The 144,179-nt window shown below is 40.8% G+C and overlaps 2 protein-coding genes across 6 annotated transcripts in view; both read left to right on the plus strand.

Moving 5' to 3' along the window:
* Positions 1-16,374: 16,374 nt before the first annotated feature.
* On the plus strand, positions 16,375-112,804 carry abat (4-aminobutyrate aminotransferase). 4 transcript variants are annotated; one of them, XM_047050527.1, is made up of 17 exons: positions 16,375-16,483; positions 17,368-17,427; positions 59,173-59,330; positions 82,245-82,342; positions 82,678-82,707; positions 84,084-84,201; positions 88,028-88,077; positions 88,281-88,361; positions 88,657-88,749; positions 89,938-90,000; positions 101,379-101,442; positions 102,021-102,169; positions 102,244-102,381; positions 102,512-102,679; positions 110,969-111,115; positions 111,199-111,310; positions 111,548-112,804. In XM_047050527.1, exons 3-17 carry the CDS (start codon positions 59,261-59,263, stop codon positions 111,667-111,669), a joined length of 1,503 nt encoding a protein of 500 aa, XP_046906483.1. In that variant the 5' UTR covers positions 16,375-16,483; positions 17,368-17,427; positions 59,173-59,260; the 3' UTR covers positions 111,670-112,804. The 4 variants fall into 4 exon arrangements, with proteins under 4 accessions (XP_046906483.1, XP_046906484.1, XP_046906486.1 ...); XM_047050528.1 differs by lacking the exon at positions 17,368-17,427; XM_047050530.1 differs by lacking the exons at positions 17,368-17,427; positions 59,173-59,330.
* Positions 112,805-133,319: 20,515 nt separating this feature from the next.
* Positions 133,320-144,179, plus strand: part of LOC124488073 — a 13,516-nt gene continuing 2,656 nt past the window's right edge. The window contains exons 1-4 of one of the 2 annotated variants that reach the window (XM_047050545.1): positions 133,320-133,574; positions 137,870-137,936; positions 140,553-140,739; positions 140,848-140,962. The gene's annotated coding sequence lies outside the window, so the exon portion shown is untranslated. Of the gene's footprint in view, positions 133,575-137,869; positions 137,937-140,552; positions 140,740-140,847; positions 140,963-142,682; positions 143,128-144,179 lie in introns of those variants that run through there. The other variant, XM_047050546.1, reaches the window with a different exon arrangement.

Below are 144,179 nucleotides of genomic sequence, written 5' to 3' on the forward strand. Positions count from 1 at the left end.
GGCTAAGCAGATCGGTCACAGGGGAAAGGTTCTGGCAAAACGTGCGATAGTAGCACACCATCCCCAGAAACCGACGTAGGTGACGACGGGTCAGAGGGGCAGGAAAGCTAACTATAGCCTCCACTTTGGCCGCCACGGGCCGCTCCTGTCCACGTCCGACCTCTTTGCCTAAGTAGGTGACTGTAGCCCTGCCAAAGTCACATTTGGCCAAGTTGAGGGTCAAGGACGCTTTCTCCAACCTCTGAAACACATCTGTAAGGGTGGAGATGTGGTCAGACCAAGGTTACTGTAAATCCTCAAATAGTGGCCGGGGCTTTTATTTACGTAGGCTGCACAGCGCACCGGCGTGTATTTGGGGCAGGCTTGTATTAGGGGCAGGCCTTTATTTCTTACTTACCGGTATCTTCTGTTATAGAATTGTATTATTTAAATAAAATAATGGGCATAATTACAGTAGGCTGATATCATTCATTGCATATGCGTTCAGCACTTCCTGCAGCCATTTACCGATAGGCTACCGGTAGAATGAAACTGGTAGACCTATAGCTAATCAACTTTCTGGAGACTAACCATTTAGAAATGAATCAGTAATAAACCAGTGTCAGTCTTAAGATACATTGTTAATTGCAGATATTTTCCAATGTTCTCAATTACAATCAAGCAAGTCAAAAATTTCACTCGGCCAACATTTTTTTTTATCGCGTATAGCGCTTTATTTGCAGTGTCAACGTAACAATAAATATCTGGTCCTGTCAAAGGACAGCAATCACAGAACGAACAGGAGACAACCCAAATTAAACCAAATGGCCAGGACTTAGACTAGGTCTATCATATTACGCAACTACCAAATTCATCAGCAACATCTGAACGGGCATAGCCATTAAGCTACGGTCAAATGGAGCAAACAAACTCCGAACTAAATGGACCTTGCAAAATAGGCCAACATCTAAACATAATACTTAGGTCTACATCCAAAGCTCAAAGCTCAGTAATGAGGCAACATTTGTACAGCTATTCGGCGTCCCCCTCAACACCCTCTTCCCCATCCTCATCATCGAGAACAACAAGTTCATAATTAAGCAGCTCCTCTTCGTCGTTCTCCTCATCCTGGGCTACTTGCGTGCGGTTCTCCTCCCCCCGCTGCCGGAGCTGCGCCAGCGCATCCCTACCAGCGGCACATGGCTGTCCCGTTTTGAAGCAATGGATGAGATCATCTTCACTCCCGTCATCTTTCAGTGTCAGTCCACAAACTTTGAAGGACTTTCGGATCATGTCCTTGTCCAGCTTCTCCCAGGCAGCGACTACCCAGTTCACGAGCAGGTGGCGGGCAGGGGCTCTCATGTTACCTCCAGCAGTATATTCTTTATCTGAGTCCCCGGCCATCCATAAATCATGCGCCTTGTGTAGACTCTGCTTGAACGGCTGGTTCCACATAACATCTGGGGCTTGGATGTACTTAGTGCAGCCGCCACGGATAACTGCAGTTGTGACATTATAGCCACATTTGAGTTCAGCCTTAGTGGCGGCGCTGATGTGGCATCGATATGCATCCCAGGCTAGGAGCCGTGGGGTGAAACTGAATTTCCCGACGACTGACTGTAGCCAGTCTGATGTCAGGCTGTCGTTCATCCAGCCATTCGCTGAAGTTGCAATCACAGCGCTTACATTTTTGCATTCGAGCCACTTCACGCACAGCCCCTTTGAAAACGATGTACGGCTTAAGTTTGGTACCATCGGCCTTGGCAGCCAGGATCACTGTCAGATGGCTCTTCTCATGCCCTGTAGTTTTTAAAGCCACGCTTTTGGCCCCTCGCTTATCCACCGTTGTGGACGACAACGGTGGATAAGGTTTGCTGCCTTTTCTCCCGAATGTTTTTCTGCGAACTTTAAAACCTTCTCTTTGAATTTTTGTCGAATTTTATGTCAAATTTTCACCTTGGCGCCATAGTGCACTGCTTTAATATCTCTTTGAAAAAAGTAGCCTAGCTAACTAAAACGTTAAAGACGCGCCATCATGAACAATAACAAATTCGCCTAGTAGGCCTACGTGGTAAAATGTCTTTTTTTATTGGCAACAGTCCATGAAACTAGCCAATAACATTAAACATAAGGAGAACATGTATTTATTAAATATTACTTTTACATTTTTTTTTACCCCCGGCCTGTATTTGGGGCCCGGCCTTTATTTGTCCATATCGACTACGCCCCCGGCTACTATCTGAAGCCTGTAATTGAATCCCGGTCTTTATTTGAGGATTTACGGTATTACAGTTTTGAGTTTTTATTTTTATTTAGTTTTGACTTTTTGTTTTCAATATCAGTTTAGTTTTAATTAGTTTTTAAAGCGGGTTTGCTAGTTTAGTTTGTATTTTTCGAAAATGCTTAGTTTTAGTTTTGTTTTTATTAGTTTCAGTATTAGTTTTAGTCTTTACCGCAGAATGTAACAGACCAAGGGGGGGGGGGGGGGGGGGGGGGGGGGGGGCGCAGTCAGGGAAGCTTCATTTGGTGCTTCCAAAACAAAATGCTCAAAATGCGGAGACTAAATTGCTTCTCACCCCTTATTCGCTAACATTACATTGATACCAGAGTAAGCCCTTGTGTTTGATTTCCCATTATTTCTCTTAGGATTGTTTAATGTCTATGTGAAGCCATTTAACATCACACAAATGGTTGCGGTCACTTTGAACCCAAGACTGCTTTTTACTGGTGAGCTGATTTTGAGAAATTAAACTTAAATTGCAGCTAAAGTTGTGTTTCCTGGTCATTTCCTGCTATGGTTATCTAGTTGCTATGCTAGCTGATTAGCTAGCTAAGGACACTTAATAACCTTAATCAATATAAATGGAAGAGTTCAATTTGCATGAAATAATTGCAAGTTTTCTAGCGGATGTTATAGTCTCCTCAATTTAACTCCTAAAATTATAATGGGAAAGGGTAAAAACCCTCAGGGTGCCTGTGCAACTTTGTATTAAAGTTTTCTTATTCACGGGTGCATAATCACATATATTAACGCAAGTTCATCACAAGCTAGCAGCTGCAAACTGTATGTAGCTACCTAACCTATGTGTGTGTAAAGAATGCTGATAGGATTAGGAATAACAACCAGTAGTCAATGTGCAAGCTGAATGGTGATTTAAGATACTGTATTGGGTTTACATATTTGCCTAACCAGCCACGAACAGCATGTTACTGTTCGAAGTAATCTGAAATAGGACTCTGTGGCTTTCTCCTGACTTTTGCCGGCGTGATACCAGCCGAGGGGCGTCTACTCAAAGTGGTACAGCTAAAGATAGACTGGCTATGTATGAAATAAATTGACACCTATGAAATCCATTGACAAAGACGAAAATTAAAGACATTTTCTCTATAATTCAATTTTATTTTAGTTAGTTTTGTAAAGACACAATACAGTTTCAGTTAGTTATCGTTTTTTTTATAAAGGCTCGTTTTTATTTTTATTTCACTTAAAGGAAGAAAAAAAAAGTCGCCTCGTTTTCGTTAGTTTTCGTTAACGATAATAACCTTGGGTCAGACCACATGGCGGAATGGATGACTAAGTCGTCTAAGTACGCAGTACAGTTCGGTACGTCGCCTAACACAATATTGACCAGCCGCTGGAAGGTGGCGGGGGCGTTGCGCATCCCAAACGCCATTACAGTGTATCGCAGGAAGACATCAGGAGTAACAAAGGCCGAAACATCAGAGGCACGGGAGGTCAGAGGCACCTGCCAAACCCCTTCAGTAAATCAAGTTTACTAACATACGCAGCAGCACCTATCGTGACGACACAGTCGTCAATGCGTTGTAATGGAAAAGAGTCGGGCACTGTGACGGCATTTAACCGGCGGTAATCCGTGCAGAACCTGAAGGTACCATCGGGTTTGGGAATTAGAATACAAGGGGAGCTACATGGACGCGGCTCTCTTCTCAGCGTTCACACGGTAGCTCCATGGACGCTGGATGGACGATGGATTAGAATACAAGGGGAGCTACATGGACGCGGCTCTCTTCTCAGCGTTCACACGGTAGCTCCATGGACGCGGCTCTCTTTACAGCATTCACACGGTAGGGATGCTGTTTGATCGGAGCAGCTTTCCCCACATTTACGTCATGCTCCAAAACAGACGTACAGGTAGGAACATCCCCGAATAGGCAGGGAAAACCAGTGATTAAACCCATAAGGTCCTTTGCCTGCTCTGCCTCCAGATGCCCCAACTGGGCGTGGAGAGCCTTTAACATCTGCGAGTTACACCAACGTTCACCTTGCTGGAGAGTGTTGCGCACCACCAACCCATCCTCCTGCTAATCCTCGGCTATAGGCTCTTTCGTAAACTCTACGTGAGCCACAGGCACGACAGCGGGGTGTACCAACACACCTGAGGTCCCAACTGGGGACCCACGAACATGGTAGGCCTTTAACATGTTCACATGGCACACGTGGGATGAACGTTTCCGATCTGGGGTCTTGACTACGTAGTCTGTCTCGCTAATTTTTCTCTCGATTACGTAGGGACCAGAAAAACACGCCGACAGAGAAGAGCCAGGGACCGGCAAAAGGGCTAGAACCTGATCTCCTGGATTTAAGTCACGGCTTACTGCTTTTCTATCATACCGGTGTTTCATTCTCTGTTGTGAGGCAGACAGAGACTCTTTGGCTACCGCACATGCATCATACAGCCTGTCACGCATCTGGCTGACGTAGTCTACCACGCTTCTTTTAGCAGAGTTTCCTTATTTCTAGCTCGAACTCTGTCGCTAGCCCTCTTTTTCCTTCTGCTCCATCTCCAGCCGCGCCAGCTTCATCCTGAGCCTAGCCGCACCCTCAGGAGATAACGGGCCGAACCGGGGTGAAGCAGAAGGAGTCCCTTCCTCTTTGCCATCCTCAGACCTTTCAGAGGGTGAACCACCTGTCCCCCCTCCTGAAGCCTCTCCTTCCTCTTCCTCCTCTATGGACAACACTCCCCTGTCCACCAACCCATCCCTGACCACTTGTAGCAGTTCAGGTCTAAGGGCTTGTTTGGAAACAGGGATCTGGCAGTGTTCAGCTAACGCCTGTAACTCTGCCTTCCAGAACACCACCAAATCTTTAATAGCGGGAGCTTCCAGGAAATGGGACAAGGCTGAAGCCGCCATTCCCAACACAGCACGGTGCCCAAACAAACGCACTAGACCGAATCCCGCAATGCACACCCACAACCACACCTCAAGCGCCCAGAGTGGCGGTGTTACGCACTACTCCCGTTAGGGAGGGGAAGCTACGCCACACTGCTCAAGAACCCCCAGTGGTCAGAAAAAGAGACATGGAGTCGTGGTGCAATCAAGGGCACAGACACAATGTCACCGTCAAATAAGGGCATTTATTAGCCACGGCGATAGTAGGGAGAAGGGGCTGGACGGGACCAAAGCAAAGAAAACAAAAGACAGCCCACTCTTACCTGTCCTAACTACCGACCAAACAATACTGACTAACTGGCGCTCGAGCAGAACGCCCTAACCAAAATACAGGGGGGTGGTCCACCCAGATCTAACCTGGTGTGTTTAGACAAGGAAGTTACCCTACGGGTGATGTAAGCCCAGGGCGGCTTGCCTTCCCCTCCTCCCTGGGAAGACAAAAGAAATAAGGTTAACAAAAAGGGATTATCAAACAACAGTGAATTACAGTACAACACAAAACAGTTATCAACTAACGGGTCTCTCAGGTTTCCACAACCTTCACAACCAGCACAGCCAAACACACCAAGAAGGAGCTCTCCAAAGGACAAAAAGGCCGCCCCCCTTGACGAGACAAACAGTGATAGATATACAGCTGAAGGGACGACGGGGTAACGGGAGGGAAGAGTCGTTGGTTGATGAGTGGTAACAAGGGCGATGGGCGCCACCTGTACAGAATGGAAACAGAGCAGAACAAACACACACACAAAACACGACAGGACTGGGGAAGTAACAGGTGGGTAAGGGATCCAAATATCCCGGACGAGCCCCCATCTGTTAAGCACTCCCTTGGAGGAGACCGTAACGCGCTGCCACACGTGGGCCCTCTATGACGTGGGTGTGGTGGTACGGTTGTGCGGGAGCCAGGAGATCAAGCAGACAAACAGGGATACCGATCGGGACTGGGTTTATTCAACCAAAACACGGTAAATGGGGGAAAGGGGCTGAGCGAAACCAAAACAAAGAAAGTAAAAATCCAAAAGAAGCCCTAAGCTTCTAAGCTAGACTCACTACCTGAAGTACAAGGTGTGGTCCGCCCAGGTCTTGCCTAGTGTTTTTAGAAAGAGGTTAGCTACGGGTGATGTAAGCATAGACATAATAAAGAGTAGATGCCGCATTGGCTGCTGGGCGCGAGAAATGCGGCCGCCATCTTGGGGAGGTCCAATTCCCGGTTGCGTAGCAGCAGAATAAACAAGATGCCGCAACACTGTGCAGCATATTCATGCACTAATCGGCGAACCATCTTAAATAGGGCTCAGGGCATTACTTTTCACAAGTAATATTTACCATTACAGTACTATTTGTTACATTTTGTGAATAGAATCTTACCAACGTTAAGAAATTTGGAGCAAGAATCTTTGATATTACTGTACTGAAATTGTAGCTAGCAAGCTAGCCTAGCCTTATGTTTACTGCAACGGCGGTGTATACCCGGCTATGAACTGAGACTTAATATGTCATATTCCATAACACTGACTTAGACACAACTGACACAAAAATGCTATTGTAGAAATAAAACAAATTACTGGTATAACATTGGCCAGCGAATTTTACACAAGTGGCACAGACTGTGTAGGTATCTGGGCAGGCGCTATAGTGCTGGTACTCTCCAAAATCTTCTGTTTTCATTTTGAAGGTTTCCCAAGGACACAGATTTGAGGAAGAAGTGGGAAGTAGCTTTGCGGTGACAAGGATTCACTGCAAGTGATACTTCAGTGCTATGCAGTCAGCATTTTCAACAGGACAATTTAGATACCACTGGGCAGATTGTCCGACTCCGAGATGATGTTATTCCATCAGTATTCAGCTTCCCTGTTCACCTCCAAAGAGTAGGTGCATCATCATAAGCCTATTAGCATTCATGTAAATATTATATTATCAATAACAGGGCAGGGTAAGATACGTATCCCTTTATATTGTTTTCATTCTACATTATTCGCTTCATTTTAGTTGGAAAAGGGTAGGGCTACGACAACCTCCAGAAGAGCATGAGAAAGCCTGTCCTTTGCCTCTCAGGGTTGCCAAGAAACGACGACCTCACAACCTCAATCTAATTATGTGAATATTTTTTCTTTAAAATTCATATTATAATGTTCCTGGACACATTCAAATCTCACTTGTTTGCTGCCACTCATTAAACACACACCAATAAACCCATACACACATTAGAAGACACGTTGACCATGCATTCCTGACGCACATGTAGCGTGCTTCACTCTGCATGGTGTAATTTTTGATTGAAGACTGCCACAATTGTCAATCAGCTGGAGACCGGTTTATTTCCCCCTGTACACGAAGAGACAGTACAGTTAGCTCTTGCGTGTACCTCGCTCCTAGCTCTCGGCCACCTGAGTGAGCACATGGGAACCTCATCAACCGCCGTCCACACAAGTCACAACAGGCACCCTAGTCAACGAACTCCGTAATATTTACACTGTATGTACTGTACATACCCTCTTGGTTACCAAACATGAATATGAACCCGACATTTCACCACAGCTCTCTAATAATGTTCAGACCCCAAGACAACGTACCTCACTAGCTGGATGTCAAGTCGAAAAGAACAACAGAACTTCCGGAACACAGTAACCCGCGATGGGTTAAACCAAAACACACATACCTCTTAGAAAAACATACATTGTTTACATAGACGTAAATATAGATATATGTCTGTACACCAAAAATTCGATTTACATCTGTAATACTTTTTTTTTAACACATTAAAATTTGACCTTGACATCAGATGATCAACCTCCCCCTCCCAATTTGACCCACTTGACCTGGTCCTTGTGTACAATCCAGTGTGTAATCTAGGGGAACAACATAACATTGCTACACACAAAGTGCCGGCAGTGGCTTTGACAGGTGATGACTATAATAAAGACAGTGGGCCATAAACTAGTGGTGTCAAAGTGATGTTTGTTTCAATAGTGAAACATTACTCAAACCATGTTCATCCCTCTTTCTACTAGGATCATGGCTATGTATTGCCTGCTTCTCCTACCGCTCTTAAGACCAGACTCTATGAAGCATTGGCAAGAGTGGAAAGTCTAAAACGAGAGAAGAAGAATTCTATGGCCAGAGAAAAGAGGGCAAAGACCACATTGAAGAGTCTTTTGGGGGATTTGAGGGAAAAGAACCTCATTAATGAAGAGCTCAAAGAGAAGCTTGAATACTACTCCAGTAAGACAAAATGAGCACTTTAAAATTAATTTACATGTTATTCTTACTCTCTTTATCTGAAGAGGACTTATTAATTTTAAATCATAACATTTCAGATCTTCAGATAGACCTCATGGCAAAGCAGGGCCATGAGTACACAAAGGACTACAGAGAGTTTGCGCTCACGCTCCATCTCCATGGTCCAAAGGCATACAAATACCTCAGAGAGACTCGACATTTTCCCCTCCCACATCCACATACATTACAAAGGTAGGCTTAATGTTGTCCGATTTAATTTTTGGAAATTACTGATGCAAACACGTTAAATAGCTTCTTCTAAAAAATTATACAGGTGGCTGCTTTCGGTGGATGCCAAGCCTGGCCAGAACAAGATGATGCTGGATATGCTGGAGAGAAGATGCCAGGCAGACCAGGATAAATATGGACATGTTTCCCTGATGTTGGATGCCATGTCCATCAGAAAACATGTCCAGTACATTCCACATACCCAGTCAATGTCTGATTTGTAGTTTTGGGGGATGGAAACAATGAGACCGATGTTGCTGCAGAGGCTCTTGTTTTCATGGTTGTCGGTCTACAAGGACATTGTAAAGCTCCAATAGCTTATTTCCTGACCAAGTCTCTCTCTCCAGAGACACAAAGGGTCCTTCTGACTCATGCTTTGGAGGAGTTGCATGCACGGGGCATTCAGGTGGTTAGTGTTACCATGGATGGGCATGCCTCCAACATAAGTATGTGCAATCAACTTGGATGTGAGCTGAAGGGGGACCCAAGAGAGCCACTCCAAACCCGTTTCTCACATCCGGTGACTGGCGAGAAAGTATTTGTGATGATGGACGCTTGCCACATGCTCAAGTTGACACATAATATGTTGCAGGTAAATGATGATTGTTGTAGACCTATTTGTAGAAGTTATGGCTCTGCTGCTAAACGTTATATCTAAATATTGTTGTCTGTCCATTTGCACAGTTATGGCCGGACGTCATGATCAACATTTTGCTGTTTGTACTTGTTTGAGCAGTGACTAATTCTTACTCTGCAGGCATACAGTCCAATTGCAACGACCACCGGACAGATCAATTGGAGGTGCATCAATCATCTCAATGATGTGCGATGGACTGCATGCTGCCAATAAAGTTACAGACAAACATGTCTACTTTGAGAACCACAAGATGAGGGTGTCCCTGGCTGCACAGACACTGAGTCGCTCCGTGTCAGTGGCTCTCCGCACAATGAGGGATCTTGGGTACTCTCAGTTTAAGGACTGTGAGGCAACGGCAGAACTCATTGAGGTAATACAATTTGTGATTTAGAACCAAGTACATGTTTTTATTTTTTATAATTCATTGGAAAGGTAAGGCTCTGAAATTTGCTGTAGTACAAAGTATACCTATGGAAGGAAGGAAGTCAAGCAAATACTTGCATGTTTACTCGTTGAGCATACGGTTTAATAGAAATAATCAATATGTATTGTGTTCATATTGATTATTTTGATTAGATGATATTTTGATTAGATGAGTATTGATTTTAACTATGTGATACCTAATGAAACCCTGTAATGATAGTGATTTTAGATGCCGATATTTCTTTATAGATTATTGACAGCCTGTTTGATACAATGAATGGACGCAATCCTCGTGCCAAAGGATTCAAAGCTCCCTTGGGTGCTTTGAATTGGCTGGAGAGGAAAGCATTTTTGTCAAGAGCCAGGCAGTTGCTCACTTTGGTGACAAAAGATGGAACACCCCTTCACCGATCTAAGAGGTCTATTAAAATAGTGCTTGTTAAGTTGATGAAATGAGTTCAAGGACAGTCTGTTCCCTTATGCATCGAGTTCCCTAAGATGCTCTGTTGTTCCCTTATGCATCGAGTTCCCTAAGATGCTCCATTGTTCCCTTATGCATCGAGTTCCTAAGATGCTCTGTTCTTCCCCTATGCATCGAGTTCCTAAGATGCTCCGTTGTTTTGCCATGATCAGAGTAATAAAACGTTTTTCTTTTGCAGGTACTTGTCGGTCATCGGATTTGTCATCAATATCGACACGTTGATGCTGATGATTCCTGAACTGCTCCAAGTTCAGTGGTATGTGCTCACCTACAGGTTCAGCCAGGATCACTTGGAGCTCCTATTTAACTCAATCAGAGCGTCAGGTAGGGTTGGTGTTCTTTTGATTACAATAAATTCTGAAAATATACCTAATGAATATCTTTGTTATGTCTTGTGAGTAATGTATATATTGTGTGCCTGTTTTTCATAAGGCGGCTGGAATAACAATCCATTGGCACGCCAGTTCCAGGCAATCTTCCGCCGTCTGATGGTTCGGTGTGGTGTCTCACCTAGTGACACAGGCAATGTGGCAGCCCAAGACAACACCGTGTCCCTGTCTGCTGTGGAGATGTCCTCTGTTGAAACTGCTGAAGAGCACCCATCTCCATTCACCAACATGTCGGCCCTTGTATGTGACCACAGTTATCTCCCCACTCGGTTTGGTGGTCTGGTGGAAAATGCTCTGGTATACATAGCAGGGTTTGTAGTCAAGCAGATTCTACGAAAGCTGTCCTGTGACGTGTGCCGTGCAAGCTTGGTCAGAGAGGCTGTACCATCTTCATTTGACAATCACCTCCTAGCCCTGAGAAATAACGGCGGTCTAGTGATTCCATCACAAGGCACAGTGAAGGTTTGATTTTATTGTCTATTTTTTTTTTTTTTTTTTGTATACTAAGGGTGCTTTGTTCTTATTTTTTCTGTTCTGTAAAGTGTCTTTGACCTCTGTGTAAAGCACTATATAAATAAAATGTATTTTATTTTATTATTATAAGTTGCTTAGAGCTGCAGAGAGGGTGATCCGCCGAGCTTCAACAGTTCAAGCTCCTAAGGTGTCGACAGTCACACACATCGTCCGTGAGGAGATTGGAACGGAGGATGTTTTTCTGCTTGGGGAACACACTGTGGAGACACAGTTTGGCATCGACAACCATCATTCTGACTTGTTGTCATTGGTTGTGTCTGTGTTTCTCAAAATAAGGCTGCACCACATTGCCAAACTCACCTCTCTTGAACTGCAGAAAGGGAGCACGAGAAAGAAGTTCTGCAAAACAGTCCTCTTTCAGGGGTTTTAGCGCATGCAAAGCATGTGTGTGTGTGTGTTGGGAGGGGGGCTGCTAAATGTCAAGGGCTGGGAGGAGATGGAAGAAAGTGGTAGTACAGTGTGTGTGTGTGTGTGTGTGTGTGTGTGTGTAACAAAGTTAAGTTAAAACTGCACTTAAGAATTTGTCATTCCATTTTGTATATATGTGAATTATATTTCAGGGAATTATTGTACATAGTATTATTTTTCATAATTTCTTTAACGCGTAAGTGTTCCAAATTGCACTGTACTTTGTATGTATTGTAAGAATGTGTATGGTACTAGTACATTTTGTAATGCCGAGGGAAGCTGTGGTGCAAAAGAAAAAGGAAATTTGTTGTTCCATTGTCTTTTGCAGGAGCGAAATAAATAACAAAACCCACTGAGTTGTGCCTGTCCATGCCCTGAACACATCTGTTACATGTTTGACAGACAAAGTCAAATATAAAAAGCTTCAAGTAGACTTTAATATATTGTTATAATAATATAATAATAATATTATTTCTAACTGGTATAGGTGATTTCAGGCAGCCATATTTTTTTTACAAAAACTTCTCCATCCACTATACCTCATCAAACAACTTAATTTCTAACCACTTTAATTACAAGATGGAGAAATACCTTGAGTAGGTGGAATATCCACAAATCGGTGGGCAATGTAGAACAGAAGACAGATTAGAAATATCATATTTTGATTGAAAGTTATGACCATTCTAGTGACTAGTGGAAACATGGGGAAAAACGGAATTTCCCTCCCCCTAAAGTAGCTAGCGCTATGGCTGGATACTCCTCGATAACTAAAAAACGTTGGACTGTCTTCCACAATCAACCAAATTGGCCAAACAAGGCACGTACATTTAGCTTATAAAATCTTGGTAGTTCGTGTTGTTTTTCCAAATTTCACAAAAATCTGCTAAAATCGAGGCTAAGCAATGCTACTACTGTCATAGCTGCTTATCAAGAACGGCCAAGCCGGACGCGTAATTATGTGCTCAAATAACTCACGTCACTCCCACAAACAAATTCTTCGTAAGTAGAAAGTTTAAACTTTTAATCGACAATATTGACAACACATATTAAGAAACGTGTCTTTACTCATAATATCGTCCCCGATTTCAATTCGAAGCTGTAAATCTAACACTACTAGGCAATCTCCCATGGTCTTCGCTCTGGCTCCGCCTCGAAAAACAATGGCTCCCGTTGCTGACGATACATTTATTTCCCCCTCCCAGTAACCCCTAACCAATGACATGGACTTTGAGCTTAAATTATCATGAGTATCTGGCAGTTTTCAGAAATAAAATCGGTGATTGGACGCAAAGATATTAACGCGGGAACCATGGGCATTTTAATAACCATATTTGAATGGTCCGGCAGGAAAGGGTTTAAAAGAAAAGGCTCACTATGATTATAAAATACGCCGAAACATGTGGCCTGTATCATAGCTACATGTATGACCTTTGCAGCAAAAAAAAACTTGTGAAAATCCGTTCGGTATTCAGTGCGGTATGATTAATTAAATGCGCTGACAGCTCATTGCCCCAACCAAACAGATTACACTGAGTGGAGCGATTGGACCTTTCCAAGATGGCGGCCCCACGTCTAGTCAGCGCCAGTAAGCAGTAGCGTTCGATGCGGCGTCTATTCTTTATTATGTCTATAGATGTAAGCCCCGGGGCCTCGAGCCTAAACACTCCCGGGATGCTTTCCCCTTTCCCCTGGGAAACGAAGAAACAAACAATGAACACTAAAGATCAAACAACAGGTCAAACGGACAATGCATGACACAACAACATCCAAAGACACCTTACGCAAAGACTGACATACCCACATGGACCAAAAAGAAGGACATGGAGCAAAACAAAAAGATAAGAGCCTTGGAATGTATGTGTCAATGATGTCAGTAAGTATGCTGGGGTGTGTCACAACCAAAGTCAGCATGTGTGTGTGTGTCCCCCCCCCAGTCTCTCCACAAACAGCCTCATTTAAACTTGGTGCAAATGGCCGTGATTGGTTGATTGGATGATGAATGGATTATTGGATGCAGGCGGGGCTGGTGATGATATGATGGTGATGACTCGCTGTTGGGCACTCCCCACACCCCCTAAGAAAACAGTCAACACACACACAAACAGGGCAGGACACGTTACAGTTGATATATTTGAATAAAAAAACATGTTATTAAGATTTTACTAGATTACGGTGAACATTTGTAAAGTTGTAGACCTTATAATATTTTTTTTTATATTACTTTGGAGGCCTACGTACTTTACCAATATTCACCCTATATTGGTGCGGCATCCCGATTTGCGGGGTGGGGGTGCAATATGTCTATTGTTTCTAATCCAATCCTACCTCAATGCAAAACTATATTTGATTGAGTTCATGGAAAAATGTTTAAAGGCACTTGTAACCTGTATTCCCACATACCTACTGGGCCCTCAATAAATACTATGAATTGCGGAGTGTGAGATGACCAGTGTTGGGAACGTTACCGAAAACTATTAATAGTTACAGTTACTAGTTATTTCAGAAGTAACTGCATTACTTTACAAGTTACTGCATAGAAAAGTTATTAGTTACAAGGGAAAGTAACGTTTGCATTACTTTTAATTCCCTGCTTCTATTTTCAAATTAACTCACACAGATAGTTATACTATTTTAGTGTTGCAGTGGCACAGTGTGGGACACGACAACTGTCAATTGTATCATTGTACGTTGCTCATTAGTTGCCTGAAGGCAACGGACTCAACTGTTGACATAGGTTGCATGTATTGACAGCATACCTGGCAATCAGTCTGTTTAGTTCTGCCTGGCATAGACTGGAAATACTTCTGTTTAAAATCAAGCCCGGGCTGTTTTGATGAAGTGGCTCCGACTGCTTGATCAGCGGAGCTAGCACTAGGTTCTTTCACGATTAGCTTTGTAGAAGCGTGTTGTTTTATTTGGTGCTTGTGAAGATCATAATTACTATTCTTCGCAGTGGATAAAGTTCTTGCACCTGCACACAAACTACAACTAACCAGTATATTTTTATCCTTGACCTGGACAAGGAAAAAATAATGTAGATATTTCCATGACACAAACCTTACAAAAAAAGAAGTATATTAAAGTATACTATAAGTATACTAAAATATGGATAGTACACTTTTAGTTCACTTTTGATATACTTTTAAGAAGTATGCTTAGAAAATAGTTCACTTTGATATACTTTTAAGAAGTATACTTAGAAAATAGTTAACTTTTTATATACTTTTAAGTATGCTTTGAAAATAGTTCACTTTTGTAAGAAGTATACTTAGAAAATAGTTCACTTTTGATGTACTTTTAAGTATGGTTTGAAAATAGTTCACTTTTGATATACTTCTAAGAAGTATGCTTAGAAACTGGTATACATTTCTTCTGGAGTAGGAGTCCAAATAATTTTTAAGTACATTACAGGTAACATTTTTTAAATCCATCTCATTCTAATTATTAATGTCCATGAAAATCTATTATGCATTGCACATTTAATCTTTTTTGGTATTGAAGCTGTAACCTTAATTACTGCCAAAACGTTCTGAAGCCCTATAATCTTATACTAATAATTATCAATTGGAGTATTAATGGAAAAAACGGTATAAAAATAGTGTTACAATTTGCTGATAAGTTTGCCGTTTGTTCGAAATACAAATGTAACTTCATGAATTTCGTTTTTTAAATGTGTCTGCTTAGAATGTAGTGTTTTGTTGCGTGGTAATTGTCATTGTTGTGCTGGTTTACCACCATGAGTTACATTTGACTGTTACATTTGATAACAACAGCTGGATTCCTATAAAATTAATGTTAAGGAAGTGAATAACTTCTTTCAGCTGAGAATCAGTAGTGAATTGTTCCGAGGGCCCCGTTTTCGTCAAGAGACCTAAACATCTGAGGCGTTTGAGGGGCCTAAACATTTTAATACATTAGTAAGTAATAGTAAAATTTGCTTCAGAAGATTACTTCTAGAAGTACTTATATTAAATGAAAGTGCACTTGAAAGTACTACAAAGTATACTTTGAGGGTCTTTAGGAAGTATACTTCATGAACTGAAAGTGCACTACACAGGTTACTTTAGAGTATTCCAAGGTATACTTTGAAGTACTTTGGGAAGTATACTTGATGAACTGAAAGTGCAGTACACAGATTACTTTAGAGTATTCCAAAGTATACTTTGAAGTACTTGAGGAAGTATACTCGATGAACTGAAAGTGCACTACACAGGCTACTTTGCAGTATTCAAAAGTAAACCTTGAAATACACTATAAGGTTACTTTAAAGTGTACTAATTGACCTAAACAGTGGGCCAATTCAGTTTACTTAGTACAAAAAAAGTATATAAATAAGTACACTGCTAGTATACTTTAAGTGACATGATAATAGTATAGTTTTTATACTAAGTATTCTTACAAAATAAACTTGAAGTATACTTCTTTTTTGTAAGGGAAAGCTTGCACGGTCCGAACTGTCAGCCATTGTGTGGGCTGGTCTAAAATGCGGAGTGATTCATTCATACACTGCGTCACCGTAAACTTGTTTAAGTCATACTAAAAACAGGAAATTGGGGAATTCATGCAAGAAAAAAGTAATGAGCCCATTTAAATTTCAGTAATTGAAAAAGTAATGAGTTACATTACTAGTTACCGCCAAAAGTAGTGGAGTTACAGTTTCCAACACGGGAGATGACTATCCCAAAAGGAAACTTACTGGAATACTACCACTCTCCGTCTTTTCCCTGTTTGGTCGGCAGGGGGCACCAGCTGTGCATAACCAGACAGTTACCGGACAAGAATGTCTCCTTCCTTTACAGCTACGCTGCTTAGTTACAAAATCACCTCTCACATTGTCTATGTTACCGTCCGGCTCTGTATGCATTTAAGTGTTTGCTTGGCAGTCGACCGAAAACAGAATTGGTGATGAAATATTTTTCAAACAAGCACAAGGTAAATTGGGTAGTGGAAATTACTCATGTTTTATTTTGTAAATTAATTTTAAATGTAGCTAATTCGTACAATGTAATGCGTGGGCGTATCTAAATAGTCGTCGAGAACATCAGTAGGTATGTGTAGCCCAGGCTATGCGTTGTGCAGTTAGGCTGGTGATGTAATACGAGTACAGAATGCCATATAGAAAGCAATGCAGATAGCAGGAGTTAACTGGGTGGAACGGATTTTGTTCTAATCCAGAACACTTTATTCACATATTAGCGGTGTGGAACAATGTGTCAGCGGTAGCCGATTTAAAGGGGTTGGCTTAATGTTATGTTGTTAGCGCTCGTGCAAGAGCACGTGATCCCTTTGCCTATACCATATTGTCCACATAGCATGTAAGCCTACGAGTTTGTTCTTATACATCACATTGTAGAAATCATACAATTTTTTATTATATAAGCCAAAAAGCTTTTACTGTGTGTTTTTCCAGTTTGACCATGTGAATTTGTTTTTGACAGTTTACATTATTCCGTTTTGCCTGTTGGCTGATATCATGAAATGTGTGGGCCTAAATATCAGGAATAGACTGGTGCCGTTTCCACATTAAGCTGTTGATGCTGCCTGAATTAAATGAAGTCACAGTACCTTTACATGTAGGCCTATTGCTGTTTTGAATCCTATTTTCAATGATTTGTAGGGAGCTGTGCTGAACTCATAAGCAGCACAGACATTGGTCGTCGTTAGTTCCCCTTCATTACTTCTCCTTCCCTCATTGGACGAGAGAAAGTTGGCCACATCCCTCCTTACATGATAGGCCTATAGTCCAAATATCGATCTATGATTTAAAGCACCAGGAGCACTCATCCAGCGATTTTTGAAAATAGTTTTGCTTTCAGACGTCGTTTGTACCCTAGCTGACAGGAGACTCCAGTGGTAGCCTACCGGTGGACACCTCGGTAAGTCCGGCATAAAAATTGTAGCGCTATCTATGATTCACTACATAGCCAACTTCAGAGCAACTACATGCACTGCAACATCAAACCATGTTCCCACTATAAACAATTTACCTGAGGGGTCCTACATGTCTTTAAACGGTAACTTAAACATTTTTTGAATGTTAAATTGAATTGTTAAATTAATTTAAAGATGTCTGCTTCATCGACGATGCACCACATTAGTCAATTGACTTGTGTTGTCACTTCTCTAATATGGCGAATGGTGGTTTAATATGAATACTTAAAAACGATTCTCTGGCATAGTTTTTCATGTCTTAATGTATTTGCTGATATATTTGACAAGGCAGATCTAGTCGGAACTGGAATTTTTACCGAAGACATTCTGTGCAGTCAATGGTTGTTGGGCGATATCTCTGCGCTATTTGGTATCTGCCAGCCGAGTTAACTTGTCTACCTTCTTGCGATACATTTTTTGTTGTGAGTATGCTGGCTTGACGCCATGCCATATATCAACCGCAAATGCAAATTTTAATATATTCGTCGATGACACTCGGGCAAACGTATAGGGACAGGAGGAGGAGGGGAAAAACGGACATGCGTTGTATAACGTAGCTACTGCAAAAACGTATAGGCCTACCAGTGTAGCCCAAAACATGGAGTTCAAGTGAAGTTCATAACCTGTTTGAGAGGGGAAGGGGGACCAGATATAAAACACTATTCAAACCCTACGTTCAAACAATGAGGTTTGGTTGATTCACAAAGCCATCAGGGCTTATTACTGTGTTTAAACAAGTTTTGTTGGAACCAAGAACCTTCTTAAGATCCTTAACTCAAACGTATGCAGGTCACATTACTGAACCCCTTGATCTCAGAAATGATGAGTTTGTGTGATTGTGATTAACTAACCCTAAGTGAGAATTGTTTTTTTTGTGGGGCCAACCACAATTTTCCTGCAAAGTCCCCCCCCCTCTGTTGAAAGTCCCTTGGAAGTAAAAAATTATATATATAATGTATAACATAGAATACCCTACAGCTCATAATGAAAGACATTAGTCAACATTTCCAAACGCGTTCACAGAATGAAATTCAAATGGAATAGATGTTCATCTCATCCTTGGACCTGGATTGCAAATTAATTGAAATTGAGCAAAAAGCAAGGTTGGTGATTATGCCTGCTCTTGCTTATTCTCTCTTTCTCTACACTTATTGCATTCCGTCTCTTCACTGGCTGTCTCATGTTTTCTTCACTCCCTCTTTCCCCTCTCACAGCCTCATGAAAGCTCTGTTGTGAAACGGCTCCAAAGAGGCAGTGTGTTGGTGTTCATGGCTCCCACCCCATCCCCCTACCATAGGCCTGATTACACAATACTGGCCTTGCTACTGTGGGAGAATACTCAACTCTTACTGTGAGGTCCACCATAGAACCAAGAGAGTTCTTGTTGTTCCTCATGCTCTCTACTGCAAATTGGATTTCACGCCTGCCTGCACTGCCATTGCTCAGGTGTTTTGTCCATTTGTGTTTTATTCAAGATTCAGAATCATCACATGTATTCAGTTGCGCAAGTCAAGGGGTATGCCCCTGGGGGAAGCTGTGTGTGAGTCTTGTCACAAGGGGCAGTAAAAGTGGTGTGAACTGGTTTAAGATGCAAGGTTCTTAAATGCAAGAAGGGGGTATCCTTCCTTAATCTGGCTTGCTTATCACGATGGTCTTGCTATCTGACAAATCAAACTATCACAATACTATTATTGTTATTTTAATAAATACTGAATGCAATGGTTTTAGCTCCTTAATCTGGTTAAATGTAAGTTAATATACATTTTTACAAGTTTTACATATTTGTGTGACAAGATTTACTCAGATCTGCTGGATGGATACTACATATCCATTGAAATAAATGTGCAACTACTTGAACAATTCAGATGAATGTTATGCAGAAAGTGTCTGCTGTGTGAGGTAATTTTGTGGGAAAAGGACAGATTATGAAAGCTGTCTCAATCATTGTGAATGTTTATCATTCACTATTTTGTGAATTTTGTTGTCTGGAGAGACCTGGCCCCACTGCAAAAAAATATCCCAAAGGAAAAACTGAGTTATACAATACATTAGAACAGACAAAAAGTGATGTCACAATTATTTCCCATAGACTGAGAACACGTAAAGGTTGCTTGTTGTGGAAACTTGGCAACAGCAAGCAGTTTTAATTGATACACAAGGTAAGCGCTAAGGCTCAAACGGCAAATACAAGATTGTCAAGTAGCTTTTAATGTCTGCAGGCCGCCAGGCTTTAGGTCAGTTGACAGATTAACAATGATTTCAACTAGGTTTTAAACCCTTGTTGTGATTTTTCAACAGTGGACTTTGGCATTCTTGCGTGTTGTCATCTCAAACACTTACATACCCAAAAGTTACCGTTCTTCAGATAAAATCAAATCAAAATCCTTGGTATCAGATAATCTTATCAGTGACAACAATGGTCAGTCGTGAACCCTAATGGTGTCAAAATTGAAATGTCCTCAGAGCAATATATCAGACAAATATAAATGGGGGGGGGGGGGGGGGGGGGGGGGCGGTAGTTTGTGCGATAGACTCATGCGTTCTGCAGAGAAGGGAGACTGGCGTTGGTCACGGTTTGGAATGGAAGGGAGAAAACAGGACAATGGTAGATATCGCTATCGCAAAAATAAAATAAAAACGACGTAGTTAAGGAAGCAGGCGTGTGTTGCTTAAGCGGCCGCCTGAAAAGTGCTGCGGGAAACCCTGGACTAGCCTAATACAAGTTTATCAGTCACAGGCGACACACAGAGGGCCTTCAGTTTCACAACCCAAAACCATCTCCCATCACCACACATGTACACTCCATGTAAAGTGGCAAATTCAGATTACACAAACCATAAAAGCTTTAGGGACATTTGCAAATCAGCGTTAATAAAAAGCAGATGATAGTCTAGCTGACATTGACTAGACGGGCATGGCTTATGTTTGTCTATACCGTAGCGTAGAAGATCCTTGTGCAGTTTGACCCTCGACACATTTGCGCGAACCATTTCACCAAGGACGGTTTTGAAAACCTGGGACAATGTAAAGCAGGATTTGCTATGACGCTGTTAATGAAAAGAGGTGCAAACTGTAGTATGATTTTGTCGGTAACAGTTACTAGCAATGCTAACGTATCCTGTATCTAGCACCTGCCTTTCTCCAGTTCTTTCAAATAGATTATCTAGACAGGCGTTTGCAACAAGCCAGACTGATGTTCGTTTTCTGGCTTTTTTCGGAAGCTTCCCTTCTAATGCCGACTACAGCTAGTCTAGCTAGTCATTTGATTTGTGTAGAAACATATTTAGCATTCTACCTGGTATGCTATATACAGGACATGCTAGCATTGTTAATTACTGTTAGCACAAAATCATACTGTCCTTTCAGCTTGCGGTTGCAATGAGCATACGGTCGGAACAGCACCTCTTTCCAGGTTCAGCTTCCTAGCAAATCCTACTTGAAATTGTCCAAGGTTGTCAAAACTGTCTTGGGTGAAATGTTCAGAGCAAATTAATGATTTAGTGTCGAACTTCGCCGGGATCTTCTCATAGACAAACAGCAGCCATGCCTGTCTAATCAGTGTTTCCCACACATAGACTAATGTGTGGCGGTGCGCCACAGAATCAACACCGACCGCCACACATTGCGTTTCGTAAAAACATTTTTTTTATCGCTATTTAGGTTAAACCACGCAGCGTATTCGTTCAGCTGCATTTCCTTTCCCCTGCTCTCCCTCCGTCTCTCTGTCACTCATGCGTCTTTCTCACATATGCACACAGTCACAACGTCAACACACGTTAGCAACAATGCATACATATGCCGTTCTAGTAAAACCGACAGCTATATCAGCTAGCCTTCAGCATTAGTGCCGTAGCCATAAGTCGAGGAAAGTTGAGGCTACTTTTCGCTAGGTACCTTACTCACGTTTACATTTAGTCATTTAGCAGACGCTCTTATCCAGAGCGACTTGCAGTACTCGAGGTTTCCCCTTCGGTCTTTTGGTGAGAAGTCTCAAGAGCTAGTTAGCTACTTACCCGGCGTCATGGAGCCGACCAGTTAAATAGTTGTTTAGCACTAGCGTTGCTACATGCATAATGCAGAAATTATATGTTAGTTGTTGTAAATATTGTTAAGGTGTGAATCCATTTTGGAGTAATATTTAACGTAACAAATTATTAACAAATTAACTGTGTAACGAATTGTTAACGAAGGAATTATTACGACCCCCCCCCCCCCCCCCCCCGGTCTGACAACCCCCACCCCTCCCCGCCACAATTAGATTTCTAATCTGTGGGAAACACTGCTAATGTTTGGCTCCTTGGGAAGACGGTGAGTGTTAGCCTTCCCTGTACAGCCTGGAACACAGCATTTACGACTGTGGTCCATTTTCAATATCCTTGTTATAATTCAAAACGTTCTTCTTTGTAATTCCTTATAAGTAGCCTACACAAAGCAGCGCGCAGCTAAACTAGTATCGGAGATAGACGCAACCTCAGGCTGGTCTGGATGTAAATTTTGGGGCGTGACAAAGATGCAGACCAGAGCCAAAAAAGGCGGTCCCCCGTCCTACGTCACTCCGGTGGCTTTGTTGAAAAGCTAGCGTTTTACAGCCACATTTGTTCTTTTTGAGGATTTGCAAACGAAAGATGTGTCAATGGACTGTGATATTCACTGTATGTTCATTTTACCCACCACTGTCGTTATTCAACTATGACAAGGTAAAATCGGTTTTGCAATCAATCGCCCCTTTAAGTGTGCTCCTAATCTCAGCTTGTTACCTGGTATAATAGACACCTAAGAGCCAGTAATCGTTCTAAAGGAGAGGGGGTCAAATACTTTTTTCACTCATTAAAATGCAAATCAATTCGTAACAATTTTGACATGCGTTTTTCTGGATTTTGTTTTTGTTATTCTCTGTCTCACTGTTCAAATAAACCTACTATTAAAATTATAGACTGATCATTTCTTTGTCAGTGGGCAAACGTACAAAATCAGCAGGGGATCAAAACATTTTTCCCTCACTGTAAGATCATTGATTTCTTTGTAGCTGGTGGGTGAAGAGGGACTAATTTCAAGCTCTGATTTTTATTCCATTTTGATTCTGTTCCCAATAGCCAGGATGTCAGTGCCTGGCACAGAAAGTGTTATCTATGGGTAGGCTATTATGTACTTTATTACAACACCACAACAAACCCTACCAGTTGCAACCAAGTATGGAAATTGTCCTGCCAACATTATGTATTAGACACTGCTGTCAGGCCCAGCAATGTGTTTACAATGATACTGCGCTTTTTCTTCCACTGGTCACCTTGGCAACTGCAGGCATATATTTATGTTGCTTCAAAGGCCTGATCCCTATTTATCCCCCAACACCGAAAAGTGTGTGTGTTTGGTGCTACCTTTTACCTAAGCACCCACTGTATTCTTCATATCTTCATTAGTTCTCTCTCGCTTCATACTGTATGCCATTGCTATGCATTTCTCCTCTTTCTGCTGCACTCAGTCTAAATTCTCAATCATTCTCACACAGCCCCTCATTTTTTCAGTGAAAGATAGTTTTTTTTTTCCTCCTCTCAAATGCTCCTTCGCTGTGCCCGTCCGGTTGCCACGGTGACAGATTACAGAGCCGGGTGTTGCAATGAGAGGATGTTAACCCTATGCATGTTTTCCATGGGGGTTGTAAAACTGCTTTTGAACGGAACGGGTATCCCTAACACTGTACATACATAGCCTGTGAGTCCTTACTGCTCCACTGTATAAATGTGCCATTGTCTACCCTATCAGGGCTAACTTGGTGTACCTTTTAGTACATGGTCCTGGTCCATATTCTCTGGCTACAAGTTATTATCCAGTGGAGAATTTCTGCTGCCACGGTATCAGAAATAGGGCTGTACAAAAGGCCGTATATCAGCAGTGATTGTTAGAGTGCATGTCGGAGAATAGCACGGATACGAGCTTCACTTCGCGAGCAGGCACGCGCGCCACTCGGCGGAAAAGGGAGAGAAAGAAAAAAGAGACTGCCGCTGTCCGTAGGATAACTAGCCAGTTGATATTGCATGTGTGCGTCCTTGAGAACTGTAAGTTGTATAACTTATGTTGTCAGTTCATTTAAGCCTGTTATTGTATTAGGTTATAGTTGCAGAATTGCAAACTATAGACTTACAAAATGTAAATTAAGTTAAGTTAGGTGCATTATTATGCTGAAGTAGTTACACTGCAGTAAGATAACGTAAGTAATAGTGAGTTTATTGTTATTATTTGCTACAAAATGCTTAGCAGTGCTTCGCAGCCCGTGTGTCACAGGCGTAAGGTGCGACTAGGAAATGCCTGTGACACTAGTGTAGGTCAGAGGTCACAATTTTACAAAGTGTATAATACCATGCAACTTTGAGGGGCTTATTTACTGTGTCGTCTCAGTTACATTATCAGGGCTTGGAATTACTCTGACTTGCTAAAGTAGGCAAATGGATAGTAGAACATAACATTTCATAATAATTTTTGTAAATCAAACAGCTGCAAGACCCTGTGAAATGTTATATAGAGCTAGCAAACTAACGTTAGCTAGCATCGCTAACAACATTGGCTTAGTTAACTTTGGTAGGCTATCCTCTGTTTTTGCAAGCTAGCTAAACTTATACTATCAGTCCCCCCAGGATTTCGCGGGCCTTTTTTGTGATAGTTGCGGGCAAAAATTCCTGATTTCGAGGGGCTTTTCCAAAAGTGGCAGTGTTTTTTAGTTGTTTGTTGGAATGAAATCAGGGCTGCAAGTGAAAGTTGCCATAAATAGTTGCGAATATCCCTCTTATTTTAATTCAGTTATTGGTTGAAAAATAAGTAATTAATAAACAAAGATTCATTAAAGAATAAAACCATTGAGAAATCTCCTGCCAGTGGCATGTACTTCCGATGACACATGCCATTTAAAGATTTAACCAGTGTTGGGAAAGTTCACTTTCTACTTGAACTAGTTCAGTTCATAGTTCACACATTTTGAAATGAACTGGTTCAGTGCATAATTCATAATTTAAGATTTTGAACTAAGTTCACAGCTCCAAAAAAAAAAATGCTATATGTTGCAAGCTATAATTTTTCTAAATTATTTCCACAGCCCATGTAGAACCACAGACTGAAATTATTTTATTAATTTAACGCTGAAACTATGTCTCAGATTTCATCATCATATCCAATTTTAAATCCTTATCCAACCAGGATTTACATTCGCATTGAAGGGAGGAATCTCTCTTTTTTTTACAAAAGAGATTGAAATCTCTGTCTGCAATACCGCTCTCGGCCTCTACGGAACTTCGGCGCTCTCACGCTTGCCAGGCATAGACAGTAGAAGAAAGCACACGCAGCGATTGACGGGTTGGGCAAGATACAGGACTGTTAAGGGTGTCTTTTTCGCTTGGAATTCTCTAGAATCTGGCACCTTATTAAACAAAATTAAAAGTGAAAAAGTTCAGACACCAGAATGAACGCAGAATGAACACAGTATCTTTCAACACTGGATTTAACCCCTACTGGAGAGACTTGTGGGAGACGACGATGATTGGTTAAAATTGCAATTGCATTTTTGATGTATGTTATACAAAACGTTTCTTTATGGTTAAAAGAACATGACATTGTTTACAAGAGCATAGATTCTCCATAGACCTAGCCTCTTAATTTTACTCTCAAAGTTCAAGTTCAAGTCTATTATTTGTCAGATGCACAGAACAACACAAGGTTAGACTGGGCACTGAAATTCTTAAGACAAGACAACGCAAGCACCTGGCATAACATAACATATAAGTACACGGAACAGATTTACATCTATGCTGAGCTTAGATAAATGAACTTCCTAAATATACAGATAGCAATAAATAAACGACTATACTAACCCTAACACTAAAACTTCCTAAATTACAGATAACAATAAATAGTACGCTATACTAACCCTAATGCAAAGTGCACCAGATTCATGTGATTAACTTCAAATTTTAAAAATGTTCTTACGGGGAGCATGCCCTCGGAACCCCCTAGAGGGTCGGTGGTTCGCTGTATCCTTCTCACCTTTTTTACCCTGAACTGTTTGCATATGGAACGCCAAGTTAGTCAAAATTAAATAAATAATTAGATAAATACATACATAAAAAAATATGGCTATGAAATAAACTCTGAAATAAAACAAAGATGGCAATACATTTATAAATACAGCATTATACATTTACATTTAGTCATTTAGCAGACGCTCTTATCCAGAGCGACTTACAGTAAGTACAGGGACATTCCCCCCGAGGCAAGTAGGGTGAAGTGCCTTGCCCAAGGACACAACCTCATTTTGCACGGCAGGGAATCGATCCGGCAACCGTCTAATTACTAGCCCGATTTATATAATAATATAGCTGAATCCATTTACCAACATCAATAAATATTTATTATAATTTTTTTGTTTATTTTTAAATGACATTTTTGTAAAGACAACATTTATTTATTTAATGGGACTTTTATTTCCTAATGCCACATTTATTAATTTTTTGAGGCTTTTACGCACCACATTTATTTCCACATATATTTCCACACCACATTTATTTCTGTGCTGTATTTATTTCCAATCTCACATGCAAACGAGAGGGGCGTGGTTATCTTCAGACCAACGCGGCTGCACACCTAGATTCCTAGATAGCAATGCTACCTGTATGGGGGGTGACAGTGGCATCGCACTGCGGAAAAGCATACAATGTACACAAGCTTTGCCCATAATGTCTTTGTCGTCTCTGTCTTTTTATCATTGGTTCCCAATGGGAGTGATGGCAGTGACCTAGTAGCCTACTTGTGGGGACTTGGTCTTTGATAGCTACGAGGTAGCGCTGAAGTTACCTTTTGAAAACATTGCTTTCGCTCGTGTGACGTGTAACTCGTCTGCAAAGCTAACAATCACTGCCACCACTACGTCTTCGTAGGTGTATGTTGGTCATTAAAACGAGTCTAGTGGTAGTGATTTAATATTGAAAAATTCCATAAATTATAATATCTGGGTTTGGGTATTGTGTACCATGTTGAATGGGTCTTGGTCTGGCTACGTCTTGGTTAGCTGCAACTTTAAATTGCCAATAATAACAAAACGTTAAGAACTTGACTTCAATTTGAAGCAGTACTGCAAATCCAAAGGTATGGGTAATGTCTGGAATGGTCTGGCTTCACTTCAGGTCTCGTCTCACTAAATGGTAATACCGGCATGGCATAATGGTGAGGCTAGATAGCTAAAGCTAGGTGCCTTATCGACCTAGCTATCCACATAATAGCAGAGCGATGTAGCGGTGGCAGTGATTGTCTTATTTGTTTCGGTTGCTAGTTGTGTCAGCCAACATTACCTGGCACTAATCACACCCACTACCTGTACATCTTGCACACGAACAGTGCTCGATAAGTCTCAAACTATTTAAGACTTCAATATCTATGTTCTGTAGAGCACTTATCTGCCCAAGTAACTACAAAATCTACAATGTGTGCCAAAATAATATATCCCGACAAGCCATGCTGATCAATTTGATCTATAAGGCCAGCATGCGATCTCTGACACCGCTAATGTCTTCCATTATCTACCGAATCTAGGTGTCCCTATCTGCCTTCGATCTTGTGTGCAGCTCAATGGTCTGAAGATAACCACGCCCCTCTCGTTTGTATGTGAGATCGGAAATAAATACAGCACAGAAATAAATGTGGTGTGGAAATAAATGTGGTGTGTGAAAGTCTCAAAAAATAAATAAATGTGGCATTAGGAAATAAGTCCCATGAAATAAATAAATGTTACAAAAACGTCATTTTGAAATAAATAAATGTATTTATTTATTGATGTCGGTAAATGGATTCAGCTATATAATTATATAATGCTATATTTATATAGTTATTGCCATCTTTGTTTTATTTCAGAGTTTATTTCATAGCCATATTTATTTGTGTATGTATTTATTTATATTTATTTAATTTTGACTAACTCTGCGTTCCATATTTGCATGCCTGATCTACACAAAAGGCCTATTTATCTCAAATATTGTTCACAAAAATGTTTTCACAAAAAGTAGTTCACAAATTGGTGCAATAGACTGATGCGTTCTGCAGAGAAGGGAGACTGCCGTTGGTCACGGTTTGTAATGGAAGGGAGGAAACAGGACGATGGCGGATATCGCAAAAAAAAAATATGATTACGTACGAAAGACAGACAGACAGACACAGACCGACAACCATTGGTCTCGGGTGTTACTTCACTGATGGGGTCCTCTCATGCCTAGTCCCTCCCACTATAAAAAATGTAAAGGTTATATTGATCTGCATAAGGACTTTTCCTTTTTTAGGCTTGTTGCAAAACACAAATGATCTCTAAAACCACCAAGAATGGCAAATGAGGATTAAACAAATGTCCACAAAACACATTTTTTTCTCCTTTTATGGTATGCTCATTAATATTTAGATAGCTGCGCGCTGATTTGTTGGTTTTCAACAAGTAAAGCTGCGGAGCACAAACAAAACAGGCCAACTGTACTCACTGAAGGTGGAGACTTGAAATAAAAACTTGCAAATAAATCGATTGTGTCTACACAACACTGGTTTGAACAGATTGTCTAGATATCATTTGAAATGATAACGTTAGTTGTTTCCACTTCTGTTGTAGAGGCAAACTGGATTGACTTAGGTGGGTAGAACGTTACAGCTGTTGAACGATTGCCTGGGGACTCGAGGTGCGCGCTGACCCGGGTGCTGATCCCCCGGAAAATAGTCACTACTATTTTACTACGCCTCGCCCGTCTCCCTAGTTCACACTAGGGGTCTCACAAATTTGCATAGGCTACGTGCGCGGAGATCACACGCTCGGTCGGTTTACGTGTTAGTCGGAGGCTCCCTCAGGAATCCTTGCACCCAACACAACAACCACAATGTCACAGACGTTCACTGGGCCTCCAACACAACCTTAAGAGATCTTTTTATAGCAGCAAATGTTTATAGGCCCTTTTTGGGCAACACATCATAGTTTATCGATCACTTATTACTTGGCTATGTTTTCCTCCCGGTTAACGTCCTTCCCACAGGTGACAATAAGGTGACTAATAAACAAAACGTCTTCCCTCCCCATTAGTTTTATCCTCCATGAGACGCAACACCGCACCTATCGAGAGAGTACATGTGTCTGAACAGACGAACACTTCAAGACCCTGTTTTGCGTAAACACCAGCTGGACAGTATTCGTGTCTAAAGGTCGCGAATCCCTGGGAACTCACCTGAGTCTAGGTGTGGGGCACTGAGTGGATGTCTTGGTCTCGAGCGAGGGGTGCACAAATGGGCGGTAGGGCAACAACTGTCAGAAAATTATAGGAACAAAATCAAAGTGTAAAAAGAAAATACACAAAAGGAAGCTAACCTCTTTTTCTAAGGGCGACAGGGAACACAAGAAAACGGGGACCCTGGGTCACTGGTAAAACAGAAATTAAAAGATGGTCAGTACAACTGACGAAAATAACTCTTTCGACAAAAAACAGGCTCAGGAAAAAACTAGACTCAACTTCAGACTAGGTGTGTACTTGAGAGACTCTCAGAAAGTCAGAGAGCTAGAGTGTGTTGCTCACACAAAATTGTCATCCTTATTATCTTATCTTTCAATACGGATGGCCCTGTCTAGACTTTGGGCCATATATGACGTAGGTATCTGTCTGTTACACACGTCTCCTGCACTCTTCAAAAGGTCAAAATGTGGTTTTACCCATGCAAGCATTTACTAACCACATCCTCTGCATCTGTCATACTGAAACATTCTATCTTAAACTTCTACACATTAGCAATTCTACATATCCTATTTTCAGGTTCACATCTATTAAGGATTTAAAATTCAAAAAAGGCAAAAAAGGTTTCAAAACATTTGCAAGCTATTTCCAGAATGCAGACTTACCATAGCTTACTGTCAACTTTATATTTTAACAAAATGCCACGAAATTCACACTGCCTTCAATTAATCATCAGTGTAGAAATGTGGCCTGTGTTTTGTTCATCCTACAAAACCAAACGCCTATTAATGGATAGAACTTGATCTAACAAGACTTGGTAACAATGTAATAAATAAAAGCTTGAGAACTGTGTCTAAAATATACTTTATTGAACATTTGCCTTTGAAAAGGGCATATTCACAGAACCATATAGGCTGCAAGACGTTTCCATCAGGGTGAAACAAAGTCACTGAGGACCTTCATTGTCCCACAAAAGCAGTCTGGCTTGATGACACCATCAAAAAAAGAATAATGGGTGTGTTTAACAAAAGCTTCTGAAGGCAAGACTAATATTATTTTAATATATATCATTTCCTATTGTGGTTTGCTCCAGATAGACATGTCAACAATCTATGCTCGCGCTTAACATAATATATTTGCCATCATGTCATGAACGTTTTTAAGAAAAATCTAATCCGTTTCAAAATAACCGGAATGAACTATATTCACAACATTTCATGTATGTGTGACAACGATTAGCTAAATTTGCTACAACAAGGCAGGCAACTCAAGCCATTTCTCCCGGTGCTCATTCAATATAAGTCTTTGGCTCATTCAGCTCAATGTGAACTTTTGTGCTCGTGCCCTGTTAGTATCCGCGAGCACATTTGCAGGCAATTTTTATTGACGTAGAAAAATAAATGGGGTGCTAGTTTACCCATTTCGGATTGGTTTCAAACTTAGCAAAAATCAGGAAAAATTATTCTATGAAAAAGCTAGGAGTATGAGCCAGTATGAGAATGGAACAAAAATTATTGGGGGATATAGTTTTGTAAATGTTGACTGGAGTTAATAGAATAAAAACTACGGAAAAGTCGGGAACCTAACCGTAAATACAATACCACCTACATCCACTGGGGCTGTTGCTTCAAGCCGAGGGGCTATGGGTGGGGGTCTGGTCTGTGCTCTGATAGGTCAGAAGTTGGTTTGATTTGCATTGAGGCTCGATTGTTCTACCTTGTCCTCGATATCCCGGATTTTCAAAATCTGAATTTTTTAAGCTCTACATTTTTCGGGTCGAATTTGATAGGCTTGAATTTTTTTGGCTCAAATTTTTTCAGCTCGAAGATTTTCGGATCAAATTTGATAGGGTCGAGTTTTTTAAGGTTGAATTTTTAAGATCGAATTTTTTAGGAATATATTCAGACGAGAATTCAGTGTTGTTTAAATTTCAATATTAAGTATTAATATTACATTATGGAACTGATTTGCTTCCATAGAGCCTCCGTTGGGGAATTTTTCAAGAACTACTGTTTCTTGATCCTCATCAAGAAACAGTTGGTGCAAGAAACTGAGAGAGCCTGGTGCTTGTTTCTGCACGTTTTGCTCAAGGAAGCTACTATATGCCAGCAGCGGTAAGAAAGTGCTTGCTCGTCATGTCATAGAGCCGCTGCCAGTGCACTCAAATTTACCACGACGTTGCCGGGAGCAACTATTACAGCTGACACACCGTTGTCTATGATTGACCGTGTCTGCGACTTAAAAATAAGTTTGCACATTTATTGCGGAACATGACTTGTCAATCACAATTTCTTAGCCACTGGTCACCCTGTGTAGAAAACTAGCAAACCTCAAAGTTCTGGCTCAGGAATTATTTTCACTTTAACCCATGCGCTGTCACAAGTCTACGGGCCAATATTCGCCACTGGGCTCGAACACGCCACCTCTGACTTGCCAATCATGACCCCTACTAGCTACACCAACGAAAAGCTAGCTCTTCGTTGACGCAGGTGGCCTGTTATATACTTGAGGAGTGAGTTTCACAGATTCACACCCATTACACGTGCACTTGTCCAGAGTCTTGTAATGGCTAGAGAGCCGAAATGTACATATCAAGTAATCACTCAACACATCCATCCCACAACCCCTTTGGGTTTTGTGAGCTCTGCCTTGATCATGTTACATTACTGTTAATGTCCTCAAAAAGTGTGTTATTATATGAACTTTGGATTTATATTAAAATTAACATGAACTGGACATTAAGTTCTCATGAAATTCCCCTCTCAAACTACCCATTTGGCTTTAGAGTGATACTATAATAGTATACACACACTGTATATCAGCATTGCTGTTCGAAGGCCCCCATTCAGGCCCATTTAGCATCAGGAATGATCCATTTCCCCCATTGTACTGTATGTCCAGTTTAACCCAGTCTCTCGCTCTCCCTCTCGCTCTCTCTCGCTGGCTGATGACGCAGCCTTGTGTAACACTCTCAGAACCAGTTCTATCCAGTTGGGGAGGAGGTGTTGTCTGGGGAGAGTATGTGTGTGTTTCTGGGGGGGAAGGGGTTGGTAGGGGTGGGAGCTGCTCTATTCAAGACGGCTGCTGTCTGGATTTTTCCTCCTTCAGCTCCCAGATTACATAAGGGGGTGAGGTGGAGAGAAGAACCCCTGAATCAGAGCATTCTATATAAAAATTACAGAGATTCAATGTCACCTTAGGGTGAAAATCTTTTGGTACCTCACGATTCAATTCTTGGGGGTCACTATTCGATAAAATGATTATTCATGATTTGTAATCAAATTTCAATGCAATATATGCTTACATTTGATTCCAGTTTGCTGTTTAGTGTTACTTGTTTCTATTTTACTGTGATAGGCAGTTAAGTGTTGAAGAAAAAAATCCCAATGCATCAAAACCTTGAAATGTATTGTTTTTCTTGCAGATTAGTAAACAAATTGGACATTTGTGAATCTATATGAATGGCTAGAAGACTGAATCGCGATTCAAATGCGTATCAATTACCCCCCCCCCCCCACCCCTATCACTTTGTCCAGTGTCCTTAAATGCCTTTCACTTGCACACACACATCCCATTAATGCCATAGTTCTCATCCTGACAAGTGGAAAGTCCTTCGAAGATGAGAAAACCCTGGACCTCAACTAAACGGAGAACTTGTTCGTATATGCATTGCCCTTTATTGTTTCGCTCAAAAAGGTTGACCGTGTGAACAAGTACTCCCCCTACCCTTAAATTAATTTTACAACACCGGCAAAAATCTTTGTATTCATTCTTCAAGCATACTTCAAGTCTGCTTGTAGTTTAGTTCTGTTGGCAACAACTATGCGGTGCTTAACATACGTCACATACTCTGTTGCTCTGATTGGTTGTAGATCTATCCAATTGAGCAAAGAGACATTTGTTTTCCAGGCTCGTTTGAAACACGCCCTGTAGTCAAAGCCCAACGGAGAGTTCTCAGACTCATATTCTGACTAGAATTATGAGTATGACAACGTCAGGCTACTAATTACCAGGATGAGGCCCCTATATCGCCCCAACGCACATCATGACACGCACACAAACCCACACCAAGTGCACTGACACATCAGTGCTTTAAAGTCCACAGAGCCACTCTATAAATATGATCAGTTTAAACATGTGACTCACCATCATCACATCAGTGTTATTAAAAGTTCAGTTTTCTGCTCTTTCTCAATGCAAACTCATCAATGAGTTGAAAGAAAAGAAAGAAGTTGGCACAGTATGTCATGCTCTATTGACTAGGGATGCACCGATTTGGTCGAATATTGGGCTTTCGGATGGGATTCGGTTTCGGCCGAACCAAAAAATGTTTCCCACCGAACCCAAACCCTACGCTTGCGTTACGCCGGTTACGCTAATCGAAATAACGACACCGCCGTTGAATTCGGGAATGTGTTTACGTAGCTAGTCCGTTCAAGGTAGTAGGCTGAGAGAAAGTGAAAATGGAACTAACGCAGAAAGTGTTGTGTGCAGTGTTGTGTGCATCTGCAACTGACGCACGCCCTACAATTTCCCCCATAAATTGTACCATCTCTAGTTTCCCTTTCAAGTAATAAGCCCCTGTGTTTAAGTGTTGATTATTAAATTAGCTGCATGGTCTGTAGAGATCTTGGGGCGAAGCTGCAATAGCGTACATAACAGAAAGTGTTTCATTCTGTAGAAATTGAGTAAATGTTTTATGTAGTTAGATGGTCTGAGGAGAATGAGTGGAGTTGGTGAAGCGTCCTGGTGAGTTGCAGTCATTCGCCATAGTTCTAGTACTAACGTGAGGCTAGTCTCCATAGATATCTATATTATGTCTATGGATATCTATGCCTAGTCTCCTCCTCATTTGCATATTAAAATCGAGGCGGGGGCACGCCCCCCCCACCCCCCCCCATAAATGACACTGTCACCTTTTTTACTCTGAGGAGTTTGCAGGTCTGTAGCTTTTGCTTGCTTGCCATTGACTTCTCAATGTTTCTGTTTGGCGCACATGGCTAACCATATGTGCACAAGACTGTCTGTCTCCGCTTGGCAATTTTGTTTTTGTGAATTCAAATGTTTTGAATTCTAAATACAGGACATGGTGAGCTTAAAAACATTTTTGTGACAATGTTTATTTATTTAGAAAACTCTTTCAAATTTTGCTTTTGAGGCTTTCAGGGGGGCTCATGGGTTAATCGGGGGGGTTGAGCCCCCACGGACCCCCCTGTATTTTTTACACTGGATACCGCGATTTATTCATAATTCATAAATTCGAATTTTGCATCAATATTTTTGGTTCCAAATTTCAACTGAGTAATAGTACTAAAAAGCTACATCTTTTTTTTTTATCCAACCTTTCTTGGTTCTTACAAATAAAAGAATGTATGTTAATTTGTTAACCTATTTTTATGAGCGCACGTTGCATGCACTTGGTAGAAGCATGCAGGCAGCTGCAGATAGGAGGCAGGTTTACTATTGGGGGTAAAAATTAACAATCCAGGAAGAGCAGGACAGGGCCGGATTAACAATTTTCTGTGCCCTGGGCAACAAGGCTCAATTTAGCTTGCACTTAAGTTAAAACATATTTGAGTGTGCTAACATTAGCAATAACGTCAACTAGTTTGAGGTGTATGCAGGCTAACCATTTAGCAGCACATTTCCTGTATTTAACAATGATTAAACATGGACTTACCTGAAAGTGATGCACGGGCACCATCTCGCAGTCTCTTTCTTTCTTTTTTTCTTCCCGTTATCTTTTTAAGCTCATTTTAGAAAGGTTGACCTAGCCTACTGTCAAAGTTCGTCAGGCCACTGAGATAGGGAGGGGCACCCACAGCGAGTTTGGGAAGTTAAGTGTGTAATCGTTTTTTTGGGGGGGTCATCATCTTAACTTTTTTTGAGCATTTAAATAGGCTATATCTCTTGTTCTGATTTTTCAGTTGGCACATTTTTGGCGCCCCCTCAGGAGGCATCTTTTTTCATATTTTGATCGAACGAGTTGCAATATAGTACTCACATTAAGGAAAGTTAGGACTGTGTTCATAACGTGATATAACATTTTAGTTGACATTGTTGAGGGCCCCTTAGATGTCATGTGCCCAGTTGCCCTAATGGTTAATCCGGCCTTGGAGCAGGAGGATGAATTAGTTAAGAAGAAAGGGGGCACCTCTGTTGTTTGGAACTGGTTTGGTTTTAAAATCTCTGACCCCGATCAAATAACTACCCTATGCAAGTTGTGTCGTCGTTTTGTCTTCGTAAAAGGTGGAAACACGACCAACCTGTTCAATCACTTAAAAAACATACATGTCTGTGAGTATGAACAATGCACCAGAATGCGTGAGACGGTAAGCCCAGGAGCTTGCCTGAAGAGAAGCCAGGCTCGACTCAACAATCAGTTATATAATCATTTGCTGCCGGTATTTGCTATGAGAAGGCGAGCAAAAAATGGATAGACATCACAGCTGCAATTACAAATCACATAGCGAAGGACATGGTACCGATTTCAAACTGTGGAGAAAGAGGGTTTCAGAATGTTGATTCGAACTCTGGACCCAAGATATGAGATCCAGAGCCGCAAATATTTTTGCCAAAAATGCCTGCCACAGCTTTACACAGAATGCCCGGGACAGAGTTTACAATGAGATAAATAACATTCCATTCTTCTCCACTACTGCAGATCTATGGTCAAGTCGTACCACAGAACCTTATATAAGCCTCACAATCCATTACATAGACCAGTGGTTCTCAACCTTTTTTCAGTGATGTACCCCTTGTGAAATCTTTTTTCAGCCAAGTACCCCCTAACCAGCGCAGAGCATTTTTGATTGAAAAAAAGATGTAAGCCCTAATACACAGTGCTATGCCATTGTAACGGATGTGTTCAGGGCATGAACAGGCACAACTCAAGGGTGGGTTTTTAGATTTATTTGCACATATTCAATGCACACTACTAGCCAAGAGCTATTCAAAATTGACCAAAAGACATATAGCAAATTAATGTTAAAATCACAAAACTATATCCAGAGGAGATAACAGTGCCACCTAGAGCAGGGGTTCTCAAACATTTCAGCCCACGACCCCTAAAATAATGGTGCCAGTGACTCAGGACCCCGCATCCACGGAGGTGGTTTACGTATACGTGGGAGTAAAAATAGGCCCTGGACTTTGATCCAGACCCGCCCACCATAACCGTCCCCCGTATACGCCACCACAGCTGCCCTGCCCTGCTAATGCATGCACACATTCTGAGTTAGATGTGATGCTAGTTCGGAAGATCAATAGTTAATCCGAGCACGCGTAGCGCGCAATCCCTTTTCTTTGCCTTTATTTGAGCGCAACATTTTTTGAGCTTTGTGTAAATTAAAAAAAGCCGTTTTTGAATTGGTAAAACTTTGTGCGTAGCAACCCACCTTCTGACTTCAAGTTTCAATGACTTTCCGTTACGTTAAATGACCGGACTACTTGCGGAATGATATGAAAAATGTGAATTAGAAGCACAAAAACCGTTGCCAATGATAGCGGTCATAAACTTTTCACAACGATGAATATCAAGAAATTACAGACCTGCGAACGCAGACATTTAATCTACATGTGGCCCATACAAATCAACAGAACTTTTTGGAACATTTTGAAGAGCCGTATAATGACTATTTTTAAAGGATTTTTGAATGGATGCTAATGGATGCTTATCTTTACAAATCTCACGTACCCCCAGGGGTACGCGTACCCCCGGTTGAGAACCACTGACATAGACAGTGACTGGAAACTGAAAAGCAAGTGCCTACAGACATCTTATTTCCCAGATGACCACACCAGGGAAATAATTGCAAGTGGGCTGAGGGACATACTGTCGTCCTGGGGATTAAAAGAGTTGCGTCAAGTCTGTATGACGACCGACAGCGGATCGAACATGATCAAGGCATTTCAGCTGAACAAGTGGGCAAACCTTGGATGTTTCGGGCACAGGCTGCAGAATGCTATTGGTAAGTTTCAGGACTGTAGCCTACCCTGTATGATGCTTATTATTAAGAAAAAGTACAGCAAACACCAGCCATGTACCGTAGGCAAAATCTAAGCACATCAGATTTGTAAAATGTGTTAACAGTTGAATGTAAATGTCGTAAATCCTCAAATAAAGATTAAAAGTTAATGACCGCTGTCATTGGCAACGGATTTTGTGCAATTCTCATCTTTCATATCATTCCAAAAGTAGTCCGGTCATTAGAACTTGAAGTAATGGGTTGCTACGCAACACCTGGAACTGTAAAGTTCTATTAGCCTGAAGAAAAAAAAAAATCCCAGTCAGACCTGCAAACGTTCAAATCAACTGAACTTTTTGGAACATTCTGAAGAGCCGTAGCGTACCTATATAGAAATAAAGGCCTACCACTAATACAGGCCTTTGCACTTTGCAGCCTAAGTAAATAAAAGACCCGGCCACAATTTGAGGATTTACGGTATATGTATATATTAGATTTGTAATGCCCAGTGTCCATGTTGTACATTACATTGTTATAATTATAGCAGATTGTGATTTATATTGTATTGTGATTTCTATATAAAAATGCATTATTATTATTATTATGTATTGTGATTCGATTATTTTTCACCCTATTATTTTATTCCCAGTTTCCAGAGGGAAGTGTCCAAAACGCTCCCGGGCCACAGTGGTGTGCGATTCCCCGGGCCCAGGGATTGCAAAAAGGTGGTTAGCACGTTCTCATCCAGCTGGAAAAAGCAGAAGGCCCTAATGACGGCACAGAATAAACTAAGCCTGCCCCTGTACAAGCTCATCATAGAATCTCCGACAAGGTGGGGATCTCGTCTGAAAATTATGGAAATAGTCCTGGAGCAGGAAAAGGCCATTACACAGGTCCTGGCAGGGGACAAAAAGACACGGCACCTTGTACCTACCTGACGAGACATCCAAGTCTTGGAATCAGTCACAGCAGCACTGAAGCCACTCCAGGACTTTACAGATGCCCTGTCAGGAGAAGTGTATGTGAGCGTGTCCTATTTGAAGCCTGTCATCAATATGTTAATTGTTGAGGTTCTAAATCTGAGTGAGGAAGATACAGAACTGACCAAAGAGATCAAGATCAAGGTTCTTTATCACTTGAATGACAAGTACACTGACCCTGCAACAGATGAGCTGCTCTCCATGGCTACCTTTCTTAATCCAAGGTTCAAGACCAGGTACATGTCCGCTGAGAAACTGGAGGACATTAAGGTATTAATTCATTTGTTCTTGTTTTATTGCTTCAAATGTTAAGCACTTTGGGCTGCATTTTATGTATGAAAGGTGCTATACAAGTACATGTTTATTATTTTCATTTTTTAAGTGAGACCGAAGCCCTCCTGGTGGAGAACACAGCCCTGGGAAAATCGTCTCTTGTAGAGGATCACACTGACAGGGAGAAAGAAGCTGCCACTGCTCCTCAATCTGCCAAGAAGCCCAAGAAGAGCCTTGGGAGCTTCTTTAAGCAGACCAGCACTTAGTGATGGGCAAATCGAGGCTTTTCGAAACACAGAGGCAATTGAAACATTGGAGTCGGGGGCTTTGAAACGCTCAAAACCTTTACTCAACAGCGACATCTGCTGGCAGCTACGAGTACGGCATAACTAACAGTCATATAGCTAATTCCACTTACATTTACATTTATGCATTTAGCAGATGCTTTTATCCAAAGCGACTTCCAAGAAAGAGCTTTACAAAAGAGCATAGGTCACTGATCATAACAACGAGGTAGTCCCAAACATTGCAAGCAGCCAAAACATACAAATTAAAACAACATCAACCACAAAAAGTGCAGGACTGTACCTGTAGAAGAACAATCAACAGTAAAATATTTCACAGCTTTGTGATCTTAAAGATCCTTGTGGTTGACCGGAATTATTGCCAACCTGCAATGCAGATAGCATGGTATCGAATACGGGCGTGATCAATGGGGAGTCAGATGGCTGAGCGGTGAGGGAGTCGGGCTAGTAATCAGAAGGTTGCCGGACCGATTCCCCGCCGTGCCACATGATGTTGTGTCCTTGGGCAAGGCACTTCACCCTACTTGCCTCGGGGGGAATGTCCCTGTACTTACTGTAAGTTGCTCTGGATAAGAGTGTCGGCTAAATGACTAAATGTAAATGTAATCAATACAAACAAGCCCAAATCTGATTTTCGAAAGTTCGAAACAGTTCGAAAATCAGATATATATGCATATATATATTTTTTTTTATATACACACAACAGCACACAAACAGACAAATCAACAAACAGGATTTTGCTAATGGCACACAAGTAAGTAACATTCTCTAACTGTCTCTGTCTCAAACTCTCACAATTCTCACTTGTCTATATTTGATTGGCTTAGAGATGGTTTTGGGAGCGGTGATCCAGCCTCCTTCTACAGAGACACAAATTTTACAAGTTACAAATCTTTTCTACAAGGCACTAATTTCACGCCATAGTCTCACGCATTCAAAACCTTGTGGCTTTGCCGCCTCATTTAATACCCCGACACGCCAGAGTCTTTTGGCAGGTAAGAGACAGGTTTTGTTCAAGATCACGTTTCGAAACACTTTGAAACGTGACCGGAAGTGTTTTAAAACCCGTCTCAAAACGTTCATCCGATGCAGTGAGTGTTGAATGTGTCGGGACAGTATCGACACCGTAGTACCGAACGGACTATCACATCCAGCAGTGCACCTGCCTCATGTTCAGAGAAGCAGGTCATTGAGCAAGAGCTGAACAGCTACATTCTGGCGACGGCAGCAGACAGTGAGTCTGATCCTTTGGAGTGGTGGCGATTTCACGGATCTCATTTTCCACGTGTGAGTCGTCTGGCAAAGAAATACTTATGCATCCCTGCCACAAGTGCCCAATCTGAGAGGGCATTCAGCACTGGGAGCAATGTGGTGATATGTCACAGGGCAGCCTAAAGCCAGAAACAGTCAACATGCTGGTATTCCTGGCACGGAACCTTTGAAGAAAGTTCCTGTGAAGATGTGTTGATATTGTTGATAATTGATGGTTGAGACTTCAAAGGCTTAGTTTCAAAAGGGCACAGTTTTTTACATATTTGAATTTGTAAATACCTTATTTTCTTTATCTCCTGTGTTCTTTTTTATTTAACTTGACATCATATTTGATTTAATTTATATAATTATAGACCTACCTACCTCATGTTCCATGAGTGTTAATAATTGATGGTTGAGGCTTGAAAGGTTTAGTTTGAAAAGGTTACAGTTTTTTCTTTAGCTCCTGTGTTCTTTTTAATTTAACATAATATTTGATTTATGTATATATATAGGCCTACCTACCTCATGTTCAATGTTTACGGAATGCATGTTTGCATACAAATAAAAACTTTTCAGGTCCATACGGTCCAATGCCTCACTCTCTGGTTGTATATGGTTCAAATACATATTTTGCCTTAACTAATATAATTTAACCAAGAAGGGCTATTAAAATGTAGTTCTGATTTTTTCCGTCATATATCGTGATATCATATCGATATCGTCTGGACAGTGGAAAATATCGTGATATGAATTTTAGCTCGTATCGCCCACCCCTAGATTTTCCCACTAAATGAGTGACTTGGCTTTATTAGTAGCCATACTATCCACAACCAAAGTGTGTTACACAATGCTGTAAGATCGCCTATACTCGTTCATTGCTTGGTATTGTAGCGACAATGCTCTTGGTACCCAGAATGCCCCGTGGCAAGCTGAGAAGCTACGCAGTTAAGGGCATTAGCTTACTTAGATAAGCATTGTTCTGTTGTTGTGTTTGTTCTATTTTGATATTTGTAATGCTATGTTCAGTAGTTTAGATAATTTGAGTGTTCATCCTGATAGTGAATGTTGTCTGGTTAGATAGCTATCCAAGCTGTCTAACGAAAAAGCGTTCATAGGTCAATAAACAGTCGGCCTATATTCCAGTGCAGCGTAGACTCGAATTGACAAACACAAAGCTCCCATTCTGGTGGGATGCGGCTTATAGAAAATGCGGCCTATTTTCCATAAAATATGGAAGTACTGTTTTATCTTCAATATAAAAATTTGGATCCAAGGTCTACATATCCACCTAAGATTACTAGTCAGAGAAAGGCCGTTTACACATATATCAAGAGTTCTGGTTGGACAGGCCTTCAGCTTTGTCCATTTGATTAGGTATTATTAATATCACCAAACCCAAATACATTTCAACAAATTCATCTCGGCAGCATCAAACACGTAAATGCAGCACATTTACCCTTAAAAACGAATTGCGCTCAGTCTCTCGGTTCAATCTTTTTTCGTGCTGCACAGAGGTTATTCTTTTCGGTAGCCCCCTCAATAAGGCTATGAACATTTCAGGATATATTTACTTCAATGGCATTCTCACAGATATTAGCTAAACCATGGTTATAACTAACACTGTTTACCCGGAGCAATTATAACAATCTATTTTCTTAACCAGTATTTCTCCTCCTGCATCAGTTTTCAAAACATTTTGCTTTACCAATATTTCACAGGTATTAGTTCACACACACTTTCACTTCACATACTAGGTTTTAGCTTAATTACTTTGTTCACTGATACGTCACCAATACCGGTCTCAGTAAAATATGACTCTCTATAGTAGCTGCACTGGGTTCTCACCGGGTCTTAGCTGATATAGGACCAGAGTGTGTCTTTAACAACCACACTGTGGACTTTATCTCAATTTGAAACACAAAAATCGATTTATATATATATATATACACTTTTATGCTTACCTTGTCCACCGAAAGCTGTGCCACTGAGGATTGCAAATTGAGACAATAACAGTTGCAATGTGCAATAAAAATTTTAACAAACTATACACCGGTAAAGTGCAAAACAACATTGTCAAAATGTGCAAAGGTGATCACAGTCACTGCTTATGTCAGAGCTGACATCTAGCATCGCTACAGGCTTTCCTCCTTAGTTTAAAAAAGAACAATTCAAGGGCCCTTTGGTAATTTCTCTCTTTTACAAGTGGACCATTTATACTTATTTTCATGCAGGCTGTCAGACTGTTGCCCTGCAGCCTGTTTGGCTAGTCTGTCTTGATCTAAACACGAACAGTGAATGAAGTTTACATGATTTTATACTTTTGTGTAATATTTACAATTTTGATAGAATCTAAGATTGAGAGATGATGATGGACTTACCTTATTCGCAGAGAAACCCCTCTCGCAATTCACACTCGACACAGGTATTGTGAGGGCGATTGCTGATAAGAGGGACAGGTTTGGGTAAAGCAGATGTAGCTCATTATACCCAGATGCCATTGCAGTCATTATGTCTAGCTGGGACTTGTCCTGATGGATGAGAACATTGGTCAATGACCAATATGCGTGACATTACATAAACAACTTCATATGTTATGTTAATGACTCACTTTTAAGATTCCAGTTGTAAGCACTTTAAAGCTCTGCCATGCTTGGAGAAGTGTCTTCTCATTGATGGATGGGAAATGTTTGGCCAGCATTTGTAGGTCTGAGATGGCATGACTCTCATCACCTTATGGTCCTGGTGGTCCCAGAGCACTAAAGGCACCAAGAATTTCAAGCTGCTGGAACCTCAGCTCCAGGTGCTGAATGAGGCAATGTAGGGCTCCATGACCTAGTTGCGAGAGAAAAAAAAATGTAGGCTGATAATATTTCAGAGACTCGTTATTGTTTATTCATTCTTGAGCTTGCTTTCTTGTGTCTGAAAACGTGCCTATAAGGTGAGGTTGGAAAGAGGCGCCTCACATCTCCCCCTCTCTTTTTCAGCGTCGATATTCAGATGGGTTACCTTCTCTTTGGCCTGAGCTAGAAAGGAACCATCGGGTTGCTGTTCACCTGCTGCTTAAATTTTTCTTAGTGTCTCAATGGTAACAGGAATCTTAAGACATGCAAATTAACATGATTTTGTATTTACAGAGGAAAACTGACATTTAATTCTATAAATACAAATCAATGTGACATCACAACTTAAATGGTTTTTGATTACCATGAAATTGACATCTTCCTTCTGGAACAATTTGGAAGGCTGTGCAAGGTAGGGCAGGATGTTTGCCTGCAGGTGAACAGCTGCAACACATCTGTAAGTTGCACAGTATGTGTACAACCCTCGTGCCACTTGGTCCTTCTTCATATCTGCCTCCTCAGCAAGTGTAGCAGATTTATTTCAAGATTTGAAATGAGCTTCTCTTGTGATAGCCACCTAGTGTCCGTAACCTCCTGGGATGAGGGTAGGGCAGTTCATTAAAATCCATATTTCTATAAGGAATTTGGTGTAGCCTACAATGTTTTCACCTACTGTGGCTTTCAGGTCCGCTACTTGGAGATCACTGGCAGCTGCTTTTAGAGCACTAATGCGGTTTGCACTATTCCGAAAATAAAGGTGCAGGTCTTGAAGGTGCTTTCTGAAAGTTTTCATTTATGGCACTCCCTCTGCTGCATCTTTACATGCCAGGGACAGGCGATGAGTGGTACAGTGCACCACACTAATCCTGGCCAGGTGTCGGTCAACAATTTTGCTCTACCATTCTGTTTTCCTAAAATAAATACTTTTTAGATTAGGCAACCTATTCATTATTTTCGACATTAACTTAACTATCCCTTTCCATCATTCATTCACTTTACCGGTCATCACTGCTGCTCCATCTGTGCCAAGGCCAAAGGTGCAGTCTTGAGGCATTTCTTTTTTTATTATGACCTGCATCACAGCTTCTGCAATAGGTCTGGCCATGCCATGTGGAATAGATACAAGATCCAGGAGTTGACAGAACAGCTGTCCTTCCTTGTCTGTATACCTAAAATATTTCCGAAAAACAATTTGTCTAATCCTGGTTTTGTTATACATACAGGACGTCATGACCCATTTAAAAATGAATAAGAAGGTGACCGCTACTGTACCTGACATGGATATCTAATTGTTTTGTCACAGATGTCTGTGGACTCGTTAATTTCCAAGCCAACAGCCTTTTAGGTTCTAATGGCTTCTAAAATTGGCTTCTCAACCACTTCACCCAGAATCTGTAGCATTTCGTCCACAATCCTGTGTGACCTGTAGTTGGTCCTTTTATCAATCTAGGAAAATATATATTCTTAAATTATAGTTCATTTTATTGCAAATGTACACTCTAATGCAGTGGCGGACCGTGCCCTCTCACCGTGGGCCTTTAATATCCAAAATCCGCCCCCCGCAAATATGCGTATGCACCCCGGACAAAAATAAGACAGCCAAACTGCAACCTAGCTAATTTCACAACTGGACTAGGTTTTATTCGAATGATAGCGACGGCATAAAGCTACAACAAAGTTTGAAAAAGTCACTTGAGATTTAAAACCAACTGTCACTCATTTGAAGATGAAGTCCATCTTCCTCTCCTTACTTATGAAGTGCTTGATGACCTTTTCGTGTAATTTGCTGTCCCGTTTTAACTGTACAAGGAGCTGCTTTTATATTGAAATAGACGCCAGGGACGACAGGCGGAGCTGTCCAGTCCTATTCCTACTGTAAGTCTTAATCCGTTTAAGAGCAGAAAACAATCGCTCTACAGAGCTGGTGGAAACAGGAATTGTTACAATTAAAGACGTGAGAGAATAAAGCTGAGGCAAGGCTTCACAGAGTCCCTTCATCTGAAGGGACGTCAGCAGATCCACCGACATCCTGTTCATCACATGAAGTTCAGTCTTCAGCCTCGTCAAGTAAAAGTGTCCGTAGCTTTGGCCAAGGCTTGCCAGTGCAGTCTCTGGGAAAGATGTTGCATATTCCACGAACAGTTGAGGTTTTAGCAGTGCAACAAAAGACAATCTTTCGTGGCTTTGAACCTGTTGGTTATTAGTGCAATGATGTTCCGTGCGCAATGATGTGCACGGACATCTGTTCTCTTTCCCCCTCAAACTTGGTGGCTCACCAACGGCCTTCACAGTATCAACATTGATGCTATCACATTTAGCACGCTCCTGTTCCACACTCTGTCTGAACACCTCAATCCTTTCAATGCAGAACTGCACATCTGAATATTTACTCAATAGAATTCCGAATAGAGCATCCGGATAGAAAAAACATACCACTGAAGTTAACGGGAAACAGCAAAAATCAAAGTTTCTCAGCTGTGAGACGTGTCCCGCCGCAGAGTGGATGGAGTCTGTCAGTCATCTGCATTATCTGTGATGTGATCAAACACTTCAATCAGCTCTGCTCGTTGTTCAAAAACTACTACCTACTAGCCTCGAAGAAAAAGTCCACCTAGTTGGGGCAACACGGGGAAGACGTTTGGCACACAGCTCATCTAATAATTTGGTGCACTTTGGTGAGCATGAGAAAAAGGCTGCCAATCCAGTAATGTGAGCGAAAAAGATTTTGCACGCCTTAATTTTTGCTGCTCCTTAATATAGAACAAGGTTAAGTGTGTGTATATAACAATGCACAAACGGGGCCTGAGGGATTGATTCATGCTTGAATTTTTATTCCCAATGCCATTACGGGTGCACCATCATAGCATTGAGCGATTATCTTTGAATTGCACTCGTAACTGTCTAAAAAATCTATAATCCGTGTTGCAATGTCTCCGGCACGTTTCTTTTCTGTGACATCTTCAAAAGCGCTCCCTCAGGCCGCTGTCAGTCACATCTTATGACATCTGGGTAGTATTGCTCATGTCTGTAGTCTCATCCACCATGATTGCAACATACTCAGCTTTTTTGATCTCATCTCTAATGACATCGTCTTGTACATTTCCAATCGCACTATTAGATCATTCCAAGATCTTCCAAGATGTCCCAGAGAAAACAGACTCAGTGGCAAAATGATGCCGCAAGTCAGCATCAAACTCTGAAAGCAGGGAGAGCAGTTCCAAATAATCGCCCCGATTTAAGGAATCAGAGCCTTCGTCGTGTCCTCTAAAAAGCAGTTCTTGCTGTCCCCAAACAATTTAGATCTGGACTCATTGCTGGCCACTTTAGAGCTCTCCAGCGCTTTGTTGCCATCCATTTCTGGGTGCTTTTTGACTTATGTTTGGGTCATTGTCCTTCTGGAAGACCCAAGTTCTCGGACACAAACCCAGCTTTCTGACACTGGGGTGTACAGTGCAACCCAAAATCCTTTGGTAATCCTCAGATTTCATGTTGCACACATACAAGGCACCCAGTGCCAGAGGCACCAAACCAACCCAAAACATAATTGAACCTCTACCATATTTCACTGTAGGTACTGTGTTCTTTTTTTTGTGGGCCTCATTCCGTTTTCAGTAAACACTAGAATGATGAGGTTTACCAAAAAGCTCTATCTTGGTCTCATCTGTAAACAAGACGTTTTCCCAAAAGGATTTTGGCTTACTCAAGTACATTTTGGCAAACTGTAGTCTTGCTTTTTTATGTCTCTGTGTCAGCAGTGGGGTCCTCTTGGGTCTCCTGCCATAGCGTTTCATTTCATTTTAAATGTCGACAGATAGTTCACGCTGACACTGATGCTCCCTGAGCTTGCAGGACGGCGCGAATTTCTTTGGAACTTCATTTGGGGCTGCTTATCCACCATCCGGACTATCCTGCGTTGCAACCTTTCAAACATTTTTCTCTTCCGTCCACGCCCAGAGAGATTAGCTACAGTGCCATGGGTTGCAACTTCTTGATACTGTTGCGCACTGTGGACAAAGGCAAATCTACATCTCTGGAGATGGACTTGTAACCTTGAGATTGTTGATATTTTTCCACAATTTTGGTTTTCAAGTCCTCAGACAGTTCTCTTCGACTCTGTCTGTCGTCCATGCTTAGGCACACACAATGCAAAGCCTAAGTGAACTTCTCTCCTTTTTAACTGCTTTCAGGTGTGATTTTTATGTTGCCCACACCTGTTACTTGCCGCAGGTGAGTTTAAAGGAGCATCACATGCTTGAAACAATCTTATTTATCCACAATTTTGAAAGGGTGCCAAAAAAATGGTGCGACATTATGTCCAATTCGCTTTTTTTCCTCCCTTTGTTTGTTTTGTTCCATTACACACAAAGTGTATAATAAATATATAGGTTGCAAGCAGTGATGCGGGTTCCTCTGCAAAATGGCAAAATATTATAAAAATGTACAATGTAGAAGCAAAACGACTTCATGTTTGGCCAACAACAATGGGCTGAATGGGGATTTGAACTCATGAGCATAAGGTTACAAGTCAGTCTCTCTATCCTCTCTACACACCAACTGTTGAGATTTTATGAATAGAAAGGGCAGACTATTACCTTTGGTCAGCTTTGGGACAAAGGTCAAGAAACTGTCTACCATTTGCCAATGTCAAATTGCATGAAATTGGTACATGGTAATACTTCAGAATTATGTCATCCTCAAAGCCAGTAAGGTTTGAAAAACCATGAGTCAAAATGATATTAGATTTATTGACACAAAGATATTGAGGCAATGTGGACAATTACATAAATACACCCTTTTCAGCCATTTTGTATTGCATTTCTTATTCCATGTAACCCTATGTAAAAACATGTATTCTACACATCTGTAACACATTTCAAGTCGATTGGATCTATGGTTCATGAGGAGAAGGGTTTTGAAGGTTGTACCAAGTCTGACAATATGGGTCCTTGAGGCTTTTTTTTTCCCATGAGAAATAAGGCATGTATACGTATTTACAGGCATTTTGGACTACTGGGGCGCTGGGGAAATCACGTAGACTCTGGGCGTGTGTTATAGCGCGACCTATGGGCGCACATGGGCCACTTGCCGTGTGGGAGTAGTAAGGGACCTGTTGTATCATTGGGCCAATTTGGAAAAAATTGGGTCCAGGATTTTTTAAGCTATTGGGCCATTTAGCGGAGAAATATAATAAGAATAATAAGAATAAATATAGCTGCAAGCAGCAATGGAGGGGCCAAGCAGTCCAAAGCAGGACATGGCCTCCATAGCGCTTGCGCAACAATTAAGTCACAATAACCTGTTGCACTCATGCAACACAGCAAGTTTGGTTGAAATACCTGTTTGCGTTCCAAAGTAGTGAGTGTTCAGTGTTTTTTTTCCTGGTATAACACCAGAGGCCTCCTCTGCTCCTCGTGGGTACGATGGAACCCAAGTTTGGTGACAATCGCACAAATGGTTGCTGAGTTACGCTCTCACGTGTCTTTTGCGGCTTTGCCGCCGCCTTTGATCGTCTCTACCGAACAAACGGTTTTGAAAATGGAAAATCCATCCGACACCTTTGTGAAGCTTGGTCTGAAGATCATCTGTGCCAAATTAGGTAAATATTGGACAAAATTTGGGGCGTGTAAAAGGTTTTTACACTTTTCCATTAAATCCAAAATGGCGGCCGCGTCAATTCGGTTGCTATGAAATATTATTGATGGTCAAGCTTGATTTCTCACAAGACATCAACAGACAAATAAATTACTTTATTAAGGTAAACCCTTTAACAGTTATTAGCCAAAACACGTTTATGCTTCCGGCCACGCCCCCTTTTACTCATATGACACCATTTTTGAATGACATACTCAGAACAAGGTTCCGAGTAGGCATATCAAATATGGTGTCACTGCCTCAAAGAACTGCTGAGATATGACTTAATTTCCTGTTTGGTGGCTTTTCTGCTGATTTTGATTGGCTCTCACGGACAAACGGTTGTGGGGATCAAAATGCTCTACCATAACTTTTGTGCGGCTTGGTCTGAAGAGCATATCTGGTAATTTTGAAAAAGATTTGACAAAAACTGTAGGAGGAGTAGGCTTTCAGAGGTTTTTGATAAAACCGGAAATAGCGGAAAATCTATATAACCGGAAATTGACGCCATGGTGTGCATTGCACTCGGCTTGATCCAGGGAATCCAATGGTACCTCATTTTTGAAAATCGGTGATACGGTTCAAAAGTTGCGTGTGTAAACACTAGTCCAACTTTGACCCGTTGGTGGCGCTAGAGTGCCCAAGTATGGGACATGAAACTTTGTGAATTGGACCAGGGGACAGTCCCCAATGAGTGTGCCAAATTTCACAACTTTTGACCAAGCGCTTATGGGGGCTGTCACAGACACCCAGTCCTAAGAAGAATAATAATAAATATAGCTGCAAGCAGCAAAGGAGGGGCCAAGCAGTCCAGAGCAGGACATGGCCTCCATAGCACTTGCGCAACAATTAAGTCACAACAACCTGTTGCACTCATGCAACACGCCAAGTTTGGTTGAAATATCTGTTTGCGTTCCAAAGTAGTGAGTGTTCAAAGTGTTTTTTTCTGGTATAACCCCACAGGCCTCCTCTGCTCCTCGTGGGAACGATGGAACCCAAGTTTGGTGACAATCGCACAAATGGTTGCTGAGTTACGCTCTCACGTGTCTTTTGCGGCTTCGCCGCCGCCTTTGACCGTCTCTACCGAACAAACGGTTTTGAAAATGGAAAATCCATCCCGACACCTTTGTGAAGCTTGGTCTGAAGATCATCTGTGCCAAATTTAGTAAACATTGGACTAGGGATGGGCATTCGACTAAATTGTCTTAATCGATCGTCGGGAGAATTAACGATCGATTTTCGATTAATCATTAAAATTTTTATATTAAAATTCACAATTTATAGGCTATATTAAAATGCAGTGAAAATAGAAAAACACAGCGTGTTTCCGCATTGAGATCTGTAGTGTAAAGGGCCCTATTATCGTCCACTCTAAATCTCCAACGTTCGGGGCCCCATTATCGTCCACAACCGTTTCTTCCGTTAATTTCTTAAAGAAGATATGCAGCAGCAACGAAAGAAACTCATCGATATGTACACATCTTATATTGCTGCACACCAAATTACAGCTTCTTACTTCGAGATTTGAGAATGTAAATACGCTCTCAAACCGTATGTGTAGCATCTGCCTTCCGCAGCGTCAAACTGACAATTCTCCATTGAAAGTGGTTGTGTGGACGATAATGGGACCCCCTGGCTAACTGCTAAAATCAGGAAAGTAACATTTCTAGGCATATCCGGATTGGATTTCAATACCGGAATGTTATAATATACAGTGCCCTCCAAAAGTATTGGAACAGTGAGGCGAATTCCTTTATTTTTGCTGTAGACTGAAAACATTTGGGCTTGACATCAAATAATGAACGTGAGACCAGAGATCAACGTTTCAGCTTTTATTTCCAGGTATTTACATCAGGATCTGATGCACAACTAAGAAAATATCACATTTTGTTTGAATCCACCCATTTGTCATGTGATCAAAAGTATTGGAACAGATATACTTAAAACATATTTAAGTGAATAAGACTTAATATTTAGTTGCAAATCCTTTGCTTTCAATAACTGCAGCAAGTCTGTGACCCATTGACGTCACCAAACTTTTGCATTCTTCCTTTTTGATGCTTTCCCAGGCTTTCACTGCAGCCTCTTTCAGTTGTTGTTTGTTTTGTGGGGTTCCTCCCTTCAGTCTCCTCTTAAGCAGGTAAAATGCATGCTCTATAGGGTTTAAGTCTGGAGATTGACTTGGCCAGTCTAATACCTTCCATTTCTTGCCCCTGATGAACTCCTTTGTTGTTTTGGCAGTGTGTTTTGGGTCGTTATCTTGCTGCATGATGAAGGCTCTGCCAATCAGTTTGGTTGCATCTTTCCTTAAATTGGCAGACAAAATGTTTCTGTAGACTTCCGAGTTCATTTTGCTGCTGCCATCATGTGTTACATCCTCAATGAAGATTAATGAGCCCGTCCCAGAAGAAGCCATGCAAGCCCAAGCCATGACATTACCTCCACCGTGTTTCACAGATGAGCTTGTGTGTTTGGGATCATGAGCAGTTCCTTTCTTTCTCCAAACTTTAGCCTTTCCATCACTTTGGTAAAAGTTAATCTTTGTCTCATCAGTCCATAAAACTTTGTCCCAGAATTTTTGAGGTTCATCTCTGTACTTTTTGGCAAATTCCAGCCTGGCCTTCCTATTCTTCTTGCTAATGAGTGGTTTGCATCTTCTGGTGTAGCCCTTGTACTTTTGTTCATGAAGTCTTCTGCGAACAGTAGATAGTGATACCTTCACTCCTGCCATCTGGAGGTTGTTGCTGATCTCACTAACAGTTGTTTTAGGGTCTTTCTTTACAGCTCTCACAATGTTTCTGTCATCAACTGCTGATGTTTTCCTTGGTCTACCTGTTCGACGTCTGTTACTTAGTACACCAGTAGTTTTCTTCTTCTTCAGGACATTCCAAATGGTTGTACTGGCTATGGCCAATGTTTCTGCAATGGCTCTGATTGATTTTCCATCTTCTCTAAGACTCACAATTGCTTGTTTTTCACCCAAAGACAGCGCTCTGGTTTTCATGTTGTTTTCACCTCTGAATACAGTCTGCATAGACAAAACCTATCTTACCCAATCTGAACCTGAGTGTAGACATTCAGTGGTATTTATTGATTGAATAATGTATGTAATAGGACACACCTGGGCAACAAAACACACCTGTCAGTCACATGTTCCAATACTTTTGCTCACGTGACAAATGGGTGGGTTCGAACAAAAAGGTGATATTTTCTAATTTGTGCATCAGATCCTGATGTAAATACCTGGAAATAAAAGCTGAAACGTTGATCTCTGGTTTCACATTCATCGTTTGATGTCAAGCCCAAATGTTTTCAGTCTACAGCAAAAATAAAGGAATTGGCCTCACTGTTCCAATACTTTTGGAGGGCACTGTAGGTGTGTATCTATATATTAAAGTATAATGCTGTGACATAGGCCTAACGTTTTTAATTTGTATTATAACGACATTTTGGTAACATTGCTAACGAGCGTCGAGAACTAGGTGGACGATAATGGGACCCCTTACTAGGTATTACAACAAAAACAACTATTTCTGTAACTCCTAGAAGCGGAGCCGACAGCTAGAAGCTATGTTCAAACTCAACTGACCCTCGTTTTTTTCCGGCTAATTAACAAAGCTTCATAAAAACCTTCGCCCTCAACAATACTTAAGGGAAGCATATCCATCTCGATGGACTTACAGATCCGTTGGGTAATTTTCTCTGCTCGTTGTGCATCGCAGCTCCTCCGTGCTAGCACCACCGCCACTAACCAGGGTCGGAAGTACGTTCTTTAAGTGGTACATCATTTGAGTCGTGGAGGAGTTGTATTTATACTCAGCTTTGCAGTGTTGGCAGTGAACAAAGTATTTTTTTTGTCAATATGTTCTCACGCTACACATCGCCGTGACCTCTTCATATTTACTTTGAAATAGCTATATGGAAAGTCGCCGGTAATTGAGTAGGCCTGTGGCGTTTTTTTCCAAACATTGGCTTCATTTGGTAAAATGTTTAATTGCTGCCACATAGCGAAATCCATTGCAATCCTTCAAGACTCACTCTACGCAACAGAACACGCATTAGTTTTATCGATGAACAAATAATGTTATCGACTAAATTCTTAACGATCGATAATCGATCGTCGATTATTTATGCCCATCCCTACATTGGACACAATTTGGGGCGTGTAAAAGGTTTGTACACTTTTCCATTAAATCCAAAATGGCGGCCGCGTCAATTCGGTTGTTATGAAATATTATTGATGGTCAAGTTTGATATCTCACAAGACATCAACCGACAAAGAAATTACTTTATTAAGGTAAACACTTCAACAGTTATTAGCCAAAACATGTTTATGCTTCCGGCCACGCCCCCTTTTAGTCACATGACACAATTTTTGGAGAACCTACTCAGAATAAGGTTCCAAGTAGGCATATAAAATTTGGTGTCACTGCCTCAAAGAACTGCTGAGATATGACTTCATTTCCTGTTTGGTGGCTATTCTGCTGATTTTTATTCGCTCTCAAGGACAAACGGTTGTGGAGATCAAAATGCTCTACCATAACTTTTGTGCGGCTTGGTCTGAAGAGCATATCTGGTAATTTTGAAGAAGATTTGACAAAAATTGTAGGAGGAGTAGGCTTTCAGAGGTTTTTGATAAAACCGGAAATAGCGGAAAATCTATATAACCGGAAATTGACGCCATGGTGTGCATTGAACTTGGCTTGATCCAGGGAATCCAATGGTACCTCATTTTTGAAAATAGGTCCTACGGTTCAAAAGTTGCGTGTGTAAACACAAGTCCAACTTTGACCCGTTGGTGGCGCTAGAGTGCCAAAGTATGTGACATGAAACTTTGTGAATTGGACCAGGGGACTGTCCCCAATGTGTGCCAAATTTCACAACTTTCAACCAAGCGCTTATGGGGGCTGCCATAGACACCCAGTCCTAAGAAGAATAATAATAATAATACTAACAATAACAATAGGTGCCTCGCAGCTTCGCTGCTTGGCCCCTAATAAATATAGCTGCAAGCAGCAATGGAGGGGCCAAGCAGTCCAGAGCAAGACATGACCTCCATAGCACTTGCGCAACAATTAAGTTACAACAACCTGTTGCACTCATGCAACACACCAAGTTCGGTTTAAATATCTGTTTGCGTTCCAAAGTAGTGAGTGTTCAAAGTGTTTTTTTCTGGTATAACACCACAGGCCTCCTCTGCTCCTCGTGGGAACGATGGAACCCACGTTTGGTGACAATCGCACAAATGGTTACTGAGTTACGCTCTCACGTGTCTTTTGCGGCTTCGCCGCCGCCTTTGATCGTCTCTACCGAACAAACGGTTTTGAAAATGGAAAATCCATCCCGACACCTTTGTGAAGCTTGGTCTGAAGATCATCTGTGCCAAATTTAGTAAACATTGGACAACATTTGGGGCGTGTAAAAGGTTTTTACACTTTTCCATGAAATCCAAAATGGCGGCCGCGTCAATTTGGTTGTTATGAAATATTATTGATGGTCAAGTTTGATATCTCACAAGACATCAACCGACAAAGAAATTACTTTATGAAGGTAAACACTTCAACAGTTATTAGCCAAAACATGTTTATGCTTCCGGCCACGCCCCCTTTTAGTCACATGACACAATTTTTGGAGAACCTACTCAGAATAAGGTTCCAAGTAGGCATATCAAATTTGGTGTCACTGCCTCAAAGAACTGCTGAGATATGACTTCATTTCCTGTTTGGTGGCTATTCTGCTGATTTTTATTCGCTCTCAAGGACAAACGGTTGTGGAGATCAAAATGCTCTACCATAACTTTTGTGCGGCTTGGTCTGAAGAGCATATCTGGTAATTTTGAAGAAGATTTGACAAAAATTGTAGGAGGAGTAGGCTTTTAAAGGTTATTGATAAAACCGGAAATAGCGGATAATCTATACAATAGGAAATTGACGCCATGGTGTGCATTGAACTTGGCTTGATCCAGGTAATCCAATGGTACCTAATTTTTGAAAATGGGTCATACGGTTCAAAAGTTGCGTGTGTAAACACAACTCCAACTTTCACCCGTTGGTGGCGCTCGAGTGGTCTAATGGGAGACATGAAACTTGGTAAGTTGGACCAGGGGACTGACCTTAATGAGTGTGCCAAATTTCTAAAAAATTTATCGAAGGGTTCTAGGGGCTGCCATTGACTTTCATGGTACAAGAAAAAAAAATAATAAAAAAAACTAACAACTAGAGACGGTACAATTTCTGGAGAAATTGTAGGGTGTGCTTTTTTGCGTCGGTTGCAGGTGGGTCCGTTTTCCCTTCTAGTGATATTTTCAAGCATTTAGCCTACTTATATTGCATAATTCATTAAGAACACCCTTTGAAACAAGGAACCCCCTTTGAAACAAGCTACTGTAACAACGTTGTCACTGGCAGTATTTCGGATGGAATTGCGATTCAAATAGTACCGTCTGTTAACTGAAAAAAGGCAAGCTAGCTGCTGTTGCTATCCACACTTCACTGATTGTTTGAAAGCGCCGGAAATGAGAATGTTTCTTTTGTAAGGGATAATGTATAGAACGCCAGTCATTATCGGGAAAATAAGCCCCGACAGGGCGAACAGCACCCTGACGCGAAGTGGAGGGGTTTATTTCGCCCCGAAGGGGCTTATTTTCCCAATAATGTTCGGCGTTCTATACATTATCCCTTACAAAAGAAACATCCTCATTTCCACAACATAAGCTTTCAGAGGATATATGGTTTTAATGGTTGAATCAGTTTTGCCGTCATGTTACAGACTAACACGTCAGTGTTTCCCACACATAGACTAATTTGTGGCGGTGCGCCACAGAATCCACACCGGCCGCCACACATTGCGTTTCGTAAAACATTTTTTTTTATCGCTATTTAGGTTAAAACACGCAGCGTATTCGTTCAGCTGCATTTCCTTTCCCCTGCTCTCCCTCCGTCTCTCTGTCACTCATGCGTCTTTCAAGGGAAAGTCAAGGAAAGTTGAGGCTACTTTTCGCTAGGTACCTTCCTCACATTTAGTCATTTAGCAGACGCTCTCTCCAGAGCGACTTACAGTACTCGAAGTTTCCCCTTCGTTCTTTTGGTGAGAAGTCTCAAGAGCTAGCTACTTACCCGGCGTCATGGCGCCGACCAGTTAAATAGTTGTTTAGCACTAGCGTTGCTACATGCATAATGCAGAAATTATATGTTAGTTGTTAATTTTGTGAAGGTGTGAATCATTTTGGATTAATATGTAATGTAACAAATTATTAACAAATTACCTGTGTAACAAATTATTAACGAAGGAATTATTACGACCCCCCCCCCCCAACTCCCACCCCTCCCCACCACAATTAGATTTCTAATCTGTGGGAAACACTGCATGTAGCAATACAATTCTGCGAATTGCCAAAATTACAAGTTGAGCAACCTTATTTAAATTGGAAGACAATGTTAGACAAACTAGACAAACTAGCATGTTAGCTAAGGTTAACTCCAGATTAGCTCACGGTTGTTATGGCAATAAAAAAAACACCAGCAATTTCTTTTGTAGCTACTTGGAAAAAACATCCTTGTCATCTCTTTGTGCCTGAAACAGACGCCTAAATCTGAACACGGCCAAAAGCACAACATATTTCAGACCCAGATTAAGAAATCAATAAATGCCGTTCCACTTGTAAAGGGTAAATAAAGTATGATATTGCCTAGTGCTAGATGTAGGTAAAAAGCTTGCTTATCTAGCTAGCTATAATCATAATGTTTGCAAAAGGATCTTTGTGACTTAACTAATGCTATTATAGTCAGAGGATGTCTTATAAGGGTGCTTTGGCCACAGAAGGGAAAACTGGGCAACTTTGACTTACTTTCCTCTTCCTCAAAAAAACCCTCCTTATGTCCATCTCGTCTGTGGAACAGTCATGTCTGAAGTGCTACTAGCTACAAGCGCGTTGCGTCGATCAAAGTGTATGGGAGTTGAATCTGCGTGCTTGATGCTTTTTTTCTAGAAAACGTGGCGTGGAATTCTATTGCTATGGGTATTCTCCCTACTTATAAAGTGGAACGGATTTGATTGTGAAGCAATGTAAAGATCGCTGGACTAGAAGACCAGTCATGCACTAATATTTTGATTGCAAATGTGGGGGGATCCAGACAACAAGTTACATTGCGGCGACGCCCATGACTGTAGCCTACTACTACACACTGCCAGTGGGCGAGCCAGTCTGTGACTCAGAGGCTAACGTCAAAACAAGACGCAGTCTCACTCAAATTCCAAGTTTTACACAAATCACAAAAATATGCTGACCCGCTGGCTGTCTTCACAATCGCCTTATCTTTAAAACACTGCTCTCCATTTGGATGTAGAATTGACCCTGGTACGTAATTAAGAAAATACTCATTAGACGCAGATCGACAACACTGTTGTCCACGAGTGTCAACATTCATTGACAACACTGTTGTTGCTGCCGCAATCGTCAATGGAGGCTGACGAGGCTCTCACGTAGCAAACAAATCAAAGTTTTTACAGCAACCTACATTAAAATCTCACCACCTGGCTGTCTTCACAATAGTCATATCGTCATAAAATGTCCCTCTTTCTGTTTTTTCGTGTAAAATTGAACTATAAAATTAGCTACAAAAAATACTATTATGCCGCTTCCTAGCATGGCTGCCACCTAAAAGACTAGGCGGTCTCACGGGCGACCGCCTAGTCGCCTAGTATATTTAGGGGCCAAGCTTTGCTGCTGGGCCCCTAAATATAGTTGCAAGCAGCATTGGCGGATTCCTCCAAATATTGCGAACCATTGAAAAGTGTATATTCTTCACAAATTGTCAGTGTATAGAAAAATCCATGCTGCAGACTTACCAAGGGGATACCAAATCTGACCAAATCCAAATATAGCTGCAAGCAGAAAAGAGGTGGCCAAGCAAACAAATGACCCAGAAAACATTTTAGACATCCTCAGAAGAGGGTAAGGAGTACACGAAGCAAGTTTGGTTTGAATCCATCAAAGATTTGCTGAGATATGGCCTAACTTCCTGTTCGCTGGCTTAAGGTACATTTTGATTGCCTGTAGCGGGCAAACGGTTTCGAAAATCAAAAAACCATGTAATAGCTTTTGTGAGGCTTGGTCTGAAGATAATCTCCATCAAATTTGGTGAAGATTGGACAACATATTTGATTTGATTTAGTTTTATTTCAGACATATCCACATACAAAACAAAATGAAAAGCATGGAAATAAAACAAACAAAAACTATGTTTTCACAAAGAAAAAACAAAAAAAACAAAACCAAACAAATTATCTGTGTTGTTGAGATATGTAGGAGGAGTAGAGAAAAAAAAGTTTTTCAATTACTTCAAAATGGCTGGTGCATCAATTCGGCTTTTATCACATTTTACGGTTTTTGTCACACACGGGATGTCCCAAGATATCATGAAACAAAGGAATCACTTACTGAAGTGAAACAAATCAACAGTTTTTGGCCAAAACACATTTTTGCTTCCCGAAGCCACGCCCAGTGATCACATGACACCAAATTGTGTGGACATCCTCATAAGAGAGGGTTAGGGTTAGGCTCATCATACCAAGTTTCGTGTTGACATCTCAAAGATTTGCCGAGATTTTATCCAATTTCCTGTTTGGTTGCTTTGTTGATGACTCATTTAATATAGCTTAGTCTATACTTTTGTATTTAAACATTTAATATAAAATGAATAATACTCTACTCACCGTGTTCTGTACAGCCACCCTGCATGTGTAGGGTCCATAGCCCAGTCCGGGTTCCACCCAGTACCTCAGTGTTTAGAGGATTGCGGGGGATCCAGTGGTGGTGGTGAGGGTGCGGATGGTGAGGTAGGCCTGCTTCGTCGTACGAAGAAGCTTGCAAGAAAAAAAGTATTTTTTTTTGCCAAAACTATAAGACAACCACGTGTAAATGCTAGCCTTGATAAGAAAACATTACGCCTATCATAATAATTTCAGATACTTCGAGCGAACAATTGACAGTTTATTCTAGTAGTTAGCTAGAATTTAGCTAAATTAGAATAATTATCTTACCTCAGTGCGACAGGTTGATTGTTGGCTATCCAAATGTCAGACGAACATCTTCCACCCCAAAATAAATATTTAGATTTTTCCCCGGATAAAGAATGTTGTACAATGTTTGGCGATCGATGATAGACGGCACGATGACATTCAACCACCACCAGATGCCGCTGTTCGGAAGCATCACACGAGATAAAAGATAAAGATTGTAAAAACCAATTATTTTCCCATTTATGGCAAAAAAAAAAAAAAAAAAGCCTTCTGCAGAGAAGGGAGACTGGCTTTTATCACGGTTTGTAATAAATAAAAAAAAGCTTATGCGGCCGTCTTAACTGGAATATTGGACAAATTTCACCCAAAAAATTCTCGGAGATCTCACAAATTAGTTAAAGCAATTTTGCCTTTTTTGTGCCCCATTCTGCCATTTGTCATTTCAATTTGTCGGGCGATCTGTTAATTGACAGGCAAAAGGCTAGAAACCTTTTGTATTTTTATATTTAAGCTGTAATGTCAACCAGTCAGCCATGTGAATGGCTTAACCAAGGGAGTACCAGCGACAATGCAGAAGAAACGCATTTCTTGTGGAATCCACTGTTCTTGGAAATTCGGAACTGGTTCTAAAATTGAACCGGTTCTCTATACCCAACCCTACCCCAATACACACAGATGACCAAATACACAAACACAGACATGTAAATAGACATTTATTCACATGAAATCACAGCCTCAAAACACCTACACAGACACTTGCAGACACAAATACAATGCTGCAAGCCAGAGCAGGCTGTCAGACTTGTAGAGTGGCAGGATGGGTGCTTTATCTGATTGTGTCTGCTGTGGTCAGATGTTGTAATGGTTCCACTTCCAATGCGACAATCAGTAATCCTAAACTAAACCTGGGTAGTAGTGGCTGATTTACTGGCTGAGATACTGAGGACGCAGATTTGTGTGCTTATGCGTGTGTAGTGCGACCAACCGACTGAAGTACAGGTTGTGTAATGCTTTGGACTCACTTTGGACTGAGTTTTCCTTTTCCACTATGCATGACATTTGCACTGTGCATTCTTTCTCTGCCTGTCTCACTAATCCTGTCACTGATCATTGATAGACTGCCCTCTCCCTCCCCTTTTTCCTCCCTTCACACACTTTTTCCTCTCCTGCTCTCCTTCTCTCACAGTCTCTCTTTAGGTGACGGGAAGGCAGGTGTCAAGGACTCCCTTCTATCACTCTGCCCTCGTCTCTACCTCGCTTTTTCGCTCCGAGCCATGGCATCATCTCTGCTCAGTCGGCAGCTGACCCTCTCCCTCCAGCAGAACCTGAGGCTTGCCACACCAGGTAATGCCCCCTCCAGAACTACTGACAGCTCTCTCTATCCATACCATGGAACCAGAACAGGATGGAACCCTTCTGCTTTGACTAATGTTGGCTATAGGAATTGTTACTAGGGTTGGGTACTAAAACCTGGTGCCAAAATGGCACCGGTACCTATATGACCGGTATGTAACGGACCGAATCAGAACAAAAGTGTTGGTGCCTCATTTCAGTACCACTTACATGCCTGAACTGTCGATTTGAAATATTTGCCCTCTGGTGCTCAAACGAATGGAAGAAACATCACCACACATAGTTAAATTATACTGCATTCATGTGGTGTCAGAAAACCAACAAAAGTCTAAGAACATTGCAGATAACAGTGATTCGTTGATGTTTTTCGTTGTGTTTTGTATTTCATTAATGTATTAATTTAAGTATACTGCAACCTTTCAATATATTATTTTAAAAACTTTTTTTGAATGTGATCCACTGTCGTTTTGTGGGTCTTTTTTTTGGGGGGGGGGGGGGGGGGTATCGGTTCAGCCACCATTTAGCCACCGGTACTGTTTTGTAAGTATCGATCTGGCAGCAGTATCTAAAAACCCTAACCCTAATTGTCACACAGATTCATGAAAAATAACACAATGCAAATTACATCCTATAATTAATCATGGTTGTGATCATCATTTCTGTGGTTGTGTTATGTATTCAAGAGCAAGCTTGATTGGAATAACGTCCTGTGTGTATAGAATGTATGTCTAAGATGTAATGGGAACTTTGAACTATGGGAGCAAACAGGTGTGTGGTGTGTGTGTCTGTGTAGAATTGAAAGTAGTGCTGTCAAACGATTAAAATATTTAATCTCATTAATGTCATCGTTAACTCGCGATTTAATCGCAATTAATCTCAAATTTTTATCTATTCTAAATTTCCCTTTATTTCTTTTTGTCCCTTAATTTTTTTTATAATTTAATGCTCTTATCAACATTGATTGCTTGGTGCAAATTTTTTTATTTATTTTTTAAAACAACATTGCAATTGACTAGCTTTGATGAGGGGGCAGTGAATTCGCATCAGCTGTGTGCTTGGTCATCAAGTGATATTTCAGACTGGACGTGCCGCGATGATAGCTCAGTTCACAACGACAAAACACACAAATCACTTTGGTCTTGTCATTGGAACCATTTGGCAACTTTTTTTTAAGTAAACTTTCCATTCGGAGTCTTATTGGCATCCATTTTGGCGTATCACGCTCGCCATCCACTCAAAACATAACGTTAGCTTACTTCTCTTTAATTGGCTCGAAAGCCCAAACAAGTGTGTGCGGCGTGCCTGTTGTTTTGTTTCCGGTCTAGCTAGATCCGTTGTGGTGTTGTAGTTTATCTAACATCAGTAGTTGTAGCAACAGCATGTGAAAAAAAACAATGTTAATAACACGTTTAACTGACAGCACTAGATGAAAGACAGGTTTATGTGTAGTGTTGATAGAAAGGTCTGTCTAGAGAAAATGCAAATACATTGTAAATACTAAAAATGTAAATACCAAAGGTTCACATCTGTCAATGATCTACGTCAGTCTAGTTCCATCTGGCTGTGTTCCTTTCTTTAACTCATGACTGAACATTGTGACTTGTTTGGTTCAAAGGCATAGTCAGTTTTATGTTTCCCGAATTTTCATGAATGCATGCATATATCGCAAGACGGTATCGCAAGAAGTGTTACTTTTTCATGGAAATAAACTAGAATCAGGTTCATAGTTTTACCACACACAACCAATAAGCAGTATGTGTGCAAATAATCTAGTCATTGTAGTATGAGTATTAGAATGACTAATAATTGAGTCATTCTATAGTCATTTCTCATTCTTACAAAATTATACCATCTGAGTCACTGCAAAAATGTAATTAAAATATAGCTGCAAGCAGCAATGCGGGTTCTTCCGCAAAATGGAAAAAGATCATGAAAAATGTACATTGTAGAAGATCAAGAGTTGGACAACAAGCAAAATTACTTCATGTTTGGCAAACAACAACAGGCTGAATGGAGATTCGAACTCAAGACCATGAGGTTGCAAGTGACCCTCTCTATCCGCTCTGCTACACATCAACTGTTCAGATTTTATGAATAGAAAGGGCAGTCCATGTCAGTAGTGAAAAATTAAGCTTTTTCCATCTACACTTGATACAGACTTCAGTTTTGACTGTGAAATGCAGTGGCAATACTTGAACTTGAATCCAAATGTGTTGAAAACCCATGCAAAGTACCTCAAAACACAGGCTTTAGCAAGAGTATTTAGCTCTAAACTGGTCAATATATACACATCTGACAAAAGACCAGCTCGACCTTTGCCTGTAAACAGTGATTCTGACTGTCAGACCTTTAAATAGGCTGACCGAGTGAAACTAGTTTGGCTACCGTAGGTCGCTTTCTTAGGCAAATTACGAATGAAATAGGCTTGTTTTGAAAGATCCTATATACTGGCTATCTTCAGCAGGCTCTTGTCTACGAAAAGCAGCCCTCCCTGAAGTTTTAGGAGTAGAATTGAGTGAAATACAATATTGTTTACACACTGCCAGTGAGCAAGCCGAATCTGTCTCTGAGGCTAAGTCAAAACAATGTACCCCCGGGACGCAGTCTCACTCCACTTGCAAGTTTTCGACAAAGTACAAAAATAATTGGATCATCTGGCTAAAAGCACAATTCCCAAATCTCCAAAAGGCTGCTCTCATCGACATTTTTGGTGTCGACCGAACTGTAAAATGGTGAACTTATGAACATGACGTGACCCAAACATGGCTGCCACATAAAGGCCGAAATATGCTTTTGTGTCTCCGTTTACGGATGGGCAGGCGCATGGATACGCACGGATACGGACGGATAGACTGCTTATGGTTCTCCGTAGGCTGTGAGTGCTGTAAACAATTCACCGGCAGAAGAGTAGGTGGCGTAACGGTTTTTGTTTAGACGTCGTTGAGTGTTTATTTACCTAGAAGTCGGAGCAAATAAAAAAATTAGCAGTTTCTTCAATAAAATACGCACATTTTCAGCAACTACACTGCCCATTTCTCGTCACATTTTAATTCAGATGCTGATTTACATGTTCCGTTTAGCTGAAATATGAATTGCAAATACTTTACAAGCAATGGCGGTCAAAGGATTCTGTTCTTCCTGCTATCACGGCAACCCCGCCCCTGACGCAAACGGTACTTAATACTGACCAATCACAGCCTCCGTAGCTCTCCGTAGCTACGACGGATAGTTAGAAAATTCAGGAGGTGCACGTCAAGCTCTCTGAGGCTGTCCGAGGGCTGACGGAGGGCTCGTAGAGGGCGTTCCACGGACACGTTCCCATGTGTCCTTTTTTCGAAAAACGCAGGACCATATATCGGCCTTAAGCCTATGCGGTCTCCCTGGCGCATAGGCTTATTACAAACACTTTCACGGCCCAAATCAAAATTCTGAGCCAACAGGTCTGTGGGGAATTGCTTGTTCTCATAAAAGCTGCCCTCCTCTACCTTTTTGATGAATTTGCCAAGATGCTAAATGATTCACTACAGTAGAGGGGAAAAAGCTAGCTACTTTTCGACTTTTCGGTTTTCCGTCACCTCAAACCATGATCTAAAGTGCTCAAACCTTCACCATAATTCAAGAGTAGTGTACTTTCACGAACCCAATCATTGATTCTAGCTTAAAATGTGTAAAAATAGGACTTACCGAACGTGGCTGCCTCCAACACGGCTATCGGGCGATTGAAAATAACAATGGCCTCTGGAAAAAAAAATTCTATTCGTAACGGCGAGCTGCGATTGGAAGCAAAATGAAACAGGAGCTAAAGACCAAGGGTGGGGGCTTGGTCAGCACACCATTTCCAGAAAGGATGTGGTCACCAAGTAGGGTGACCACCTGTGCCGCTTTGCGCTGAATCAAACAGCATTTTCAATATGCGACGTGCGGGACAAGGGGTGAAAATGCTGTGCGACACAATGCAAAGCGGGACAGGTGGTCACCCTAGTGTCAATGAGCAGGATGAGCCTGTTAGATTTGGAGCGCGCGCTGTGGAGAAATTCAATTGAATTTAATGATATAAAGACATATATACCCTGGCTTGACTGTCATCACGCACTCTTGCAGCACTGAACATTGCACTTATACCACTACTACATTGCACCTGCACTTTGCATACTTATTTACACTACTTATTTATTGCTGCTATTCTTCTCCCAAAAACATCACTCGCCATTGTGCTATAGTTTTTTATGCTAGCATGTTGTGCTAGCTAGCTATTTAAATAGAAACCGCTCTTGACTGTTATTGGCTAAAACAAAGGCATGCAAATATCCGATGGCTCTTCTTTCGTTGGCTCCCTTGGATAGACCTGGCTTACGTGTGTGCGTGTTTACGACATCAACCCAGATTGAAACACAACAACAGGATCTCTGGTCCTGGGGTCGTAAAATCTCCTTCACATAGGTGTCAACAAATGGTCACAAGACCTTGCGTCTCCCACCTATAGTCTTTGTCACACAGCATCTCCTTAAAACAACCAAAAACCCCCTCTTTTAAAGGTGCCAGTATGATACTCAGACTCCGTTACGGATGGGCGGGCCACCGGATAGGACGGATTAATGAGCATTTCTGTTGCCTTTATGGTTCTCCGAAGGCTGGGGGTGCTGAAAACAATTCACCGCCAGAACAGTAGGTGGAGAAGCGTTTTTTTGTCGAAAACGCTTTGCTTTATTGCGTCTTTGTAAGTTAGAAATCGTCATTGTTTATCTCGAACCTCTCATCACACATGTGACCCTCCTACCAGCTGTCACTAGTCAGACGATGAGTGCAGCAGGTGCAGTCACATAATATTATATTAAAGACTGTCTAATGCTACATAACCACCTGAAAGAGCAAACTTATCTCTATCATGGAAGGTATTGTTTGTGGGAAAATAGTAGCACTCTATAACAAAATGATATGCTTATCTTATATACACTATAGAAACTATTAAACGATTCCATGAAATGAATACGTTCTTATTTTCTTTGGTATTTTTGTGATTAGCAATGATGATTGCTGGGTAATATGGTTTGTGACATACCTGGAAATGGACGCAAAATGTTGTTGTGCAATGGCAAGTCTCTATTTGATCATGTGACGAGACGATACGATATAGACAAGGCTCTGGTTTTGTGAATTCATTTCTCCACCACCAAGTGTATAATCCAATGTGAAAAATGATAAACAAAAAGACTGATGTAACTGGAAACAAAAAGATCCATTCAAACTGTATGTACAGTTAAAACGTGAAAACGTAAGTGAAAATAAGTACAAGAAACATCGAAATAAGTAAAATAAACACGTGCAAAAAGGTAATAAAAACAAGGTGCAAAATAAGAAATGTTAACACTGTGTATATATATATATAAGTAATGTAATATAAAAAATATTTATAGATGGTGGTACGTATTTACAAAGCGCGGATGGTTAGCCTGGTTGTGATACAGCAGGGCGTAAATCTGAAGTTTTATCTCGCTTGCCGTGTCTTTGTGCAGTGTCTTTGCCAAGACACCTACACTATTGCCAAAATAAGTGTTTTCACACGGTGGTGGTGGTGGAGAAGGTTCCACAGGCGCAAAGTCCCTGTACATTTGGGCCCTGCGCTCCTCGACCCTTGCCATTGCCTCAATGACACTCTGGTCTTGCGCCGCCTGTCTTCTCTTTGGTGTGCTGGAGGCTTGAGGGGTGGATGGAGAGGGCGGAATCCTGGAGGGGTGCATGGAGTCAGAAACCTGGGTGGTGGGTGGCAGGTTGGCTCAACGGAAGCCTCGGGTGCTGGTGAGGATGACTCGGGGGAGGCCTCGGGTGCTGGTGAGGATGACTCAGGGGAGGCCTCATGTGCTGATGAAGAGGACTCGGGGGAGGCCTCATGGGCTGATGAAAAGGACTCGGGGGAGGCCTCAGGTGCTGAGGTGGCTGTTTCCTCCCTGCATAATGGCTCTGTAGGCTGTTTTATTATTTATAATAATAAAAGATAAGGTAGTTGTTGGTCTGTTAGCAATATGAAATTTGCATCTGGCTACAATTCAATCAATTCAACTTTATTTTCGCCATGTATACAAATACTAGGATTTGATTTGGTATTCTCCATTCAGGCTATAGCATCACAAATAACAACAAGACAACACAGAACAACAGTACAAAGACAGATAGTACCAGTATGAGCAAATTAATAAATAAGAATGGAGGTAGTGCAACACTAGTAATGTTAAATAAAGTGCCATAAAGTTTGTGTGTAAGAGCTATTTAGGAGGGCTATTGCTTGGGGGAAAAACTGTTGAGGTGACGTGATGTTTTGGTCATGATGGCCATGATGAAAGTTACATAACTCTATTCATTACATCAACCATGTAAGCCCTTTAAGAACAGGTAGTTGCTCTGTTATCAATATGAAAATTGCATACAACGACAATTTCTCTCTGCAGTGTGGCTCCCTCACTCTGATTAAACTGCTACCGCGAGCACAAAGAGGCTGTTCAGAAACCGAGAAATATTTACCTTATTGTCGTAGTTAGAGGACGTCTCCCGATGTTTGACGAACGGGTCCAACCACGACAGAAACGTTAGGATGGCAGGCATCTTCTTCCAGCCTGCGTCACCACTTCTGCAACCTCAACCTCCTCCATCGCGTTGCGCAGTCTTTAGGGTCCAGCTCTACAGATATTGATCGCCACGAATTGGCCGTCATTCGCGCATCTTTATAGTCTTTTATCAACGTGTTGAAGAGGTGAGGATATTTGTGTACCTCGTCAGCAATGCGCTCTAAGGTGTTGGTAATCTCCAACCTCCTGGGTTTTTTTGTGGATTTTAAACATGGCGGTGTTGTGATATAGGGAATGAAACAGGAAACGCGAGGTACAGAAATGTGAGATTCCGGAAATGATGTCGTTTGGAAATGATGTCGTAGCGGACCAATCACGGCCAAGGGGTATCCGTCGCTGTACAGCGCGGCATGACGGATCGACAGTAATGTCAACGGTGTACGGGAGAGCTCTCCGAGGGCCCCGGAGAGGGCATTCCAGGGCGTTCCATCTATGTGAAGGCCCTTCCCATGTGTCCGTAATCGTGAAGTACGCAATACCATATAACGGCCTTTAGTCCTCAGCCCCAAGATAAGGGTCTTGTATGTTAGTATGCTAGACCCTTTTTACTGGGGCACGTGCCCCAGTATAAATCTGGTGTGCCCCTGTAATAGTTTTTGTTTTACCCATTTACTTTATTAGTCAGTGCATTCATTATTGATAATCCCAGAAAAAGAAACCCAGTATCCTAATTAACGCTTGTAAAATCAACGCAGTTTCCAGAATTCCATGTCCGTGCGCTCTTCTGTGCATACTATAATAGCCACTGCAGCGCACACACAGAAGTCCAGGTGTCGGACTCGGCTCGCAAGTCAGAATTGAAGTAGGCTAAGAAAACATCACAAAACTAAAGAAAATGTTTCTCAATAATGGGCCAACCAATCACTTTTGACTCAAACATTATTAACAACATGAGACCAACGTATTATATTAGCCTACATGAAGCTCAAAAAACTGTATTTGAGCTCAAGTTATTATGAAAAATATTGGTGCACGCTCGCATTAACTATTAATGTTCCTACCAAATCTTATATCAAACTTGCGTCCCTGAACTGTATGTATAATGAAGAGAGGCCTGTGCCCCAGTAGAGTTTTATGTCTAGCAACGACCCTGGTTAGGCCTCTCTTTGCACCCAAGTAATACTGAACACAGAATCATTCTTATACAGGATAAGTTACATCTTCACTTTTTCCAACATATCCCTCCTGTTTTTCCTGAATAACATTTGTTATTCCAAAACCACACCAACACAGTCAATAAAATAAAAAATACATAAAATATATTTTTTTTATATATTTTTTAATAATAAATAAGACTACAGTGTTTCCCACACATAGACTAATTTGTGGCGGTGCGCCACAGAATCAACACCGGCCGCCACACATTGCGTTTTGTAAAATATTTGTTTTTATCGCTATTTAGGTTAAAACACGCAGCGTATTCGTTCAGCTGCATTTCCTTTCCCCTGCTCTCCCTCCGTCTCTCTGTCACTCATGCGTCTTTCTCACATATGCACAGTCACAACGTCAGCACACGTTAGCAACAACAACGCATACATATTCCGTTCTAGTAAGACCGACAGCTATATCAGCGAGCCTTTAGCATTAGTGCCGTAGCTAAAAGTCGAGAAAAGTTGAGGCTACTTTTCGCGAGGTACCTTACTCACATTTACATTTAGTCATTTAGCAGACGCTCTTATCCAGAGCTAATTACAGTACTCGAAGTTTCCCCTTCGTTCTTTTGGTGAGAAGTCTCAAGAGCTAGCTTACCCGGCGTCATGGAGCCAACCAGTTAAATAGTTGTTTAGCACTAGGGTTGCTACATGCATAATGCAGAAATAGTATGTTAGTTGTTGTTAATTTTGTGAAGGTGTGAATCATTTTGGATTAATATTTAATGTAACAAATTACTAACAAATTAACTGTAAAGAATTATTAACGAAGGAATTATTACGACCCCCCCCCCCCCCCCCCCCCCCCCCCCCCCCCCGTCTGACAACCCCCACCCCTCCCCGCCACAATTAGGTTTCTAATCTGTGGGAAACACTGGACTATACAGCATTATAGTCTAGTAGTGTGAATGATTGGATGACCGAGCACCACCTCTGAACCTCGCCAAAACAGAACTTCTCATCTTCCCGGACAAACCCTCCATCTCCCACGACCTTTCAATCACCCTGGGATCTGCGACCATGGATGATTAGCTCTCCCTCACGGCCCACATTACTGCGGCCTCCCGGTCGTGAAGGTTCACCCTCTACAACATCCGGAAGATCAGGAGATACTTGTCTGAGCACTCCACCCAGCTGCTTGTCCTCTGCTAGTTGGACTACTGCTGCTCGCTGGTCTCCCAGCATGCGCAACCCGCCCTCTTCAGAGGATTCAGAACGCAGCGGCACACCTGGTCTTCAATCTACCCAGATGCTCCCACGTTACTCCGCTCCTTATTTCCCTCCACTGGCTACCCATCACGCCCCGCATCAGATTCAAGACCCTGGTACTGACCTTCCGAGCAGTGAACAGGACTGCGCCCGACGACATCAAGTCTCTCCTACAGCCTTACACCCCCACCCGCCACCTATGGTCTTCTTCAGACAACCGCCTGGTGGTCCCACCGCTCAAGACCGCCCGGTCCCAACACAAGCTCTTCTCCTGCCTGGCCCCCCAGTGGTGGAATCAACTTCCCACCTCCATCAGAGACACAGACTGTCTCTCCACCTTCAAGAGAAGGCTCAAGACGCACTTGTTCCAGGAGTACAACGGTACTTAGGAATGGTTTGCTGAACCCAATGCTAGTTTCCTCAAGGATCACAATGACTCTTGCTTAGAGACTTGTTTGTTAGTGGTGACTGATTTAAACTGTTGTATTCGTTGCAAAATATTATATTTTAGTTAATCTTATTTTTATTTTTACTGTTGCTTGCTTTTTCTACAGGTACACTTGCACTTACTTAGAGATTCATGTTGTTTAATTGTAACTTGCTTAACTACATGCTCTTATGGTTCTTCCCTTTGTCACTTATTTTTTGGTTGTTCACAATGTGTGCTTCTTGTTTTGGCTACCCGCAATGCTTTGGGGCTATCTTGTTGTTATTATCAGTGACCTATGCACTTTGTAAAGCTCTCTCTTGGAAGTCGCTTTGGATAAAAGCGTCTGCTAAATGAATAAATGTAAATGATTGGACATAATGGGGAAACCCATGGTTTTGGGATAAAAACCTGTCATCACTCAGCAGAGTAGCCATTTGACGTCTGATGCATCCACCGGCAGACCTGGGGCCTCATGTATAAACGTTGCGTACGCACAAAAAGCTTACATACGCTAGTTTTCACGCACACTTTGTGAAATATAAAGATTTACTTGATATAAGAATGTGCGGGCCGTCATGGAACGTTTTAAGACGTGAGAATGTGCAGACCGTCCTCAAAGTCTTGTCTGGCTCTGTAACATGGCGAATTCTAACTGAAAAGTGTTGAAACTCACCAAACATTACAAAATAAAATTCCCACTACTACGTTTGACGTTGACTATTCAAAAAACATACAAATAAAAGTTTGATCATTAATATGGATGATCACATCAAAATGCCAAAACCCAAAACAGGAAAAGCTATATGCCTTCTGTTTAATCTGCTACCACTTAATAACTTTTGTTAAACTTGAGTGTGTGAAACGAACGACAAAATCACTGTTACGATGCGCCAACTTCAAATGCGTTTCTTAATTTAAAGTTTTACATCGGACCATTTCTTCTTAATGTCTGCCATGGTTCGGTTCTCCGAACCCACCGCATTTATGGCCCTATAATAATAGTAATGATTTTATTTGTAATGCACTTTACATTGAGCTAAATCTCAAAGTGCTACAGGTTAAAAACAAGAAAGGGCGCAAATAGTGACAGTTTTTCACTCCGCGGACTTTCTTTTGTCGCTAATACCTGATGACAGGCCGCCAAACAGTACACATTTTCTCACCTTCACCTCTGTTGTCAGAACCTCAATCTCAGTCTGTGATTTTTTTCTTTTTGCGTGTTTAGCCATTTTACCGTATTTTTTCGAATAAACGCTGCAGCGTTTATTAAATAACGTTAATTTTTGGTGCAGCGTTTATTCGAGGGCGGTGTTTATTCGAAGAAATACGGTAATTCAGACCAAAATGACCTCAGGAGGGCATTTATAGTACATCTGCATATTCATTTATGGGAGGAGGCAAGGCGGGGTCAGTGGCACGTGCGGTCAATCTCACATTGATTGTGATTTATAAAGGAAAGGTGCGCAGGACCTGGCGTACGACCAGTTTTATACATGTGAATATTTCTGTGCGTAGGTACTTTTCGAGTTTTGGCCCTACTTCCTCTTCTGGTATGAAAGCTGCGCAATCCTTTATGCATGAGGCCCCTGGACTTCATCTCAGATGTCCTTAACCACACAAAATCAAATAGAAACAAAGATTGTAACAAAGAAATCAATATAGAAATCAGGATATGAACATGCCTACTTGTTGTCTACATGGTCGTCTCTAAAACCATCAAACATTCAGTCAGGTTAATCTAAGACAGTTTAAACCAGGCCCTGATTGTGCTCTTCCTCTCCAGGTTAGGTGATGAGCATTTCTCTCCAGGTCAGGGAGTCATAAACCTTAGTTAACCAAACAAAACCTGTTTAACCCTTAAGTCACCCCAGATTTTGTCTCCAGATGTACTCACCCGTAAACTTATCTCCATTTTATAGATGGCAAAAGAAGCTCACCCTCCCTTGAAGGTGATCTCTTACAGAGCAGTTAGGACCCTCTTTTATTTTCTCTTTACTTACTCCCGCTCGGTTCTGTTTTTATGAAACACAGCATCTCATTAAATTTTTATGCCAACGATTGCCAGATCTATCTTCCATTGGAACAAAACAATGCCCACTCAGTCCAACCACTCACAGACTGTCTCAACGACATTAAAGCTGGGCTCTCATTCAACCTATTTTATCAAGACCTGACTTGGAGAAATGAATCCATGCTTTTATTACGACTCGTCTTGATTATTGTAACTCCTTGGACATAGGGATCAGTCAGACTTCCCTTGCCCATCTGCAGCTTGTGCAGAACTCTGCTGCGCGTCTGCTAACCCAGACCCGCAGGCGTGAGCACATCACTCCCACCCTGGCGTCCCTACACTGGCTCCCTGTGTACCACAGAATACATTTTAAACTTTTGTTATTTGTTATTAAATGCCTGAACAACCTTGCTCCACCATATTTATCCCATTTGCTTCATCTTGATCCCTAAGATCAGCCGACCAGCTGTTGCTGACAGTCCCTAAAATAAGGCTGAAGCTCAGAGGTGACAGAGCATTTGCCGCTGCTGCACCCAAGCTTTGGAATGAGCTACCTTTTAATGTCAGACAGGCCTCCTCGTTTCCTGTTTTTAAATCTCTTAAAAAAACGCACTTTTACTCCCTTGCCTGTAACTTACCTTAAATGTTCCGTTATTCCCTAAAAAATTTTTATATTTTTTTTTATATTTGTTTATTTTATGTCTCAATGTAAAGCACTTTGGCTTCCCCTGTGTTTTTTTAAATGACCTATATAAATAAAGTTGATTAATTAAGTCAACAGACATTTCTCTCCAGCCTGCTGCTAAGACACACATCCTGAAATATCTTTCTCTTACATGTTCTCAATTTCTGTTCAAATTAATATCAACTTTCTGTAGTGCAACAGGTTTCTCAAAAACAAAACATTAAGCTTTAATGCAAGTCCCACATAATAATTAATTAAGTCACATAAACGAAACAGTATTGTTATCACCTCTTCCACCAGTCTATAACTGTTCTCAAAACATTAAAACTTCTGCCCTGGAACATAACAAATCAACTGGAACATCTTTACGTAACTTGTAGAATATATACATTATTGGAATGTTTGTACCAACATTTTATTCTGCAGAAAGGATTCTAACATAAATCAAGATTAAAACTTCTGAATCTCTTTAACATTTACATTGTTACCAATGAAACAGTGAAATCAGTACGTCCATAGTCATAGCACCATTTAGTCCATGTGTATTTCAACATACAAAACGGAACGTCATTCCCAAGACAATGCCCATTGTTTCTCAAAGTCCAATTTGCTGAAATGGATGCCATGATTGTGTGTGCATGGTGATTGTGTAATCTTCTCATAGAAAATGTAGTCTAGTTGATTAAAACGGCAACCTCAATGCACTGTACTATAGGCACAGTGGAGATTTTTCCTTGATTTGACGCCATCAAACAAAGTACACGCTTTGCAATGACTTACATGTACCATGCTATCTCCTTATCACCTCTGAAACCAGCCAGGAATGACCCCATCCACCTCGGGTCATTTCCAGGACGTTTCAAATCCATCACCACAATCCAGTCTCCTTAGCGGACCTCTCACTGGATTAAGACAGCATTTCCTGTCTGTGAATTTCAGAACAAAGTAGACTACACAGTCATTTAAATTACATTCTCACAGAGGTCAGTTGAAAGCAACTGACTCGTCGTTGCCCATTCCTGAATCTTTAAATTTCTTCAGCTCAATAAAGTTCATGCATATTATGTTCTCTCTCAAATCGGGTATGCTAATTTTTTTTAATCTTGAATAGTTTGTAAATCCATATGCCATAAACACTCTTTTGTTATCTCCATCCCTCCTGTTTGAGACATGATTCATCCCATGGCTCAAATCAGCACATAACAAATAGGTTCTTTAGTAACATAAGTTCCTCCAGTGAATTTACATAACCCATCATTTTGGTGACACTTCTAGCATATCTCTCACGACAGTCGCATCCACATTTCCTAATGTTAAGACATCTCTTATGGCTGCTTCTTTTTCTACCACGTCTTTAGCATTCCCAGAAAAATGAAATCAATGTTATCAGTATGAACGTTTAGTAGAGCAAACAAATTCTTTATAATCGATATCTTCCCTTGTAGAGGTGATCATTCCCTTATTCATCCATTGTTGAGCAAACACATGTATAACAAGACAATACATCATCATTGGATATTTAACTACAATTAGTCATGCCTAGAAATTACAATCCGTTTCTTTGTTCCCTTATTCAAACAAAATCAACTGTTGGTCTAATTTATTTCACACCCAAAAACTTTTCATTCTTTCAAAACAGTTAAGTTTAAGACCTATATTGTTTCAGAATACTCTTTTTACCAAATTACACCGCTTTCTGTCAAAGATATAATAAAAACCATTGTTATTATTCCAAACCCAAATTTAATCTGTATGCTTCTTAAATGAAATATATAGACCACTTAATGTTCTTAATGTAACTATTAACCAAACATTTTTCTCTAGGTTAAATGTTCTCTCGGTTAGATAGGTTGAACTTCATAACTCGTTTTGCTGCAGTTCAAAACAAGTTTATTAGCCCAAACCATCAAAACCACAATTTATAAGACTTGATGAGTCTTCCCAAATTATTTCAGAATAAATGTTATAATAACCCTCTTCATGCACTAATACCATTAATTAATACAACCTCATCACAGCCTAACTGTTTATCCCAAACATTGTGCCAGGTTCTATTAACTCTCAAACAAAACTTAAAATCAAAATTACAATCAAACTCCTAATAAACGTACATTTTAGTTATTTTCTCTTTCTAATTTTGAACCAAATTGTATTTAATACCTTTATCAAAACTCTTAAAAACCCTAGATTTACTATTTTGACTTAAAATGTTAGCCCATATACCTTAAAAGTATATGCATATTTCCCTTTTCAAAACAGTGAACAAAACAGTGTTTAAACCAATCATCTCTTCACATCCACAAAACGTTCTCTTGGTTCATTTCATGATCCACTCTAAACCAATCTTTCATGTAACCATCTAATCACTTCCTCATCATTTTTCACTTTTCGTCCTTAAATCAAAATAACCCAAACTGGAAAAATGGCATCAATTGATTCCATGTCAATGGAAATATGATGTGCACGTGGTTATTAAAATCAGAAGTAGATAGTAATAAAGTTACAATTTCAAATTAAATCAAACCCTTAAACAAACCACATTCCTTTGCCAAATAAAAACAACCTTCCTGTCTAAACACAAACTTCCCGTAAGTTCCCATAACACACAAGGTTTTAAATCTCACTGTTTGAATTCTAAAGTAGCTTTTTACAAATTCTCTGACCACATTTGAATTTGCTTTAAACTATCGTTATCATAACTTTGTTTCATAAAATCCATGTTCGGACAGTTAAAACTGCTCTTCATGTTAGAATTACGCTACGACTCTAATCACGTCAATCAAACAATGCCCTTCAGACAAAAGAAAATGTAACAAAAAATGCTCCCTTTTTCTTTTTAAACTTGTAAGTTCAAAATTTAGTGTAACGTAGTGTAACATAAGCCCGTAAAACACAAAACCTCAGTCTTTAACTTCTCAAAGGTCTTATTAAAGCATGTAATACAGAATACTTTTAATATTCCTATATTATTCGCCAACCATCAAGCCCTCAGCATGCGTAATGCACGGACAACTTTCTCCATTCGAAATTTGTGGACCAAATTAACCCAAAATGAAAATATTTAATTAGACTATTTAGTAGTTTGCATAGCATATGGTTTAATGTAACACTTCTCATTTCTCAATTACTCTTAGTTTTTACTCAATGAATCAACTCAAATCACATTGTTTCTATCAGCGCGTATTTCAAACTTGAATCAAACAAACAGCCTCTGAGCGCCTGTTGAAAACAGCAGCGTGCTTTAGGACACATCTTTTTTTCAATTTTCTTTGACCAACACAGCTGGTTGGCGTTTACCTTCTATTCACTTAATTTAGCTAAAGTATAACTCTTCCAATTTATGAACCAGGGGTTTCATTTTTGAATTTGTATTGAATACCATCACACATCATGTATTTTCCACTCTATAAATACAAGTTCTGGTTAGAAAGGCTTCAAAAAAAGTTTGACTAGGATTTAGAACAAATGTTGATCACACATTTGTTAACCACCAAACTTCGAATTCATCTAAATGGACTATCTTTCAGCAATAATACTCACATAATTATGCAGAATTACACCCTCTGGGAACAGAGGGTGTAATTCATTACGTTGAGACCTTTGTAAGATCTCAACGTAACGGGACTCTATTTTAGCCCCACCTTTCTCCATCTTTCCTCAGAATTTCTGTAACTCATATAAAAAACGTTAGCAAATGTATCAAAATACTCATCACGTAAAATATTTCACAATTAACCAAATGAGTGTCAAATTCGCTCCAACTTCGTCTATTTCTCTAAATTTACGTCTTTGTCAATTTCAACGTCTGCGCATGTGCTATGCGGTTACTTATCCTGGATCTCAAATGTCAAGCTGCAATTCCTTTACTAGCCTGTACCCGCCGCCATCGCTGTTGAGTCTGTCTGTAAGTTTGTTAGCTACAAATATCATTGCCATAGTTGCAAATCTAACTTTCTGGACTCTTCTTTGTCTCAGGACAGAGCAGAATGCACTTCCTCCATGTTTTCACCGGAGAGTAGTTAGCCACAGCCTGGATCTTTTTCTCTCAGATCCCAAAGCTGTCCTAGCAATTTGTAAAATACTTTGTTCAACAGACAGCGGACTGGCAAATTTGCTAGAATCATGTCCTTCAATCATGTCCAGCCTTCTGATTTCTTTCTAGGGACAATTCTACCTTCTTATAACATGTAAAACGATTACCCATGGTTATATTTACAACAGAACCTCTATATTTACAATTCTATCAACTCTTAGTACTATTTCAATTTCAACATAAAACTGGTCATCTGGTGTACATATGCACCTAAGATTACCTACTCGTCAGAAAATATATCATATATATCAAGAGTTCTGGTTGGACAGGCCTTCAGAATGTTAATTTGAAAAGGCATTATTAATATTACTACCACCAAACTTTAACACATCTCAGCAGCATCAAACACATATGCAGCACCTTTGCCCTTATCAACAATGGCGAAACATCTTTAATCTTTTATGTGCGGTACATGCGACATGGCCTATTTACGTCACCGGGTATATCTGCTACAACATCAGTTTTTGTACATAATCGATCACTAGGTCCTAGTAAAATAGGATACCATATACTCGCTTCACTGGGTCTTTCACCGGGTCTTGGCTAATATGTGACCTCAGTGCATTTTTAACGACTCAACTCTGGATTTTTAAAATACATTTAGAACACAAAGGTTGACTATATTATATGTAATATATACAATTGTATTCTTACCTTGTCCATCGAAAGCTGTGCCTCAAAGCTAGTCCAGAATTCCGTCACCTTTCCACCACCCCCCCCCTCTTTTTAAACAGCCATATTTGCTGCGAGGTTCTCCATTGTCGTGCACGTCGGCACGATTTCAGTTCTGGATGATGGAAAGGATGTTGGATGTCGGTGAACAAGTTTAAGAAAGCTTTATTGCTTGCGGCCGGCCCACAAGGAGACAAAAACATCACACACCATTGTGCTACAAAGTTTGTCTGCTAGCATGTTGTGCGTGCTAGCTATTTAAACAGAAACCGCTCTTGACTGTTATTGGCTAAAACAAAAGCATGCAAATATCCAATGGCTCTTCTTTCATTCGCTCCCTTGCATAGACCTGGCGCGCGTGTGTGCGTGTTTACGACATCAACCCAGATTGAAACACAACAACAGGATCTCTGGGGTCGTAAAAGCTCCTTCACATAGGTGTCAACAAATGGTCACAAGACCTTACGTCTCCACCTATAGTCTTTGTCACACAGTATCTCCTTAAAAAAAACAACCCCCCCCCCCTTCTTAGTCCTCAGCCCCAAGATAAGGGTCTTGTATGTTTACTCAGAGTCCAAATTTGGGGTTAGGCCTCTCTTTGCACCCAAGTACTACTGAACACAGAATCATTCTAATACAGGATAACAGTTACATCTTCAATTTTTCCAACAGTTTCCTCCTACCGGAGGAACCCTAATAAAACTAGAGAGGGTACAATTTCTGGGGAAATTGAATGGTGTGTTACTTGCGTCGGTTGCAGATGGGTCCGTTTATTAACTGTAATTTTTACAACTGATATTTCTGTATTGTTTATATAAAAATGCTGACTTATTATTTATGAAGATTGCATAGATTTAAAGGCCTACATTTGTTGCTGCTCATTTACAATTCAAAATACAAAAAGTGAAGTGTAGAATGAAGAATGGGAAGCCACCTCCCTGAAATGAGTTTGCACCAAGCCCCAACCCCTCGCCTCTCGGCTTGAGGCAACAGCACCGGTGGATGTAGGTGGTATTGCATTTCCGATTTTCTACCCGACTCGTCCGGTTGTTTTATTCTATTAACTACAGTCAACATATCTAAAACTATCTCCCCCCCAAAAAATTGTTAGATTCTCAAACCTGGCTCATACTACTTGCTTTTTCATAGAATAATTTTTCCAGATTTTTGCAAAGTTTAAAACCAATCCGAAATGGGTAAACTAGCAGCCCATTTATCTGCTTACGTCAAGAAAAGTTGCCTGGAAACGTGTTCGCGAATACGAACAGGGGACGGGCACAAAAGGGAACATCAGCAAATCGCTGAATTGCCTGAACTGAATGAGAACAAGGAGAAAGGGCTTGATAATCTACAGTTGCCTGCCTTTATTGTAGCACATTTTACAAATGGTTGCACACGTACATGACGGTTGTTTGTAGAGTTTATGTCCGTTATTTTAAAGCAGATTTAACCATTTTGTTATGAACGCTCTTATGCTCACGGCATGACAAACGTAATTATGGCATAATATAATTAGTTGTAATATCGTACCGCTTGTTACTGCGTCATTATTGATTGTTGACAGTTTATTCTGGAGCAAAGACGAATATGAATAAATCATGTCTGATAGCCACAATATGGTCGTTACATTGTTATAACTTTGTTAACACTACAACGATGGCATTAACAATAAGCTAGTAATAGTAAACAACACTCATTTAAAAATTAACATAGGTAGGCTATAGGCTTAATTTAGCTTGCTTTGCAAAGCTAGAACAACGACGGAGCCAGATATTCAAGTTTACAGTTTATTTATCCAACACAATACAGCAGTCAAACTATAAACACGAAGCAAAAAGAACAACGTATAGGCCCTGCACGTATAATACTACACTACTAATAGTATTGATCTTTGTAACGTTCACATTAGGGCTGTCCCCGACTAAGATTTTCTTTGGTCGACCAAGACTCGACTAAAACGTCGGAAAATCGACTTATCGAAATTTGAAACGCTTAAAAACTAACTAAATGCACAAACATTTTCGGGATCTGACTCAATGGCAGCTGGACATTGCAGATTCAGCCGCTAAAAGCCTACAATAATAAGACTTGTATCACCAGTCCTGTTGTAACCAAATGCAGATGGTATTTAGTATCTCTTACAATGTACTAAATAAAAAATATTGTTTGTTTAACATGCAAATCATCAGAGAGCGCTTATCACTGCCTGAACTTGCAGCATGCAAATTTACGTAAAAGCTGAGTGGGGAACGGTGCAACAGAGAAATATTTTGTTGTCTTGGCCGGAGAAGATAATGTCATTCAATTTGGATCTTATAATAGGCATATTCATTTTTCAACCCAGCGCGTTGGCATAAGCGAAGTAGGGCAAGGCCAACTTACGTTTTTCAGGTGGTAGGCTACATCCTATTCAACGTGGAACTATGAAAAATAAAACCGTTGTTGGCAGAGTTTGCATTCAATGTTTTTCGAGTCACCCGGTACTTTGTAAATGTACTTTAATGAAATGCTGCCATACCACAGATTTATTTGCCATTTTGACTAATAATATCGACAAAGTAGTCTATGGCAGAGTTTGTAGTTCTGCAGCCAATTGCGCTCGTGCCATGTGCAAAATACCAAACCAAAAAAAAGCGCAGAATAACGAAAGGGGAAATAGTAACACCTTTTCTTTTAAATTATATATTTTTTGAGTTGCTTTATTTGTCTTAAATAATATAGTCTAAAATGTCTGTAGAACATTTAGTTAATTCAGCAATGATGACACAAGCGGGAATCAGATCTCACACTGCAATACGGCAGCTCGACAAAAAAAAATCTTAGTCGACCAAGAGCATATCGACCAGAAAATCGACTAGTCGACTGAGTGGGGACAGCCTTAGTTCACATGTATCTGCTTCTTGATTGGACTTGTACCACATTTTGATAGTTTTCTGCTATGCCTTAGCTCCAGCTCACAAGCTCGCGACTGGTTGTCGCAAAGTATGACAGGGTAAGACAGGCAAGAGTGACATTTCCCTCTCCACCCCCCCCACCCCCCGCAGGAATTATTTATTTATTTGTAATTATTAGTGTTTAGGTTATTTTGTTAATTGTTATTATTAATTGTTCTGACGTGCACAACAAAATATTTGACACATGGCAGTGACAATTCAACCAAATACAATGTATTCATTTCCGCAAGCACGCGAGTGCGTGAGAGAGAGAGACATGAGAACAAACACCTCACACCAAGGGAAATCTGATCAAATAATCTATAGAAACATCTAGATAATCGGGACATGACCTATCGGAAGGGGGAAATAGGCCCGATTATTCTGTGGTGTGTACCCAGCATAAATTAGCCTACAGACATTCATGAAAATCTGATGCTGATTATCTGGGAAACATTTTCTAACAGTAGTCATGTTATCCTTGTTTGTGTCTAACAAGTTGTGAATTTGTTGTAACATTAAAACAGGAGATCATGACAGACTTACTCTGTGCTGATGATCGAGCTCCAGTGGTTTCCTCTGTGAGTGAACAAAACTTTCGGAAGATGTTGTAGCAGAAACACGTGAACAATTCCTGGATATTCTTTTTTTCCATTGGTTGGTTGAGTCCCCTTTGTAACCTCTTAACCTTAACTTAACCTTAACCTCTTAAACCGTTCAACGTAGAGACAGTTGAGATTTTCTCAACTTCATGCAAATGAGGAGCGATTTTCGCTAGCGTTTTCTTGTTTCTCATAACGTCGTGTAGGGGGTTAAATATAGGCCAAACAACCAAAACGAATTCCCCTATAGTTGGAAGGAAGATGGGAAACTGAACAGTATATTATCAGCATGAATCAAATAATGCCAATACAAATATAATTCCAGTTATTTGACTCTATGGGTTAAATCAGAGCAAGAATGGTCAAAGTAAGTTTAAAATTAATGAAGCACGCATTTAATAACATTTCAAATGAATGAAATCAATTACAAGGCAAACATGTTACAAAATGAAGGTTAACTCTTACCTACACTACAATAATTATTCTAAACCAGAGATAGAAAGCAAAAGGTGAACAAGGAGTAGGAGTAGTAATGGAGAACTGAGGAGAATGTCTCAGGAGATGAAGAATCCACAGAACAATGCATTACAATTCCCTTTATACACAAGGACAACCAATCAGACTAAGGGTGAATCCCAATACTCCCCCTTACCCCTTACCCCTTCCCCTTGGCCCTCGAAAGTAAGGGGTAAGGGCTACATAGCCCTAGGAAATGGGACGCCACTTGGTTACAGGTACGTCATCTAGCACGTATCGATATCTCCAAAGCAAGTAGCGTTATGCACTGATATTAAACGAAATTCGCTGCTAATGGAGTTTACTTAGAACTGTAGACATGCTAGTCAAAGAAATGCGGGACTGTTGTGCAATTCAGAACTGTAACATTAACGTACCAAACTAGCGATTTTTAGAAACGTTTCAATTAGGAAAATGGTTGCAAATATATATGTTCATGACTGTATATAACACAAAACAAGACTGTCATCATTTTTTTATCAATTAATTAAGCCGATAATATAACATTTATCGGACTCTCTGGATGATTTGGTCGCCATTGTTGCCGGTCGCGCAGTTTTAACATAGCCCTAGGTTTCAAGTAAGCTCCCGATCTTACTTGGTTTTAAGGGGTGTATACCCCTTAGTCTTAGCCCTTCCCCTAGCTCCAAAAGAGTATTGGGACACCACTAGCTCTCACGGGAACGCGCAAAACTAAGGGGAAGGGGTAAGGGGAAGGGGTAAGGGGGAGTTTTGGGATTCGGCCTAAGTCTTGAATGGGGTGTGAGGGCCATCAAGTTGAGACCATCCAGAAACTCCAGACTTTAGCATATGAGAGGTGGAGGCAGGTTGACACCCACCCTTACAGTAGCAACCATGGTAAACATTTCTAGCTCTCAGTTTCAATATGGAGGAGAAACTAATCGCTTGTGTGGCTGCATATCCAGTCCTGTACGATACGTCTCTGTGTTTGTACAGAGACATTAATAAAAAGAATGAGACCTGGCGCAGGGTTGCCGACGTCGGTGCTCCTGGTGTTTTTTTTGTACTTTTAAATTCAGTCTCACATTAGTCACATCACGTAACTTTGTTCTGTGGTAACTAGCCTAGTTAGCCCGTCTGGGACTCCCTCGTCGTATCGACAGATTAGCAGATACTTAATTAACTACAACTCTGCATTAATCTGTCTGACACGCCCCTGAGCGTGGTGCAATCTGGGAAGGCGAGCGATGGCAAGCGATTCGCGTTGCTGCAGTGGACACGCACCGTGACAGTTGTCGAACCTCGGATTGAAGAGGAACAATGCAGGTTCCATTTTGGTCATGGAACAATCAGATCTTCGCTCTCGCAAGGATCTTGGAGGGGTCTGGAAGTATGCCTATCCAGTCTGTGTTTTGTGGATCTGGAGAAGTTGTATGACCGGGTCCCCCCGGAGATACTGTGGGAGGTGCTGCGGGAGTATTGAGTGAGGGGCCTTCTTGGGATGATCCAATCCATGTACACCCAAAACTAGAGCTGTGTCTGGGTCCTCGGCACAAAGTCAAGTTTGTTCTGTGTGGGGGTTGATCTCCGCCAGGGTTGCGCTTTTGTCACCAATCCTGTTTGTGATGTTCATGGATAGGATATCGATGCTTAGTCGAGGTGGGGGAAGGGTTGCGGTTTGGTGGGCTGGGGATTTCATCACTGCTTTTTGCGGATGATGTGGTCTTCCTGTCATCATCAAATTCCAACATCCTTGTCATTGTAATAAAGGTACACTTCTGTGAAGTGACACCATTAAGACATCCAAGCATTACAAAGCAGGATGATGATGTAAAGTGAAATCTCTCTATTCTGCTCTCTGTCTCTTTCATTGTCAGTCTTGTCCTCGCTGTTTCTCTGGTCGAGTCATAGTGACATAGGAACGCCCCCCGTTACAGATTGCAGTTACATTTCAGTTACAAATGGAATGTTGCGGTACTCATGTCGGTAATTGTTAGTGTTTTGATGCATTTTGTCCTTTAGGGTGCAGGTATGTCAGCAAGGCTGCCCCACAAGCTAAGGTGGAGTTTGAGTATGATGGTCCCTCCATGAAGACAAAAGTACCTGGACCACGATCAAAGGTACAGGACACACACACACAAACACTATCCAGTTTGTAGGGGTGTTTACTCAGATTTTCCCTCAGTGGTACAGAGCAAACATGACACGTCACTCCATGACCACGAATTGAGTATCAAAGAACTCAAAATGTATTTTATGCATTTAAGTTAATATTGTTTGTGTAACAGCTCAGAAATGGTTTAGTAAGATCTTGTGAGACATCCATTTGACGTTTATAAGAACCAGCATCGAGGAACTATGACATTCTATGCATACAGGTTAAAATGCACTTGAAAGTCAGTTAAAAGGGTTAGGGTTAAAACTCGTCCTCCAAACATCTCTTTCTCTTCCACAGGAACTCACTAAACAGCTTGGAGATATCCAGGTAAGCATTCAATAGTTTTTGTTTCTCCTTACAGTATATTTGAGGTTGCATGTGTCCTGTACTTTCTTTCTGTGCATGTGCAGACTTGCATACTTAGGAGTCTATTAACTCAGACCATATAGACCACAACACTAAGCTAGGTTATTTTTTCTGCAATTGGCAGCACACTGAGGTTACATGAGGGAGAAGGCCTTTGTACTGAGCATAATTTACATAACCCCCCCCCCACACACACACAGACACACACACGCACACACTCCTCACTTTCAGACAAGAGCAGAGAATTACATGTGTGTGTGTGTGTAGGGGCCATATAGCATTCTGTAAGAGTTATCTTTCTCGGACGGAAGTTGATACTAAAGAGTAATTTTTCCCTCGTCTTCGAGGGTTTAAGTTGGTTTTGGTGCAGTTCAATGGGCATCTATTCAGCCCTCTGTGATGTTGCTTGCATAAAGGGCTATGCACATACAATTTGATTTGAGTGCCTGATGCAGCATGTTGCAGGGATGTGGGTCAAATGTTGGGGTGTATACTCTGTGTGCCTCGGACATATCTGGGTTAGCGAGCAGAAGCAGACGTACTCATTCACTGTGTATGAGCCGTCTGATTGAATGGGACAGGCACATAATCTGTGTGTGTGTGCGGTTGTGTCTGCACGCACCCATGTGCATACTGCATAGATATCTTGTCCTATCTCTTATCTAACCTTCATTCTGGTTGTGCAAGAGCTCATTCATTTGTCTGTAATTTGTGCTGTGTATAGGTGCCTATATATTGACCGTGTATATGTGTGGTATACTCAAGCACTATAGATGCACTATAGATGCACTCTCCTGCACCAGTATGGTCAACCACACATTTTCCCTGGGGTGGTGGGGGGCTGGTTGGTTTATGTCATAATGGTCTGACAAGCAAACAGGACTTTGCAAAATTAGACTTGAGCCCCCTTGCATCATTGGAGATGTTCTGATTGGTGTTGAAAGGAACCAGTCAGTCTCCTTTTAAGGACCCTTTATTAGCTATTATCTGACAGTACATTTCATAATCTTCTCTCTGACCAAAACTGTGTAGACTTATCCACATTGGTCAACCAAACAAGTTTCTTTACTTACTATGCATAGATTTGTCCTGGCCGTTAGTTGGGACAAACCATAGAAAGCAACCCTAACCATCATAACTGCTAGCAGAAGTACAAAATGTACAATTGTTTTTACTACTACTTCGCTGAGATGTTAGAAATTCAACAAAATTCAACGAATTGTTTTGAATAAACCACTGAGTAAATGGAATGCACTTATGGACCCCTCGGAAATTATAGATTTGGTTGAGCATTCCCTTTTCCCTTTCTTCACATCTACATCCTTCTCGTTCCCTAGAATGTGGGAGCAATTAACTTCTTCTGCAACTATGAGGAGAGCAAAGGGAACTATCTGGTTGATGTGGATGGAAATCGCATGCTGGACGTCTACACCCAGATCTCCTCTATTCCTATTGGTGAGTACCCAAAAAGTCCTTTGCTTCCTTTGGTGAATGCTTAGATCTCCCGCTATCCTCTTGGCCAGATCATTTGTTTGACTTTGTTAGCCAAAGTATTTAGCACTTTCTGTTTAACATGGTGGATTGAGCCACAATGTATACTGACCCACGATTTAGCAGGATTATGCTATTTTTATGATCTATGATCCATTTTGCTCCTACACTGCTGAAAATATCTGAGTGGCATATGGTGTACTGCACTGTATTATAGCCTTTGAAGAAACTGTGTGCTACTCGATGGATGGAGTCTGGGAAAAAAATGCAATCTGTGTTGGAGCAGGATGCGTTGATTTATTAATATTGTATGTGGCAGACTGGCGGTACTGTACTAGCTAGGGGGCAATTGTGTGTGTTTTGTCAGTTTGTTTCTATCAAAAAGGTGGTCCCACTATATTCAGCACTCTGTTTGAGATGATGATAAATATTTGTGTAGTACTTTCAAATCAAACAACCGAAACTGGAATACTGGGGTGGTGGCCGAGAAAAGGAGATGACAGAACAAAGAGATGCAAAAATACACTTTTAACACAGATGTGTTAAATTGTATGATTATGCTTTCTGGTAGTTTGCAACCTGGGCCACACAGTGCTGTTCTGCTGTCCACCAGTTATGCAACAGTGTTGCCGACACGCACACACTACTCCACAGCTGTTGTCGAATGACTCACGACCTCTTGGGTATTGTCGTAAACTGACCAGATAGCAAACATCATGCGCTGAATTGGGGAGGAAATGGAGAGCGTTGTTACAACAAAGCAACGTTACTGTAGATTCTAAAAAGACATTGGCACAGGTTACCAATGCCCGTAGTGAAGTTAAACCTATCCTTAGACTCAAGTCAGTCATCATTCTCCTTCAATCACAAAATGGTGTTAGGTTGACGTAAAATTGATAACTGCTGTAAAAGTAACCCATTAGAGTTGTAAGGGTGACCAGATGATCATCCTGACGGAAATGACCCGTTACAGTCATAGACCACCTATTAAGCCATTATATGGTTTATCAAGCATTAAACAATGACCATGTACCCTTACATAACCAAGCAAAGTTTCAGGGCTTTCTTATAAGCCAAATTAAGACATACACACACACACATGCGCGCACTCCACTAACCTGAACCCAATGAGATTTCCTCACCATTTGAAAAACCTTGCGCCCATTGTATCACTGTCCAGGCATCTCCGCCATGGTTGGAAAACAAATTTGACTTTAGTGTACATTTATCACTTGTGACCGACAATGGATTTGAACAAAATAAAACTTCATAATGAGTCAAGTGCTCAAGCTTTTGTGCATCAGCAAGTAATTATGTTGTGGAGAATGATCATTGCGTGCATACTTTGTTTTTCTGTGTGCTTTTTCATCTGCTTATTATTCAGTTCTCTATTTTGTCTTTGTCTCTTTCTCTCTGTCTGGCATGTGTTGTTGAGGAGTACAAGTGGTCTGAAATGCTGAGATAAAGCCATGTGGGGTAAACACACGTTTGAGTTCTTGTTAGTTTGTGTATTTGGGGTGCCTCTACTGGATCCAGACTCCAGATTATCGTTCTTAGCATGCAAATGCTATCACTTCCATGCAAAACAAAACTCTCAGCAACCTACATCCACAGTCTATCCATCTCGTTTTCTCTACTGGACAAGCTTCAGATCCAAAGAGCCCTATTCAGGGAAATATTGTTTTTTAATTATTGATGGAAAGTGGGATAAAACAATTTGGTCCAGATTGGTCAACATTATTATATCTCAGTGATAGATGGAATGGAGGTTTGGTGGGCTTAGGTTTGCTCTAGAGATCAAAAGTTTTGTCAAACGTGTAGATTAATTTCCTCTGAGCCATTTGACCTGAAATGCAGTCTGTGTTTCTGTCATTTCACTATGACTTTGCATACCAATAGGTTCTTAAAGCAAGTGTTTAATTAATAAATAAAAAAAAGTAGTAAAGCTTTGTCACAAATATGTTTGCTGTTTTTGGAGTCTGAGTCAGTAGTAGAGACGTGTGTAGTCAGTCTATGTTGGGTCCAGCTTCCCACACCAAAAACCTAAACAAAAATAGAGGGTACAATTTCTGCGACAAACTTTTTGCCACAAAAACATTGTAACCGTGCAACAGAACGTAAATGAAAATACAAGCAACGCAATCGCTACCAAAACAAACCTTTTGACACCGACGTTGTCTATGTAGTCCAAATATTGAGGGATCCTTAGGGGTGGGAAAATAAATATTACAAAATATATATGAGAGAGAACTAAGGTTGTGCCTTTGCCGAATGCAAACCACACCCAACAATCGACAATGCTCATTGTTCATCTCAATCTCTCTTATTTTTTTTGCGTAGCTTCTCTGGAAAGTACAGTCATTGTTGAATGTCTGCATGTTGTTTTTTTCCCCATTGAGGCTAGTGCCCTTCTCTGATAAGAGGTGGAACTGCTTTACATTTACATTTACATTTAGTCATTTAGCAGACGCTCTTATCCAGAGCAACCTACAGTAAGTACAGGGACATTCCCCCAGAGGCAAGTAGGGTGAAGTGCCTTGCCCAAGGACACAACGTCATTTGGCTTAGCGGGGAATCGATCTTGCAACCTTCTGATTACTGTTCCGACTCCCTCACCGCTCAGCCATCTGACTCGCTTTGCAGACCTTTATGTAAGGTTGGTATGTAAGTTGACTTTTTTCAAACTTCAAATAACAGTTGTCAAATAGACGAACTTGTGTGTTAAACATAATGTAAGGACGTTATAGGATTTCTTTGAATAAAATGGACATTGCTGAGTTTTGTTTTACATGATGGAGGTCATGCGCATACATAATACACAGTACACAGTACACACACACACACCTACAACAATGGAGTCTGTTATTGCTCTTTTGCAATTTTTTGTGTGATGCTGTTATTCTGTTGTTTGTACAGTGTTTCCCACACATAGACTTATTTGTGGCGGTGTGCCACAGAATCAACACCGGCCGCCACACATTGCGTTTCGTAAAATATTTTTTTTATCGCTATTTAGGTTAAAACACGCAGCGTATTCGTTCAGCTGCATTTCCTTTCCCCTGCTCTCCCTCCGTCTCTCTGTCACTCATGCGTCTTTCTCACATATGCACGCAGTCACAACGTCAGCACACGTTAGCAACAATGCATACATATGCCGTTCTAGTAAGATCGACTGCTATATCAGCGAGCCTTCAGCATTAGTGCCGTAGCTAAAAGTTGAGGCTACTTTTCGCTAGGTAGCTTACTCACATTTACATTTAGTCATTTAGCAGACGCTCTTATCCAGAGCGACTTACAATACTCGAAGTTTCCCCTTCGTTCTTTTGGTGAGAAGTCTCAAGAGCTAGCTACTTACTCGGCGTCATGGAGCCGACCAGTTAAATAGTTGTTTAGCACTAGCGTTGCTACATGCATAATGCAGAAATTATATGTTAGTTGTTGTTAATTTTGTGAAGGTGTGAATCATTTTGGATTAATAGTTAATGTAACAAATTACTAACAAATTAACTGTAACAAATTATTAACGAAGGAATTATTACGAACCCCCCCCCCCCCGTCTGACAACCCCCGCCACAATTAGATTTCTAATCTGTGGGAAACACTGTTGTCACCCACCTTTTCTTACCAACTTAAACAGCAGTTAGCGGTTGCGTTTATTCTGACGCCATCAAATGACCAGAACTGTGTTTTAGAAAGTCTTCGGAGCAGAGTGAAAATATGAGGAATAAAAATGTGAATTACGAATGGTAAAGAATACATTTATGTGTATTTCTACTCTCTCATCTCTCAGGATACAACCATCCCTCGCTCATGAAAGTGATGGCCAACCCACACAATCTGGTGACTATGCCTCTACACTAGTAATCAGTGGGATTATTAATAGATGGCACATGGCATTGATCTCTGGAAAACTGTGTTTGTGTGCATCCTTTTACCCCATTCACAGTAAGCTGTTCAAAAAGGCATTGTTACTGAAACTGACGAACTTGAAATGATTAATCAAATTTTATTTTCATCCCAACTCTAATTACCCTCCACACTAGAGTGCATTTGTGAACCGGCCAGCACTTGGGATCCTACCACCTGAGAACTTTCCAGAGAAGCTGTCCGAGAGTCTTCTCTCGGTGAGTGCAAGTACACACATAGGCACACACACACACATTTAATCGCAATCAAATATAGCTAATAAAGCTCAGGAAAGAAGTTTCTCTGAATCTTCTCATAAATGTTTCTGAAACTTCTCATGCATTTTGTATACAATGACAAATGACAGAACTTTCAGCAGCTTGTGTTTAGAAATATTTGCTTGGGCTGTCATAGATCTAGTATGTTATCACTCTTGTTGAGTTATATAATATGTAACAGCTATAGCAGATCATAAGTCCAAGAATGAGGCTAACATGACCTGTGTGTGTCCAGATTTCCCCCAGTGGTATGACTCGTGTACAGACTATGGCTTGTGGCTCCTGCTCCAATGAGAACGCTTACAAAGCCATGTTCATCTGGTACAGGGTAAGTTCTAGTTCAAACCAGCTTTGCAAAACAAATGAAATGCTATTGTAGCTGGTGTAGATTGGTTAAACTCACTTCTCAGGTATGTAATAGGCCACCTGCTCCAGTGAAGTGTTAGCTTTTTGTTGGCGTAGCTGGTAGTGGTCGCGCTTGGGATGTCAGAGGTGACGGGCAAACGTCGGCCGAGTGTACCTCTGATGGGTGCACGGCCACGTTTGTTATATTGGTGCCGTGACCCGGAGCATTAGGGTAGCTGCAGCTGACCAGCTGGGGTAGCTGTGGTGTGTGGAGTGAGTTTAGAGGGGTGATTGTAGCCGGTTTTGATCGGTTAAACTCACTCGATCCCAGTTAAGGGTGCACGTTGACTAAGTGTACCTCCGATGTAGGCGTGGCCACGGCCACTTCTGTTCCTCAATACCTTTTTTTTTGCTTGACACGAGGACCACCAGGAATCGATTACCTTCTTCAAGCGTCACAGCGGTCTACCAGTCAGCTAAATATAATTGCATTGTTTACATAAAAAATAACCTAAACACCTAAAAAAGTGGTCAGAAATTCTGTACGTGATTAATCAGTTTTGCAAATACATAAATTATGACAAAGAAATACATGTGGATATGGGCCTAGTTTCCCATACATGGATTAAGCCTAGTCCTAAATTGAGAGAAATTCAATGAAGATCATTGAAAAAGTTTTTCATCTAGGACTTGGCTTAATCCATGTCTGTAAAACTGGGCCATAAAGCGCAGGTGGTGTAGCCAGAGGTAGACTAGGCTGACTACTAACCAATTTTATGCGCCATGAAACTATATGCCTGCTGAAAGCTATAGAATAAACAAAATACAGTACATAAATAATATTGCCATATTCAGCTAAATGTACACATAAAATGAAATTATATTAGAAAATGTTAATTTACTTTATATGGTATCAATCACTAATGGCATATTTGCTGTAAAACTTTACGAGCCATTTATTTTTATTTTAGTACCTTCTAGATAGACCACAGACCCATTTGCTTTTGAAAACACAAAACGGTCTGGTTGACCGCTTCGGTGGTCCGAGTGTAAAATCTTTTTTTATTGATGATGCAATTGTGATCCACAGCAAGTGAAATTTGTGCATATGGTTTAAATTGTAATGGTGGAAAAAGCTGAAGAAGTTAATCTCTTTTAATTTGGGTTCCAGAACAAGGAGAGGGGACACAACACTCCATCTGATCATGATGTCAGTTCCTGCATGATAAACCAGGTGAGTCATCTGTCTAGTTTCACCTCTCTCCCCACATGTTAATAGATTGCCAATCATCACAGTGGCTGTGATGAAGTAGGTGACACACACATTCCTGGAATTACAGAACAGTGCCAGTGATGCAGTCAGCGAGTAAGATGTCGTTGACACAAACAAATTTCTGGAATAATGGATAGATTGTGGTAATTGTTATAGGGCTGCAACTAATGATTATTTTAATAATCGATTAATTTGTCGATTCTTTTTTCGATTCATAGAAGAATGGGATAAAAAAAAAAAAAAGCATTATTGAAAAACAGAACTGACAGTGCAAATTCACAGTGCAAAAAATCTTCAGAATGTGCACAAACAGGCACACAATTTTGAAGACGTTATTAATGGATTTAATGCTATTTTCCAAGATGAGCAATTGATTTGAGTTTTGTTTAAAACTATTGAAAATGTAAAGGTTGTGGAAGTAGGCCAAACTTTATTAGAATAATCTGGTGTATATTTCAGAAATTTGACACATTTTTGAAAAAAGTTAAGACTTGTGAGGATTAACCTATTTTCAAAGATAAGTGTTTTTCTATAATTTTATTTGAAACTCAATTGTAAAAGTAAAGGCTGTGGAAGTATAACAGACATTAAGATACTCTGGTGTCTGTTTGAGGTTTTATATTCCCCAAATTATTATAAAAGGTCAACATTTTTCAAAATGGTATGGGTTATTTTCACCCGATCTCTAACGCGATGCTGCAAAGTAGCGTCTTCCGAATGTCGAATATGAAACAAACTTCACCTCTGTCAATTAACACACTGTTTCGATGTATTTAGTGTGTTTATAATAGATGTATTTAATGTTCCCACACCTTGGATGACTTGGGTCGTACTGATTTCTCTGCCTCCGCAATGTTTTTCACAACAACTTTCCTCAACGTCTCTCCGATGGCCTTTCCTTTACCTCCGCACTCAACTAAACTTTTTATTTTAATACTCAAACATCTCCGCAACATTTTGAGTGGCGTAATAATCGCACAACACAACGAATCGATAATGAAATTCGTTGCCAACACTTTTAATAATCGATTTTAATCGATTTAATCGACTTCGTTGTTGCAGCCCTAAATTGTTGTGTAGCCTGCAATTGTCTATCTCCTATATTATCAGTTATTTGTCATGTTGATCAGAATGTATTATATTGGTTCTCAGTTTAATTGTCTTACCCCCACAAACATCCAGACATTTAGTTCATTACATAAGTCATTACATGGTTGAGCCAGCTGTCATAATTGCGACCATTCACCATACAGTTCTGCCTAAGGGGATGTTTGCGGCTCGCTATATACATGCCTCAAGAAACCGACCGAAGAAGTAGAAATAGTGGTCTTGTCCTATACCTGTTGCGGCTCAGTTCAACACCGACAACCAACCGAGGAGCAGGCTTGAATCATCAAGTTACAGACCCCGTGCAGTGCCCATGATGCAGCCAGTGATTAAGATGTTGTTTAGTTGATTCGGTTGCACACAAACAACACAGATTTCTGGAATAATAATAATATACAGTGCCCATATCCCTGATGCAGTTTGTGATTAAAATATTACAGGGTTTTTGCATCAGTAGGCTAAACGCATTAATTCAAGGAACAAAATTGACTGATCTATACGGAAAAGTATTCACTTAAAGGCTATTGTCTTTTTCTTAGCTAGCCCAGCATTTCATCCATAAAGACAACCTTTTGAAGTTTGAAAAAGCTGATTAAAGGTTATGCCAGTAGACAGCACTGTTCGCCTGGCCGTAACGGCAGTATTTATGAATTGCCAATTGAAAGATTGTCCAGAAAGTCCTCGTTTTATGATGCCTAAAGCAATGGAAATCAGGCTAAACCACAGTGAGTTGAATGTGTAGGCCTAGTCTACACAGCAACAATTGTAGCTAATAACCTTCCAAGTGTACATACTGAAATAAAGCATCCACTTTAAATATATTGTTTGTTTTGGGTAGCTAGACAGCATTTCATCCAAACAGAAATACTTGCTCACCTGGCCGTATTATTGGTGTTCCCAATCTTTCGCAGAGTCCGTTTTGTCTTTAATGAGTTTGTCATAGAAAGCGATGTACTTTGTAGGACTATTAAATTTTCACGAACCACTCATCAGGCACTACACAGCATTTCAATTCCACACAGTGTTGCGTGAGATAAGTGGTTTGATTGCACTGAAGCTAATAACTTTCCAGCTATACTGGAAAAAAGTATACACTTCCAATAGTATCTTTCTTAGCTAGCCAGCATGTCAACTACAAAGACAAACCAGTTGTTCAAGAGCTTAGAGGAGCTAAGCTAAATGCTGTGTACAGAGCCGGGCAGCCCTATACACTCACCACGCAAGTTGCATAGGGCCTGGCAAATTATCTAAGGGTCCTCCCCCTCTTGTCAAAGTGGGTGCAGTGTTGCCAATTTAGCAACATTTCACCTTCCCTTGAGACAAAAAAAATAATTGTTTACAACTTCGATAAGAGTAGGAAGCAGAACTATGGTCACGAAAAGAGGGAAAAAAAAATATAAAAACTTTGCGGGAACAGCAATCAGGTAAACTCCTCCCCAAGTTTGATGTCAGCAAATAACAGTAAAGTTACATTTAAGTGCAAGCTTGCAGTGCATCTCTCTCAAGTCTGTCTGTCTTCCGAACCTAGCTGGGCAGTGCATCTCTTGGTCTTGATTGCTTGCTATCCACTTCCAGGGCTGTGTTCTGTTACTTCACTCTCACTTTTGCCTGACAAAAGTGAGTGAAATACAGCTATTTATTATGTTTGATAAATGCCAATGGGCAACGGTGTTCAACTGCAGCTTGGAAAACCGAACGATGGTTATGGAGATGACTCCAGTTCTATGAATGGAGCAGAGCCCCATAGGTCATTAGTTTAGTCGGAGTGAGCGAGGCAAGATATACTTCCAGCGAGACATGGTCCAAAAAACACTCTCAGCATTACATCTGAGGGCACGCAGTCCATTGCATTGGAGCAGAAAGATTACCAACACAGGATAAGTGCTAAGCCATAATGCCCCTCCCCCATTTGCACCTGCAGAGCAAAAGGGTAGATAATACAGGTGGGAGGATCGTTTTTGGGATATTCGGGGGCACGCTTCCCATGCTTCAAAGTAAGAGTGACTGTAAACACAGGGTATGTGCAGTCATAGCACTCCTCCCCTTTGCGTACCTACTCATCAACAGTGTGGCAGGAGAGTAGCAAAATGCCAGTGTTGTAGTACTTAAGACCGGTGTTGGTCTCCAGACGGTCTCAAGACCACTTTTTGATGCATCTCACTGCCCTCCGGTCCTTGAGCTGCTAACTGTAAAAATCAGACCCTTCTATCTACCTCGGGAATTCACTGCGGTCGTCATGAGTGCAGTCTACATCCCCCACCAGGTAGACAAGGCCGCTGCTTTGGATGAACTGTATGGGATTATCAATGGTCTGGAAAATGTGCACCCAGAGGCAGCCTTCATTGTTGTTGGTGATTTCAACAGAGCTAACATGAAGAAAGTTCTGCCCAAGTACTATCAGCACATTGACTTCTTCACACGTGGAGACCAGATTCTTGACCATTGTTATACAACATTCAAGGGCAGTTACAAACCCCGCCCCCGCCCTGCTTTTGGGAAGGCTGATCACACCTCCATTCTTCTCCTCCCCGCATATGAACAAAAGCTCAAACAGGTCAGACTGGTTGAGAGGTCAGTTCACCTATGGAGTGACGAGTGTGTGGCGACCCTCCAGGACTGCTTTGACACCACTGACTGGCTGATGTTCAAGGAGGCAGCAAATGGGGACATTAATGAATACTCAGACACTGTTTCCAGCTACATCCAGCACTGCATTGACGATGTTGTCCCCAAGAAGGTTGTCCGGTCTTTCCCAAATCAGAAGCCCTGGGTTGATGCCGCGGTCCGGGCCAAGCTGAGAGCCCGTACTGTCGCCTTTAATTCTGGGGACCCTGATAAGTACAGGAAGGCCAGATACGACCTTCTGAAGGCCATCAAAGCAGCGAAAAGGGCTTACAGGACCAAGGTGGAGTCCAGCTACCATGGCTCTGACCCCAGGCGCATGTGGAGTGGACTTAAAGCCATTACAGACTACAAAGGGAGAGGCCACAATAAGACCCAGTCCTCTGTCCTACTGCCAGACGAGCTGAACTCCTTCTACGCTCGCTCTGAAAGGGACAGTGACCCCCCTGCAGTGGAGCTACCTGAAGGCCAAGCCAGTGGTGTGCCTACACTAACTGTAGCCGAGGTGAGGCTATGCTTTAAGAAGATCAACCCTCGCAGGTGCCTGTGGGCACCTGGCCCAGACGGCATATCAGGTAGGGCCCTCAGGGGCTGCGCTGACCAGCTGGCAGGGGTCTTCAGTGACATCTTCCACCTCTCCCTTAACCTGTCTGTATTCCCCACCTGCTTCAAGAGGACCACCATCATCCCTGTGCCCAAGAACACCAAGGTCACATGTCTGAACGACTATCGCCCTATAGCACTGACCTCTGTCATCATGAAGTGCTTCGAGCGGCTAGTCAAATCATTCATCTGCTCCTCGCTGCCCCCCACACTGGACCCTATGCAGTTTGCATACCGGTCCAACAGGTCTACAGACGATGCCATCGCTCTGACTATGCACACCGCTCTCTCCCACCTGGACAAGGGGAATACATATGTGAGGATGCTGTTCATTGACTACAGCTCTGCATTCAACACCATCATCCCCTCCAGACTGGTCTCCAAGCTTGTGGACCTGGGACTAAGCACCTCCCTCTGCAAGTGGATCTTCCACTTCCTGACGGGGAGGCCACAGGTGGTGAGAATCGGTGACCGCACCTCATCTGTACTGATCACCAACACAGGCACCCCCCAGGGCTGTGTGCTCAGCCCTCTCCTGTTCTCCTTGTTCACCCACGACTGTGCGGCAACGCACAGCTCCAACCTCCTCGTTAAGTTTGCTGACGACACAACAATCGTGGGCCTCATCTCTGACAGTGACCAGTCAGCCTACAGAGAGGAAGTTGACACCTTGACATCATGGTGTCAGGACAACAACCTCTCTCTTAACATCAGCAAGACCAAGGAGATGATTGTGGACTATAGGAGGCTCTTCTTCCTGAGGAGACTGAAGAAGTTTGGTATGGACTCAGTCATCCTCACTAACTTTTACAGATGCACTATAGAGAGCATTCTGACTGGTTGTATCACAGTGTGGTATGGGAGCTGCACAGACCGGGACCGCAAGGCCCTACGAAGTGTGGTCCGTTCTGCTGAGTTCATTATCGGCAGGAAGCTCCCAGCCCTACAGGACACCTACCACACACGTTGCCTAAGGAAAGCCAGCAGGATTCTAAGAGACTGTTCCCACCCATCCTTCAGTCTCTTTACCCTGTTGCCTTCTGGCAGGCGTTACCGCAGCATCCGGTCGTGCGCACGCAGACTGGACAACAGTTTCTACCCAAGGGTCATCAGGCTTCTCAATGGACACTGATATGGACATTTTTACTGCACACTAGTCACTTATACACTGTCACTTTCAGCTACTGGTTGCTCTTTCAGTAACATTGCACTACTGCACTTTGCCACCAGGCTCCTGTTTGGTAATTGACATAGTCACTGATCTGCAAATTTGCACTATACTCCACTTAGGTTAGATAGGTTATAGGGTTGAAACAGGGTTTTTGTGCATTATGGTTAGTATAGCGTACTATTTATTGTTATCTGTAATTTTAGAAGTTTTAGTGTTAGGGTTAGTATAGTCGTTTGTTTATTTATTGCTATCTGTATATTCAGGATGTTCACTTATCTAAGCTCAGCATAGATGTAAATTTGTTCCGTGTACTTATATGTTATGTTATGTCAGGTGCTTGCGTTGTCTTGTCTTAAGAATTTCAGTGCCCAGTCTAACCTTGTGTTGTTCTGTGCATCTGACAAATAAAAGACTTGAACTTGATGTCTCGGAAATGGGCGAATTTTTACTCGGTCTTGTCTCTGTCTTTATTTCAAGACCACAACTGCAGGAAAATCACTAAATTGCTTGTGCATTGTTTAATTTCTTTGTTTATATTATTACTGTTAGATGTAAAATGTCACGCTTGAAATGCAACCAAAAACGTAACTAATCTAACAAAAAAATTATAAATAACATTAAATAGGTTGTTTGGCCTGGCCATAAGCACACGGCACTACTTTAAAATTGCACATTTTTTGTTCAAATACACAGTTACGGATCAAATCTAACTTTTTACCTATTGAAACCTTACTGCTTGTGTATTTTGAATGGTCTTGGACTTGACTCAGTCTCGATGCACTCTGGTCTTGGTCATGACTTGGTCTCGGTTTAGGTGGTCTTGACCACAACATTGCGAAACACACAAGAAGAGTTTGTCACAGGAAAAACCCCTCAGAACAAACCAACAAAAATCACTCAAGGGGCTAGCCCAAGTGACCTGCCCGCTACACTGCCCCACCAGCTGGTCTGAGGACAGAGTGAGCGAAGGAGGAAGACGCAACATCCATTGAGTATTAGCAAATGAACGGTGAAGTCGACAAATCTCCACCTCCATGCCACGGAGAATGGCCACCGAGGTGGCCACCCCTCTAGTGGAATGAGCCTGAATGCCAGGTGATGCGGGACAGTCCATTACTTCATACGCCGTAGCGATGGCTTTGAGGGGCCAGTGGGAGAGCCTCTGTGTAGACAGAGGTTTCTCAGCCTTTGATCCACCATAGCAGACCAGTAACAAGAGGGAAGACAAGAGGGAAGACTTGGTAGGTGCAGTCCAAGTAGCGTGAGAGCATGCATACCGGACATAACTTGTGCAATCGTTCATCCTCCTCTTCACTATGCAGAGAGGGGAAAAACGCCCTTAGCTCACAGCTCTGTGCCCTGAACATACAATTGATGACTTTGGGCACAAACGCTGGATTAGGGCGCAACACCGCTTTTGTCTGGTCACCCGTGATTATCATACAGTCTGCATGTGTAGACAAGGCGCAGAAGTCAGCCACTCGCTTAGCCGTAGTCAGAGTGAGCTAAACCAAGCGCTGGGATGCGCTATTGATCGGTTCAAACGGAGGCTTACACAGAGCCTCCAAAACCAAGGACAGGTCCCACAAAGGCACAGACACTCTCTAAGGAGGTCTGAGCCTGCACGCACCAGCCAGGAAACATTTAACCAATGGGTAGGTGAACAGAGTCAATCTGGCAAACCTTCATGACAATCTCAGACAGACATTTTGTATACTTTATAAGTACCTGAGGGCCAGTTCCTTGTCAAACAACAATTGGAAAACACATTGGGGTTGTCTAGGATCAGTCTTGCTAGCTCAAGTTCAAGTTTTTTATTGTCAGATGCATAGAACAACACAGTCAGACTGGGCACTGAATTTCTTAGGACAAAACAACGCAAAGCAACCTGGCATAACATATAAGTACTCAGAACATAAATGACAGAACATAAATTACCTGTGATAAGCAAAAATATAATAAACCTCCACAAAATAATATACAATACAGTATACTTAACCTCTAATACACATAACCTTACTAACCTTAGACCTATACTAACTAAGCTCTCTATGGTACATAGGGATGAGTATTGATACGATTTTAACAATTCTAATTCCGTATCAATTCCTGCTTATCGATTTGATTCCTTACATTTACATTTAGTCATTTAGCAGACGCTCTTATCCAGAGCGACTTACAGTAAGTACAGGGACTTTCCCCCCGAGGCAAGTGGGGTGAAGTGCCTTGCCCAAGGACACAACGTCATTTGGCACGGCGGGGAATCGATCCGGCAACCTTCTTATTACTAGCCCGACTCCCTCACCGCTCAGCCATCTGACTCCCTGATTCCTTATCGATTCTCCCCTCAACAGCCAACTAAGTCTGTGCGTCCTGCACCCCCTACACACACGCTTGTTCTAATCGAATTTCTCAAACTGGCTTTGACTGGCTCTGAAATTAGCTATTACCTACCACCTCTAGGCCTCTTCAGGCCTCTTCAGGCCTCTGTTTTCAAAACTAAATCTAGTCGGAGATAGAAACTTTCAGTTTCCTTGTGTTCAAGCTTCTATTACTCAACACCAGTAGGACTTACAGGGGTCCTAACAACAGGGGAAATAACTTCAGTGTCACCTTTCAAAAGAGACCATTTACATGCATGTACTCCAAAATGGTTCAACAACAGCTTTCAATGTACTTTGGGTATGTTGTTTAGGCGTTTTCAGGCACATTTAACTAGCCTGACATTGTCATTCTCATAATTCGAGTCAGAATATGAGTTTGATTACCGCTCTGTTGGGCTGTGAGTATGGGGCATGTTTCAACCGAACCCAGAAAAAAATGCCTCTTCACTCAATTGAATAGACGTACAACCAATTAGACCAACGTAGTATGTTGTTTGTCTGTAACAACCCAAGCGCTCCTTGGTGACGAGGTTGATTACGTTACTGTTGATCATCTGTCCATCATTGTATAAAGTCCGCCCTGACAATTTGATTGGTCCGAACAGCTCTTGTTCGGACATAGTTCTTCTCCAACCGAAAGACCCCAGACCTAACTTACCAACCACATTATCTTGTGGGCGGGGTTCAGTTCGGCTGGCACCCAGGCTAACATTTAACAGGACTATTAAAAGGTTAAACAATTAAAATGCTATGTTAATAATGGATTAAAAACCGCGAACGCGAACGTTTGCTGATAGCACGCGCCCCGCGATAACGTGAAGTGATCAATAAGATCAATACTAATGGGAGACGAATGCCGGAGCTAAAATGTATGCTTCAAACGATGGGACAGAAGATAACTTGATCGACTACACACATTAATAGGCAATTTGCTTCACACAGTAACAAGTGGTTGTGATGACTTTTGAGCAGTTAAGCTCTACCTTAGATAGTTCAAGTATTTTATTTGTCAGGTACACAGAACAACACAAGGTCAGACTGGGCACTGAAATTCTTAAGACAAGACAACGCAAGCACCTGGCATATGGCAGATAGTTAGAGATTAAGCGCGAACGTTAGCTGCGCTGCTGCATGCATCGAACACATGACGTTCCAGTAACTTAATTCCATGCTGTATGTTCAAATGCTTCTTCGTATTTGTAGTATTTCCTCCCTTAGACGAAATAGACTTTTTGTACTCATTGGAGTACAGTGAACTCATTGTCATGTTCAAGAAACAAGTTTGAGATGATTTGAGCTTTGTGACATAAGAAGATGGGTACCCTGTGGTCATAAAGGAATGGACAACGTTGGACAATCTTCTATTGTCCAATTTTGGTGAGCCTGTGCGATTTGTAGCCTCAGTTTCCTGTTCTTAGCTGACAGGAATGGCACCCAGTGTGGTCTTCTGCTGCTGTTAACCATCTGCTTCAAGGTTCGTCGTGGGTTCAGAGATGGTATTCTCTATACCTTGGTTGTAAGGAGTGGTTATTTGAGTTACTGTTGCCTTTCTATCATCTCAAACCAGTCTGCTCATTCTCCTCTGACATCAACGAGGCATTTTCGTCCACACAACTGCCGCTCACTGGATATTTTCTATTTTTTGGACCTTCTCTGTAAACCCTAGAAATGGTTGTGCGTGAAAATCCCAGTAGATCAGCAGTTTCTGAAATACTCAGACCAGCCTGTCTGGCACCAACAACCGTGCCATGTTCAAAGTCACTTTAATCCCATTCTGATGCTCGGTTTGAATTTCAGCAAGTTGTCTTGCCCACGTCTACATGCCTAAATGCATTGAGTTGCTACCATGTGATTGGCTATTTGTCTTAACAAGAAATTGAAAAAGTGTACCTAATAAAGTGACCGGTGAGTGTATAACTGAGTCTTGTTGAACATGTGTTCATATGCGGGTGCAGAAAATGAAGCTTGCACTTTCCAGCAGAAACCAGTAAGGGGGACCAGTCCAGACAATAATGGGCTTTGTAGCAGGATGTAGGCTAGTTGAATTGAATGACTGAATTTGTTTGAGAAGAGCAGATCAGAAAACGTGAGTGAACAAATTACGTGAGTTAAAATTATAGTCAATGATTTATTTAAATAAAATGGAAATATAATGAACAGTACTGGATAATGTTATTGGTTTAGTAAGAGTTGGAGAGGCTAACAATTTGAACTACCAGGACAAACAATGGAACACGATGGAAAAAGCAGGAAGAGGGAGAATAATCAGGCCTTGTCTGAACTGGAATCTAGTGGTAAACCTGACTACAATAGTCAGTTTAACATGTACTCTAATCAAACATACACAATGTAATTACTGCATGCCAATGTCACAAGCAGTGCCGGTCCTAGCACATTTGGAGCCCTAAGCAAAGTTTGTCTCTATCCCCCCCCCCCCCCTCGTTGTATCTTGTAGTGTCCATGAACAGTGTAGTCCTTGATAAATATTTGTGTACGTCCATAAGTCAGTTTTTGTCAATTCTGTTGTCCTCTGGGTTCCTCTGATTGAGGTTTGACTGCCCAAGGGGATAAGGGGCATCATATGAGGTGTCATAAAATGCCAAGTCAGTTCTCTCTCTTTCAGCAGCTTACCATTGAAGAACTAGGGTGATGAGATTGGCACTGTGTTGAAGGTTTGACTCTGTGCTATAGCGTGATCCCATGATTATCTAGCTTGTCAGTCAAGGTTTAGTTGCGGTACAACTCTGGACTAATACAAGATTAAAAGCAATGGATTGACATTGGCTTCTGATTTATTTATTGAATTTCAAATGTTGATTAGCTGGGCATACTGGTCAATATGGATGGACTTCCTTGAATAAATAATAACTATCAAGTATTCAGCCAAGCCATAGTATAAGTAGTTGCCTATTATAAATGGTGCAAACTGTTTGGTTAAAAGGAGGGAGAATTGTAGTAGGGGCACTGGGGTGTCAGGTGTAACTACAGCATTGGCAAATGGTTCACATTGCTCACAGGTCAGGTAGGAGGTTTCCTTAGCAGAATTTGGCGTAGGGCCCTATGGAGGTCAGGATCGGCTCTGACTCTGTAGCCTATAGAGCAGCTCAACACAATGGATAGTGCCAGCTCAAAATGGCTGAAAGGGATCCATTGCAAAGCTGGTGGCAAATTATTTTTAGGGATCTCGAAGCACTTATCCAAACAACATCAAACGTGGCACTGCACTCCCTTCGGTTCTGAATACGACACCTGCTAAATTAGAACTTTGTAGTGTCCGGTTCTTGAGATAATCGTGGGAAACTTGCTTTCCCTCAAATATTATATAAACACACACACAGATTCCTGGCATTAATAGAGAGATGTATATTAGCCAGTTAGAGAGATTGTATGAGAGAGATTTTGATGTGTCTGATTGTTCTGCTCTACTCTGACTTTCTTCCTGTTTTTCTTAGTCGCCTGGCTGTCCAGACCTCAGCATCTTGTCTTTCATGGGTGGATTTCATGGGAGGACCATGGGTAAGAAATGTTACACTTGGAAAAAAAGACGCAGCTTTGAGCTTTACATTTCAATTCAATTTAATTTCTGAATATTGCATATGTCTGGGACTCTTGTATTGGTTCTCTGCTGGACATGGTATATGTTCACCCTGGCATCAGTTATGTTTTCACCCAGTTTTTCCTGTTTTCTTGATGTCAGAATTGCCAGTAGTCTTATTGTTTCGCATCAAGATTCCAGCACATGATATCCTCGAGAATTGAATTTATAATAATTCATGTATTTTTTGGGTGGATAAAAACACTGTAACTAGAAGTGTAGCAGTTGTCTGTGACTTACTATTGTTGCTAGAAGGATTACAAGCTAGGAAATCAGAATATGTACTGTTGGTAGCTAGATTGCCAATTGATATATATGGAATAATAACAATTTAATATTTTGTGACAGCACTATAGTTATTTGCTCGGAAATATCTTGGCAGTTGTCTGAGAGGGGATGGCATGACACGGGATGCCCTGCCCACTTCTCCCTCAATTTGAACTCTGTTCTACAGGCTTTTGAACATTGACCTACGGAATATGATATGTTGAATTTTTAGGTTGCCTGGCAACAACACACTCCAAAGCTATTCACAAGCTGGACATTCCCTCGTTTGATTGGCCCATCGCTCCCTTCCCTAAACTCAAGTACCCCCTGGAGGACTTTGTCAGGGATAATGCCCAAGAGGAAGCCCGATGCCTGGAGGAGGTGTGTTTGTTTGCATTGATGTGTGTTTGTGTGTGTGCCTAAAACTTTGTATTGACCAAGTTTGTGTCTCTCAGGTTGAGGACCTGATTGTCAAATGGAGACAAAAGGGAAAGCCTGTGGCAGGTATTGTGATAGAGCCAATACAAGCAGAGGGAGGGGATAACCACGCCTCCCCAGACTTTTTCAAAAAGCTACGGAACATCACACGGAAGGTACATTTTGTTTCATGAGCCATGGGGGCTACTAGACTTGTAGTAAAGGATTAAAAAATAACTTTCAAACCTGGTTTGTATTTTTATATCCTCTTCCAATTACCTCTCCCACCTTCCCCTGCCATCCCAGCAAGGCTGTGCCTTCCACGTGGACGAGGTGCAGACAGGGGGAGGAGGAACAGGAAAGTTTTGGGCCCACGAACACTGGGGCTTGGATGACCCAGCAGACATTGTCTCCTTCAGCAAGAAGTTACTCACTGGTGGCTACTACCACAAAGATGAGCTCCAGGCTGACAAGGTAACACACTCACACACTCATACCCCCCCCCCCTAAAGATCCTCAAGGGGTCTGTATTCGTTTGGGTGACATGGCGTCACTATAGCTTTGTGCCACCATCTTTCCGACCGACTCAGTCTCAGTCATGCCTGCAATATGTGGTGCAGTTGGCTGCAACAACAGCTGAAAGAGGAACCCCGGACTGGTATTTCATTCTATACCAAAAGAAAAAGAAACAAGAAAGAAGTGGTTAGCTGTCATTTGAAGAGATCATTGTTCACCTCACTATGCATACCTTCTGTAGGACAATCCAGGTAGCAGCTAGCACTACAACTTAGCAGCTAAAGCTCAAGCAGAAAGCTGAAGTGCTCACTAGCAGCACTGACATCAACAATGATCAGAGTAACCCACTGTAAGAAATATTAATCTTTATCAAGTATTTCACAGTCGATCGGTGAAGAAGTTAAAAAAGCTTTATTGCTTGCGGCCGGCCACAAGGAGACAAAAAGACCACACGCCATGGTAATACAAAGTTTGTCTGCTAGCATGTTGTGCTAGCTAACCATTTAAACGAAACCGCTATCCACAGTCATTGGTTAATTCACAGACATGCACCTGTCCCATGGCTCTCCTTTCATTGGCTCCCTTGTATAGACCTTGCGCGCATGTGTGTGTGAGTGCGTGTGTGCGCTCTCTGGCCCCTCTAAGCTTAACCATATTATTAATTTAATACAGATAAGGTTAAACATATTTTATGGCCTCTCCAGTAAGATAATGGTCAGCCCAGGTCACCTTGTTTACGTAAGCCTAGTGTTACCCAGAGTTCACATTTGGGGGTTGGCCTCTCTTTGCACACAAAGAATGCTGAACACAGTATCATTCTTATACAGGATAAAAGGTCTCGTCTTCAACTTTTCTGACACCCACCACAAACTGTTAATATAAAGTCACAATCGCCTCGTTTACCTTCCCTTCATGTTCTTCCAATGAGTATGAACACATCTGACATTAAAGAACATTATCCAGATTAATGACAGCAAGCCATGAGCTAAGTGGCACTAAGATGAGTGCTAGCTAGCTGTTAGCCACATAGCTAACAACTCGCTACCTAGTCAGAGTAAACTACCACCAAAATCATACATTTGAATTTTGTTCATATAATACTTACATCTCCCTTCCCTATAATACTTACATTAAATATAAATCCTTGGTGGCCAGATGCCGCACTTTCACGTCTTTCACCCATCCAACCACAGCATATTGATGAGCATCCGTACTCTTGAAAGCCTTAAGCTATCCCCACTGTATGGGGAGGGGTTATGTACAAGTTAAATGTATATATCATGGAAAGCCAATTGGGGCAAGCCTGGGGCAGATAATAAGGGACAAAAGAAACTGGGGGTAACAAATAATGATCAGAGCCTAAAATTGATTTTCTCCAGATATGTCTCTCTCTCATTCAAATGGGCATACTGGTCGAGATCGGTCGTGAATATGGCAGCGTTCTATTTGGTAGTGACGTAGGTGGCATATATTTAAAAAAATTGTAGTAGCACATGGAGTACAGTATTTTTGTATTACTTTTCAGGGAGGATTTTCTTTGTTATACTTTTAAGAGCAGCATATATAATGCAAAATCATATATGCAATATATCTCTCTAATATTGACAGGAATCTCTGTTTATCTGCGTATCTGTGCATGTAGCTTACATATTAGAATGGGTTTAGTTTCCGACAAATTTCTCAAGAACCGGGCACTGTGCATATGTTGTAGGTGTCCTTTTTATAATCCAATGAGGTGCAGTGTTGACATTGTTTGACGTTGTTTGGATAAGCATTTAGACATTTAGAAAGAATTATTTGATGCCAATTTTGCTCGCTTCGCTCGGTCATGTTGAGTTGACTGATTTGCACTAAGCTAGCTCTCCCTAAAATATATGGGTATAGCCAATCGAAAACAGGCACAGGAACAATATTATTTATGTCAGTGCGATACAAATAATCCTAGATTTTACTGATGAATTACTTGCTAGCTAACTAAGAAAAATGCATTACTTTAAGTGGATGGTTTATTTCAGTAGGTGTAGTCAGAAGTTTATTAGCTACAATTGTTGCTGTGTAGACTAGACTACACAAAGTTACAACGGTTTAGCCTAGAAAGACAACATGGATATGATTTTCATTGATTTAGGCATCATCACTTGCTGAACAACTTTTTAATTGGCAATTCACTAATACGTTTTTGGGTACCCTATGACCTACTGTTATTTAGAAGCACATTCATTTTTTTATAACGAACATGGCCAGGTTAGCAGTGCTGACTGCTGGCATATAAATCAGCTGCTTTCAAATGGTTTCTTTATGGATGAGGTGCTGGCTAGCTAACAGAATATCATTTACATTTATTCATTTAGCAGGTGCTTTTATCCAAAGCGACTTCCAAGAGAGAGCTTTACAAAAGTGCATAGGTCACTGATCATAACAACGAGATACCCAGCTAACACATTTACGTTGCCCTTACGTTGTCGCAACGTCACGCGATGACCAAACATACGTTGCCGCAACGTCGCCAAAGACGTTGCGGGACCGTGCATCTGTGGGGCACCAGTAGGTTGCCGCAACGTAATCTTGTGACGTTTCCAGTTCGTAACCGCGACGTCTTGACAACGTAAATTTTCCGACGTTGCCAGTCCGTAACCGCGACGTTGTGGCAACGGTATTTTCCGACGTTGCCAGTCCCTAACCACAACCTCCTAGCAACGTAATTTTCTGACGTTGCCAGTCCCTAACTGCGACGTCGTCACAACGTTATTTTCCGACGTTGCCAGTCGGTAACCGCGACCTCCTAGCAACATTGTTTTGGGACGTTGCCAATGCGTAACCGCGACGTCGTGGCAACGTTATTTCCCAACGTTGCCAGTCGGTAACCGCGACCTCCTAGCAACGTTGTTTTGTGACGTTGCCAGTCCGTAACCGCGACCTCCTAGCAACGTAATTGCGGGTAACCAAAACATGAAGCATACATTGCGAAAAAACTAATAGGTGCCAAAGGCCAGAACCACAAGACCATGTAGTTAATCAAGTTACAAATAAACAACATGAACCTCAAAGTTCAAGTGGATACTTTCAGTATAGATCAGTGAATTTTGTTGCATAAATGAATGTGTTTACCAATGCCAAAATGCCTGCACATTGCTACAACATTATAATCACAAGATGCATCAATGAAGAAATTATTGATAAAAAGGGTTCTTCTTCTTCAGTTATTTGGAAGTTGTTAGGCTTTTTGAAATCCGACAAAGAACAGAGCAATGTTCAGTGCAAATTGGTGTAGTAAACAAACAGGTGACTACCAAGCTAGTATTACGACAAACTGCAAATGTGGACTTCTTGTTGACCTCGACCTACGGTCTCGGTTAACAAACGTTTTAACAAATGTCTGCTTACAAATGTGTTGGTAGATCTGTCAAGTCCATATTAGTTTTTTTAAATATAATATAACAACACGTAGGAAAATCCCAAATCAAACACGACGAATCTGGAGCAGACGCCATGTTGTCAACATCTCCAAGGCAACCGCTTGCTAGGTCCGTAAATCTTTTGCGGACCTCTGGAGAGGTCTGCAAACGGTTTTGCGGATTTCTTAGAACGTCTCTAGACATATAAGAACAGCATTTTGGTCCAATTATAATACTAATATATAAGAAACCTTTTTTACCACCTGAAGCAAAATCACTCGTTGGAACACGCAGAAAGTGTGAGTTTCCGCCAAGGTATTGATAAGTAGGCTATTGATAAAAAGCAAGGTTTTAAAAAGCTTAAGTTACTTGACCCCAGGGACGTGCTCTCTGGCCGCAAAAAATTCTCTCACACCGCTCTGCCTAAACCTTATGCCGAGTGTAGGGAAAAAGTTGAGGAAGAGACTTATTTGGCTACTACTACAGATATGTGGTCTATCATTTAATTATCGTTATCGAATGTAAATATAAATATCTTTATCGATAATTTTTTACCCATATCGCCAGCCCTACTTTAGCCTCCATGGTCGTTTTCTTGAGGCATGGATAAGCAATCCACAAACAGGCATACGATCAATGTTCGTACAAATTAGTTGGCATCACGGGCACAGCACTATCTATAATTCCAGGAATCTGTGTGTGCACCACCAATATGTGACATGGTCCAATGAAAATGGGCTCTTGTCGGCATTATGTATGTACACTTGCGGACAATTTATTGTTTTTTTAATCAATTTTTTTTGTTTTCTTGCATATTACAAAAGTTAGTGTTGGAGAAGCCACTCAATATTATAAACAACATGTTTAGGATCACTAAATACTCAAGCTTCCAGTTGAGTTGTGAGCGCGTCATGCGTGATGTGATTTGATTTGCATCACGGTGCAGCTGGTTTTTCACTAGGCTACTTATGTTAGCGGTGTTACTTGCTGTAACGTTTCGTATGCAGGCTGTGTTTGTCTGTACAAAGTACGTTCCCATCCCCCCCTCCTAATCATGTAGTGAATCAGCCGATTTGGTTTCGAGTCAAGTACCGTTACATATAATGTTTCACAAGTAGTTGTGTCAACTTTCAAGCATGCCTTCTGTGTGTTCGGTGTACATTTGTCACACCATGCTATTTCACTAGACATACCGGTCATCATCACAAACAGCAAATGGCATGGTAAAATGCATGGTTACAAACCTGAAACACGTGTTAGAAGTCTCACAACTATCCATACTCTTCCTACAAATTTATCAACCCCTGTTTTATCTGTTAATACCCCCACAGATGAAACTATCACTAAATAACAAAACATTTCTAGTTAATGATCTGAAAGAAAACAACTTAGACTGCATCTGTCTAACAGAAACTTGGCTAAAAAATGACACGGCAACAGCAACTTTGATAGAAGCGTGTCCGCCTGATTACAGCTTTCACCAAGTTTCTAGGAAATCAAAAAAATGTGGAGGAGTCACAGCTATTTTCTCATCTAAACTGTTGTTCAAAATCACTGAGCTAGGTGAATTTACATCAATTGAATATCTTGCTATAGAGCTCAAAACCGAATCAATACTTTTTGTTATTATATATCGGCCACCCAAGAACTCGCCAATATTCATACAAGAATTCTCTGAACTATTATCACTATGTGTCACTAGATATGACAAAGTAGTTTTAAACGGAGACTTAAATATCCAAGTAAATAAAAAGGCACACCGAAGAACTATTGAGCACTTAAATCTCCTCGACAGACACACACCTGCAAGGAAACACACTAAATCTAGTAATAACAACTGGACTAAACATCAATAATATTTCAATAACTTATTTACCCCTCAGACCATCATTGTATGCTTTTTATGTGGAAATTATCCTAACAAAAACCACAAAATAATTCTTAGTCCAAAGAAGACATCTAAACAATACAGCTATGATGAAATTTTCTGAACAATTTGCTCTATATGAGCCAACTAATCATGAATGCTCTCTCAAGGAAATGGTAGAGAACCTCAATGATGCACTATTATCTGTGTTAGACTCTGTTGCACCACTGAAAACCAAAAAGTCCACAAGCAGAACCTCCCCATGGCTGAGAACAAAATATGTTAGTGAAACGAAAAGAAAATGCCGTGCAGCAGAGAGAAATTGGAGGAAAACAAAGATCACTATCCACTACAATATCTACAAAGATACACTAACCACTTATAACAAAACCATCCGTCTAGCAAGGAGAAAATATTTCTCCAACATTATTACAGAAAATGCAGAGTTGTTTTCTCCACCATTGACCAGCTGCTAAACACTGTCCCTGCCCCCCTCCATCCTCAGCAATTAAATGTGAAGAGCTTGCTTTGTTCTTCAAGAACAAAATAACTTTGATCAGAGCTAGTATTAATAATAATGGGGTTGAAACTGACATCAGTAGATTCTGCAACATAACCATGAGCACATTTACACTAAGTGAACTTTCCAATATCGTCAGCGAATGTAACTCCACAACCTCAGATATTGATCCAATACCCACAACATTCTTTAAGCGAGTGTTTGATGGTGTCTCAGGTCCGATGCTAGAGATTATAAAAACATCCCTTAGAACTGGCGTCTTCCCAGATGCCTTCAAAACAGCTGTTGTAAAGCCCCTGTTAAAGAAACCCAAATTGGATAACAGTCTACTTGCATATTAAAGACCAATATCAAAACTTCCATTTATTAGTAAAGTACTGGAAAAGATAGTATTAGTCCAATTAAATTATTTTCTTGAAGAAAATCCTGAATGTCTCGCAGTCAGGTTTCAGGAAACATCACAGTACTGAAACTGCTCTCACCAAAATAATTTGTGACCTTAGACTAAACTCTGATGAAGTTAAGAGAAGTTAGCCAATGAAGTTAAGAAGTTAGCCAATAAAGTCTCTATCCTTATCCTGTTAGATCTCAGTGCAGCATTTGATACATTAATCACGACATCCTAATCAATAGACTGGGAAAGCTTATTGGGTTCACAGATAGTGTATTGAACTGGATGAAATCATGTATCACAGGAAGGAAGTTTAGGACGTTTAGGAGACCATAGGTCTAAGAAATATGAGAACGGCTACGGGGTTGCTCAAGGAAGCTGCTTAGGTCCATAACTTCTTTCTCTTTATACGTTACCACTCGACGACATAATCAGAGAACATAACATAGATTTGGATTGCTATGCGTATGACACACAACTATATATATCCACTGAACCCAACGATGCAATGGCCATCAATTCCATTACCAACTGACTGTCGGCAATAAACAAATGGATGAATGAGAACTTTCTTAAATTAAATGAAGGCAAAACCGAAGTCCTACTATGTGTCCCCAAATCCAAAGAGAGATGCTTACTAAGAATCTGGGAGGTTTAACCCCGTGGCTTAAACCAGAGTTGACAAATCTCGGTGTAATCCTGGACTCAGATTTGAATTTCAACTCTCACATTAATAAAATGACATTAATAAAACGGCTTTCTTTCACCTGAAGAATATAGCAAAGGTACGACCATTCATTAACCAAAATGATGCAGAGAAGTTAATTCATGCTTTTATAGCCAGCCGGCTGGATTACTGTAACGCACTTTTCACTGGTCTTCCCAAGAAAACCACTGAAAGACTCATCCAAAATTTGCTAGACAATTTTAAAAGACAGCTTAAAACCTACCTTTTTTACCAAAGCATTTAACTAATTTTATTACTTGTATTAGTTATATTAGTTGTTATAGATTTGCAATTGTAATTATTACTTTTATGACTTGTTTTATTGATTTTATGTAAAGCACCTTGAGCTACAATTCTTGTATGAAATGTGCTATATAAATAGTATTTGTCTTTTTCTTCTTGTTCTTCCTTTTCTTCTTCTTCTTTTTCTTCTTCTTTTTCTTCTTATTATACGTTCATTTTAGCCTACGTCCACGGACTAAATGAATAGGCTAATCTCAGGCATTGCATTGTGCACAGGATGAATTATTCTTTGTTTGACCTGGTAAACCGTGAATAAATCTTTCAGGATGTTTTTGGAAAATGCGATTTGCACCAACAAGTTAACACATAACTTGAACCATTATCGGGCCAGGTACAGTGCACTGTAGTCAGTACAAAAATACTGGGTGTTAAAACACACATCTAGGATAAGTGAAGAAACAGGATCCTGGAATTTGATAGTGCGTATATAGTTTTCTTTTCTTTACTTCACTGCAGTGAAATAACCGGCGCTCGTCGCTTCTAATGATTAACACAAAACAATCACACCTCTCTTAAAGGTCTAAAGGTCTCTCTGAAAAGGTCTAAAATCTCTGAAGCCAGAATATCTGCGATAGAGGTTTCCTGGTATATCAACATTCAGATATATGTATATATTTCAAGTTTTTTCAGATTTCAACGTATGACACATTATTTGACTTCACTTTCACAATCTGTAAAAAGTGGAGAAATTTGGTTGACAACCGCCCCTTTTCACCAGAGCGTCTACTGCTACTGCTACTTATAGTTTAAGTAATCTGTAATGACAGCTTAATCACTGACTGCTTCATGGGCACTGTGCATTAGTATATAATAATCACATGTGCAGGGCATCTTAGTATGTTCTTACGTTATCTTTTTAAAATGTGTTTAGGATAGTGGAACCTGTTTTATATTAAATTGGTTCAGTCAACATCCTGTGACTTAAAATGTAAATGCCTTATCTTCTGCACAAGTGCATAGCTGTAGAACAAGTATCAATATTTTGAATATGGAACATGTAAGTTTACGTTTATTTACATTGTTTTTGCATGTGTTCTCTCCCAGGCATACCGCATCTTTAATACGTGGATGGGAGACCCCTCAAAGAACTTGTTCCTGGCAGAGGTCCTGAATGTAATCCGTAGAGAGAATCTTCTGGAAGAGGTCACGCGCTCTGGGAAAGCCTTGCTGCAGGGGCTTTATGCACTACAGGTGAGTTTGTAAAACAAATGATGGACCTGCTCACACTCGCTGGATCTCTGTGTGCATCTACTGCCTTCTCTTTTCCCTCCCAGGCACAGTACCCTAACCTGTTGAGCCGCGCTCGAGGACAGGGGACATTCTGTGCCATTGACATTTGCAATGATGCAACACGTAACAGTATCCTCCTTAAGGCCAGGGACAAAGGTAAAACTTCATTATCAACCATTTGTTGCTTAAAAGTTTAAATCCACATGGAATCATCATAAGAAGTAGGTTATTGAATACCATAGGGAGGATGATGATGATGGATGATAAGAAACTGGTCTAAGGAGGTACCCCTGAGGTACACCATAGAAGGGATGCAGTAATTTTGTTCTCTCTCCTCTCCCAGACAAATAAATTCAGGGATTTGCTGATGTATGTTTCTCTTTTTTGACACAGGGGTTCTCCTGGGGGGTTGTGGCGATTACTCGATTCGGTTTCGTCCATCTCTGGTCTTTAAGGAGTACCACGTTCACCTTTTCCTCAACATCTTCAATGATGTTCTGGCAGAACACAACTAGAAGCCAACTAAACACAACCCTGTCCCAACCAACTTAAATATGGTCAACCCAACTGGGGAGGGAGAGCACAATAAGGAGGTTCATGAAGCACACAGATTTTCTGACTGAACACTTTTCTTTCTTCTCATACTTGTTCCTCCCATGGCAGTTCATCCATAGTGTCTTAGCCATTTATTTGGAAACCCCATTTGAAAGCACATAATAGTAATATCAATTGCTCTTATTCAAGCTTTTCAAATACCAATTTTCCTAATCAGTTCCCTCCATGGGTATTTCATTAAAAGAAAGCAAATTGTATTAGAAATTAAGCTCATCAATTCCTTTAGGTCCAGATCTAGGATGTACACATCTAATAATTACCCATCCTTAAAGTGTGTTTTAACAAAACAGTTTTTCAGTTTTGCCTGAAATGTTTTAACCCTAACCAATGTGATTTTGTGAAGGACAATGGGATAATAATGTAAAAGGTTATTAATGTGCCCGCATGTTGTGTAATTTCTCAACTTTTTACTCAAGTATTGCAGGTTTCATAATTTAAAACTACAATTTATTGAAAAATACTCACTAACAATATTTTCACTAACAGGCTATCAAGATGTACAACAGTGGTACTATATAACATATATATATAAATGTACTTTTCAAGATATAATTTCCCCCCCTAAATAGTAGCAATAGGAACATATGTATTTTTTGAGCAATGTCTATGTAAAGCCACACCCGAGTGGGCAGGGCATCTTAGTACGTTCTTTCGTTATCCTTTTTTAAAACAACAGAACCCATAGTTGATGTACAGTACAAGGTATTTCCATAGTCTTGAATGCCTCTAATGTTTTTGAATAATGTGGGCAGGTTGAAATGTTGTGGAGAGCTCTAGTCTGAGGCTTCTACTAAATTGTCATTAAGCCTTCATAATGATGATGATGGTGCCAGTCTTATTTGGCCAAGTCAGTATTGTATAGAGAGCTTTGTTTTGTTGATTACTTGTTAATCAATAACAAGATATAAAGAGTATTGCTATGTTGGTTTACAGTGTTCTGTGAGTTCGAATATTATTTATGTCATAATTTCAAATGGATATTGTCTATGAAGCATCCACTATGTATTCTAAAATAATAAACCATAATGAAATGTTGATTAAACAGTACATTTCTTACTCTTTTTACCCTACTGAGATAGGGAGAACAGGATGGCAGGTGTCAGTGATCTGGTGTATGAGTAGGCTGGTGAGAACCTCCTTCCCCATCTCTTCGGTCATTGTTAGTCTAGTAAAGTTATTTTAGGTGCTTGGATTTTTATTTGTAATCAACAACCGACACATGAACATGATCTAACTTTTCATTATAGAAGAATAATTAGTGTATATTCTAGAGTCCAACAGTTGAACTCAAAAGTCCTGCAGCTCCACTCCCAAGTCCTCCCTTCTTAAGGTAAAGTACACAGAACGCAAATCTGTGTTAAACCTCTGTATTTAATCTGTTTCAGTACATGATACATGACAACTCAGTTAGGTTATATTTGTTAGGTTGTATGGTTATATGTAACCTTATGCCGAGTGTAGGGAAAAAGTTGAGGAGACTTGTTTGGCTACTACCACAGATCTGTGGTCTATCGTTTAATTATCGTTATCAAATATAAATATCTATATCGATAATTTTTTACCCATATCGCCCAGCCCTACTTTAGCCTTCATGGTCGTTTTCTTGAGGCATGGATAAGCAATCCACAAACGGGCATACGATCAATGTTCGTACAAATTAGTTGGCATCATGGGCACAGCACTATCTATAATTCCAGGAATCTGTGTGTGTGTGTGCACCACCAATATGTGACATGGTCCAATGAAAATGTAAATATTCTATCTACAAATATTACATTTAACAAAATGTTGTTATGGACTCAATTAAGGTCACTATACATGTAAAAATAATTCTACCTCACTTACGCTCATTGGATGTGCTTTGGCAAGGGCACGACCATTGTTATCTCACATTCTCACAATTGTTTTTCAACTTCTGAGTTCTTCCGCCGTTTTTTGGCCTTAACTATTCCTGCATACTTTCACCGATTCCTACAATTTTGGTATCAAAACGTTCAGCTCCTTCAGGAGATGTTGGCTATGACTTTTGGTATTTCTCACTTTTATTCTTTTTAAAGAATTAAGGTTTTTGTGCAAATTATTCTCCCATTAAAAGTAATGGTAAATCCTTTCATATAGTTAAAAAGATTCCTCCTCTTTCAAACTTAACTGCTTCAGCATACTTTTAGCTAGAGACACCATTCAACCTCAGAGTGGCACACACTGCTGGCTGCTCTTCTTCTGATATTCAACTAAATTGTAAAAAAAATCCTCTGACGTTCAGATAGTTTAACTTACAGAAACAAGTTATACCTTAAAATGTAGGAAAACTTGTCCTCTTTCAGCCAATGTAACTACTAAAGAGTTCACATTTACAGATTTTCATCTTTGAGCCTTGAAGCGAGAGCAGCCTTTCAAATTCTCTCACTAACTTCAATGGAGAGGTGGGTAAAATTCGTCAGAGAAGGCCGAAAGGAAGACGATTTTAAAACTGCCGTTAGTCATATTTCTGACCGCACAGACATATAAAGGACATCTCTGGTTTCGGCAGAGTCTTGGGTCTCGGAAAATATCCACATATTTTGGATTGGGCGTATAGTTTTGCGTCTAGGTTAACTTGTTTGAGGTGTGGATTCCAGCTAAATGTGTTATTCTCTCTGCCCAGCTCGTTAGCGATCACAGCTGCACCATCACCGTGGCAACCAAACAGACACGCACCATGAAAGCAGAGTTGGGTAAACGTTTTGGAAATTGCCAAGAGTTGTTTTTCTGACCGCACAGACACCTAAAGGATATTTATGGTTTCGGCAGAGTCTTGGGTCTCGTAAAATATCCTTATTTTTTGGATTGGACGTACAGTTTTGCATCTAAGTTAACTTGTTTGAGGTGTGGATGCTAGGTAAATGTTTGTTATTCTCTTATAATCGAGCTAGCGCGACCCATACACAAAAGAAACATATTTGGAACAGAGATTGGATCAGCAAATATATTGGAATTTGATCATGAATCAGATCCAGGTCCAGTCCAGCCTGATGTGGAGGGATATCAGCAGAACAGATCTTCACAACAAACAAAGGAGCAAGTAGGCCTACTGCTTCTAGCCTTAAAATTAAAACATGGACTTACTGATAAGGCTACAGAAGATATTGGTCAATTGGTAAATTTCATTAGTCATGATCCTATAATTCCATCTACTTACTTGCTTCACAAGACCTTTGGGGATGTTAGAAACCATATGCAAGTTCATTATGTCTGTGAAAACTGTGTGTGTATCATGGAGGAGCAGGCAGATGACTCCTTACAGTGCAGATCTTACAAAGAAACCTCAACGGTGACCAATCAGATGTCCAGAGGAAACTGTTTCCTTTATCTGCCCTTAGAAGGGCAACTAAAAACGCTGTTTTTGCAGAAAGATGTCATTAAACATGTCAGCCATGAATTTGAAAAGGAAATTGATCCAAATGTTATTAGTGACATGTGATGGTGCTTTAAATCAGCAACTGTTAGACTCACCCGAATCACCTTTACGTTCACCTAATATATCACTAACATGCAGTTGTGATGGTGTGCCCATTTTTAAGTCTTCCTCATTTAGCATTTGGCCTCTCTTGTGCATCATTAATGAACTGCCAATGTTAGACAGACAGAAGCATGTAATGCTATGTGGGCTATGGTTTGGCAATAGTAAACCAAACATGAATGTGTACCTTCAACCCTTTGTTGAAGAGATTTTACATCTACAAACTCAGGGGTTCACTTGGCAAACATCTTTCACTACTAACACCACAAGAGTTTATCCTCTGGTACTTGTATGTGATTCAGTAGCAAGGCCGGTAATCCAGAACTTCAAACAATTCAACGGTGAATATGGATGTTCATTTTGCCTGCAGAGAGGTGATATGGTTGAAAAAGGCAAGGGTTATACACGTGTATACCCATTTGAATCCTGTGAGTTACGAACCCAGGCTCAAACTGAAGAGCACATTGAATGTGCTCTAGAATCTGGCATGCCTGTTAAAGGTGTGAAAGGACCAAGCATTTTACTGTGTCCCATATTTTAATATAATCGAGTCCTGTGTCCCAGATTACATGCACAGTGTCTCTTTAGGTCTTGCAAGGACAATGGCCAAGCTGTGGTTAAGTAGTGAGAATCATCAAAAAACATGGTATATTGGCAGATCAATTCACATGTTAGATGAGAGGCTTCTAGGCATCAGACCTCCATGCAATGTTTCAAGGATACCTCGCTCCTTTAAGGACAGAATGTTCTGGAAAGTGCACGAATGGTTGATGTGGTTGCTATACTATAGCATCCCGGTGTTGAAAGGAATTCTGCTTGAAAAGTATCTCCTTCATTGGTCTAAGCTTGTCCATGGTGTAGCTATCTTACTGGCTGAGAGAATCAGCTTAGTTGAAATTCAGCAAGCTGAGGAGCTACTACTGCAATATGTGGTAGAGATGCAAGACCTTTATGGGCTTGAGAACATGACTTTCAATACACACCTTTGCCTTCATTTAACAAGGAGTGTTAGAAATTGGGGTCTGCTTTGGGCTCATTCTGCATTTGTATTCGAAGCATACAACAATGATCTCATGAACATGATCAGAAGTACACAAGGTGTTGCTCTTCAAATCATTAAAACATTTTGGATGCAAAAAGCCTTACCAGCAATGAGAGAAGACCATGGGCAATGCCAGTGTTGAATGCAAAGACTTGTTTGATCAATTTTCACTGCCAAAGAAGTTGAAAAATGCGTGCCGTGGTAATGGTGTGACTGCTCTTGGCAGACCAAAAAGGAAAAAAATTGATAATGATGATTGCTTGGCAAAGTGTCTTTCATACATTCGATAGGATCTCTGTGAGATATTACAGGAGAATAGTGGTGAATAATGAAGTCATTAATTCGGAGTCTTGCACTAGGACAATTAGACGCAACTCGTACACTGTTGTACTTAACGATGACAGTTTGTTTTCAGTGAAAACTTTCCTCATGTTACATACTGGGACTGACAACACTTGTTATGCAATAGGGCAATACTTCAACAAAACAAAACATTGTTTCTTCAGTAGTCGACCTAATCCTTCCTACTTTATACCTGTGATGAAGTGTCTTGGGCATCTCACAGCTATTCCTGCATCATCAATTAAAGGTAAATGTGTTTTCCTTTCTGCACCCCATTTGCCAATGAATTACATATTAAGATTTGTGAATAGTGTGGAGATGATGTTTTAATGGATTTTATGTGAGATTACAGCTGTGTTTTACTGTCATATTGTATATAAATATACAAAGAATGTATATAAATGTAAACTAAATGAATATATTGTATATGAAATACTATTATTTGAGTTATTTTTTACAGAATTTAATAGTTATTTAGCAGTGACTGTATGCAGTGTTACACACGGAGTTCTATCTATTGTTTAAGTGTACTTCATTGTCGGTCATAAGTCACTGTTATACTTGCATCATAAATATTGTGCATATTTTCAATTTTTAAAGAATAGAAATATTTAAGAAAGATGTTTATAAAAAACAACAATAAATCATTTTACATTGCACTCATTTAAATGTAAGTACAGTATGTATTATAGCTGTGTCATAATACAGTAGTGATATATGGTAGCCTACTGTTGTGTATAATGGAAAATGTAGAGGAATTACTTTGACCAAAATACATTTTCGACCCTTCAAGCTAAACATTCTATGACCATATATTTTGTCATATATTTTACATTACATGTTATAAATGTAAATACATTTCACACTTAGTCATATATTTTTGCTATATTTCAGAATATATTTCAAATTGTTCAATATAAGTGAACAACAATGCAAATACATTTCAATGTATTTGGAATATATGCCACATATATTTTTGACACTTTATAGTACATTTAAATATATATTTTTTCTGTATGGGGAGGGCTCTCCATAACTAAAAACGGTTCGACTTTCCACTAGCGACCAAATTGGCCAAACAAGGTATGTACATTGAACTTAAAGTGTACATAATCAACCACTTTCAAGACAAGATAGAGGACATGTTAGAGTGTATGAAATGTGCGTAATTTTGTCATGAATTCAGAACAGAAGACAGATTTCAGATAAACTATTCTGTTTAAAAGTTATGACCACTGAAGTGATGAGTGGGATAACGTAATTCCAAGCTAGCGTGATGGCTCTCCATAACTAAAAACTGTTCTGCTTTTTCCACAATCGACCAAATTGGCCAAACGAGGTATGTACATTGAGCTTAAATTGTACATAATCTAGCTAGATCATTTTTCTTTAAGCAGGTTTCACAGAAATCTGAAAAAATTGAGGCTCAACACTATTATAGCTGACCGTCACAAACAGCCAAACCGGGGTTCACAAAAGGCTTACAGCAGCTGGCCATACTTCGAACAAATGCTTTATAACTGAAAAGTTTTTACTTTTTAGGGCTGTCCCCACTTATTCGACTAGTCGATTTTCTGGTCGATATGCTCTTGGTTGATTTAGATTTTTTTAGTCGAGCTGCCATGTGGCAGTGTGAGATCTGATTCCCGCTTGTGTCATCATTGCTGAATTAACGAAATGTTCAACATAAATTGTAGATTATATTATTTAAGATAAATTAACCAACTCGAAAAATATGTAATTTAAAAGAAAAGGTGTCACTGTTTTCCCTTTCATTAATCTGCGCTTTGTTTTGGTTCGGTATTTTGCACACGGCACAAGCACAATTGGCTGCAGAACTACAAACTCTGCCATAGCCTACTTTGTCAGTGTTATTAGTCAAAATGGCAAAGAAATATGTGGTATGGCCAGGGGTGCACATAACTTTTAGTATGAGTACCAGGAGAAGGTGTTTGGTACGCAGCTTCCAAAATTCAGCAGACTGCAACTTGGCTCGTAACTCCCCGCTAATTGTGTGAGCGATGCTCTGCATAATCCGTGTGCCCCCTAAACGTGAATGATACCTACGCACCTCCGACATTTACTCCTAGCCGCCTCAGTAAAGGAATATATTCAGAATAGGAAGACATGGGACGTATGTGTTTAGGTTTAAGGAAGGCGAGGAGAATATTAAAAAATATGGCGAGGAAAATATTAAACAGTTTGTCTCGCCATCTGGCAAGTGGGCGACTGGACATACTTCTTCTCGGCTAGCTTGTTTATTAGCGATGGCTTGCGCCACATTCGTGTGCTCCTTACTATTTTCAAATGTAAGTGTGTCAAATAAAGGATGGTTGAAATTATTTGAGCCTTTATGAAATGTTACTGTTTTGTTTGGTAGATGTGGATTTGAGCAGCAGAAATCTTGCACCACATTTCAGTGCGCTCATTGTTAGCTTCAAGCCACTGCACATCTTGGATCCAAAATGTCCAGTGGCTCGAGCCACTTTTCTGGCTGTGGCTCCTCTTGGCGTTTCTTTGTAGATGGCGAAACACCAAGGAAGCTGTTGAATGTCTGTTGCTTTTTGAACATCTCTGACAATAGTTGACAACCAACATATCATGTTGTAAGGTTAGATGATATCAGTCAAGTACGCAAAGGCACATAGTAATACAAGTGGCATAACGCATTCCTGAATTTTGTCGCGCATGCGTACCTGCGTACCACTTATGTGCACCCCTGGGTATGGCAGCATTTCATTAAAGTACATTTACTAAGTACCAGGTGACTCGAAAAACGTTGAATGCTAACTCTGCCAACAACGGTTTATTTTTCATAGTTCGACGTTGAATATGATGTAGCCTACCACCTGAAAAACGTAAGTTGGTCTAGCCGTATTTCGCTCATGCTAACGCGCTGGTTTAAAAAATCAACATGCCTATTATACGAATAACATCCAAATCGAATGACATTATCTTCTCCGGCCAAAACAACATCTTTCTCTGTTGAACCATTCCCCACTCAGCTTCTACGCAAGTTCGCATGCTGCAAGTTCAGGCAGTGATAAGCGCACTCTGATGATTTGCATGTTAAACAAACAATATTTTTAATTTGTAATACATTGTAAGAGATACTAAATACCATCAGCATTCAGTTACAGGACTAGTGATACAAGTTTTATTAGTGGTAGGCTATAGCGGCTGAATCTGCAATGTCCAGCAGCCATTGAGTCGGATCGTGAAAATGTTTTTTTTTGCGTTTCAAAGTTCGATTAGTCGATTTTCAGACGTTTAAGTCGAGTTTTGGTCGACCAAAGAAAACCTTAGTCGGGGACAGCCCTATTACTTTTAATTGACAATATTGAACACAGATGTTAAGAAACTTGCCTTTATTCTAAATATCTTCTCCGTTTTCAATTTGAAGCAGTAAATCTAATACAGTACTAGTACGAATTCTCCCACAACATCCGCTCGCTCCACTTTGACAAACATTTTTTTTTTCAGTCCACCATACATTAGACGAGCTAATTTTCGAGCACTTTCAATAGAAGATACAGGCCATGTTAGAGTTAATAAATATATAAAGAATTGTGTGGGCAATGTAAAACAGCAGACAGATTTGAAATATGATCTTTTGTTTTAAAGTTATGGCCATTCTAGTGACGAGTGTTTACGAGGCTAGCTACGACTGTCATCATAGCTGCCATAGAACGGCGAAACTAGCTATGTCTATCGTTCGTTACCTACAAACAAATGCTTCCTAACAGTATTTACTTTTTATCGGCGATAATGACAACAGAGGTTAAGGAACTTGTCTTTAATCAAAAGATCGTCTCTGTTTTCAATTTGAAGCAGTATCTACCTCCTTACTGCAGGAAATCTCCCAGACAGCAGCTGATTCCGCGCCGGATCTCCGGAGTTCCGGCAGATCCGCGTAACAGTCGCATCCGTTTTGCGGATCCGTTCCAGATCTGATACAAATGCTACATTCTAAGTATCATTTTACGGAACTGGCCCGTTTTTGGAACGGATTCGGACATTTCTCTATCATTAATTTTACACTTAAATTTGCTCAGTCTATTCTCGTCATTGACGACGTCTTAATCGAGTATCAAACACCTTTCACACATTCCCAGACATGAAAAGTATTGGACATCGAGTGTTTAAAAGACAGCTTGCATATTTAATATTCTATAGCCTACGTTAATAACATTGGCATTTAGCCGACAGTTTATGTATAATGGCCAAGACTACAACTTAAGGCCACTTAGGGGCTGCTACAGACTTAAAACTGTCTATGCCTATAACTAGCTGACGCGCTTTCTTCTACCTTACGCCGCTCCGTAGCTGGCAGTTGAAATTACAGACTCCTTGTTGTTTGATGGCCCTTTATTGATCACAATGTTCTTCCATTGAACATGCAATTACATGTGTCCATCAAGCTCCATCATCAAACATTTTTACATTCCCTTGAGTGTTGCGGTGTGTGCAAATTGATGCGAAATATAAACCAATGAAAATGGCTCTTACATAAGGGATGCAAAACTTGTGCAATATCAAGCAGTCAACTGCATTAAACTTGTAAGATGGCAGATGTATTGACAGTCTGAACTAACAAACATGAATGTGCATTTTCCAGGAGGGATATCCTTAGCGGAGCTTATGAGAGAAGCCCTCTGGAAATTGTAATGAGGATGTGCAATTATAATAGGGAGGCTATATGGATTGATAACATTGGATAGTCAGTGACACACCAGCCAGGTTGTCACCAAATTGCCTACCGTGCTAAAAAAAACATTTACATAACTTTGTAAAACATTTACGTAACCAAGCACGACTACACCATCTGATTTCACTTTTTGGCTCCCGTTTAATAAAGAGCAGCAACTCAATTGTAAAATCAGCTGGTATAGTGGTTGTTTGAATGAAAACCCACACCCTCTTGGCACTTGATTGCTGTACATAATTGACAAATGAGTTGAAACAACAGCTATATTTGTGGAATGGAGAATGGTTGTTATAGCAGGAAGTAAGAAGAAGCACACAGAAGTCCCCAACACTGTTGATTATGGGCAGCAGATCACCAGGAATAATCTTCAACGCTCTGCTCACTGGAAAATAAAAGTAGTAAGTACATTTAGTCATTTAGCAGATGCTCTTACAGAAACAGCCAAGAAAATTTAACTCATCTTGCTACAGAACCATGTTAAATATTTGCTCATTACATGCTAAATAAGAGTCACCATAAACAACAACCCACTGGCAATCAAAACATAACATTAGAAAAGGAGGAGTAATCCAACAGGCCTACTCTGGTAATTAAGGAGGTGTTTAGTTGGTTAAATAGCCGAGCTAGCTCATGACTTCAAGGTATTTTTGACATAATTTGACATTTGCTGTTAGACGTTTAGAAGTGCATGGCAACTATCATGCTTATAAGCATTCACTTTTGCAGTATACCGATAGACCTCGTATATTACTCTACATCCCAAACTGTATATAAAAACAACGTTAAAACGGTACAAACAAGTACTGTAAATGTTTTTGTCCAGTTATAATCAACAAGTAGCAAGCTGATGGCACGAGATGGCTGTCTCGTGAATTTGTGGCTAAACATTCGAACACAAGCCGTTTTTTGGGGCAGTTTGTTAGAGGACACCAGCAAACTAGGTGGTCTAACGATACAGTACCAGCTTTTGAAAAGTAACGTTGAGTAAGTAGATACAAGTTTATAATATTCTTGTACTAAAAATTACTAAATGTAAGTGTACATCTCATTATACAGTGCGTATACTGGCTGCTGTAGCTAGATGGCGCTAGCAATATAGCTACATCGAATACGATCCAGTGGTGTGCTCTGTTATATTGTTAGTGCTAAGCTAACGCTATTTCTACTGGCCGGGCATGCCTCTTTATGGATAGACCTGTAGCTACTAACTTGTTATATGTTTATATACATAGTAACCGATTGGTCGGTCCATTCTACATTTTAAAAGCTATTGTAAAACCACGACTGGGAGAACTGCCATAAAATAAACCAGTACCCAGCTAACACATTTACGTTGCCGCAACGTCACTCGATGACCAAACATACGTTGCTGCAACGTCTTTGGTGACGTTGCGGGACCGTGCATCTGTGGGGCGCCAGTAGGTTGCCGCAACGTAATCTTGTGACGTTGCCAGTCCGTAACTGCGACATCGTGGCAACGTTATTTTCTGACGTTGCCAGTCCGTAACCGCGACGTCGTGGCAACATTATTTTCCGACGTTGCCAGGAGGTAACCGCAACCTCCTAGCAACGTAATTTTCTGACGTTGCTAGTTCGTAACCGCGACGGCGTCGCAACGTTATTTTCCGACGTTGCCAGTCGGTAACCGCAACCTCCTAGCAACGTTGTTTTGGGACGTTGCAAGTCCGTAACCGCGACGTCGTGGCAACGTTATTGTAAAGGTCAGATTAGCGCATATGCATGGTACATGGCCCATACACATGGTTTCTCTGCTTTTATTGTGATAACTTCCTGTTTTGAGCGGAAGTAACGGTATACTAACGTTTTGCGTGGAGAAGAGAAGAAAAGAAGAAAGGTTAAGAAAGTTATGGCTAATGGTGGAAAGCATAAATTACTGTAAAAGGTTCACAAATTCTTAAATGTCTAGCTACAATCGACAGGGGAACAAGGTTTGTGATATAAATTAATGTATTTTGAGCAATTTGTAATGTGTATGTATGGAACGTATGCTAATACGGTTTTGCTAATGTAAGATCTAGCTAGAAATACAGAGAAAATGTACTAAATGGTAATTACGGTTTATTCGTTCTTGTCTAGCTCTTACGTTGGTTGAATGACACGGACGGAAGGAATAAAAGTTTGTTTAACCATCAGTTCTGGCCTTCTCAGTTCGATTGGAAGCTACAGTAAGAGCTTGACCGCCGCCGTTTTGCTGCACCACGAGCGCTCAAGGTTTCACGGCAATACCCGCAACGTTCAGCAAATGGCAGAAGCTGGTCAGAGAATACAACGGTCGAACGTGTAAGTAAAATAAAGTCAAAATGGAGGAATTAGAAGCTGAAAATCTAACAGACATTGAGGATCAGATTACAAGTTTGCAAGAAGAATTAAATGTCTTAAAAGACTTGCTTCCAAACGAAAGTGAGAATAGACAAGACATAAAGGATGCAATCACAAGTAAAGAACAAATATTAAGTGAGTTGCTAAACAAGGTCCATAGCACATTAGTAAAATCAAGACCTTCTGAAAGAGTCAAAGCACCAACTGAAAAAATGGTAACTTATCAGAAAGAAGTAACAAGTAAAAAGGAAAAAAGGCTATTAACTCTATATGAGCAATGGAAAGTGCAAGTGCGTGAAATAAGAGAAAGGCTAAAGTTGGATATTCCAGAAAAGGAAATGACAGATCTTGCAGACGTACTAGAAGAAAGGAGAAATGATCTGATAAAACTTTATAATGATGTGAGAAGTCACATGGCACCTTCCTCTGACATAAGAAGAAAAACTGATGCATGTTTAGCAGTGACACAGGACATTATGAAAATCATTCTGGAAAGGTTAAGTGGTATAGATGATTTTGATGCAGAGTGTGTACGGAAACGTTTACGTGGACTATTACAGCATGATTATGCCCAGTCCATATATGGCTCAACCGCAGCACCAGATCACAGTCAACATTCTTCATCTTCATTCCTCGCTTCAAAACGAGCTGAAGCAGCAGCTGAACTTGCAGCAAGAGAAGCGGAGTATAAGATCGCACAAGAGGAACAAAGACAAAAGGAAAAGATCAAGGCTCTAGAAGAGGAGCACAAGTAACAAATGGCAATTCTAACATCAGAGCTGGAACGCTTAAAGGCTGAGAAGGATGTGGAAGGAGCTCGTGCCAGGTTGGAAGCCTATAACAGAGAGTTATCACAGTTAGGTGATGCACAGTCAGTAAAGAGTGAACAGGTGAGCCCAGAGCGCACATGCAGACAGATTACGCCGACATCTTCCCCTAGTATCATACAGCTTGCACAAGCTGTACAAGACAGCATCAGAATGAATAGACTTCCCACATCAGAACCAACAACGTTTGGTGGTGAACCGATAAAGTTTATTGAATGGAAATCCACTTTTATGTCACTTATTGAACAAAATGGCATCTCATCAGCAGATAAACTATACTATCTTAAAAGGTATGTGACCGGCCCAGCTCAAAAATGCCTTGAAGGGACTTTCTTTAGAAATGAAGAAGAGGCATATAGAGACGCCTGGGAAAAACTGAACCAAAGGTACGGCCAGCCATTCGTGATGCAAAGGGCATTTAGAGAAAAACTGTCCAATTGGCCAAAAATACAATCTAAAGATGCGGATGGACTAAGGAACTTTGCAGACTTTGTAAATGCATGCATGCTTGCGATACCTCATGTAAAGGGACTGCAAATACTCAATGTAAATGACTTCACAACCATTTCTTACGGTTGCAAATGTTTATATGCTTTGTTTCTTGTTTTCACGATTTATATGGTATTTGCTTTTATTTTGAAATTATGGCGTAACAAGCTGCTTCTAGGTGCTGTTATCGGACTTACCTGCAGAAGAAGAAGAAGTCGAAGAAGAGTTTGTGAAAGATAGCGCATGAGCAAAATAATTAGTAGAAGTGTAATAAATACGGAGAAGATCATTCATATTTAGCAACTGGTTGATGAGGGAACAAGGTTTGTTTGATTAATGTGTTTACTTTGTTAATATTTCATGTTTATAATAATTTGCTATGCGCATATGTTTATTGCTAATGCTATTGATAAAACGTGTTGTTTTGTTGCTAGCTATAGTGAAAGGTAATGGAAGCACATCACGTAAGAGTCACTCATTTCAATGTATTTGTATCTTCAGCTCTTACGGTGTGTTCGCAACACAAGGTTTTAATAAAGGATTGTGAACCATCAGTGAAAGAGACCATCTTATTCAACCGGGGATGCCTCAGTAAGAGCTTGACCTGAAGCTCAGCTCAGAGCTTCACGCACAAGGTCCCAGTAAGAGCCACTCCAGCAAGGTACCACAGCTTTAATCAAGGTCCACTGGGATTCGATGGTCTACGGCATCGCCTATCCTCAACATGGAAGTATCTAATGAAGGTGCAGAGAACACGGAGGTCGGCCAGATCGAGAAGGAAGAGGAACTTCTACATTCTGCTCGCCTAAGGAAACCTACAGAAAAGATGCAAATGTATCTGGAGGAAGAAGCATACAGAAAGGAAAAACGGCTATCGCATCTGTATGATCAATGGAAAACCCAGGTACGTACAGCACGTCAGCAATTAAAGGAAGACATATCAAACAGTCAAATCTCCTTACTTATGGACAATATAGAGAAGGAAAGAGACAGTGTCATTAAGTGGTATACAGAAATCAGGAAACACATTACTCCCTCTAGTGACAAAAGGAGACTGATAGATGCATGTGAGGCTGTCACAAAGGACATTATTAAAGTTGCACATGAAAGACTCTCAAACATAGATGACTATGATAGTAAAGAAGTAAAGGCACGTCTCCGTGAGCTACGTGACCCAGACTATGCTCAGTCCATATACGGTTCTTCAGTCACGCCTTCAGGTAAATACTCCACTTCTAGCCAATCACATTCATCAAGATCAGTGGTAGCTGCAAAGAGAACGGAGGCTGCCGCAGAGTTAGCAGCTAAGGAAGCAGAATATGAGGCGTTAATGGAAGAGGAGAAACAAAAAGAAAGGATTCAACTTTTAGAAGAAAGGCAAAGAAAGGAACTTGAATCTCAAAAATGTGAGCTAGAGAGGATAAAGGCAGAAGGGGACGTTAAGGCTGCACAAGCCAGATTAATAAACTATGATCAAGATATAAGGAATGAGAATAGTATTCACACAGATGTTAGTAAAGAGACTCAGCAACCCCTTATAATTTCAGCTCCTAGTCAAATGCCCAACAGTCACATAATGTATACTAGTGATGTGTCGTTCGTGAACGATTCGTTCATTTTGAACGAATCCTTATAAGGACTCGGGAGTAACGAGTCCTCTCAACGAGTGATTCGTTCATTTCCCGACTCGGTCTTTCTACGAGTCTTTGGATCATTTTTCACGTGACCTGCATAGGCTCTGTAGCTAGAGGAAACGAACGATTCGTTCCTTTCCCGACTCGGTCTTTCTACGAGTCTTTGGATCATTTTTCACGTGACCTGTATAGGCTGTAGCAAGAGGAAACGAACGATTCGTTTCTTTCCCGACTCGGTCTTTCTACGAGTCTTTGGATCATTTTTCACGTGACCTGCATAGGCTCTGTAGCTAGAGGAAACGAATGATTAGTTCCTTTCCCGACTCGGTCTTTCTACGAGTCTTTGGATCATTTTTCACGTGACCTGCATAGGCTCTGTAGCTAGAGGAAACAAATGATTAGTTCCTTCCCCGACTCGGTCTTTCTACGAGTCTTTGGATCCTTTTTTCACGTGACCCGCATTGTATTTTTTAGTAGAGGAAACAGTTTCCTTATTCCCTTTCGCGTGGCCGCTGTTTTAGTAAGACGTGAATGAATGATATTCGCTCAAGTCATCATACTGACTGGTTTTGTTATTTTCACTTTACATTTACAGTTACAGTATAGTGCAGTGTAATTGTTTGACGTGATAATTAAATGCTAGTGTGATAATACATGACCAAATCATACAAACTCATGATACATTATTTTAATGCAGGAATTTATTTTGAAATAGTATTTGCTGGTGCACATGTCATGCACTAACCTACAGTGGACGTATAGGGGCTATACGTCCTTTGCAGTGGACGTATAGCCCCCAACCCCCCCCCCCCCCCCCCCCCCCCCTCCTGAAATGAACAAATGACTCGAAAAAAGATTCGTTCATTTTACTGAACGAGATTCAAAGAACCGAATCAGTAAAAAGAACCGAACTTCCCATCACTAATGTATACTGCAGAACCAAAGGCAGATGTAGTTTACCTAGCTCAAGCAGTACAAGATAGCATTACAATGAACAGACTGCCAATACCAGAACCCTCATTGTTCACAGGAGACCCAATACAGTTCATTGAGTGGAAAGCTTCATTTACTGCGCTCATTGATAAAAAGAACATATCATCCGCTGACAAACTGCATTACTTAAAGAAGTACGTAGGAGGTCCAGCTCGTAAGACACTTGATGGTATATTCTACAGAAATGACAATGACGCCTACAAGGATGCATGGGAACGTCTCAACCAGAGGTACGGACATTCATTTGTCATTCAAAGGGCATTCAGAGAAAAGCTGACAAACTGGCCGAAGATTCAGCCAAAGGACTCTGCAGGATTCAGAACATTTGCAGATTATATTCAAACATGTCAAGAAGCTATGCCACACATTAAAGGATTAACCATCCTCAACGATTGTGAGGAGAACCAAAAACTGGTTCAAAAGCTGCCAGACTGGGCAGCAGCAAGGTGGAATCGACAGGCTACTCAGTCTATGAAAAGAAGTGGTGAATTCCCAAGTTTCAAGGACTTTGCTGAGTTTGTGTCATCAGAAGCAGAGATTGTGTGCAACCCAATTACATCATTTCATGCACTCCGCTCATCTGACATCACCACTAGTAAAAGTCACCAAAGGGAAAGAAGGCCTGCATCTAATGTTCTCCACACGCAGACAACAGCAGAGACTGAAAGTTCAAACCACAGCAAACCAAACGCAAAACCACCATGCATGCTATGTCAAGACAACGGACACAGACTTCACAGTTGCACACAGTTTAAAAGTAAATCACTGGATGAACGAAGGAAATACATAAAGGAGAAAAAACTGTGTTATGGCTGCCTCAAACTTGGACACAGTGCAAAGGACTGTCGCTACAGACTTGTAAGTGAAGTGTGTAAGAAAAAACACCCCACATGTCTCCATAACTTTAGCTATGACAATGACAAATCAGCCACAACCACAAATCAAGGCAACATAGAGCAGGCTGCAACTACCCTGTCACTCAACGCAGACACTAACGAACACTGTGCCAGCACTTCAATGATCGTACCAGTATGGCTTTCTTCAGAGCACCACCCAGGTATGGAAAAACTTGTCTATGCACTTTTAGACTCGCAAAGTGACACAGTATTCATTGACCAAGATGTTTCCAACAGTCTCAAGAATAAGTCTACACCTGTCAGGTTAAAACTCACTACAATGCTTGGAAAGGATGCTATCATGTCAAGCAAACGTGTCTCAGGTCTTAGAGTGAGAGGCTACAACTCCCCAGAAATGATCGAACTCCCTCCTGCTTACACTAAGGACTGTATACCAGTGAACCGCTCACACATCCCTACCTGTGAAACGGCAAGGCCATGGAATCACCTCACGGTAATAGTAAATGAGATTCCCCCACAGTTAGGATGTGAAGTCGGCTTGTTAATAGGCTACAATTGCTCTAAGGCACTGGCTCCAAGGCAGGTAATACTAGGAGGAGAGGAAGAGCCCTATGCAGTTCGCACAGCATTAGGATGTAGTATAGTAGGCCCATCATCATATCACGATGACTCGTTAAACATGAATACTATGTGTCACAGAGTTATAGTGAAGGAGTTCCCCCCAGTGACTCCTGCTGATGCACTCAAGGTTCTCGAGTCTGACTTCAAGGATGACAACAAAGATGACAGGTCAGTCTCCCAAGACGACATTCTCTTTTTGAACACACTAAAAGAAAGCATATATAAAAATAAAGAAGGACATTACAAAATGCCGCTCCCCTTTAAGGACAGACCACACTTACCTGACAATAAACGAACAGCCACTGTCAGACTAGAACATCTAAAAAGAAAACTGTCAAAGGACCAAAGGTACAAAGAACAATATATAAGGTTCATGAGTGAAGTAATAGAAAAGGGTGACGCAGAGGAAGCGCACAGTGAAGCCAAGGAAGGAGAAAAATTGTATATTCCCCACCATGGGATATATCATCCTCAGAAACCAGACAAACTCCGAGTAGTCTTTGACGGCTCAGCCAAATACAAAGGAACCAGTCTGAATGAGCACTTGTTATCAGGCCCAGATCTGCTGAACAGTCTAAACGGTGTTCTCATCAGATTCAGAAGGCACCAAGTTGCATTACTTTGTGACATTGAAAAAATGTTCCATCAGTTTCATGTGTACGAAGCTGACAGAGACTATTTAAGATTTTTTTGGTGGAAAAATGGCAATCTGAATACTGAGCCTCAAGAGTTTAGAATGAAAGTGCACCTTTTTGGCGCCGCATCCTCGCCAGGGTGCGCCAACTACGGCTTAAAGCATCTAGCTAAAGAGAACGAGACACGGTTTCCCCTTGCTTCACAGTTCATGCAGAAAGATTTCTACGTGGATGACAGTGCAACAAGTACTTCAAGCGTGAGGAAGCCATTCAGCTTGCAAAGAAAGCTCAGACAATCTGTGCATCAGGTGGCCTCAGATTGCACAAGTTTATGAGTAACAACAAAAAAGTGTTAGAAAGTATTCCTCCATCTGAACGTGCTACTCCAAAGCTGGCTTGCGACCTAGCCTTTAATGACTCTAAAATGGAAAGAGCGCTAGGCATCCACTGGCACATTGAGTCTGATACACTCAGATTTCGCTTTCGCCCCAACGACCAACATGCCACAAGGCGTGGCATCCTATCAACAGTAGCATCTCTTTACGACCCACTGGGATTTGTTTCCCCCTTTGTACTCATGCAAACAAGGCACGGACTGGGATGATCCCCTTCCCACTGAACTAAGGCCAGTATGGGATAACTGGAAAAGTGACCTAGAGAACTTAGAGAAAATCACCATACCACGCTGTTACGTGCCTAAAGACTTTGGCCAAGTAGTGAAAACAGAGTTGCATCACTTTTCTGACGCATGCTCATATGGTTATGGTCAATGTTCATACTTACGTCATGTAAACAAAGAGAAAAATGTACATTGTGCTCTAATTACAGCAAAGACCAGAGTCGCTCCTATTAAGATCACAACAATACCAATACTTGAACTGCGAGCTGCTGTCGTCTCAATCACTGTCAGTAACATGTTAAAGGATGAGCTTGGATTGACACAAGTGGATGAATACTTCTGGACGGACTCTAAGGTCGTTTTAGGCTACATCAATAATGAAGCACGTCGTTTCCACACCTTTGTGTCCAATAGAGTTCAAAAGATAAGGCTTAACAGTTCCCCTCAGCAGTGGAGATATGTCCCCTCAGATCAAAACCCCGCGGATATGGCTTCCCGAGGTTCAAGTGCAAGTGAGCTCATCACATCAGACTGGTTTAAAGGGCCACAGTTTCTCCGGGCCAAAGAAATACCTCCAGCTGCAGAAATCTTCACAGACATACCACTGGGAGATCCAGAGGTCAAAAGGGTACATTCATTGAACACACTCAAAACGGAACACTCAAGTCTATCAGACAAGTTGGTTAAGTTTTCTTCATGGTACAAGGCCACTCAAGCTATAGCTCGTCTCATCCGTCGTGCAAAGAAAGATAAAGCTACAGGCCATAGTACAGTACAAGAAAGACAAAATGCACAATGTGTTATACTAAAGGACTTACAAGCTAATGTCTATGCAGAAGAGATAAGGATGCTTACCAAGGGAAAGTCACTTCCTCACCAAAACCAACTGTTTCAAACAGATGCTTTTCTTGATAACGATGGACTCCTCAAGGTGGGAGGAAGGCTGAAAAATGCATCATTCTCAACTATACTGAAACACCCAGTTATCATTCCAAAGAATCATTATCTAACCAAACTAATAATAGCCTATTTCCACAGTGAAGTGCAACATCAAGGCAAAGGACAGACTATTAATGAGATCAGGTCGAATGTATTTCTGATCCCAGGCATAAACATGGCTGTAGCTAACTATGTGCCTCAATGTGTAAAGTGTCGCAGATTAAGACGACCTACAGAAGAGCAAAGAATGTCAGATCTCCCATCAGAGCGTTTAGATCCATCTCCACCGTTCTTATATTATGGAATGGACTGTTTTGGTCCCTTTCTGACTAAACAAGCACGCAAAGTTCATAAGCGTTATGGACTACTTTTTACATGCCTTTGCTGCAGAGCAGTTCACATTAAAATGTTGGACGATATGACCACGGACGCCTTTATCAATGCGCTCCGCTGCTTCATAGCAATAAGAGGAGCCGTGAGTGAAATAAGGTGTGATCAAGGAAGTAACTTCGTGGGAGCTAAAAATGAGCTACATGAGGCTTTAAAGGAAGTGGACTCTGAGCGCCTCACCACATTCTTAGCTGAAAAACAGTGTGATTTCACAATGCATACTCCTCATTTAAGCCATACAGGAGGCGTATGGGAAAGGCAAATCAGAACGGTACGAAATGTTCTTCGCTCCACCGTCTCACTTTCATCTGGTAGAATAGATGATGCATCACTAAGGACTTTCTTCTACGAAGCAATGGCTATCGTCAACAGTAGGCCTCTTACAGTGGACAATCAAAGTGACCCTAATAGCCCAGAGCCATTGACCCCTAATCACCTGTTAACAATGAAGTCTAAAGTAGCACTGCCTCCTCCAGGTCAATTCATCAGAGAAGACATGTATGCACGTAAAAGGTGGCGACAAGTTCAGAACTTATCAGAACAGTTTTGGTCCCGTTGGAAAAGAGAATGCCTCTCCAATATCGCTACACGACAGAAATGGCATACCCCAAAGAGAAACTTAAAGGTTGGAGATGTTGTCATGGAGAAGGTGGACGACTTACCTCGCAATGATTGGAGATTAGCACGAGTAACAGATACAGTAATAGACAATGATGGACTAGTTAGAAAAGTGAAGATTTATTTTGGAGAAAGGAAGATAGAAAAGGGACATTCTTCTGGAAAACGGTCTATTGTTGACCGCCCAGTGCAGAAACTAGTTCTGCTCCTAGAGACTGTTTAATCCATTCTACAGATATCCTTTAAAGTTTGAAGTATATTGTTTTGCATATGGACTAAAGTGTTCATTGACTTTAAGAGTTTATAGTCATTACTTCATTAAGAAATCATTATCGTTCTACATTACCGATTCTCAATTAAGCTCTAATGATTTGATGGGAGTGTAAATGTTGTCACAACCATTTCTTACGGTTGCAAATGTTTATATGCTTTGTTTCTTGTTTTCCCGATTTATATGGTATTTGCTTTTATTTTGAAATGATGGCATAACAAGCTGCTTCTAGGTGCTGTTATTGGACTCACCTGCAGAAGAAGAAGAAGTCGAAGAAGAGTTTGTGAAAGATAGCGCATGAGCAAAATAATTAGTAGAAGTGTAATAAATACGGAGAAGATCATTCATATTTAGCAACTGGTTGATGAGGGAACAAGGTTTGTTTGATTAATGTGTTTACTTTGTTAATATTTCATGTTTATAATAATTTGCTATGCGCATATGTTTATTGCTAATGCTATTGATAAAAACTAGCACAAACTACCAGACTGGATGAATGCGAGATGGAACAGACATGTGACAAAGACACTCGTGAACGGTGGTGAGTTTCCCAGCTTCAGTGAATTTGCCTCCTTCCTCTCGTTAGAAGCAGAAGTTGCGTGCAACCCAGTCACCTCCATTCATGCACTTCATTCAACTGAAACAAGGGAAATCAAAAGGAACAAGGCTAGTGTGTTTAACACAAACACAACGGAACAAGGCGACAAACAGTCGAAGACTAAAACATACAGCGGCTCTTCATGTATGTTGTGTCAAGAGACACATCCACTCATCAAGTGCCCAACCTTTCTGCAGATGACCCTAGACATCAGAAAGAAACATGTAAAAGACAATAGACTTTGTTATGGCTGTTTAAAACAAGGGCATAATGCCAAGGACTGCAGACGCCGCCTCACTTGTGAAACTTGCTCGAAAAGACACCCAACCTGTCTTCACAACGAAAACTACAGTAGCGGCCTGCAAAGAAATACACAAGGTCATGTGAGTACAAACAATGTAATCCAAAGTTACTCACCTGAAACAGCAATAGCCATGTCACTGAATGTTGCTAGAGCAGAGCACACAGTCAGTACCTCAATGATAGTTCCAGTGTGGGTGTCGACTGCTACTAACCCACAAAAAGAGAAACTAGTCTATGCGTTACTGGACACTCAGAGTGACACAGTCTTTATTGATCAGGACGTAACACGTGAACTGCAGGCAAATGTGTGCCCAGTAAAACTCAAACTGACCACAATGATGGGAAAAAATGCAGTCGTAAGCAGCGGAAAAGTGTGTGATCTTCTTGTGAGAGGTTACAATTCAGCGACAGTGATAAGGCTCCCCACTGCTTACACAAAGGATTACATACCTGCAAACAGAAGACACATACCAACACGTGAAACAGCCAAACTGTGGAGTCATTTGTTACCCATTGTAGATGAGGTCCCTCCACTCCTCAATTGTGAAGTAAGTCTTCTTATCGGTTATACTTGTCCCAGAGCGTTAGCACCCAAACAAGTACTCTTAGGCAAAGACAATGAGCCATATGCTATCCACACTGATCTAGGATGGAGCATAGTTGGTAACTCAACGCCTTGCAACGAAACAGACACAAAGTAGTCTCTGTCACAGAGTAACTGTCAAGGAAATACCTCCATCCACTCCTACGGATGCAATACGCGCTCTAGAAAGGGATTTCAAAGAGAATGAAGAAAATTATAAAACTGTGTCTCAGGACGATCTCATGTTCCTCGAGAAACTAGAGCAAGGCATAACACAAACTGAGCATAGACACTACAAAATGCCTTTGCCCTTTAAAGAAAGGCCACAATTGCCAGATAACAGACAACTTGCTGAGAACCGACTCAATCAGCTCAAAAGAAAACTCACGCGTGATGAGAAATACAAAAAAGACTACGTCACATACATGAATGACATCATCGAAAGAGGTGATGCAGAGGAGACAGATGATAATGGATCAGCAGGTGAGACATGGTACATACCGCACCACGGCATCTATCATCCAAAGAAACCAGAGAGGCTGCGTGTGGTGTTCGATTGCTCAGCTAAGCACAAAGGTACCTGTCTGAACGAACATTTACTAAATGGCCCTGACATGATTAACAACTTAACTGGTGTACTTTTACGCTTTCGGCAACATCAAGTAGCTTTAATGTGCGATATAGAAAAACATTTTCACCAGTTCAAAGTCAATGCAAATGATCGCAACTACTTACGGTTCTTATGGTGGAAAAACGGTGACGTGAGTAAACCACCACAAGCATACAGAATGACAGTACATGTCTTTGGTGCCGTTTCGTCGCCTGGTTGTGCGAACTATGGATTTAAACACTTAGCCAAAGAATACAGCCTTGAGTATCCTTTAGGTTCACAGTTCGTCGCCAGAGACTTCTATGTCGACGACGGAGTAACAAGTGTGGAGACAGTGAAAGAGGCTGTACAATTGGTAATGGTAATGAGTATTTTTTTGAGTGTCTCATATTTGTACTTGCCTGGCTGCCAGCTGTTTTCCGGGGCCCCCTATGGGTTCTCCTCCAACAGACCAGAGTTGACACCTAGAGGTATGGCATCTGGTGATGCAAACGTTTTAAGTCATGCTTTTGCTTCAAAGCATAGCCTTTAGGGTTGCCATGGCTCATACAATTATTGTCACTGTTATAAACCGTCATTCATTACTTTACCATAATTTCCAAGGGACACAGTGCTTGTGATGGTGGTCGGATCACCTGTACAGAAATGAAAGTGGAATGTAGTTTACGTACGTAGTATTAGTATATTGATATTGGAGTAGCATCGCACATATGTGATCGTTCGAAAGCAGGGCCCCACAGCGTTGCGTCGCACATGTGTGATTCTGAACATTCCAACCAACTATTTTCCGATGGGCAAAAACTATATGATAAACACTACAGTATGGCTTCAAAATGTACAATTAGTAGGCTAACAAGTAACACTAGCAAGTAGTAGCATTGGTACGAGTATTATCTTAGGTTGCTAGGTAACGGAAACTAATTAAAGCTACATAGCTTCCGTTTTGGAAAAATAACTCACGTACTCTGGTGAAAGTGTCTGAAATATTTAGAACTCACGCATCTAAAGGTTAAAACAAATAAACTTATCCAAAAACAGATGTCATGTACAAATTGGAAGAATTAGTGACATGATACTTTTACAGACGCCATTGCTGTGCATGCCATGACCGACTGTGAACGTGATCAGCCACGCGCTAGCGTCTTTGAAAATTCAGGGCTAGCTAAATAAACTATTTTGGGACAAGGTTTTCTAACAGTTCTAAACGTTTATTTTCACTGATTCTTTTGAGGGTGATTTGTGAGACGCTAAACTTTGATAACATGTATGCATTTTCAGTATTTCAAAATAACTTTCTGGAGGGTTAACCTAGCTAGCGAAATCCTAACGTAAACAATGTGAATCTGATATAACGCTATAAACAACTCAATTTCAAACCTATATGCCCCATCCAATTTCTGAAAATATGTTTATATATATTTAAAACTATGTCTGTAAAGAAACTCACCTTTGAAGTAACTTGTTTCCAGGTAAAATCCATTGTGTGAAAGACGGTGGGGACCCCTGCAAAATCTGTTTAGGAAGCCCAGTTTCAGCTATGCGTTGAAATGTGCATGCGCAAAGTTGTTGCTCAGGGGCAAACTGAGGGGCAGGTTTGCTAAGGAAGAATTGTAATATTCTGTGATGACTTGTCTTTGAAAATGAAACTTTCAAGAGTCGCTTACCTTTTGGTCACATTTAACAATTTTGTATTACAAAACTATTGGAGCACAAATTTGCATTGTGTGTCATACAGCTTTGGTGTGCTATAAAAATAATGTTTGCTTAATCATGTTATTCATCACACATTGATTGCTTTTGTACATGTTTATAGTAAAGAATGAAAGACTAAATTTTATTCCACATTCTGTCATTTTTTTATTAAAGCTATGTGTCTGCATATGAGAAAATTGATGACCAAAGACATGCTGGGGCTGAGCAGCACATGAATTACATGCATTGTCTACATTTATATATATAAACCACTATATTGCACTCAAGATCCGTTGTCCTGCGACAAAAATAACGTAACCAGCCGACCAAGGTACAACGTCGCAGCAACGTTGTCCACGGGACAAGAATTTATGTAACCAGCCGGCCACGGTACAACGTTGCGGCAACGTTGTCCATGGGACCAAAAAATAACGTAATCAGCCGACCAAGGTACGACGTTGTGGCAACGTTGTCCATGGGACCAAAAAATAACGTAACCAGCCGACCAAGGTACAACGTCGTGGCAATGTTGCCCACGGACCTAAAGATGAAGTTACCAGCCGACCAAGGTACGACGTCGCGGCAACATTGTCCATGGGACCAAAAAATAACGTAACCAGCCGACCAAGGTACAACGTCGCGGCAACGTTGCCCACGGACATAAAGATGACGTTACCAGCCGACCAAGGTACGACGTTGCGGCAACGTTGTCCATGGGACCAAAAAATAAAGTAACCAGCCGACCAAGGTATGACGTCGCGGCAACGTTGCCCATGGACCTAAAAATGACGTTACCAGCCGACCAAGGTACGACGTCGCGGCAACGTTGCCCACGGGTCTAAAAATAACGTAACCAGCCGACCAAGGTACGACGTCGTGGCAACGTTGCCCATGGGACCAACTGGCAATGTTCCCTTTATAACGTTGCTACAACGTTGCCGCAACGTCATGTGTTAGCTGGGTAGCTATAGTACTAGCTCGAGCTACTACTGTACAAGTTAGCTTTGTCTACTGTAGCTCGGTCCTACTAACGGAACATTAGCCAGATTTGCCATAGTTTGCGAGCTAAGACACAAACGTAACAAATACAGTGTGTTCCATCATTTTAATTAAATATGACTTGTTACACATGTTATTTATATTATCACGCTTACCTCGATGTTGAACAGTTCTCTTCAACGTCGCTGTCCGTTGCTCATTTGTAGCTGTACAGTACTAGTATCTTTATTCAGACAGGATATGGATGAGCATTGGCAACGGCAACTGTCAATTACTTGAAATGACCATTCAGAAGCAAGTTGTCGCTTGTGAATAGCTAGTTTTCAGAGTCAATCGGCCAATCAAAAATCATGCGCTTTCCATTGTATTTTATTATTTCACCATATAATTTGTAACGGCACTTAATTAGTTGATTCTGATCTGAGAAATAATATCTGATTGTATTCATCTGTTAAAGCATGATCTTAATCATGTAAAAAAAAATCTTTCAGTTTAAGGTTTACCTGGAATACTGTAACAGAAAGGAGTCACACATCACGTCTTCAGCACAACAGGAAGGTGAGTCAAACACACAAACATACAATGTATTACAATATTTATGGGTATAATGAGTAAAAAGTGTTAACTTGTTTTGTTTTTTTGTAGTAACTTTGTTGTTATTCAGATAACTGATACACACACATATACAGTGGAAAATAAACAAATAAAGATCAGTAGAGGGCTGAGGTTAAACCCCAGATGGACCCTAAAACATGTATTTCTGTCAGAATCTATTTTAGATATAAGATGAAAAGGAGGCAACCTCCATTAACACACTCTGGAGTCAGGCGGAGGGCACGCTTTGCATTAGAAAAACGACTCCATGACATTGCAGACGACTCTCATGTAACAGAACAGGCGGTAGAAAACAGGGCAGACCCATGTGACAACACCAATGACAGCGATGGCAACCATGATTGTGACTCTAGCGTTAATCCTCAAGTGGAGGATGACAATTCAGATGACCATCACACAGACATAGAATGGGGGGGAGAAGAAATGGTTTCAGAGTCTGATGCTGACACTGATGAAGAGCATGTGAGCCTTTTGGACAGCTTAGCCAATTGGGCTGTACAGTTCAGTATTTCTTTGGTCGCGCTCACATCCCTCCTTACCCTGTTGAGGGTGTACCACCCAGAACTGCCAAAAGATGCTAGGACTGTCTTCAAAACAGAAATTAATTACAAAATCCAAGAAAAATGTGGTGGGTTGTGTAATTATACAGGTATCTTGGCAGCGCTTCGTAACACCTTATCTCTACATGTATGCAACGTTGCTGATGGCTTTAAATTCAAGCCGCAGATTAATATTGATGGGTTACCACTGTTTAAAAGCACAAATATTCAGTTTTGGCCTATTTTAGGACTTCTGTTAAGTGTTTCAATGAAGGAACCTGTTGTCATAGGCATTTTTTGTGGCAGAAAAAAACCATATCCAGCTGAAGAATTTTTGCGAGACTTCACATGTGAGTTACAAAAGCTACAGAGAGGTTTTGATTTCAGTGGGAAAAAAGTGTACCTTGAAAAGTGTACATTGAACTTTCTGTTGTGTGTGATACAACTGCTAGGGCATTTGTAAAAAACACAAAGGCTCACAATGGATATCACGGATGTGATAAATGTTCCCAGCCAGGTGTTTACATTAACAGACGAACGACTTACCCTTTAAATAATTACATGTTACGGACTGACTCATCATTTTCAGAGAGAGCTGATGAGGATCATCACCATGAAGGACCTCATGGATTTTCTAATTTAGATGTTGGTATGGTAACTCGGTTTCCCCTTGATTACATGCACCTTGCATTTTTAGGTGTAATGCGACAATTGCTAAACATTTGGCTGAGGGGCCCTCTGATGTTTCGTTTGTCCTGTTGACAGAATTTCAGTAAGTCTAACTCAGATGCGTAGGTATATACCAGCAGAGTTTGCAAGGAAACCACGATCCCTTCGAGAATTAGATCGTTGGAAAGCTACAGAGTTCAGACAATTTCTCTTGTATACAGGCCCTGTTGTTCTAGAACCATATTTAGACAGTAATTTATATAAAAACTTTATGTTGTTATCTACAGGTATTTCCATCCTTGTCAGTCCACAGCTCTGCTCTATGTATAGTACATATGCAAACACACTGCTCTCCACATTTGTTAGTCATTTTGGGGAGCTGTACGGCAGAGATGCCTTAGTGTATAATGTCCATTCCTTGGTCCACCTGTCTGCAGATGCAGATGTGCATGGTTGTTTGGACACTATCTCTGCTTTTCCATTTGAAAATTACCATCATAAACTGAAGAGGTGTGTTAGAAAGCCTGAATTTCCTCTTGCTCAGGTAGTACGAAGGTTATCAGAGGTTCAAAAGATCTGCAGCATTGGTTGTCGTGAGGGTCTAAGAAGGCAACATTATGTTGGACCTGTTCCTGATGGCCTTCAAGCTGAAGCACAGTACAGAGAGCTACATACTAAAGAATGGACAGTGAAAGTTTCCACAGGCGATAATGTTTTTACTATAGGCAGAGATATCTGTGTTTTACATAACATCACTCAATCTGTGGAAGGAATTTATGTAGTATTCAAAGTTTTCTCAAAAATTGAAAGGTTATTTAACTATCCTATGAGCTCAGATTTTCTTGGAACATTTATTGTGTCTCAACCAACACCTTTTAAGGTAGCTAAAGTGTCAGACATCTCCTTTAAGTGTGTCCTTTTACCTTATAAAGGTAGGTTTGTAAATAGGTTTGTTATCATGCCTTTTTTACACATGCATAGTTGGAGTGGTGGGTATAAGGAGGGAGGGTGGGGAGTTTGAGTAGTGGGAGACCAATGTCTAATAATAAGACAAATGACTGCCAGACTAACAGAAAAACCGCACATTTACTCCAAATGAAAAAGGGCCCAGAAAGGGTTCTGGATACTTGTGAATTTTAATGATGTAAGTATCTTCAACGAAAATGGTTGGTAAGACATACAGAAACTAACTGCGATAAGTGCACTCAGAACGTGTTGAAAGTCAGACTATAACAACAATACAAACGATTACAAAGACAGACAATTAATGAATGGAAAACATTTTGGGTTATTATTTCCAAAGAAATTATGAAATAATGCTAATTTTAATCCGTAGTATTTTCTTTTTCAGATGTTTATAGTTGTGAAATTTACTGAAACAAAAACAGTAAACATTATATCAGACTCGTGGTTTGAAGATGGTGTGACTTGGTGGCCAAACTACAAAAGTGATGAACGCATCAATGGAGCTGTCCAAAAACGGGAGGAACCAGGACCAGACTGGAAACAGTAGGATGTTCGAGTCCTCTTAAGAGCTGGTACGGAACCATTTAGAAAGTTAACTTTATAAGGCATTGAAGTTATTAAATATTTGAAAGTTTACATTTAATTAATTACTAATAATTCAGATTTTCAAAACTTATCAGGTGACTACATGAAGGCAAAAGAAAAGCTGAGGGTGTCACTGATCTGTAACACGTCAGAGTTACAAAGTGATGACGAGGAACAAGTGATTATGAGGAAAAGAAAAAGTAAGCCAAGGTAAGAGAAAATCTGAGGGCCTCACTGATCTGTAACACTTAAGAGTTACAAACAGATGATGTTTTTAATTAGGATAAGTAATTACTTATATTTTTGTGTACTTGTAAAAAGATAGAAGGTAGAAGGTAGAAGAAAAAGATTTGTGTACTTGTAAAAAAAGTTTTGTGTCTCCGTAGAAGAAAAAGATTTGTGTAATTGTAAAAAAAAGTTTTGTGTTTCCGTAGAAGAAGGCGGGAACACTGCTCCCAAAACCATCTAAGCCAATCAAAAATAGCCATTTCGGTGTCTAGTATCGTTGGACATTTTCATCTGTCTATCACACATGACCTAGGTCGTAGTTCAATTGATGATGATTTAAGATCTCTATTGCATTTCACTCACTGACACTACAGCACTACATGACATATTTTAGACGTTACTATACCACACTGAATGTTCTAGATAATTGAACTTAACATTTAAACTTGACACAAACTATCCTTATCAGCATCCCCCCAGACTACTCAATACATTTAAATGTTAACCTATAGTTAAATATAACACACACACTTGCATATTACACACTTTTATTATTTTCTTTACATTCATCCTGAAATGATATATGGTGTATTGATACTTTTATAGATACAACTTCATACTTTTTGAAACATCTGATTGGTTTGCTGTTGTTATCGTGGGTTTGGGTGGATATTTTATATAATTAAGCACTACTGCAGTCCTCCTATATGAGCCTAGAGATAAGATACCCCTGAGCGAATCTAGTGACAGAGATCCTTAATAATAGTGTCTACCCAGAGTCTCTCTGTAGACACGGGGTTACACAAGTTTCACAGAAATCTGAAAAAATCGAGGCTCAACACTGTTATAGCCAAGGGCGTAGGTTTGGTCTCAGACTTGGTGGGGACATCCACCCATCTACCCCCCCCCCCCCCCTTGAATAAATATGATTGGTTGAGCATCCTAAAACAAACATCAATGCTGATCACTCAAGAGAAATTGTCAATTTTACTAATTAGAACCTCACCTGAAGCCCTGATGCTGTTTCCTCAGCCTACTCTACATCTGGAGTGTTTTCATGCCTGCATACAAAATTGTTCATTCATTTTGTAGCCTTTCCTATGGCTAGCAAGTTTAACCCTCCTACCATATTGTATACAGTGTTATTTGGACATCAATAATCAAATAATGATTCATTATATTTAAATAACCAACAGTGTTAACTTATTCACATTGCCAACTGGTTTTTCCAGCACCTGTCTAGCAATGCAGTGACAGTCCATCAACTGTGAATTGGCAGACATCCCAAACCTCCCGGAAGGTCCGGGAGTCTCCCTCATTTCAACAGCATTTGCGGACGCCCGCAAATGCTATACAATCTCCCGGAAATCGGGGATTTTGTATTTCGAGCGAGCGAGAGATTGTCATTTATGTTAGAGAGAGGTGCATATCGCGCGTCATGACAGCGTTTCGGGGGGGGTGTACGTCAGTGACGTGCAGTCAGGGTAGGCAAGGTAGGCACTGCCTACCCTGCCAAATTTCAAACGTAAAAATGTTTATTAAATAATTGTATTTAATAAACTTATATTTGTATTTTTACTGATTATTCATCGTTACGATGACAAATGTAGCAGTTACGCATAATCAAATACAACAAAATGGTAGAATAAGCAGTGCTTTTACTGTCCATTCATTACGGACGACAACGAAAAACTCATGTTGCGCATGCCCAGTTCGATCCTGTATTCTTTAACATGTACGTCAAAAAGCACAACTCTGCTGTGCCTTTGCACGTAACTATGTTATGCCAGTAATCATCAACGTTACGTATCAAACATGGACCAATTAAAATCGAGAAATTACTGGACATTTGCGCAGCTGACGTCATTACACCAGCTAAGCGTAACCCCCGCGAAATTCAAAGTAAAAATGACGGCAGCAGTATCTCCCCATATCGTAGAACTAAGACATTTTTCAAAGCTCGATTTAATGGCAAAAATGAGTTGCTAGCAAGAGGGAGGCCCTATGCCAACCTTGCCTGAACTACACCGGCAAAAGGGACCAAAAATTGTCCACTCGTTTCAAACGGACTGGTATGACAAAAAAGATTGGCTATGTGGCTGTGCTAGCAGTCAGCGGCTGTACTGCCATCCATAATCTACCGATTGGTGAGTCAGAAACTATTTTGGGTTTAATTTTGAGTTGGTTGAATTAATGCCGACTGCAAGCCATTTGTCTTCATATTCAATTGAGCAGTGTGTGTTCTCATTGTTGCTGACTGACAAACATAATTGGCCGCTGTGCAATAGTTAAGGATAAAGATGGTTGCATTCTGATGCTGGACATTGGTGTGTGTGTGTGTGCGTGCGTGTGTGTGCAAGAGAGAGACTACGATATGTCATGTCATGAGAGTAAGATATGTCATCCTGATTGGACATTTCTTGATATCAACCGTGCATGTGTGCCGCGCTTGTGCGTACTGTTTTGACGTAGCCTAGCCTAAACAATAAATTAGGTAATCTGGCTTTCATAACTCAGTGCCTACCCTCTTACTGACATCACCGCACGTCACTGCTAGCTAGCATAATCTATTAGGTGCATTTTAATATAATTTCAAATTGTAGAATTAGTGCAAATTTCGATTGTAATATTATACCGTTTGTATGAATGGGACTTGTTTATTAAACATTCGAATTTGCTTATTAATTGTGTAGGCCCAATAGGCTACGCCAACACAGAAAGTCCCACAGCTTTCCACCCCAATGTGTGATTGACTATTTCTCCCTGGCTCTCAGCACTGAATAGGTATGCTAAATCTATTTTATTTAATCCAGAATTAATATACCCTAATAATATTAAATACACAACAAACACTAAACAGCATCAATTCTGCCATTGTGACAATCGTAAGAACGATTCAAATGTAGGTATAACAGTAAAAAAGAATCATTAGGTGTTAGCTAATTATGTTAACGGGAACGTTTCCTGTTAACTGTCACAAACATTGCTTTAATGAATAATTCCAACGTAGTATTTTAGCCTGTGTGCTTGTGTTTTAAAGTAGTCTAGGCTAGTTAACATTTTAGAAAGCAGGTAGCCTACAATTGCAACGTTTAGGCCTATAGGCTACATCGCCATTTCTGCCCAAAAGGGACACACCTATTTCACAAGTTACACATTTACATGTAAATGCCAATGCCTGGCGCAGCAGCCGACCAAT

The sequence above is a fragment of the Hypomesus transpacificus genome, unplaced genomic scaffold, assembly GCF_021917145.1.
Source record: "Hypomesus transpacificus isolate Combined female unplaced genomic scaffold, fHypTra1 scaffold_118, whole genome shotgun sequence".
Lineage (NCBI taxonomy): Eukaryota > Metazoa > Chordata > Actinopteri > Osmeriformes > Osmeridae > Hypomesus > Hypomesus transpacificus.

Bases quoted from the DNA above. Each gene is read 5' to 3' on its own strand.
- abat (XM_047050527.1), top strand. From the start codon at position 59,261: ATGGCATCATCTCTGCTCAGTCGGCAGCTGACCCTCTCCCTCCAGCAG. The intron at 82,343-82,677 runs GTACAGGACACA...TCTCTTCCACAG, and splicing joins TACCTGGACCACGATCAAAG to GAACTCACTAAACAGCTTGG. The intron at 82,708-84,083 runs GTAAGCATTCAA...CTCGTTCCCTAG, and splicing joins AACAGCTTGGAGATATCCAG to AATGTGGGAGCAATTAACTT.